This window comes from Podarcis melisellensis (assembly GCF_964234715.1).
Source record: "Podarcis melisellensis genome assembly, chromosome: 13".
Classification (NCBI taxonomy): domain Eukaryota; kingdom Metazoa; phylum Chordata; class Lepidosauria; order Squamata; family Lacertidae; genus Podarcis; species Podarcis melisellensis.
Window position 1 is genome coordinate 37,439,828 of NC_138545.1, and position 129,710 is coordinate 37,569,537.

General features: G+C 46.9%; 2 protein-coding genes and 3 long non-coding RNA genes across 15 annotated transcripts; 2 read left to right on the forward strand and 3 right to left on the reverse strand.

Moving 5' to 3' along the window:
- Positions 1-629: 629 nt before the first annotated feature.
- RCN3 (reticulocalbin 3) lies at positions 630-28,789 on the reverse strand. 5 transcript variants are annotated; one of them, XM_081884291.1, is made up of 7 exons: positions 28,589-28,789; positions 13,895-14,136; positions 9,272-9,465; positions 7,384-7,556; positions 6,062-6,122; positions 4,803-5,002; positions 630-1,626 (listed from the first exon to the last, which is right to left on the reverse strand). In XM_081884291.1, exons 1-7 carry the CDS (start codon positions 28,772-28,774, stop codon positions 1,519-1,521), a joined length of 1,164 nt encoding a protein of 387 aa, XP_081740417.1. In that variant the 5' UTR covers positions 28,775-28,789; the 3' UTR covers positions 630-1,518. The 5 variants fall into 5 exon arrangements, with proteins under 5 accessions (XP_081740417.1, XP_081740416.1, XP_081740418.1 ...); XM_081884290.1 differs by having other exon boundaries at positions 630-789; positions 28,589-28,654; XM_081884292.1 differs by lacking the exon at positions 28,589-28,789 and adding an exon at positions 18,305-18,399 and having other exon boundaries at positions 630-789.
- LOC309354195 (paired box protein Pax-6-like) lies at positions 28,750-81,608 on the forward strand (the record flags this gene model as incomplete). 6 transcript variants are annotated; one of them, XM_081884222.1, is made up of 10 exons in its annotated part: positions 28,750-28,887; positions 38,435-38,572; positions 58,173-58,400; positions 69,568-69,726; positions 73,323-73,405; positions 73,504-73,663; positions 73,825-73,922; positions 76,007-76,148; positions 79,849-79,924; positions 80,913-81,608. In XM_081884222.1, exons 3-10 carry the CDS (start codon positions 58,286-58,288, stop codon positions 81,454-81,456), a joined length of 1,377 nt encoding a protein of 458 aa, XP_081740348.1. In that variant the 5' UTR covers positions 28,750-28,887; positions 38,435-38,572; positions 58,173-58,285. The 6 variants fall into 6 exon arrangements, with proteins under 6 accessions (XP_081740348.1, XP_081740349.1, XP_081740350.1 ...); XM_081884223.1 differs by lacking the exon at positions 28,750-28,887 and adding an exon at positions 29,378-29,686; XM_081884224.1 differs by lacking the exon at positions 28,750-28,887 and adding an exon at positions 32,465-33,539.
- Positions 45,894-54,165, reverse strand: LOC309354445. 2 transcript variants are annotated; one of them, XR_014162306.1, is made up of 3 exons: positions 54,089-54,165; positions 51,882-52,017; positions 45,894-46,003 (listed from the first exon to the last, which is right to left on the reverse strand). It is a non-coding gene; the product is annotated as an uncharacterized lncRNA (long non-coding RNA). The 2 variants fall into 2 exon arrangements; XR_014162307.1 differs by having other exon boundaries at positions 54,027-54,162.
- An 8,145-nt stretch (positions 81,609-89,753) lies between the features above and the next one.
- Positions 89,754-102,529, forward strand: LOC309354408. The gene is made up of 3 exons (XR_014162268.1): positions 89,754-89,974; positions 97,659-97,892; positions 101,610-102,529. It is a non-coding gene; the product is annotated as an uncharacterized lncRNA (long non-coding RNA).
- An 8,229-nt stretch (positions 102,530-110,758) lies between these two features.
- On the reverse strand, positions 110,759-113,080 carry LOC309354396. The gene is made up of 2 exons (XR_014162256.1): positions 112,957-113,080; positions 110,759-112,053 (listed from the first exon to the last, which is right to left on the reverse strand). It is a non-coding gene; the product is annotated as an uncharacterized lncRNA (long non-coding RNA).
- Between the last annotated feature and the right edge of the window lie 16,630 nt (positions 113,081-129,710).

A 129,710-nucleotide genomic window follows, 5' to 3' on the forward strand; every position in this document is an offset into this window, starting at 1 on the left:
GCAAGAGGCAGGGGAAAGATGAGCCGGCAACAGGAACAGAGAGAAGCATTGGCTGGCTTCACGGTTTTCCTCATGTTGTGATTTTTGTATAGAACACAGCACAATTTGCTATATATTGCTGGGTAAAAAAATTATGAAACCGATACCACAACATATCGCCCAACCCTACCCTCAAGTAAGTGGGTTGTGGGCTGTTGCCTTTGTAAAATTTCAGAGCTGTGGTGAACAGCTCCACCTCCATCTTAAACTAGGATGAGGATTAGGAAATGTGTCCTTTTTGAAACAAACACTTCTAGGGGGGTGGGGAAGAGCTCCAGTGGTGTAGTGGTTAAGAGCGGTAGATTCGTAATCTGGTGAACTGGGTTCGCTTCCCCGCTCCTCCACATGCAGCTGCTGGGTGACCATGGGCTACTTACACTTCTTTGAAGTCTCTCAGCCCCACTCACCTCACAGTGTTTGTTGTGAGGGAGGAATGGAAAGGAGATTGTTAGCCGCTTTGAGACTCCGTCGGGTAGTGATAAAGCGGGATATCAAATCCAAACTCTCTCCAAACTCTTAGTCCTACGCAGCTTTATTCTCCCTTTGGCCCTCCACATTAAGTCTTTCCATACCACATAAAAATCAAGGAGTGGGTGGGGAATAGTTTTATTAATAATCCAGAGTGTTACAGTCATGAGGTCACAGCTCTTGGTGGCCCTTCAGCGTCTTGACTGCTTCTTCATAGTCTTTGGCGCTGGCGATACTTTGCCGAAGAAACTCCACAAACTCCTCCCGCGAAAGCTTGCCATCCTAGAGAGGAAGGGGAAACAGAGGAACCACAGAACCTCAAGAGAGCAATGCTTAATCCGAGTCACAGGGCGAACTAGACATTACAACGCAGCTGCAGGCAACACGCCCGCGACTTGTTTTACATCAACGAAAAGTGGCTTGTGGGAGGTGATTTAGTATGCACTACCAGCTGATGGTTTTCTGCTCTCGGTTGACCCTCTTCAGGTCATCTGCGCCCTCAAGAGGGTCCCAGGTGAGTGTTAGAAAGGTAAAATGGGCTTGTGGGAAGCACTGTGTTTGTGTGTGTTAGAATTTTGCCCCTTAGAGAAGCAGGCGCAGGAGCCTATCTGAGGGTCAGTGGGTCCCTTGAGATCCGCAAACATTGAACACAACATTAGCCCTTGCAGAATAGATTGAATGCCACAGTAGCCAGGGGGGAGGTGGGTTGAGCATAACATTTAAGCTGCCGCCTTCTGTTCGTCCTTTGGAGTGTAAGACACAATTTTGTAGTGTAGCAAGCTTCACAGTGCTTTGTCGAGATGGTAGTGTGCAGGCGAGCAGGAATGGAGTGTAAAAGAAAACCCACCCAGGTATGCCAGCCACCACTAGGTTTCTCAGAAAGCTTAAGCAGGCCCTCATACCAATAAATAAGAACAAAATTTCCTTCTGGAGTGTGCTTTGTCCCCCACCCCACCCCTTGGCCCTCAGTTGCAGGAGGGTGCCCTAGTGTATGTTCCCCTCCCGCTCGGATCACAGCTCGTCATGATCCTTTGTCAAGTCTTCGCCGTAGTTGGTGGCCTGGCTCCCCACAAACATGTTCCAATTGTCCAAAATCTCTTCCTTGGTTATTTTGTCATCCTGCGATGGAAAAGGAAAGGGAGGAAGAGAGAGAGAGAGAAAAGGGAGGCAAGCAGAGAAGGACAGAATTACAACCCAATTAACACCCCTGGTAATTTTATTCTGAACTCCCCACCCCTAAATTGCATTTGCCTTGTTAGTCAATTACGTTAGTCAATAGACTCGATTATTGGAATCATTCGAGTTGCCTGTTCAAGATTTGAAGGCAGATGAGAGAAAACAGGAATGTCACCATCACACTTAATAGCTATGTCACACACACCACTCAACAACCAGGAAATACAGAAAGAACCTTCTATAAAACCTTCTATTCTTCCCTCATTTTAAGACTTACTGCAATCCTATGTGCGTGCTTTGAGAATGTGTGCAATCCTATGTGTGTAGGATTTGTTCCTAGGTTGTGTGTGTCCAGCAGGGATGGGGAACATGCAGCCCTCCAGGTGTTGCTAGACTACAACTCTCATCGGCCCCAGCCAGCAGTCAGGGACGATGGAATTGTTGGGAATCTGAATACGTGCAGCAACTCACACAGTGTCAATTAAGGTTTGGCAGACAGCCAAAAGGTCACATGAAGGAGTAAGTCTGCCTGGTGATAACAAAGGCATGGAGACAGCTCCCTGATTGGTCAAGCTCTCTCAAAGGAGTGATAATTAATGGCCCACTAACTGGAATGTTAGTTCAGTGTTCAGAGTTCTGTAGTTCAGTGTGGGAGTTGTGAGTCGTGTATGAGAGAGCTAGCTAAAGATCCGTGTTCTGTTCTTGTAAATAGTCCACTGTATATAATAAACACCTAACTACAAGTTCCTGGTTCCTGCTTCGTCTATCCTGTCTGCAGCCAAATCGCCAATTGCTTCCGTGGATTCTGCGTGTACTCTGCTAGGTCTGGCTAAGGTACTGCAACTAGTCGGAAAGTTGCGAAACACCAAATAGGTTTTGCCAATAGGAATGGAGTAATCAGCATTTGCAGGGCCACAGATTCCCCATCCCTTGTGTATGGGATTGCTGTTTTAGGTCCTTAGATAAACTCTGGAATTTCACTACAATATGCAGAGATGGCCACCAACTTGGACAGCTGTAAAAAGGGGGCTAGTCTTACCCTCTGTGAATTCTACCTAACAATGCCCACAAGTCCTGATGGCTATATTAGAGGCAGCGTGTCTCAAATACCAGTTGTTGGGATCAAGGACAGGAGAGCACTATTCACTCATGCCCTGCTTGGGAGACTTTCCATGGGCACATGGCTGGCCAGTGTGTGAACAGAAGCCTTCAGTCCGATCTAGCAGGGCTGCAGTCCTTTACTAACCTACCTGGTTATACACTGCACTGAACTCCATGGGACGTACACCTGTGTAGGCATGTATTTTTCTTGGAGGAAGAGAATTGTGGAGGGTGGTCTAAGGGTTGCTAATTCGGTTACTTGCAAGCTTCCCTCCTGCCTCTTTATATAATGGACAACTTGGGAGAGGAACTTGGGCAGCTTGCCACAGCCTTGGACAAAATGTCCACTATAACGGAAGGCAGAATGCTTCCTCCTAAATCCTAATGTTCCGATTTAACTCCTTACAAATTTAGGGCTAGATTTAATTGCCTGCCTTCTGCTGTTCTAGATGACTGTTTTGGGGTACTAATACATGTTTTGGGGTATTAACACATGCTCCTTTTGTATGCAACTTTTACAAAGATAACGAAATAGGTTGTTTGTTCCTGTCCTATTAAAATAGCCAGGAAGGACTTTTGAATGGTACTTAGTTTATATATTTGTCTCGCATGAACAACATTGCTAGATTTCTTCTTTCTGCTGCAAAGTTTACCCCATAAAGGGAATTCGGTATTTTAATTGTACCTTAACTTGCTTCTGTCCTTAGTTCATATAAGTACCATATATTTTTAACTATGTGCAGAGTTTAAAAAAACCCTGTATGGTTATCACTTGTTTTTACCAGGTCTGTGACAGCCTGATAAAATTTGTATTGCATTTTAAGCCCAGCAGAATAGTTTGCTCCCCACCAAGAGATACTGCAACCCCAAGTGCAAGAAAGCTATTTGAGATCCTCTGTTCTACCCTCCCTTGGGCAGAAGTGCAGAGGCTTTCAGCAGAGGGTACCAAAAAGGTATTTTCAAAGCATAGTTAGTCCAAATATTAATGAGCTCATTTGATGGGCAAATTGAAAATATCCCTCCTTAGGATGAAATCCGTTTCTTGTCTGACATTGGGGAACTGGGGGGGGGACCCCATCAAAGGCAGGACTGAACATTGTTGATCTAGATTTCCTGCTCCAGAAACTGGCTTTGTTTATAGCCTTGCGCCACTTACCAAAACGGGATACTCAAACAGGAAAGCTCTCCCTTGCTAGTCAAAACTGAGCCAAACCTGTACCCATAGATAGAGTTTGACTGTGTGCTTTCTCCCCAGATCAAGCCCATTAGCTCTGACTTTCCAGAGATAAGAAATATGTTCTGTGGTTGCTTAGCAACCACAGACCCATTTCCATCTTTCTCAAACCGAGAAATACAGCCTCTGGTTTGAGGCAGAATGGCTATGACAAGCAACAGCAGGAGTTCTGGCTAGGTCAGGGTCAGGAATAGTGAGGCACCCCCCCCAAAAAAATGGTTCTCCCTTCATTCGGATGAGAAAGTATGGGGGTGGCAGCTCCAGCTGTCAGGAGTCTTGCTTCTGTTTTTATGTAAGAAAGGCAACTATGGGAGGAGGGAATTTTGAGTGGGGAAAGTGCCTAGGGGAGGGGTGCTTAATCCTTTCCCTACCTGCCATTTTTCTGCTTCTGCTCATCTCTGCCAAATGGGCTCGCTCCCTTGCAGCGTTATAAAGGTGCAGGCATATGGACAACCCCATGGGAAGCAAGCACAATTTGGAAGCAGAGAAATAGCTGGTGGGGAAAGGATTAAGCATCCCTTCTGGTGAGACTCATCCATTCTAAATTCCCACTTACAGGACAGGAGATTTAGAATGAAAGTCACCCTATCAGTACTAGGAATTAAAAAGCTTCAGCTCATGTTGCCTGCACATAGGTGTTCATCTCTCCTATTCTAATACTTCACCCCATCCAACTCTGCCTGTAACTCACCCATCTTTCTCTCTTTTCCTTGTCTACTAAAAGCAAAACAATCCTAGTGCCTTCCCCCTCTGGTTTCCTTTCCGTGCCTGGTTCTACCCTCACCTTATCCTTGTCCGACTCGATAAGGAGGTGCTTTGACTCCACCTCGGCGTGGTCATAGTCTGTTGGCAAGATCCAGTGCCCGATCTCCTCCCGATCCATTTTGCCATCTTTGTTGAGGTCCCGGAAATCCAAGAACTGTTGACGCTCCGTCTTCACCCAGTCAGGTTCGGGCTCCCCTGTTTCAGGACTGTACATGTCGCCTTGTCAGAAGACAGAAAACAGTTTGGTGTAGTGGTTAGCGTGTTAAGACTAGGACGCGGAAGACCACAGTTCAAATCCCAACTTTGCCAAGAATGGGTGATTTTGGGCTGGTCACAATCTCTCATCCTACCCTCACAGGGTTATTGTGAGAATGAAATTGGGGAGGGAATGCATACCACTTTGAGATCTTTGGAGGAAAAATGGGATATCAATGGTAATAATAAGCTAAATAAGTAAATAAACATGTTATTTTTCTAAAATACAGTTACCACCATTATTTGGGAAGACCAAAGCAAGTGGCCTCTCTCTCAAGTCAACCAAGTCCTTGTTCAATAAGGGGCAGGGGGTAGACAATCTTTTCCCTCTCCCCACAAGAAACCTGCCCCAGAGAAACCAACAACTTAGATGAGAGAGCAAAAGGGCTGGACGATGACTTTGGACAACAATGGCACTGTTTAATAGCATATATGAAAATGGAGGACAGCCTTTCACAACTACCGGCTACACTCAGCATGATTTGGAAAGACTGACTCGAATCGTCTTAGCAAATCAGCTAAGCTACCCGTTCTACCAGATTTTGGAGGTTTTTTGTGTTGCCGTTCTTACTGAAAGGCTCCCCCAGGTGGCATTCTATTCAACACTCACCATCTTGATTTACTTGCACAATGCTTATGCGGAGGTTAGACTATGCCCTGTCTTTACTGAACATTCTGTTGTGGTTCTATGGCAGTAAGCATTCCTCTCGATTTGCTTGTGGGGTGTTTACATGTATTCTCATTAATAATCTCTCCACCCTACTTTTGCATGCCATTTCCTTGTCGCTTCAAACTGCAAAATTTCTGTAGTTGTTGATTGCCTCCTGCAGAATACTGACAGTCTGGCAGCACCCTACTTCATTTGATTATTATTTCTTTAAAAAATAAATATTTATCTTCCTATGTCATAAATAACAATTATTATGCTCTGTCCTATGACCAGGGCATTTTCCTAGGAGCCAAATTAGGCAGGTGAGCAAAGAAACAAATTCTGTGCATTCACAGCCCTTCATTCCACCTTACCAAGATATTCTTCTACTTCGACAAAGCCATCCCCGTTTTTGTCAATGTCCTCAATGGTTTCCTGCAGGGCGGAAAGGAAAGCAGCTTACACCAGTGTAGTGGATCATGATAACAGGAGATACATCTTCCTCCCCACAGAGACCTGTGCATGGAGGACAGCAGAGCCCTGCGAAACTCAAGAAATAACAGCAACCGTTGCAAGAGGTGATTTGTATTCAAATGTTTGGTATGGGACGTCTGCAGCAATGTGGAAAGGTCCTGAAAAGTGAATGGGGTGGAGTTGAGGAGGACTAAATGGTTTCTTGCTATGCAGAAGAGAGACCATTCTCGCCACTTGCTCCATCCAGTTCAGTATTGCTTGCTCTGACTGGCAGGGTCTCAGGCGGGGTTCTTTCCCAGCCTTGCCTTGAGATGGCAGAGAGATTGAACTTGGGACCTTCTGCCAAAGTGCTCTGCTACTGAGCCGCAGCTGCTTTCCACCTGCTTTAGCAGCTCACCTAGAAGGACGTTGTGGTAGTGGTGGGGTAAAGTAAAGGTGAAGGGACCCCTGACCATTAGGTCCAGTCGTGACCGACTCTGGGTTAGCGGCGCTCATCTCGCTTTATTGGCTGAGAGAGCCGGTGTACAGCTTCCGGGTCATGTGGCCAGCATGACTAAGCCACTTCTGGCGAACCAGAGCAGCGCACGGAAATGCCGTTTACCTTCCCGCTGGAGCGGTACCTATTTATCTACTTGCACTTTGACGTGCTTTCGAATTGCTAGGTTGGCAGGAGCAGGGACCGAGCAACGGGAGCTCACCCCGTGGCGGGGATTCGAACCGCCAACCTTCTGATCGGCAAGTCCTAGGCTCTGTGGTTTAACCCACAGCACCACCAACGCCCCAGTGGTGGCATAGCCTCCCCACAAAAAAGTCATTGCCAGTTGTGGAGAGGAAAAAAGAGGTTTTGGACTGGATGCAGGGATACAAAGAGTGACACAAAATGGCTGCCATCTAGGCCTGTGCAGACCTTGTCTGAGGTCCGGGGCAGGAGTCCCTGGTCAACTGGGAAGCACGAGGCATTCTCGGTATGGCAGTGATAAGTCCGGCAGGGACCCCTAGCTGGCTTAGTCTTCTGAAAGCCACAAGGGAAGAGTCAATTCAGGGCCCTGTAGTTTAACGGTTTATGTGAATTGTAACTCTGAGAGGGTTAAACTACAATGCCCGGAATTCTTTGAAGGGGGAAATGCATTTTGAATGTGCTTTATAAAGGAATAGCGTGTGTGCAACCCAAGTCTACCAGAGCCTTCTCCTCCCACCAAGCGTTCACCATCTCCAGCCTCACCGTCACCACAATGTCCTTCATGTAGTCGAATGCTTCGGGGTGGAGGAAGGCCGTGAACTCCTCCCTCGTCGCGGTCATGTCCCCATCCTTGTCAGCTGCCTTGAACCGCCGCTCATCCCGGGCCAGCATCTTCCGGTAGGAGTGCTTGTCTTCCAGATCGCCAAACTCCTCTCCTAACAGCATCAAAGACAAGAAGTACATGTGAAGCCCAAGGGTGCCATACACAGGCATTCCCACTGTGGGGTGTGGAGAGCAAGGGCTTGCATCACTGGTTCTCCCCCCGTTGGGAGTATAGTGCAGCAGGGAGCTATTTCTGCTCCCTGCACGATCTAGAACCCTGACTTTCCAGGGTTCTAAATCACAGTGGGATTTTACACGACTAGGTGACAGTCCTTGCTGCAGATGTTCCGCTTTCCCCATATGAACCTGCCAGGACACTGTTAGCATTTCACTCCTCCGTTGCTGGATATGTGATTGCTATATCACATGTCTGTGTTTACTTTCTAGGCTTGGAAAGTGTGAGAATGGAAGCGAGTTTTATCTCTTCCATTCTACTGTACTTTTGTACTTTCTCTCTCTCTCTCTCTCTCTCTGAGAAGAAAGAGGAGAGATGCCATGATTGCTTTGTGCTGTATATACTGCTTAATAAATACTTAGAATGCACACACCAAAACTCTGCTAAACTCTGCTGATAAGAGTGTGCACATAGTCTTCAAGATATGTGTCGCTGGTGTGCACCGGGACTGATGATTTATGTGTCCCGGGGTTGTGCTTCATCAGGAAGACACCGAAGAGGTTTGTCTCATCCCGGGGGCTGCATGTGACCCCTTGGCATGTTCCAACAGACCGAAGATCATCATCCGAGGCCGTTCTCAAGGGTGGCCCAGAGGGTGACAACAATAGAACAAGCCTTCTCTGTGGTAGCCCCTTGTTTAATGGAATGCTCTCTCTAGGAAGGCCTGCTTGGCACCAACCTTTTCATTGGTTCAGCAAAGGTTCCCCCCAATTGTAATAATGCTGATGGTTAATGGGGCCAATGTAGCCATCTCCCAACCAGCCGTCAGCCAGTGAGTCCTCTGTGCATTTCTGGGAGATGAAACTGGCTTCTCACAGCCAGCCAGCTTGTTTCCTCAGAGCTAGCACTAGGAGGTCACAAAACTGCCAGAAGCAGAGAGAGGCCAATGTTTTGCCCTCCCTCCCTCCCTCCCTCCCTCCCTCCCTCCCTCCCTCCCTCCCAAGGCAGCAGGCCAGCCCTGGGAGCCCTGGCCAGCTACAACTAGGTTGCTAGCAACAAGTGATGGAGAGCAAGCAGATTAGCTTGAGCACTTGTCTTTGTGCCCATCAGCCAATTTTGCTAGAAACTTATTGGCGTAAACAGATCAGAGAGCATTTGGAGCCTGTTATCCCCAGATAACTGGACATTTAAGACAGAGCCAAGCTAAAATCCCTCAGGAATCTAAAAGGCCTTCCCCCAACACCAGAGAGGATTTCTGAGATTTTCCCTTTTTTTCAGCTTGCCCTCTTAGAAAGAGGAGCTTTCTTCAAATATCCTCCACAATTTTGGTGGGGGGTGGGTGCATTCCCCTCTTCCAATGTTCTAGGATGATGTTACGGGGGAAAGAATTTTACCATTCACTCCAGTTCCTTAAAGAATGTAATGAATGTAGACGTATTTTGGCCTGGGGTCTCAGGCTACTCCACAACACTACTCGGACACAAGATGCTTTTTATATATGCTGCAATGCTAGCCATTCCCTCCTGCTAAACAGCTCTTCCACCTGACTCCAGAGCTGAGCTAGAACCTGCCGAAATCTCCCAGGTGGCCTACATCCGCTACACACCCTTCCCACTCTCCTGTGCGTACACACAGCACTTCCTCCGCCCACACCTTCATAGAAGCCATAAGTGGCGTTCTTGAACTCAGTCCAGGTGATGTGGCCATCACTATTCTTGTCATAGTCCTTCCAGTTCTTGTTCACGTTCTCGTAGATGTAGCGGTTTTGAGTGTGCTTGATCCATTCCTTCAGCTCAGGTTGAGTCACAAAACCGTCCCCATCCCGGTCGATTCGATCCACGATCTTTCTGCAGAGGGAAGGTTCAAGAACAAAGAGGCTTAGAGAGCAGGGAAATGGCCAAGATATGTCCATAATACAAATATGAGAAAGGACTTGCTAGATCACTCCAAAGGCCCAACTAATCTAGTCCAGCTTCCTGTTCTCTCAGTTGGTCACCCAGATGCCTTTGAGAAGTTCCAAAACAGGAACTGAACACAATGGAGCTGTCCCTATTTGTGAGTCCCAATAGCTAGTATTCAGAGGACCCCTGGATGGCTAAGTCCAGTCAAAGGCAACTACGGGGTCGTGGCGCTCATCTCGCTTTCAGCCCAAGCGAGCCAGTGTTTGTCCACAGACAGCTTTCTGGGTCATGTGGCCAGTATGACCAAACCGCTTCTGGCACAACGGAACACCGTGACAGAAACCAGAGCGCATGGAAATGCTGTTTACCTTCCCGCCACAGCGGTACCTATTTATCTACTTGCACTGGCATGCTTTTGAACTGATAGGTTGGCAGGAGCTGGGACAGAGCAACGGGAGCTAACCTGTCACAGGGATTCGAACCGCCAACCTTCTGATCGGCAAGCCCAAGAGGTTCAGTGGTTTAGACCACAGTGCCACCTGCATCTGGCATTACCCCCAGCCTTTAAAGATCTGCATTCACTCAGCTTCCATTTTCTAGAGGCAGACAGACCATGTAGCTTCTGCCACGTTCCCAATAGACAAAGTAAAAGTTGTTCTCACAGTGATGGGAATGTGATATAGATAGATGGTAGATAGATAGATAGATAGATAGATAGATAGATAGATAGATAGATGACAGACTCTTATATGAGTTGGATTCTATCATCTTACTGTGAGTGCTTATGTTTATGACCTCACAATTTATCTATTTATTTATTTAAGTGAATGGGCATGAAAAACTTCAATGCTTTAACTTCAGTGGGTCTTCTGTGAGAAGATCTTGACTGACTGCAACCCTTTCCCCCCTCTCTCTACTGTTCAAGCATCTCTTTGGTCCTATGCTATATCTCTTTGGGTCTAAGGAGAATGGATGAAAGCAAGCACCCTGATTTCTAAGGGCGGGCAGGTATGTGTTTGATGCTCCCTCACCTCAATAACTCATATTCATCACTTGTAGGCCTTGAGAATGGTCCTTGCATCAAAGTCAGAGGGAGGAGAAGAGCTGGTGGCAGCAAACTTCAGCTCAGAGAGGCAGGAGCTAGTACATTTCCTGGCAGTGAACTCCACAGTTTAGCTAAGCACTGTGTGGAAAAGCACCTCCTTTTGTCTGTCCCCAATCTTCCTACATTCAACTTCATTAGATGGTCCCTGGCTCTAGTACAGTGGTACCTCGGGTTACATACGCTTCGGGTTACATATGCTTCAGGTTACAGACTCCGCTAACCCAGAAATAGTGCTTCAGGTTAAGACCTTTGCTTCAGGATGAGAACAGAAATCGCGCTCCAGAGGCACGGCAGCAGCAGGAGGCCCCATTAGCTAAAGTTTCAGGTTAAGTACGGACCTCCAGAATGAATTAAGTACTTAACCCGAGGTACCACTGTATTATAACAGAGGGAGAAACCCTAACCCCCCCGTCCAGTTTCTCCATTCCTTAAGATATCCACTCCTTAAGATACACAGTATTCTCATCAGGGGTGCAGGTATAAGGGGCATCTGCTTGCAGGTTAGCACTAATGGGAATTAAATCCCTCATTATCTTTGCAACCAACCTGTGAGAGTTACTTGTCCAAGGCCACCCAGGGCGCTTCATATTCAAGAGGCACGAAGGAGACTTCAACCCGAGGAATTTTTTTTATTACACTTATAGCCCACGCTCCTTCCAAGGAGCTCAAGGCAAGGGACATCATTCTCCCCTCTCATTTTTTTTTAAAGTCACCTCAATCCTCTGAGGTAAATTAGGTTGAGAGGAAGTGACTGGTTCAAGGACAGCCAAGAAGCATCATAACTGAGGGGTGTCCTCAGTTGTAACTTAACACCCTAACCACACCACCACATTGGATCCGAGGGCATTTATTTATTTATTTATTATCATCATCATTAATTAATTTATACCTTGCACCTTCCTTCAAAGGAGCCCATAACTGGAACCCATGATCAATGGTAATCTGACTCAAGTCTTCCCAGACCAAGAGATCCTAAGGGTTTCAGAAAGTCCTGAGGTAAACTGGAATTTTAGCAGGGGTTCCTCAGTTTTAAAAGCCAGTAATGGTGTACATGATTCCTTGGAAACTAAAGGGTTTCAGAAAGTCCTGAGGTAAACTGGAATTTTAGCAGGGGTACCTCGATTTTAAAAAGCCAGTAATGGTGAACATGCTTCCTTGGAAACTAAAGGGTTTCAGAAAGTCCTGAGGTAAACTGGAATTTTAGCAGGGGTACCTCGATTTTAAAAAGCCAGTAATGGTGAACATGCTTCCTTGGAAACTAGTGTATCCACGGTTACCAACTTTACCTTGCACACACACACACACGCATGGAGGTGTTTCACAGAATATCCTCTTAATCACACAGGGCAAGTGGTGAGACTCAAAAAGCCAGGCCAGGTCCCTGTACGAACCAAATATGTGGCCTATAATATACCCTGGAAACTTCTAGAATTCACAGCAGTTCCTGTGGCAGACATGTTGGGAGTGCTTTAGCACAGGAAAGGCCTGACTTGAGGCTACAGCTCTCTTCACTATGCCACACTGGCTCTCCCCATTCCAGGCAGAATGCCTCACTGCCCAGTCAGTTTTCTGCTCTGCTGGGCAGAAAACCTGATGCCTTAAGGAAACTAGTTTGAAATGGTTGGGAGGTCTCATCTCTAAAATTAAGTTTGGGGCCTCTTTGGAAGAACACCAAAGGCTGGCTTAGTGGGAACACAAAATACCTCTTTGTGCATCCAAAGGAAAGCAAAAAAAACCCAAAACCAATTCCTATACCCCACATATAACCCAGTGGTGCATTTTAAATAAAAGCACACATTCTACTCATGTAAAAACACCAGGCAGGTCCCACAAATAACCCAGAGATGTATTTTAAATAAAAGAACGCATTCTACTCATGTAAAAACACACTGATTCCCGGACCATCCAGGGGCCGGATTCAGAAGGTGATTGGGACGGATTTGGCCCCCTGGCCATAGTTTGCCTACCCATGGTCTAAAGGGGCTTCTAAGCATGTTGAGCAGAAGACACTGAGATACCCATTTAGACCTTCCCTCTTAACACGGAGCAGGTAGGACCATGTGTTCCCACCCCTGAACACTTCATGCCCATTTACGCATTTGAGGAATGTGTGACAGGACTTCTGCAGCACTCTTTCGTGTGTGTTTGGCCAATAATAAAAGAGAGTAACACAGTGAAAGCAAGTGCTGTCTCTGGTCAACGCGATGAAATTTAAGGCACTGCGCACTTGTCAAATCGCCGTGTTTTGCATAATGTCTTGTCTAATTGTAATGGGGTCTTTGTGTTATGCTATTAAGCAGGAGTGGGGAACCTGCAGCCTTTGAGATGTTGCTGGACTGTAACTCCCCTCAGCCCTGACCACGGGCCATACTGGAGTTCAACATCTGGAAAGGGTCAAAGGTTAACTGCCATATCAACAATATGCTGGAAGCCCTAGTGGCAGGCAAGTGGCAATACTCAGGTGCTCCAAAACTGCCGGTGAATGACATTGGGATGACCCACATTCTGTATCAAGAACACTTGGATTATGCAGCCTGTCTAAATCAGCCTTCCTCAACCGATATGTTTTGGACTATAACTCCCATCATTCCTGACCTTTGGCTGAGGCTGATGGGAGTTGGAGTACCAGGTTGTGGAAAGCTGACCTAAATCAATGCTAGTTAAGGTTGCTTAAAAGTAAAGGGACCCCTGACCATTAGGTCCAGTTGTGACCGACTGTGGGGTTGCGGCGCTCATCTTGCTTTATTGGCCGAAGGAGCCGGCGTTTGTCCACAGACAGCTTCAGGGTCATGTGGCCAGCATGATTAAGCCGCTTCTGGTGAACCAGAGCAGCACACGGAAACGCCGTTTACCTTCCCGCCAGAGCAGTGCCTATTTATCTACTTGCACTTTGACATACTTTCGAACTGCTAGGTTGGCAGGAGCTGGGACTGAACAACGGGAGCTCACCCTGTCACGGGGATTCGAACCGCCAACCTTCTGATCGGCAAGTCCTAGGCTCTGTGGTTTAACCCACAGCGCCACCCGCATCCCAGTTAAGGTTGCTTACTGTGCAAAATTTATTCTAGTTTCACTAGCTTGTGAAGATGGGCAATGTACTATGCAAGGCACTAAAGCCTTACCCATAGAACATGGGGAATGCTACTCATGTGTTCCCTCCCCACTTAACCCATGAGATGCCATCAACCACACACATCTCTAGAAGCTTGCTTCTCCTCCCTCAGCTCTTCAAGATGCAAAATTCATCACCCAACAGCCAGTTCCAATTACCCAAGCCGTTGCTTGCTCTCTTCAGGAGTCAACTGGTCAAAGGTTTTGGCATCTTCCTTGCCCAGAAAGGCTTCGTGATCATACTGGAAATCTTGGTTGTCATCGTGAGGGTGGTCGCTCAAGTCTTGGTTATGGTGGACACGGTCCTTTTTGTCGGGGGGAGGCTTGGCCAAAACCCACGTGAGGCACACAGTCAACAGGCAGGAGGAAAACAGCATCTTCTGCCAAGCCATTGTACACAACTTGGGAACAAGGAAGAAAGGTCAGTAAGAAAAGAAAACACACAGGGTGCATATATAAATCATGAGCCAGCCCACTGTGCTCCAAATGTGTCTACATTCCACACCGCTTCCAAGACAGGAAGGTGACAAGGGAATATTAGCTGCCATCTGTTGGCTTTTGGGATCCCATGTGCCCCCCCCCCCAGGTTTCACTAGCCTTTACCAAGCGCCAAGCCTTTAGCAAGCCCTGTCCTGTGGAACTCCTTGCCAAGAGAAGTTTGGCAGGAGGGCCTCTGCTCATTTTCAGGTGCCTTCTAAAAACTGTGCTAATCTGGACTTTCAAATCTGAGATTCTTTCACATCCAGCTTTTACTGATGTGTTTCTTTATTTTCACTGCAATACTGTATTTTTTTGGTTGGTATACTGCCTTGTGATATTTCATAGAATCAAAGTTGGAAAGGAACCCTGAGGATCTTCTTAGTCCAACACGCCCCCCCACTTGCAATGCAGGTTGTCCCATATGGAAAATCAAACCTGCGACCTTGGCTTCAGCACCACACTCTAACAAACAGAGCTATCCAGCAATATTTTCATATGAAACCGCAGCTTGGAAATATTCAAATACAGTGGTACCTTGGGTTACATACACTTCAGGTTACAGACTCCGCTAACCCAGAAATAGTACCTCAGGTTAAGAACTTTGCTTCAGGGTGAGAACAGAAATCGTGCTCTGGCGGTGCGGCGGCAGCGGGAGGCCCCATTAGCTAAAGTGGTGCTTCAAGTTAAGAACAGACCTCTGGAACGAACTAAGTACTTAACCTGAGGTACCACTGTACAACCTAAAAAAGACGAAAGCCTGCCTCCCTGTTTATCCTCTTATTTACACACACACACACACAAATCAGTCCCGCAATAGTTGAATCCATGTTCCCAGAGTCTCCCCACTACTTTCATCACCATTTACACCCTGATACAATCCTGCCTGAGATATCCTTGCTCCTTAGCTTCACCCCCCCCAACATCCAAAGGTCCTCTGCTCCCTCAAAAGGCTCTGTCCTTCCTCCTTCGCTGCCCCAGATACGTTGAACTGCCTTTGAGTACACCTGTCTTGGAGCCACCGCTCTCATTTCATTCAAATGCCCTCTCAAAATCCACTCCCCCCACAAAGCCTTTGGCACACACCCCTGGTTCCCATGCCCTGCTGCAACTCAGCCCATAACTAAGTCCTAGCACGTGCAACTGAAGCAACCTACATATTGCTTCCCTGTTTACCCCTTTCTCCGTCATCTGCCCTGTGTCAATTTTGGCTTGTAAGCTCCTGTGGGCAGGGACCTGTTCTCTTATACTTCGTAAAGTGCAGTATAACTGACGGTGGAGAAAGAATGCTATCCCACTTCCTCACATGCCGGGAAGTCCCACTGCCTACATTTCAAAATTGTCTGACTTAGCTCAGTTGATTGGAGCGTGGTGCTAATAACGTCAAGGTTGCAGGTTTGATCCCCACATGGGACAGCTGCATATTCCTGCAGGACATTGAACTAAGATGTTCCTCAGGGTTTCCTACAGCTCTCCAATTCTATGATTCTCAATATTTGCTACATGCTTCACCCCACTACACTCCTTTTAAACAAGTATTTATTTATTACAATTTCTTCCTATTATCATCATCATCATCCATCTTTATTACGGTCCAGAGACCAAACAAATCATTACAAAGCAATACACAGTTCATACAGCCTACCTCCAGGTTAAACAAGCATTTTGTTCAGAATATAGGGATCTCTGGTTCTTGCAACCACTGATAAAAGGGTAGTATCAGTTCAGCCCTGGCTTGCTCATATTTCGCACAGTGCAACAAAATATGTTTATGGAATCTATGTCTTGAGCACATGAGCAAAGTCTGTTCTGGTAGGGAACTCTTCCTATTATTTATATAAGCATTTAAATATTGCCCTCTCAGAAACGCAGCAATATAATTAAAAACAAAACAAAAGCATCAAAAGCAGGACAAAACAATTACTAAAATGACTGGCTACTTGAGTAGATTTTTAACAACTGCATAGATCTGTTCGTGGGGGGGGGGAGTCTTCAAGAGGTGGCTGAAAGTCAAATGTGAGGATGTCTATGGAATCTCTACTGGAAGAGTCTACATGGGGGCAGCAAACATTACAGACTTCTCAATATTTTCCCAAAGAGCTCAGTACCACATGCATGGTTCTTTACCAGAACCAGCACCCCGGTTTCATCACCGCAACGCCCAGAGAGGTAGGGTGGGCTGAATAAGAATGACTGGCGTAAACTCATCCAATATTCAGTTTTGAACTTGGTTCTCCCCAGTCTCAGTCCAACACTAACCACTAGATTCAGGTAGGTAGCCGTGTTGGTCTGATGCAGTCGAAATAAAAAATTAAAAAATAGTCCAGTAGCACCTTAGAGACCAACTAAGTTTGTTCTAGGTATAAGCACTTCTTCAGCTGAAGAAGTGTGCATGCACACGAAAGCTTATATACTTAGAACAAACTTAGTTGGTCTCTAAGGTGCTACTGGACTATTTTTTTAATTTTTAATTTTGATTCTAACCATTGATCTCAAACACCATAGATAAGATGCCCCCAAGCTCATCAATTGTTCCCACTCTCCCACACCAAAGAAACAAGGAGTTTCCACCTTCTTTGATTCCGTTTCACCCAGCCATGCACGCAAGTTTCTTTTTTAGAGAGCGTTGGGAGTTTTGACCCACAAAGCTTGCAATCTGTTCTCCTACATACATTTTAACCCAGAACACCACTGGATCTCTTGAGCTCTAAGGACCTGGAGTGAGAGATGAAGTTCTGAAACAAGGACTGTGCCTGCTATTTCGAGGGCAAACTAAAAAAAGGAGAAGAATAAATTCAGTAATCCCAGCAGCATAGGGGAACTAGGCCAGTTCCCAACTGTGCTGCCCAAAATACAGAATGTTCCAATTCCTGGAGGCATCTGAATTAAAGCTGTCCCCACTTTGCTGGGAACAAAGCTTATTGAGGATGAAAGTGACAGCAGAATCAGAACAACACATTACTTCCTGGGCTGCGGTACAAAGAAGACACATCGATGCCAAATTATTTAAACCACTAGGAAAAGACAACTTTGGGGTTTCGAAACAAGCTGTACACCACTCCACTCCTCCATCTCCCAGTTACTGCTCTTCCCTAACCCACTCTGGCAGACTACCGCGCCGCTGTGAAATGTGCAAAACTAAAACCGAGCCTTTCCAGATATACAAAGCAACTTGCCTCAGAAGAGAAGCAGAGCTAACATGCCAAAGATAGAGAAAAGGAAAACACAAGCGACTTTCTCGTCCAACACTGCAAAGACTTTGGAAGCCACAAGTTTAAACAAAGACAGTGTCTCCGAATAAGGGGACACTGGTAACTATATTCCACACTGAAGAAAGAAAGGGAAGCATATCTAACCCCAGGACAAAAGGGCCGGGGGGGGGGGGGATTGGCATCTCACATCAGGAAACGGGCCGGATGGAGAAGCGGGCTATACGGCAGGGGTAGCCAACGTGGTCATCCCTGACTATAGGCCATGCTCGCTGTTGGGAGATGCAAGACCAACAAACTCCCCGAAGGCACCACGTGAAATGTCCGTGGCATAAAGGATACGGGTCTGAAGCAAACTTCTGGGCCAATACAGCCCCCCCTACGCTACCCCCAAAGAGTGCCTTAGCAGTGCCCTCTCCTTTCGCCCATCCTCAAGCACCAATTCTGACCCAAGAGCCGCAACAACCCAAGGCGCAGCCACGCTGCTCTTTTCCGAGGGACACAAGAGGCTAGTTGTGGGGCTGGAGGGGGCGGAAAATCACAATTCTTTCCGTCCACCGCGGCATCGCGGTAGTTTGCAAGCTCAGCACCTATCAGGATGCCCCGACTAATTGAATCCGCCGGGCATTGCACCCTGCAAAAAAGGGGGGAAAGCACAATCCGTGCATTACAATGCCCGCGTGTCTTCAACAAGACAACACGCGTTTTCCGATCCCTATTAAAGCTTCCCCCCCTTCCTCAGGGTCTCCAGCAGGCCCCTTCCCCTCTCCTAAGTCGAGCCGCCCCACCTCTCCTCTGAGCCCCTCCTTGCATTCAGCCCCGCGCTCCACAGCCCCAGCATGCAAACCTCTTGCAAGAGCGCCTCTCCCCTTGCCCAGCTCACCAGCAGCCGCAGCCCGCGCGATGGATGCTCCCTCTGCAAGTGCCGCCCCGTCTCATCTTCTGCCCGGCTGGTGTCTCCCCGCCCCGCCCTCCTGCCCGCCAGGGCGACGCCCCCCGTCCGCGCAGAGCCCAATCGGAGGCCGCCGTCGGCCCAGGGGCGTGGCCGAGGGGCTCCGGGACTGGCCGGCCGGCGCCACGTTGACACAAAGTTCCATTCTTCCCACAGTTTTTTTTATCTTCCTCCGCGCCCCCCTCCACGTTACAAGGCAAGGCAGGGCGGGCTCTGGGTTCCTCCGGGCGCCCCCTCTTCTTGTCGACCAACGGCAGAAAGACACCTACCCCTGCCGCCACCCCCCAGGGCTGCTCCAGCTCCAATGATCCGCCGCCGCCCTTTAATCCCCCCACCCCCCCTTGGCAATCGCTCCAGGGTTTCAGTAGGTACGAAATGTGGCCCTGGGGCATATAAAAGGGCAGCGTGGACGGGTTGGGGGTGCAGCCTTCAGCACAGCGACCTTGCAAACCCCATTGAGTGCAATCATGGAAAAATCACAGAGCTGTAGAGTTGGAGGCGCTCCCCAGGGTCATCTAGTCCAATGCAGTAATCTCAAATTAGTTTTGGCTTTTCCCCGGTTGGGTGAGGCTTAGAGATACTCAGGAGCCCGTTAACTTCCAGCTCCTATCCCTAGATGCCTCCCTTTCACCTCCCAGGAAGTTTTGCTACCTGAGGCAAAGGACAAGATAAGATAAAAGTAAGCACACACACATCAACCTGGTCTGCACACATTGAAACTGATCTGCTTGGCATTTTAATTTTACTTTGACACTGGCACCAGGAGCGGCTTGAATCAGTCAGTCCTTTGGTCTGTCTAATCTCAGTGATGTCTACTCTGACTTACAGCAGCTCTCCAGGGCAGGGTTCAGCAAATGTTTTCAGCAGGGGGCCGGTCTACTGTCCCTCAGACCTTGTGGGGAGCCGGACTATATTTTGGAGAGAGAAAAAATGAACAAATTCCTATGCCCCACAAATAACCCAGAGATGCATTTTAAATAAAAGCACACATTCTACTCATGTAAAAACACCAGGCAGACCCCACAAATAACCCAGAGATGCATTTTACATAAAAGGACACATTCTACTCATGGAAAAACACACTGATTCCCGGACTGTCCGCAGGCCGGAATTAGAAGGCGATTGGGCCGGATCTGGCCCCTGGGCCTTAGTTTGCCTACCCATGCTCTAGGGTATCAGGTTCAGAGTTTCTGGGACTTTCTGCATGCAAGGCAGAGGCTTTACTGCTGAGCTAGAGGCTTAGAGGGAACAAAGCAGGGGTTACTACCACCTGTCCCCCCAGCATCCAGCAACCACCCAACACTTCGCTGTCCTTCATAGTAAGGATCAAGTCCTTGCCATCAGACGTCAAAGGAGGGAAGAGAGGTTTGATCTGAATAGGTTTAGGTGGTGCTTAAGTCTGCATAGAATAAGTCTGATATTTCTGTAGGGTTTGCCCGCTGCCTTGTGGGACATATTCAGGAGGCAAAACAGCTAAGGATTAAACCCTACACAAATCCAGAGTGGAGTCCCTAAGACGGTTGGATAGCGCTTTGTAAACCCCCCTCTGGCAACTCCTGCAGCCAAGCTGGTGCCAAATGTATTGCTCAGCTTTCCTTTGGACCACATCAGCGAGGCTGAGAGGGGGGGTGGTCTTGTTGTCTGGGCAGCCCAGGACCACCACACACACTGCCCAGGCATGCGCCCCCGAGAGATCAGTGCTGTGAATGCATCAAAAGCAATGCAGGAGGCAGCAGTTACAAGTTGCCAGCCTCTTCAGCCACAGCAGGCGCTGTGATTCTCCAGTGGCTTGACTTCAACCCTGGAGGCGCACTCTCGAAACGGATGCCAACTCTCGAGGATTTTTGAAGTGTAGTGGGTTGAATGTGACAAGACTCAAGTCGGCTGCTAGTTCCTTAGGGGTGTAGGAATCAGTTTTGTGGCTTGTCAGATCCCTGGTCTGTCTACCTCAGAGCCGTCCATCTAGATTGGCTAGCAAAGGCTCTGCAGGACTTCAGGCAATAGGTCTCCCCCAGCCCTGCTCAGAAGTGCCCATGCGACTTTCCGCATGCCAGTGAGCTGTGGTCCTTCCTTATTTACAGGTATGTTGTTGAATCTCACCCACAAAACAGTGACAGCCCTGATACATCCTGGGCCCACACCAGAGTGTTTGAGGACAAAGCCGCCTAAGGTAAGGCAAGGCAGGAGGTCCCAGCAGCCACAGGTGGGAAGCCTCTTTCTTTTTTGGGAAACGGGTTTGTTGATCAAGATCTTCCAATCCACTGTACTTGTGCAACCCAAGTTTGCCATTGTGTGAAACAGCAACAGCTCAGGAAGTGTCCTGACTCTCTCCCTCCCAACCCCACTTCTCCCATATATGTACAGGTGAGTTTTGGAAAGCAACACTGATTCCAAAATGCGGGCGGGCGGCCATTTTGCTTCCCAAGCCGTAGGACTGCATCTTCCTGCCCTCCAATAGTGTACTGATTTCTCTTCTGCCTTACATCTTGTCTGCAAATGCTCATCCATATCCACCATTCTGGATATGTGGAGAATGATACTCCACAAAGGTAGTAGAAAAGCACATCACATCATTATGGGATGGTGGCCGTTGGGGACGTTTTATTGTAGAACTGGGTCAGAGAAGGAAGATTAGAAAGAGTTTTGTTTCACATGCTAGGCACCCTTTAGAAAGATTGATTTTTGGACTGGAAAGGACCTGAGCTAGCAAGAGGGCAGGAGAGGGAAATGGCTTAGTGCTTCCATCAACTTCTATTTAAACAAGGGATGAGGGAGCCCAGGCCCTGGTGCCAATTCTGCACCTCCACGCCTCTCTACTTGAGCCAGTGTGGTGTAGTGGTTAAGAGCGGCAGTCACATAATCTGGGGAACCGGGTTCGTGTCTCCGCTCCTCCACATGCAGCTGCTGGGTGACCTTGGGCTAGTCACACTTCTTTGAAGTCTCTCAGCCCCACTCACCTCACAGAGTGTTTGTTGTGGGGGAGGAAGGGAAAGGAGAATGTTAGCCGCTTTGAGACTCCTGAAGGGGAGTGAAAGGCGGGATATCAAATCCAAACTCTTCTTCTTCTTCTTCTTCAAGACTCGACACAATCTACACCCTTTCCTCTGGCACACATCCTTTTCCTGAGAGATGCCCCTCACCAGCCGTGTAAGGGTGTGCGTAGAAACTAGGCTACTTGTATACAGAGGCAAAATGTTCATTTGCTGCTTTGTCGCTTTCTCTTCTGTGCCCCCACCCACACCACTGGCATGCTGCCCCCAGAAGGCTTTCCATAATACAATGCGGCCCTTGGGTTGGTTCAAGCATTCCTGCATTGCAGGGGGTTGGACTAGATGACCCCTGGGGGTCCCTTCCAACTCTACAGTTATATGAAAAAGATTCCCGCCCGCACTGCTGATTGAAACAAATGGATATACAGTGGTACCTCAGGTTACAGACGCTTCAGGTTACAGACGCTTCAGGTTACAGACTCCAATAACCCAGAAATAGTACCTCGGGTTAAGAACTTTGCTTCAGGATGAGAACAGAAATCGCGTGGTGGCAGCGGGAGGCCCCATTAGCTAAAGTGGTACCTCAGGTTAAGAACAGTTTCAGGTTAAGAATGGACCTCCAGAACGAATTAAGTTCTTAATCAAGGTACCACTGTACCTTTCTCCAAAGTATGCTTCTATTTCTGAGTGAGAAACAACAATGAAGGTGTAGCCTTCAGGGTACACACTGTGTATGCATATGTAGCAAGTAGTGGGTGCTAATGGTTTGTGAGCAGATGGTATTTAAAGCAGCAGAAATGACAATATCTGAAAAAAGTGAGTGGGAGGGGGGACATTTCAACCTCACAGGACGCTTTGTAATTCACCTTAAGGTGGGCATTCCTGGAACAAGGAACTTCAAAGAGAGGCTGCACCTGTGAAGCTGCTGCTTTCACAATTCACCAAGAGGTTTAATGCTCTGTCCTGTGGTAAAAAAACAGCAACACTACACATGCAAATTAGCTGACCAATGACAGGATCTTTGTGCTATCAACTCCAACCCGTTTGTGTGGGGTTTCTGTAAACAGCCACTTTAACATATTTATCCACGGCTGCTTTTCTGCGTTTCATTCTTTTGCTGATCTCACTGTTCTCAGTCCCACGCGTGCCCCAGCAACCTTGTTTATAGGTAAAGGGACCCCTGACCATTATGTCCAGTCGTGACCGACTCTGGGGTTGCGGTGCTCATCTCGCTTTATTGGCTGAGGGAGCCAGCATACAGCTTCCAGGTCATGTGGCCAGCATGACTAAGCCGCTTCTGCCGAACCAGAGCAGCGCACGGAAACGTCATTTACCTTCCCACCGGAGCAGTACCTATTTATCTACTTGCACTTTGACGTGCTTTTGAACTGCTAGGTTGGCAGGAGCAGGGACTGAGTAACAGGAGCTCACCCCGTTGCGGGGATTTGAACCGCCAACCTTCTGATCGGCAAGTCCTAGGCTCTGTGGTTTAACCCACAACACCACCCATGTCCCTTAACCTTGTGTATATCAGCCTGCAATTTAAAACAAGGCTTCATACATCTGATGAAGTAGGCTGCAGTGCTCAGGAGCAAGCCAGCAGTAAATCACACCGAGTAAGTGAGGTTAACTCTTTACAATCGTACCTTGCTTGTCGAACACCCTGGAACTCGGACGTTTTGGCTACCAAACGCCACAAACCCCAAAGTGATTGTTCTGGTTTGCGAACATTTTTTTGGAACCCGAATGTCCAGTAGGGCTTCTGTGGCTTCTGATCGGCTGCAGGAGCTTCCTGCAGCCGATCAGAAGCCACAATTTGGTTTTTGAACGCTTTGGAAGTTGAACAGACTTCCAGAACGGATTCCCTCGACTTCCAAGGTACTACTGTATTAGGAAAAAAAAGACAATATGCACAGGGGTGCCTGGCCCAATGAGTGCAGCAACTGTTCTTCGGTAGGTCTTGCCCCTATGAGGTAGCTGTGGAGACTGAAGGTCCCCCACTTCCACAGCTGCCTAAGTCCCCTCCTCTCCAGGGTTTCCCCCACAAGCATTCTGAGACTGCGTCTGTGTGCCTGCCTTTGCTATTCCCACTTCATCCCTCTCCTGGTCCTGGGAGATCAAGAGAAGGGGAGCTGGTAGCAGCAGGAGGAGGAGACACCCATGACTTTTCACCAGCCTGACTCATCTCTGCCTCTTGGCCTCCCTCCTCTCAAAATCCTGCTTCAGCTTCTGTCTCCAATTCTGGATTTCCTCTGCCACAGACTCTCCCTGCTCACTAAACCCTGTTACCCCTTCAGCTTCCGACACTGCCTCTTAACATTGTCATTTGCCTCTTGCTCTGTTATCCTCCCCTCTCCACAGTTCCTTGGGGCTATGCTCGTTTCCCTTCTCTCAGGAAACATCTCTTTCTGGAGAAACATCTCTCTGGATCTTGGTGGCAGTCTCAACTGAGCTCCTGTGTTGTTGTTGTTTAGTCGTTTAGTCGTGTCCGACTCTTCGTGACCCCATGGACCAGAACACGCCAGGCACTCCTGTCTTCCACTGCCTCCCGCAGTTTCGTCAACTTCATGTTGGTAGCTTCGAGATCACTGTCCAACCATCTCGTCCTCTGCTGTCCCCTTCTCCTTGTGCCCTCCATCTTTCCCAACATCAGGGTCTTTTCCAGGGAGTCTTCTCTTCTCATGAGGTGGCCAAAGTATTGGAGCCTCAGCTTCACGATCTGTGCTCCCAGTGAGCACTCAGGGCTGATTTCCTTCAGAATGGAGAGGTTTGATCTTCTTGCAATCCATGGGACTCTCAAGAGTCTCCTCCGGCACCATAATTCAAAAGCATCAATTCTTTGGTGATCAGCCTTCTTTATGGTCCAGCTCTCACTTCCATACATCACTACTGGGAAAACCATAGCTTTTACTATACAGACCTTTGTTGGCAAGGTGATGTCTCTGCTTTTTAAGATGCTGTCTAGGTTTGTCATTGCTTTTCTCCCAAGAAGCAGGCGCCTATTAATTTCGTGGCTGCTGTCACCATCTGCAGTGATCATGGAGCCCAAGAAAGTAAAATCTCTCACTGCCTCCATTTCTTCCCCTTCTATTTGCCAGGAGCTGATGGGCCAGTGGCCATGATCTTCGTTTTTTTGATGTTGAGCTCCAGACCATATTTTGCGCTCTCCTTTGAGCTCCTGTAGTATCGGTTGTTTCCACAAGGTGTCAGACTAGCACCACCTTCCCTGGCCCACAACTTCAACGTCTGAACCTGTTTGCACCCATAATCCAGTTTCCCTTTGTAGCTACTGGGAAAATTGCTTTGTTTCTTTATATAACATATTGTAATTCTCCTCCACTTCCCGATTATGACCCTGCAGGCACCGTTATTCTGCCTAGAGCACCTTATGCTATGGAGAAGCTCAAAAGCAGACATTGAACACTGTAAACATTCCCACAGATTTAATTTCTGTCTTCCTGACTCCAGCCCAGAGATTAGCAGTTTGCGGCTCTCATTCACATGCTGCTAAACTCCAATTCCCATCAGCCTCAGCCAAGATGGAGAATAATCTGGGACGATGGGAGTTGGAGTCTGAGGAGATCTGGAAGCCACAGGTTTCTCATCCCTGATTTAGGAAGTAATTCCTGGTTTTTGGATTACTGTACTCCAAATTCAGTTTGGAAACCTTCAGACATCATTTGTGCCCTGTAAGTTTTTCATACTGGAATTTACAACTACTTCTGCCCCTCCAGCTGGATGCACTCAGGCCAGGATCTGGACCCACAACGGGTCTCACGCCTGTAGGGCTCTTTGGCATTCTAGCCACAAAGAAGCATCTTATGTCACTGAGCTTTTTTGGAGGTTATCCTAAAGTCAACAGCTCCTGTTTAAACTGGGAAATGCCTCCCAAGTGTTTGGCTTATATAATTCTCAGGTTACTCCTGTTTACAGAGAGCTCTAGAGGGAACAGCAGAAGTACCCACCCCTGCTATTGGTTTCCTCCCTTTCAAGGAGCTTCAGCCTTTTGTTTCTACCCTCAAGATTAAATGAGTCACCATGGAATCCTATATCTGTCTACTCAGAAGCAAGTCCTATTAAGTTCAATGGGACTTACTTCAACGGAGTCTCTTAAAGAATTGCTGCTTTCCTGAAATCAACCAGCAGCACTATCCCTTTAAAAGCGGGGTTAGGCTTCTGGCAGGGCTTAATTTTATCAGTTGTAATAATAATAATAATAATAATAATAATAATAATAATAATAATAATAATAATAAATTTTTATTTATACCCCACCCTCCCCGGCCAGAGCCGGGCTCAGGGCGGCTAACACCAGTAAAATTACAATAAAAACATAATGGGGGGGGAACCACTTTAAAATATGGGTTAAAATACAATTTAAAATGCAGCCTCATTTTAATAGTAGCCCATAGATCAAAACCATAAGGGGAGGGAATCATAAGGGTCAGACTGAGTCCAAACCAAAGGCCTGGTGGAACAACTCTGTCTTGCAGGCCCTACGGAAAGATGTCAAGCCCTGCAGGGCCCTGGTCTCTTGTGACAGAGTGTTCCACCAAGTCGGGGCCAGTACTGAAAAGGCCCTGGCCCTAGTTGAGACCAATCTAACCACCTTGCAACTAATTGGTTTATTAACCGGTTAAATCTGTATCCATTCACAAATAGATAAAACCATAGCTTATTTTCTAAAGAAATTATCTTTATTGAGATTTCATAGGAAACAGGCATGAAACAAAATTGACAGAACAGACAAAGCACATTCGAGTAACGTAATATGACACTGTACTTCAAAACACCACAATTTAAATTAACAAACAAAATGCAAGAGAACTCGGGGAGGAGCCGGCACTGACGAAAAGTACAAACAGAATCCGTTAGGCAGGATTCAGTTGGCTAATGCAAGCCCTCCATAGTGTAAAAAGGTAAAGGACCCCTGACATTTAAGTCCAGTCGTGAACGACTCTGGGGTTGCGCTGCTCATCTCGCTTTACTGGCCGAGGGAGCTGACGTTTGTCCACAGACAGTTTTTCTGGGTCATGTGGCCAGCATGACTAAGCCGCTTCTGGCAAAACCAGAGCAGCGCACGGAAACGCCATTTACCTTCCCACCAGAGTGGTACCTATTTATCTACTTGCACTTTGACCTGCTTTCGAACTGCTAGGTTGGCAGGAGCAGGGACCGAGCAACGGGAGCTCACCCTGTCACGGGGATTCGAACCGCCGACCTGCTGATCGGCAAGCCCTAAACTCTGTGGTTTAACCCACAGTGCCACCCGCGTCCCTCATTCTTGCACCTACAAGAATAAAAAAATGCCCTAGGGCATAAAAATGCCCTAGCAGGAGCAGGGACCGAGCAATGGGAGCTCACCCCGTCGCGGGGATTCGAACCGCTGACCTTATGATCAGCAAGCCCTGGGCTCAGTGGTTTAGATTTAGTTGGCTAATGCAAGCCCTCCACAGTGTAACTTGCCTCAATAGAGGGTTGTAGTAATCATCCACCCTTGTTTGCATAGGATATAAAGGGCCACCCATATGACATCTTTCTTAGCTATCCCTCTGGCAACATGATTCTGGTAAGCCATTCTTTCCGACAATGCCGTGTCCCATATTTTATCCAACCAGCCTCTCATGGACAACCCAGCTCTCTTGCAGCAAGCCACACTCTCAAAGCATGAGCTGCCAGCAGCAGAGCCACCAGGTCTCAACGGTTTAGTTGTGGGTCCTCAGGAGATCAACTCTTTAAAAGTGCTCCTCCTGGTGGGCAGGGTGAGACAAGATAAAAGCATTGCTTTGAATGAGGCGGGATGTTCTTTTTCCCTTCGGTTTTTGGAAGGCGTCAAAGCTGGAGGTACAGCTTTGGGAAGAAGTCTACGGAAGGGCCAGAGAACATATTTTGCATGCCCAAAGTCACAGGTTCAACCCTTAATAACAATAAATTTTATTGCCCTCCCCGGCCAGAGCTGGGCTCAGGGCGGCTAACACCAGTAAAATTACAATAGAAACATAATTGGGGGGGGGGGACCAATAAAAAAAACCCCAATTTAAAATACAGGTTAAAATGCAATTTAAAAAGCAGCCTCATTTTAAAAGTAGTCCATAAATCAAAACTGTAAGGGGAGGGAAGACATAAGGGTTAGACTGAGTCCAAACCAAAGGCCAGGGTGAACAGCTCAGTCCCGCAGGGCCCTAGTCTTTTGTGACAGAGCGTTCCACCAAGTTGGGGCCAGTACTGAAAAGGCCCTGGCCCTAGTTAGACCAATCTAACCACCTTGCACCTTGGGACCTCCAAGGTGTTGTCATTGGTGGACTTTAAGGTCCTCCGCGGGGCATACCAGGAGAGGCGGTCCCGTAGGTACGTGGGTCCTAGGCCGCATAGGGCATCTCTGCATAAGGCTAAGGCAGGCCTCTGCCTGAAACCCCGGAGGTCTGCTGCCGGTTGGTGCATGCAACAGTGAGCCTAATGGGGACAGATGGTCTGCCTCTGTTTCCATCTCCTCTGTTTGGTTGTGTTAACGGAAAAATCCGAGGGCTCCCTTGGACAAAAACAAAGACACCAACCAGGATTACTTGGAGCAAAACAGCAGCCTGTAGGCTTGGCCTTTATTGAACTGTTGCAACAGGGTGCTCCCCTCACTTGCAGGAGAGAGGAAGGACCCAGAAAAATGGTGTGCAAGGCCTTATAAAGACTTTTGAAATTGGCACCCTGTAGATCACCACCACCCCCAGAAACATCATACATACATCACAGAAGGGGTGTAACCTAAGACCACCCCTCAGATACATCACACCTACATCACAGCAAAGGCGGTCCAAAATAGAAATTTTTATATTGTTTTTCTCCTGTTTTTGTTTATCTCCTGTCTGGCAGGTTACTTGATTGGATATCCTGGGGAGCCTGGCCAGTCTTTTGTAATGATAAATACTTAGTTCCTGGGCCAGGTCACAGGCTCACACCCTATTCAAACACAGACATACCCTTAAGACAGGATTTGTGAAGGAAAAGACAATGGGGAGGCTTTTCCATTTTGACCTTGCAGATAAAATATTTGGTCAGTTTAGGAATCAAAATGGTTCCAGGTTGGCCTTCCTGTGCTGATCTATGTGTGTGCTTGGTTGGTACACTTATGAACATTACCATATATCTAAGACCACAAAATTCCTATCACAGTTGCTTTTAACTCGCTTCCCAACTCCCCTTCCCCGACCCACAGCGCAGCTTCCCACCCCACCTCATCTCCTGATGTGCTGTTCCTCGTCTCAACTCTCTTGACTGCTCCCATGCCCGCCGCTCCTTCCCATCTGGTTCTGAGGTCCCGTTCCGTTCCTACCGAGAGGGGGGACATGGAGGGCCGGGCGCCATCTGGCATGCTCTTGCCAAGCTTTCCCAAGGGGTCTTCGACACCAGCTGATGGCATCCGCTTCAGGCTGGAAAGATATCCTTCCCTTTCCCCCCTTGCCGTGTGCCCTCACTAGAGCTGCATTTTCTGGGCCAGCCCCAGGCAGGATAAGCCCATGGCCCACAGGGCAGGTGTGGAACTTTCCAGCAACAGAATTCAGACTTTGCTTGGGGGGGAATTGGTCTTTGTGGGTTTGTGTGTGTATAGCAAAGGAGGAGAAACTAGGTTGCCTGGAGCACAAATTGGACAAAGCTCAAAATTTGTGGGGATTAAATTGACCAGGGGAGGGGAGGGGCATGTTAAGAAAGTGTAGCAAGGCAGAGCATGGGCATAGCCAGGATTTTTGTTAAGGGGGGACAGGCCTTTTGTTGGTGGGGAGCAGAATCTCAGTTTACTATGTATTTAAATTGATTTTTTTGGGGGGGAGCTGCCGTTCTCTGCCCCCCCGGCTATGCCCCTGAGGCAGAAATGTGAGTCAAGGGCGGAGGTGTGTGAATAGGCCCCTTTTGCTTCCTCTCAGTTTCTCATTTATTTCCCTTTTGATTTGTATAGCGCCTTTCTAAACACACAAGGCAGTTTACAAGCTGAAGAAATAACAAATCAGATAGTAAAGACCACACGCCTCACAGCAATCTGATCCAATACAAAAAAAGGCGCAATAAACAACTTATATCAAATAAAGCAATATCCCATAATCCATTGCAAAGCTGAAAAAGGCCTTATGTGCAAATGCGAGGAAGTTAGTCGGGCATGCTTCGTCTTATATTATCGTCAAGAGCTTAAGCAATCAAAAAGCCGCTCCTGAAAACATTTGCACCATTTTAGAAATAGGAAAGTAACACTGAAGCTCTGTAACGGGGACTGCCTACGCATTGTGCATTTAAAACACATGGCCGGTTGCTGCCCTTTCTAGCCCTGACCTGGTGCCAGGTATGGAGTAGGTTTCGTAGTTGGATTAACCCCGCAGGTTGAGGAGCCAGAGGAGCAGGCAGGACTGTGTTGATACCCAAGGAAGAAGCTCTGGAAATGTCAGAAGAGGAGGTGGAGTCACCCCACAGGCCTTGAGAATGAGGTCTCCAGAAGCTTTAGGTCCAGGCCAAAGAGCAACAGCACAGAATGTGTATTGGGATCTAGAGTCATTGGGTTACTTGTGAGGAAGGGGGTCTGCTTGTGAGTAAGTGGTGGTTAGGGCCCAGCTGGAGTATTGAAGGCCTTCTTCTTGAGCCTTCCAGTGCCTTGAAACAACAGGCCTCCGGCTTCTTGTAGCTGACTCTGATTTTGCCACCCTTACTGTGTTGTACTTTGTGAATTACTCGGCAAAAAATAGACCTTCAATGGTTTCTTGACCTTGCCTCTCAAGTCTAGTTTAGGGTTGCCAGATTTCAAAAAGTAAAAATCCGGATACAAAAGTTGTTGAGATTTTTTTTGCAAAAAAAATACATTTTTGAGCTATTTTGTTAGGAAATTTGCCGAAAAACCTACACTTCTGACATGGGTTGTCATACGCCTGGGTTTTCCTGGACATTTTAACTGATTTTAGGAAATTCTGGCCAGACACTTATTTCAAAAAGATGAATCCCAAATATGTCTTGGAAATTCCAGACGTATGGCTGACCTATACAACTTCCCTATGTTTGACCTTGGTCTGTTTGCACTGTGCTCCCCCAGAAACCTTGTCTGTGTCATTGCATCCTTTGGTGAGAAGTTGGTTTGGGGCCAGATGGGGACCCCTGGAGTGTGACAGCACCCCATAATTCAGCAGAAGTCATTTCCTTCCCTCACCAAAAACGTTGGCCTAAATTTGCATCAATATGTTGTCTATATTAGCTTGTGCAAATATGTGCCTTTGCCCAGAGAGGCTTTCAAGGACCTAGCAACACCCCAAGATAGTTGCTTTGGGGAACTGGCTTTTAGATGCCCTGATTATTTGTTACTATGAATGTATTCTTATTGCAAAGGCAAGAGGTGTGGGGTTTTCTCCCTCAGGTGCTAGAGTAGGGTGAGACTTAACTGGCAAAGGCGGGTACTGTTTGCTGCTGTGCCTCAGGCTGCCAAATGTATCGGGCCAGCCCTGGGGGTGGGTCCCACGACCCCAAGCTTGGGATTTCAGCCAGCCCATGGCTCCAGTTAGAGCAGCCTTTTTTCAAACAGCAGGCCTCCTGATGTTTTGGGCTACAACTCAACTGGAGAGGGCACCAGGTTGGCAAAGGCTGAAGGAGAGGGGCACACTAGCAGAACGGTAGAGAAAGCCTCAGGGGTCGGTGATGGGGAGAGATGTATTTTCCAATCCCTTTGATTTGACGTGCTTGGCACCCCAACACAAACACGCCCACTCTCCAGGACCCTGAGAGATGGTTGGGGGAGGGCAGCGGCAGCTCGCTCCGCCGCGCTGGATCGCCCCAGCCCAGCCCCTGCCTCACATCGAAGTGACACGTGCTAAGGATCTGGTTTGGGGGGAGGGCTCAGGCCTTGTGACAGCAAGCAATGGGTGCCACCTTGTATTGGCCTCTGCTTGGAGGTTTCTTGACGTGGGGAGGGGGGGAGGCAGTGTGGAATCAACGCAAGGAAATATTTCCAGCTCCGTTCTCCACCAGATTTCCCTGAAGAGGCCTATTTGCTGCCTTTCAGCCTTGTGGCCCTCCTTTTTCCTGTCTGGCCCTCACAATATAACACCTCCCCCCCCCCATCTAGTTGTGACTCTTGTTTCATATTTCTGAACCTAGACCTATGGAAATCACTGGCTACTGTTAAAACTCCTTCTTTCTTTCTCCATCTCTGGCCTCAAGGGATGTGGCTAAGGATTTTCTGCTAACCAAATCCACACACACACATACACACACGCACCCCATCCAAACTGCTATTTCTGGGGCAGCCTTGAGATGCATTAGCCGGGGTAAAAGCATGCCTTTGAACAGAACCACCTTAAAGTCGCAATTAACGAAATCAGGGCCCTGTCAGTGGCAGGAGATAATCGGAAGCGAAGGAGCTGAGGGGAGGGGGCAAGGGAGAGCAGCGAAGGACAGGGAGTCAAGGCAGGGGATGTGCCGGCCCCCCCAATTCACCGTGGGGGCAGGCTGAGGCTTATCGGCGGGGGGATATATTCTGCGGAGCCAAGTATGGGTGGCTAGGCAGCACCGCAAGGGGTCTTGAGGTCTCCATAACCCCGTAACTGGACCCAAAGAAATATTTGGGACTCGGGGAGTCCAAGCCCCGATAGATTTGGAGATGCTTTGCTTTTGCATTTCTCAAGGGGGTGGCGGCGGTGCGTGCAGAAGGAACAGAAGCGCGAGGGACTCTGTGCTCCAGACTTCCTCGGCAATCCGTTCCCTCCAGGCATCCTCTCGCCCACCCCTTTCCCCATGCCACTTCCACCCACCCACCCTACAATCGTGTGTGTCGCCGGGCAGATAGATCGGCCCTGACAGTCCCTGGCTCCCCCCAGGCCCCCTTCACAGATGAGTCAATCTGCTTTGCATTTTTAATTGACGGCGTGTCGCAGCAACAGAAATTTGTACTTAGCTCGCCCCCCCCCCCTTCCGACTCCCCGGGCCGCCATGTGGACAGCCTTCTCTTCTTCCTTCTCTTCACAGAGATGCTTCCAGTTGTGCTGTGCACCACGAGGTCCCTTCGAATTGCTAGAGAGCCCTGATTATTATTTTTTTGGCTCCCTCAGTTTTAGCCTCGCAGTGATGGTTTCTGCCAAAATGCCCAGGATGTTCTCTTTCTCTTTTCTCTGCTTGGTCCTGATGTGATAACTGCCTGCATTCTCTCATTTGGGCTTCTCAGTCCTGACCCCAGGACACTGTTGTTTTCCGCCACCCAAAACCATCCGCTCTGATGAGCCCTCTTCAGTGCTGTTCAGTCCTGTGGCTCATTATCATTATTTCATACCAAAACTTTAAAATACATATTTTAAAAGGATAATTTGCCTAAAGTCCCTAGCTACAGTATACCTTTAAATCATATACAGTGGTACCTCAGGTTACAGACGCTTCAGGTTACATACGTTTCAGTTTACAGACTCCGCTAACCCAGAAATAGTACCTCGGGTTAAGAACTTTGCTTCAGGATGAGAACAGAAATGGCACGGCGGCAGCGGGAGGCCCCATGAGCTAAAGTGGTACCTCAGGTTAAGAACAGTTTCAGGTTAAGAATGGACCTCCAGAACGAATTAAGTTCTTAATCCGAGGTACCACTGCATGGTCATATAAAATATCCTATTTTAAAACAAATGTGGCATAGTGGTTAGGCTGTTGGGTTAGGACCTGGGAGACTTGGGTTCAAATCCCTAGTCAGCCATAAAGCCTGCTGGGTGACCTTGAGCCAGCCACTGTCTCTCGGCTTAACCTACCTCTCACAGGGTTGTTCTGAGGATAAAATGGTGGAACGGAGAGCCACCCTGAGTACTTTTCGGGGAAGGTGGGGGATTTGAATGTAATAAATAAACACCGTGCTGAGAATATCCATCATTTGCATCTTACCAGTTTTCTTTTCGTTTCAATATACAGCAAGCATTCCTGTTTTCGTTGTTTGTGCTCTTCCTTCCCAAATAACATGCCATGATGTCCTCCACTTTCCTTACCGCTGATCAGTTTTAGGGAGAGTATTGCTTCTTCGTGATTCCTTCCGTAGCTCTTAAGCATATTCTTTCCATTTGTCCCCACAGGGTTCATCATTAAATTCTGACCCAATGCTAATAAGAATTACAAGGTCTCCTCTCCCACTTGGACTGTTTGGACCATGCCTGATGTTTGGACCATCTCCTGACTCCCTTTTCTGTCTTGTAGGTTCTTTGGTCTTAACCCATCACCACTATTATTGCTGGTTTGGGGCTACTGGGTCCTTATGTGCTGTTCCCAAATAGGGATAGATAAGTCTGTCAACTTCACTTTCTCTGTTTCTCATTTATCCAGTTTTGATTTCAGTTCCCCACATTTCCATGAGAATTTGCAATTATTATTTTTTAATCCGTATGAAAATCAATTAGAATTTAGTGCAAATTTATCCCAATATACACATTTTTGTGCCAAGCTTTGATTAATTTACACATTTTTGCAATTTTCCCTAATGCATTTTTGTGGTATTTTCTCCAAATGCAAAAGGTTGTGGTTAGGGAGGTGTAACACAAAATTTAGAGAAGTACAATTTTCATTTTTTAAAGGTTTTATGATGAAGTTAAGCCACTATCCAGTTTAAAATATGAAATAAAATAAAAAAAGAAGAGGGGGGGAAACCAACTGTACAAAAGCAACAGGGTTCAGTGACATTATCTCATAAAGCACATAGTGAATTATATGCTACAACAAAAACTGACCCGATACAGAAATAATGCCATATTTCATTGGGATTTGCCATCCCTGTAATTGGTCTGTCATATAAGTAACACATGGCCACGAAATGGAGGCCACCAAATGAAGGCACCATGAGATAGCCTTAACTATGTCAATTTCTCATAAATAATAATAAATATTACTGTATTGAACCACATAGCTAAAGAAAAAACCTGAAGATTCCTTCCAGTCCTGTGCTACTGTCAAACGAGCAGCTGTTATTAGAAAAATTAAAAGTTGTTTCCATATGAAGTCCATATTTGACCGATCAAAAATTGATAAAAGACACAGCTTGGAGGTTAAAGTCAACGGTATACCTATTATTCCAAAATCTTCCTTCAATACCTCTTTCCAAAATTTGTGTACATGTTTGCAAGACTACCACGTGCACCAATAAGTCCCTCTTTCATTGCATTCTCTCCAACAAATAGGGGAGCCGACTCCAGTTATATGTATAATGCGGACTGGAGTCAAGAACCATTGATGGGTTGTTTTTAAGGCCTTTTTCTTGGATATTTGCAAGAAAGGGAGGTTTCAAAAGATAGCTGTGTTGTGGTTCATGTACTGGTATGAGACATATGAATTTTTATTAAAGTACAAAGTCAGATTGCTCCCGCATCCCTACCAGAGCCCTGTCCTAATTGCCTACTCTTTTCTCCTTCGGCTTGTTTCCCAGACCAACCCTTTCCCTGTAGGCCAGGTTTTCCGGCCGTTTTTTGACTACAGTTCCCATCATCCCTGACCACTGGTCCTGCTGGCTAAGGATGATGGGAGTTGTAGTCCAACAGCAGCCGGGGACCCAAGCTTGGGAAACCCTGCTGTAGGCTATCTTCCTTCCTTTCGCCTCTCACAAATTTTCCAGCCTTGACCCAACTGGATTGCTGTTTCTGTTCTTTGGTTGCAGGTTGGTAGGTTCTGGCCCAATGCTCTGACCCAACCTGCTTTGCCTCTCTTCTTGCTTGTTTTGTTTAACATCAGTGATTGTTAGTCAAAATGGATGCTACCAGCCATGATAGCTACTGTATGTACTATCTTCGCTGTCGGAGACAGTATGGCTCTGAATATTAGTAGCTGTAAGAACAAGATGCTGGACCAGATGGGCTTTCGGCCTGATCCAACAGGACTGCTCTTATGTTCTCATAGATACTGCCATCTTCAGAGGCAATCTGCTACTGATTACTAGTTGCTAGAGGGAGCACTGAGGAGGGTCCTAGTTACAGGCTTCCCAGAGACATCTGGTGGATCAATTTATGGAAGTTGAATGCTACACATTACGTCTGATTTAGCACTGCTTTTCCTTTCTCAAGGTGTTCAGTCCTGACCTGATTTCCCCCCTCCCATTCACTTCCTCCCTTTTGCTCTAGCTAATTAGTTGTGATCTGTTGCTGCTGCTTGACCCGCAATTTCTGTCTTTCATCTTGAAACCATGCCCCACCGCGCTTACCTGCCTATCGTCTCCCTTAGGCTAAGTCACGGATCTCTGGCTCTTCTCAATCAAATCCAGTAGCCTTCGCTGCTCTCCTAAGGCCCTAAGGATTCGTTCCCTCTGTTCCCAGCTTTGACTTGGGATTGAGATTTATGGATGGAAGAGTAGGGCGGGAGCAAAATCTTCCCTTGGGTCTCTGGCTGAAATGGAATCTGGTCTAGTTTGTTGGTTGTCTGAATGAAGATCACGGCATAGTACATTGTTGTTGTTTAGTCGTTTAGTCGTGTCTGACTCTTCGTGACCCCATGGGACAGAGCATGCTAGGCACTCCTGCAGTTTGGTCAAACTCATGCTGGTAGCTTCGAGAACACTGTCCAACCATCTTGTCCTCTGCTGTCCCTTTCTCCTTGTGCCCTCCATCTTTCCCAATATCAGGGTATTTTCCAGGGATTCTTCTCTTCTCATGAGGTGGCCAAAGTATTGGAGTCTCAGCTTCAGGATCTGTCCTTCCAGTGAGCACTCAGGGCTGATTTCCTTCAAAATGGATAGGTTTGATCTTCTTGCAGTCCATGGGACTCTCAAGAGTCTCCTCCAGCACCAAAATTTAAAAGCATCAATTCTTCGGCGATCAGCCTTCTTTTTGGTCCAGCTCTCACATCCATACATCACTACTGGGAAAACCATAGCTTTAACAATGCAGACCTTTCTTGGCAAGGTGATGTCTCTGCTTTTTAATAGTACATTAAAATAGTACATTAAAAGAACCTAATTGTACATTAATACAATCTTTTAAAAGTACACTAAAAGAACCTAATTGGTCTTACACAGGGTTGGGAATCAGCACTCCTGGTTTCTCTGGGAATGACACTGAATGTTTCTTTAGTCTGCCTTTATGCAGGAGGCTCATTTCTACACACACTCTCACAGGCCTCTGTATTCTTCATCCGGACAACCAAGAATCATGATCAAACTTCAGGGCATATTCCAGCCAGGCAAAAACACCCAAGGAGGATGTGAAGCAAGGCTGGGATGTGGCTTAAGGAGCATCTTGAGGGCTAGACAAGAGAGGCCTGGATGCCTCAGGTCTGACATTCCCCACCCCACTCATGCTTTAGAAGACTTGAGTATGAGAAGTGGTGAACACGGACTCCTAGGTTCTCAGTGAGAGCGTATTCTCTAGGGCTTATGTGGCAGTTCAAGACGGAGGAGAATGTTGCTCAGTCCAGATTTTTAAGCAAACAGACCTAATTTGCAGCTCCTGGGTTAGTACATGAATCGGAAAACAGTTACCCTTTGGCTTTTTCACCCTGCCCCAAATTTTGTGATTCGGTTTTCAGCTCAGAAACCATATGAAAATGTGTATTTTTAGGACCAACTGCATTAACAGATGTGTGTGTTGGGAGCCAATATATGCATTTCGACAAACATTTTGCGATGAAATATGTATCTATTTATGTATTTTCAATAATACTGAATTTTCGTAAGGATTAAAAAAATTCACAGATAGCGGGAATGGGAGAGGAGAGGCTTAATACGAACAAACAACACGTGTGAGGTTGACGCTGGCTGGAACTAGACGGAGCCATCCATCCCTGTAATTTGGCTGGAGTAAGCGGGGCCTGTGTGAACTTGGTGCTCAGAGGCTGATGGCCTAAGATGAAAGGGGCTGGGAGCAAAGATTCCTGGCTTCTCATTTTTTCCACCCCTGCAGCCTTTGACTTGAAGGTGGAGCTCGCGCCTCTCTCTACGCCGCCTGTCCCATTTCCCCCCTCTCTCCCCATCCCCCGTAGCCCTGACCGGCTATGACAGGCTCCTTCTCTATGATTTCTGCAAGCAACGGCGCATGGTCGTATAGCTCGGGACTTCTCTCTCTTTTGCTCTCTCCCACCCCCCACCCCCGATCCATTGGAGGGAATTAAGTTCAAACCTGACACGACAACTTAGCACAAATGTCACAGCAGCATTGCATCTCCCCCCCCTTGGCGCATCCCTATCCTCCAAACCACCCCCCCCCCAGTCTCAGTGCCCAGGAATGATATTTATTCCTGTACAACGCCCGCCCAAAAGCCATTCTCAGCGCCAAAACAAGAGCGTGTGGGTATATGGGCATTAGGCGCTGCAGAAAGAGAGGCATAAAAACCCACTGTTGGGAGGCCATGTAAACAGGACGGCAACGGACCAAAGGCCGGGGCGAGATCTTCTAAAAGTAGCCACGGAGGAAAGAGGGGCATTTGAGGGGGTGCCTGACACGATGCGAGGGTAAGGAACGGAAGGGGTGGAAACTAATAGGTTTCGATGGTGGGGTGTAGCCTGGCCACTGGGTGAAAGGGGGAAGAAGGAAGCGGGCACAATGTGGTGGGCACTGCCTAGACAAAGGGTGTGTTGTAGTCACATACCCAAAGGGGGTATCCTGCTGAGATTCAGGTACCGCGAAAAGAAGCTTTAAGGTCTGGGGTGCCCAAGCTGGGAAGGGAAACTAGAACTGGACAGGTGGGGAACAAAGGGAAGGTTTGGGGAAATTACGCCTGCAAGCTTCCATGCGAGGTAGGAACTTGGCTCTTGGTACTTGGGCAAAGGAGGGGCAGGGGAAGAGGGTGGTAGGTCTGGGGGCAAGAGTGGGATGAAGCTGTTGTTCTCGAACTGCTTTTCTCATTTCCTAGCACAGAGGCAGCACAAAACGCCCGTCGATTCCCGAACTGCGAGACAGCTTGGTAGAGTTCCTTCTTGGGTGGGTGGACAATTTCCCTTTTCTTTCTTCCAGCCAACATGACGCCCAGGTTGGGTTTGGGCAGTGTTTCGAGATGCAGCCCAGCAGCCCAGTGAAATCCCATTGGTTCATGGCATTGAAGCCATGTACAGGATGGCAGCCCTTGAGAATATATCTTTCTCTCCCCAGTTCACAAATGTTCTCTTTCATTGCAGATGGATCGAACCCGCTTTGTTCTTAACTAACTAAGCAAGCAACTGGTACTGACCCGGATATTGCCAGGCACTGATTGTTTACTATCAAGTTCTGCTCTGTTCTGCCTGATTGTAGTTTTCAGAACCAGAGGATTCCAGGTAATTATGGTTATGTTAATTATGTTAATGACTACTGTGTATAAAAACAATCTGTTATCTGGGCAAGGGAGTGGAATATTGGCAAAAAACTTACCAAAGAATTTCCAGGAGAAGGCAGCTGTTTCAGGGGCAGAATTTTTTGTTGGTACTCGAACACATCCAAATATGTTGTGGATCGAAGCACCCTGGAATGGATTGTGGATTCTGTAGAAGCAACTACTCTTGGGACAAAGGCGAGAATGGAGCTCAATCCGGTGGATAAACCAATTTAAGGGACTAGGACTGGAGGAGACATTGCTGCTCCCGAGATCCTTGGGGTGGGGGGATATATGTTTGAGGAAGTGAACTGTTGTATAACCTCACTTCCCACGCTTCGTTTCTGTTCAAAATGTTATTGTGTGATTCCCTTACCCCATGCTTACTTTTGCTCTGTCAAACCTTTTCCTGATTGTGTCCATATTTCAAACCCTGCTCTTTCCTCCCCAAATCTCCTCATCTTAGGTCTGAAAGGATCCTTTACTTACATATTACTGTGCAATGGGACAGGGAGGGCAGCCATTTTGGGTGTGTGTGTTTATCAGTCTGGGAGCAGCCCTCACCCTTGCTAGTGTGGACTGCTACAGTTGAGTTTGTGTGTGTTGGGAAGCGGGTGGCCGGCTTCCCAACTGAGGGGGAAGAAAGAGGTTGTCTGTTCTGAGGAAAATGTCCGTATGGGGTTTTGAGGTACCTTTGTGAGATGGAACTCTTGAATCCAGAGCTCCTATGGGTTTCAGGTGGGGGTTCAAGGAAGAAGATGAGAAACCCAAAAAGTGAAATCCCTACAACTTTTTAAGTGATGTATGTGGGGACAGATGAGTATTTCCATGTATACTTATAAAAGGGATGTTGTGTGTTTTCCGAAAATGGTGTGTGTGTATGTGTGTTGCCCTTGTGTGTCACACGGGCAAGCATTTTGTTATCACCTCAGTGGGTATGTTCGTACATGATGGAAGGCAGGCACGTAAGTCAGTGAGAAAACTCTGCAATTTGCGTAAGTTCTGGCTTTGGCGGCATGTACCGGAGTCTCTCTGTTTGTTTATATAACATCTGCAATAGGTTTGTGCACAGCGGCTGCCATAACAAGCGCATGCAACATGGCGGGGGCTTAAATGGAAGAGGGTGCTATGTTTCTGAATGCGTGCATGAGGCAATACTTGAAGTGTGCCTGTTGATTTTGTACCGATAACGGGGCTCCCAATCGTCTCCCATGGAGGTGCAGATGAGGCCCATTCCTTCTTAGCTTGAGCAATATTTCTGCCTTGGCACCATTATTGATGCACTAAATGGTCTCTGCCTTCAGACCATTTAGTGCATCAATAAAGGCTTGTGTGTGAGGAACACACATATAAAGGCGTGTGTGTTCCTGTGCACATTCTGCCCCTCAAAGAGGTCAAGTCCTAGGACCAGCTGACCTTCGAGATGCAGACTTGAGTTCTGGATATGTGCGCCCGCAGTCTAGGCTCTGCATTATTGAATCTGCTTCTGTGATATAGGATAACTTTGCGACAGCAGAAAAGGAGAGAAGGGCAATTCCAAGAATGGTCGGGGGGGGGGGTCCGTGATGTAGATTCAATCTCTCCAAAGCTAAGCAGCCTGGGGCCAGCCTGTACCTAGATGAAAGACCAGCTGGGAAACCCATCTCTGCTGCCTTGATTGTAGTGGAGGCAGGGCAGGAAATATAACGACAAATAAATACATCTTGAAGACAATTATTTGCCTTTTTTCTGATTGAAACCTGAAATTCTAAAATATGGACCCAGACAGCAATGCAGCAGAAAGCCTGTGGATTTTGCAAGTGTTTGTGTGACTGTTGTTTCGATGTTATTGTGTATCTTGTCAGTTTTTTGCATTGTGTGCTATGGAGAAGCTGTGGTGGTGCATATCAGGTGTGGCCTCTTCCTGGATGGGTGTGCCCAATGCATTCTGGGATATTCCCCATTATTTGGTACCCCAGCAGCAGCAGGACAGTTCTGAACATGCCTACTCAGAAGTATGTCCTACAAACTTCAATGGGACTTATAAGCAAAGTTAGGCTAGCCTTCTAAATTTCCAATGCCAACCAGATGCACTTTGGAAGCCTGCAAGCAGGGCATGGAAACAATAATAGCCTGTTGTTGCTCCCAGCAAGCGTTATTCAGTGACAAGCTGCCTCTGAACCTGAAGGGTACTTATAGCCATTGTGGCTAGTAGCATTATCCTACATAAATCTGACTCATCCCCATTTCAAGCCTTCTAAGCTAGTGGCCATCACTGACCAGGGGTGTTGCTCAGGAGTGGCCCAAGGTAGCCTGAGCCCCACATCTTTTACATTAGATACTTGTTTCATAGCATTTAAAGGCAAAAAAAGAAACCCTTTGCTTTCAGAGTGGCTCGGCTCACTGCAAACTGCAATGCAGCTGAGACCACAGCTACGCTCTTAACATGCCCAGAGGTAAAGACAGGGGAGGAATTCAAATCAGTTCCCATTAAAGGTGAACGTACTGGGTTGGCACTTCCCCCAACAAAACATGAAGCGAAACACAATGAACTTTCGCAATTTGCAGTTCTCCAAATTTTGCAGTGCGGTCTCCAGCCCAATGTATACAAAAACACCAGGGTAAAGTGTGAAGAAAATGAATGCGTATATTAGTGAAAATAACAGACCAAAATGCATTATATTAGGGAAAAGTGCTTTGCCCCAAAAAATGTGTAATAGACACATTTTCCCATGCAGTTTCCCCCTGTAAGGAGGAATTTACACTAAAATGCTGGTGAATTTTCACAATTTGGATTTCCCCCTAAACAAATCCACAAACTGATGTTGTGATCTAAACTTAGGGTTGGGAAAAATTCAAAATGGAGAGAAACCGAAACTGACAGATTTGCCCATCCCCAGCTACAGGCAGATTTATTGGTTGATTAATTACATTTTTATCCCACCTTACCTCCAAGTAGCCCAAAGAGGCGTGTGTGCTTCTCCTCCTCTCTATTTCAGGATGACCCTGCAAAGTCTACCCACCAACCAATTTGTGTTTGACTTCTTTTTAAGTACCTGGCAACACCCCAGCTGCCACGGCATACTGAGACAGAGAATTCTGCAAGCTGATGTTCTCCTTGACCTTTCGTAAGAAAGGGTCCCGTTTACATTCTCAGCGAGGCAGGTGGTGCTGCTGTTGGTGGTGGTAGGAAGGGGAGAAAACATATAGCAGTGCCTGGAGGCATGATTTTGATAGCCTAGAATGCAAAAGGTGGATGAAGGGAAAGTCTGGCGAGGTGAACAATAGCAGGGCTGCCACAAAATTTTGACGCAATCCAATGACTTTTCTCTTTGAAAGCATACCAAAAACCAAAATTTTTGATTCCCCCTCCCCAAAGATGGATGAAGATTGAGCACAAGAATGATACCGAAAGGTTGACAGAAACCAGTTTCAGGGTGTAGAATTTGCTGTTGGATAATGTGGAGTCATATGTGCATTATTTTCTTTGTCCTGGCTTCTCCAATCTGAAATTACACGTGTGACTTAAAAATGTGGCGGTTCCATTGCTTTGCTGTGCAGTTAAAGACATTTGTGTATGCCTGTTTGCAAGGTACAGGGGGAAGCCTCCTTTATTAGTTAAGAAAAATATAGCTCAAAAGGGGGGGGGAGAGGGAAGCCCCACGAACAACAAGACACTGGCGTGATTATTCGGTGCAATGAGTTTTTATCCATTCTGATGTGCTAATGATGCAGACATGTAAGATTTCTGTTTGGAAAAATTTAACAATAAATTTTGAAGCAGAAACTCTGAAATACCCTATCTTTCAGGGGATCGGACAAATTTTACATGAGGTTGTGTCTTTCCTCTCCTTTTATTTATAACCCTGATGTTTTTCTGATTCTGTACTGCACTCCTGTTCATGTGCGCTTAGCTCCATCATATTTTTGGTCCATTTTGTATCCCTTTGCTTTTTGATTTGGACTATGGCATATCATAAAGTATTGTGAATGCGTTGCCTGCTGTTGTCTGTAGCTGCGCCTTTGCATTTGTGTTGCTCTACTCAGTGAGCTATGCATTATTACTCTGTGTTAAACTGAGTTGTAATGGATATTTTTTCATCTATATGCTATCAGGTTCTGTTAGCTGCTATTTGTCTGGTATGTGACTTTTATCAGTCCGAAAACATAGCGACTTTCAGATCAATGAATCCCACTCTTGTAATGTTCCTTTTGCACTTGTATTTTCAAATTGCTTTCATCTTATCCCAAGAGGTTTGTCTTAAGCGCATTGTTTCAAAAGGTTCAAATAGGAACAAATGCAAACTTGCTTGAATTAACTAAGCTTTCTGCTGATTTGATTTGTGATTTACATCTGTCACTTATGGGGGTATATTGCACATTCATCAACACTGATTCATCAATATTCTTAATTTTACTGTGCCTTTTATTTTGCTTTCTTGCTCTTTTACAATAACGCGCTTCAAGCAACACAGCCTCCAAACTCAAAATTTCTGTATAGCTCAGAACTTGGTTAAATCCCTCAGATTGCCCCCGGAATAGCCAGACTAGATGTTATGCAAGAGATCTGTAATCAGGATCTCCTTTTTAAAAGGGGGGGTGGGCTTTTTGAGAATATGGGGGTTTAAATTTGGACAGGACCACAGTACTAGGTGTGGGTTGTTCCTATTGTTTACCCAGTGCCGTTTTTCCAATTAAAACCCACCCCTGAAACTGCTATTTGCTATGCATGTGAAAACATACAGATTGCACCGCCCTCCTTTTCTGACCAAAGCTGCTTTTCCCATAGAGAAAATAGAGTTGTTTTCAACTTGGCAGAACAGCATGAGGATACGGTTAAGCCCCTCCCCTAGTGCCGTGGTCCCGATCCAATTCCCAGGCCTTCCCCAATGGCTGTTTCAGACTCCAACAAGCAAAGAGAAACTGTTGGGGAGCCTGATCTCTAGGAATGGAGGAGAAATTTGATTCCGTTCGCATTGAATGGCGAACTTTCGGAATTCGCACTTTCTGAAATAATGTGTGAAGTGAAACACAGCCATCCGTCGAAAAATTCACACTTCTCCCTTCAAAGATGGTGGTGGTGATTTTATTGTTTATTAAATTTGTGCACCGCCCCTCCACCCGCAGATCTCAGGGCGGTTCACAGCGTTAAAAACACAAAATGCAGGATAAAAGCAAGAACAACAACAAAAACCAAAACAAGCCAATAAACAAAGATGCTGAACATGCTTGCAACATCTGCTAATTGATACTTGGCCCAGGCTGAACAGAGCTGCTCCAATAGGGGTAGAGTTTCCTCTAAGAGAACTCTGGTCAATCAGGGTTCATGTCCCTGGCTGGGAATTGTTGCTTGTGCACATGACGTTATCAAAGACTCACATGTTCCTTGTAGACCGGGGTGTGTGTGTGTGTGTGTGCAGGGATGAACCTCCAAGCCCATGAGCCTAATTCAGCCTTCCAGCCCTATCCATTTGGCCCTATCCATTTGGCCCTATCCATTTGGCCTGAGACACCTTTTTGGGCAAGCAACACCCACCTGCCCAACAACTGACACCAGGTGTGGGGCAAGGTAGGGATTGGCCAGGCAAGACTTTGCAGGGATGGCAAAGTCCTTGGCCAGCCCTGTGCTTGGGAAGCCTCTTCCTATGTTTGGTACGAATTGTCATGTGTGCAGTCATGTGTGCAGCATATGCCCTGACCGTTGTGCCCCTGTGTGTCTGACGGATTTGTGTTCTCTGCATGTCGCTGTGAGGCAAATTCTCTTGCAATGCGTGTATATAGGCCTTTCCTAAATACAGGGTGCGTGCAAAGGACTTTCTGATCCTTGCTTCGCTTTTCACATACTAATTCTGCTGGCTTCGCTCTGCCAGGAGGTGCAGTGAGCTGCCATTCTGACCCCCACTTTGTTGTTGTTGTTGTTGTTTAGTCGTTTAGTTGTGTCCGACTCTTTGTGACCCCATGGACCAGAGCACGCCAGGCACTCCTGTCTTCCACTGCCTCCCGCAGTTTGGTCAGACTCATGTTTGTGGCTTCGAGAACACTGTCCAACCATCTCGTCCTCTGTCGTCCCCTTCTCCTTGTGCCCCTCCATCTTTCCCACTTACCTGGGATTAACCCCTGCTGAACTCAACAGGACTTACTTCTGAATAGGCACTGTTAGCGTTGCATCCTTAGATCGCCAAAGAAGAAGAAGAAGAAGAAATCAAGTTTCTTAAAATTTATAGCAGATGCCTTTTTTTAAATTTCTGCCTTGGGCAGAAAAATTCCCTTTGTCCACCCTGTCAAATCTTTCAAATGTATTCTAATTTAAAATAACTATATGCGTCATTTATATGGGTCACCTGATACTTCGGGCAGCTCACATCGTAAAACGATAAAACACGAAACCATAAAGCAACAAACTGCAGCATAAAAAATAGGCGGCAGCGAGCGAGAAGTGAGCAACAGAACCAGTTTTACAGCCGGACTATAAATACACAACATGTAAACAGTGGTTCAAAGAGAAGTTAAAACCAAGCCAGGGATACTGTGTGTGCATTATGCATTGGTCCCTCCTGGCATCTGAGGTTGAAAACTTTGCCCAGAGGCAAGAAGCAAACATTTTAAACTTGGCCGCGAGTCTGAAGCCGTCAAGGGGGAGAAAGAAACCTCAATGTACGAAGGAAGTGCTATTGTCAAATCTGCAAAGGAGCCGTATTCAAAACACTTGCTACCCTTTACATGTGCTTTGTAAACTGAGTACATTTCTTATTTGTGAAGCCCAGTGTGGGTATCCTGTGCCTTTGGTCGCTTCCAAACGACCTCTTTATCGAGCATTCATCCTGATTTGTATGCACAATGTTTGCAGGCAGGTTAGACGAGGTCGGTGATTTATTGAGCATTCGTTTGTGAGGGGAGCTTAAGGTGATGTCGCGCCAAGCAAATGTTACCCTGAACTTTGCAGTGCATTTCCTTTTCCTATTGCGGTAAAAAAAATACCACCCCAGGGTGTGTGTGTAGGAAGCACTTTCATTGCACGAAAACTCAGATTCAGCTTTAATTGCCCAGCCTGAATTGGCCTGCATGTGATTGAATCCAACCCGAAAACAGCGACTGTCTGGAAGCACCCTATGTTGTGTAATGTGTTTTGGCATCCGCATGCTACGGTATCCACGTAACACTGTACTCTGGGTTGGGGAATATGGCGCAATGTGTTTTTCTCTGTATGCCGAGTCCTCAGTGCGCAGATGTGGTAGTGACTTCAGAGCAAGGGTGTACAACCTTTCTGCTTTGTTTTGTTGCAATGGCCGCTATGAGCTGGGCCCAAACCAGCGGTGGAGAAGACCAGAACCAAAAGCTCATATGAGCCTACTCCTTCCTCCTTTTTCTTGCTTTTTCTGACATTCTTTTTTCTCTGTCCCTCTCTTCCTTTTACAACCTGCAGGGGAAGGACAGATCTTTTACTTGCTGACAAGGGGGCCGAGGGCCCCTCAAATTTTCAAGGAGGGGGGCTGGATCCCCTCAATATTCTGCAGCAACATGTGCACACTTGTGCATGCACGACATGCTCACGTCACACAGCATGTATGTGTGTGTGACACGAGCATGTCGCACGCACTGGGTGTCTCAGTCGTGGGGACAAGCTGGTTTGCCTCCTACCTGGAGCCTTGCACTGAACGCTTGCAGAAGACCACATGGAATAAGCCCAGTGTTGGGTCTGCACACTGCTGTGACGCACCTGTTCAGGAATATGACTGTGAGCTTTCTGTAACTGGTGGCCGGTTTGTTTCCAGGACTATTCCAAGGTGCTCATGCTAGTTTCAAAGCTGTACATGACTTAGGCCCCAAGATTGGAAAGACCTCTTCATTCCCTACAGCCCCTCCCAGGTGTTATGATCAGCAGAAAGGGGGGGGTCCTCTTGGTAGTTTGTTTGTTTGTTTATTGAATTTATATACTGCCCTATATATATTCAATACAGCCCTATGGGGGACCCGGGTGGCGCTGTGGGTTAAACCACAGAGCCTAGGACTTGCCGATCAAAAGGTCGGCGGTTTGAATCCCCACGACGGGGTGAGCTCCCGTTGCTCGGTCCCTGCTCCTGCCAACCTAGCAGTTCGAAAGCACGTCAACGTGCAAGTAGATAAATAGGTACCGCTCTGGAGGGAAGGTAAATGGCATTTCCGTGCGCTGCTCTGGTTCGCCAGAAGCGGCGTAGTAATGCTGGCCACATGACCCAGAAGCTGTACGCCGGCTCCCTCGGCCAGTAAAGCGAGATGAGCACCACAATCCCAGAGTTGGCTGCAACTGCACCTAATGGTCAGAGGTCCCTTTACCTTTATACCGCCCTATACCCAGAGGTCTCAGGGAGGTTCACAGAAAAGATCACAACATATAAAATCAGAATAAGAACAATAACCCAATAATAAACTCCACCAAAAAAGAGCCACATTTTAAAATGGTAAAAGGATGTTGATCAGGTCAACCAAAGGCCTGGTTAAAAATGAATGTTTTTGACTGGCGCCTAAAGGTATGTAATGATCAGGGCTGTCTTACCTATAGGCGCTAGGGGTGTGGGGCACGCACCCGGGCGCCAGGGTCTCAGGGCGCCAGGCCAAGAGTATGGGGCCCGAAAGTTGAGTCTGGGGAAGAGCCCGCCTGCCTGTCGATCGGAGCGCTGCGGCAGGCTCTTCTGCTGCGGGTGGCTCTGCGCTGCGAGTTTGGGGGCAACCGAGCCAGCGAGATGCTGAGGTGGCTGGCCAGCTCTGTTCTCCTGCGTGACTAGGACGGATCTTTGCACCCCGGCACCACATATGCTTAAGACAGCCCTGGTAATGAAGGCACCAGCTGAACTTCCCTGGGGAGAACATTCCACAGACAGGGAGCCACTGCAGAGAAGGCCCCTTCTTGTGTTGCCACCCTCCGGACCTCTCAGGGAGGGGACACATGAAGGTGGGACTCAGAAGTTGATCTCAGTGTCCAGGTAGGTTCATATGGAAATAGGTGGAAACCTCCCTTAGAGTTTTGGGGTGCTGGTGGCCCAGGAGACAGCATTCTTTGTGGCAGCCCCTGACTTCTGGAATTCCCTCCTGGCCGAGGTTGCCACTATCAGTGAACATTGAAGACACACCCCTTTACCCTGGCCTATGACACCTGTGATGTGTGTTTTCAGGGCCCACCCTATTCCTGCAACTGTTATCTGTTTTAAAATTCTGAAATTTAAATTGTTTTAATCACCCCCCCCCCAACAGGATGTGCTATGGAGAGTGGGGTGGGAGGCTGATAATAATAATGGTCAATAATAGATATATAAAGTGATGGAGTCAATCTCTTGGCTCTCCTCTGATGCTCTTGAACAAAGTTAATAAAAACCTCAGCTCAGCCGGTTAGAGCGTGGTGCCGATAACGCCAAGGCAGTGTTAGAAACTGAAATATGAAAGCTAGCAGCTAAATGGCACCTAAAGCCAGGGGTCAGCAACCTTTTTCAGCCGTGGGCCATCCACCGTCCCTCAGACCTTGTGGTGGGCCGGACTATTTGGACTATTTTATTGGGGGGGGGCTGAACGAATTCCTATGCCCCACAAATAACCCAGAGATGCATTTTAAATAAAAGCACACATTCTACTCATGTAAAAACACCAGGCAGGTCCCACAAATAACCTGGAGATGCATTTTAAATAAAAGGGCACATTCTACTCACGTAAAAACATACAGTGGTGCCCCGCAAGACGAATGCCCCGCAAGACGAAAAACCCGCTAGACGAAAGGGTTTTCCGTTTTTCGATGCGCTTCGCAAGACGAATTTCCCTATGGGCTTGCTTCGCAAGACGAAAACGTCTTGCGAGTCTTGCGATTTTTTTCGCTTTCCCCCCCTTTTTCTAAGCCGCTAAGCCTCTAATAGCCTTTTAGCCGCTAAGCCGCTAAGCCTTTAATAGCCGCTAAGCCGCTAATAGCGCTAAGCCGCTAATAGGGTTGCTTCGCCAGACGAAAAAACCGCTAGACGAAGAGACTCGCGGAACGGATTATTTTTGTCTTGCGAGGCACCACTGTACTGATTCCTGGACCATCCGCGGGCTGGATTTAGAAGGCAATTGGGCCGCTTCCGGCCCCCGGGCCTTGGTTTGCCTATGCCTTAAACCTAGGTTATGGGCGCAACAACGGAATGTCTAGGCTTGCTTTTTTATAACAATAATACAAAGCTGAAAATGAATGAACTGCAGCTAAAACTTGTTCACGTGCTCTAGTCCTTCCCCTGCTCACCCCCCTAATATTCTTAAGAGGGTCTCTTCTCCAGTCTTCATAGAGTAGCTGGAAGTGGGGAGGCAGAAAAAGGTCCTCCTTTCCTTCTACTCTGAAGTTTTAATGTGAAATCTTAGGCACAGTACTGCCCCCAGAGCTCAGAAACTGCTCGCGCTAATGAGATTCCCTGTTGCAAAATGTGCCTAGAACAATGGGAGTTTTGAACGCTGTGCCAAGGTCATGGGTTCAATTCCTTCATTGCAGGGAGTTGGAGTAGATGTGGTCCCTTCTAACTCTACAATCATATGATTCTAAAGTAGAGGGGGATTCTTTAAACGAAGTACAAAAAGATCCTCAGATTAGGTGCAGCAAACGTTAACGCTTAAGAATAAAATACTTAAAAGTGTGCTGCCAGCCTTGGGGCAAGATCCTTGGGGCAAGACTGCTGGGTAGCTGTACCCACCCTTTTCCATATTGACTTGAGATCACTGGTTTGTTTGAACTAGAGTCAGAAATACCGTACTTGTTGGCAAGGCAAAGACAGGCCTTAGCGGCTGCCAATCACAGGGGCTGCTGATGCACAACCTTATTCCTTTCTGCACCTGTACAGGAAAGCCAGAAGCTCAGACTACAAGCAGCCATTGGGGTGGCCTTTGGGGATCTCAAATTTCAGGGGTGCCCTGGGTGGTGCCAAATTTTGGTGCCCCCCACCTTCCATTCTGCATCATAGTTGTGGCATCCCCAGTGGTGCCCCTGATGCTCTGTGCCCAGTGCGGCCAAACTGGTCATGCTCCCCTAAATCTGCCTCTGCAGCCATTGTCAGGTACCCGATCAGAATTGGGATCCTGGCATGGGGTGGTGTAACATTTTACCCACAAACACACACACACTGTGGTCCCAAATCGGATTGTGGGGCTCACATTTGCTGCAGTTAGAGTCTCCCCATGCATGTGATTGCAGGCATGGAGGTCCCTATGTGGATTTGGGGACACAGGGTGGGTGGTGTCCCCGTCTGGGTCCCAGGCCCTGTACTGATTATTTTGAAAAGAAAAAAGCTTGCACTTAGGGTCTAAAACGACGGACATCATGCTTAATTTGGTAGCTCACTAAGCTAAGCCCCAGTTTGAGATAACGAAGTTTCCAGTTTGGGCTGGGACCCGAAATTCCCAGATGTGGTCAAGTCACAGGTTATTTTTTACACTCTCCGTAAGTCAGAATGGGAGCTATTTGGAATATAAGCACAAGAATGCTCCCAGGAATGGATCGACTGAGTGTCCAAAGGCATTTTTGTTTGCTTGTTTGTTTTAAACATACATGCACCTCCCTAAATAAATTTGATTTAAGGGTGGTTTGCCATCAGGGCAGTTTACAATTTGTAAAGAAGGGCTTAGCCCAGTAGAGAGCACACACTTCGAATGCAGAAGGCTCTGGGTTCAATCCCTCCAGGCAGGACTGAGAAAAGCAAATGATTGCCTGACACCCTGGAGAAGACAGAGGCAGCGGAGTGAAGAGTGTCATGTGGGCTGACTGGGGTGGGCTGCAACAAAGAGACAGAGAGCATGGTTGATTTCTCTATTATGAGACCAAAGCCTGCTGAGCCTATGGGAGAAGCCAGAGATCTGGAAATGGGAATGTTCTGAACACTCTCCAACTAGAGTCAAGTTGTATATCTACAAATAAACCACATATCCAAAGGACACCCCAGTCTCCTCTTTGCCCCATTTCCAAAGGAAACACAGACCCGGGTAAAGCACACCTAGAACCCCTTCAATCATCATAGGGATTGGGGTGGCGTGTAATAAGGCTTTTAAATGTATGGTGTGCATCACACTTGACAGTGATGTTTTGGTGTGAAAATAAAGTGTCCCGGTTTTCATTTCTGCAGTTTTGGAGAGTAAATAGAGGCAGTGTTGTCAGGCTGTCACAATTCTCCTGTACATCCCCTTAGTACAAAAAAAGGGGTAAAGGACCCCTGACAGTTAAGTCCAGTCGCGAACGACTCTGGGGTTGCGGTGCTCATCTCGCTTTACTGGCTGAGGGAGCCGACGTTTGTCCACAGACAGTTTTTCCGGGTCATGTGGCCAGCATGACTAAGCCGCTTCTGGCGAACCAGAGCAGCACACGGAAACACCGTTTACCTTGCCACCAGTGCGGTACCTATTTATCTACTTGCACTTTGACGTGCTTTCGAACTGCTAGGTTGGCAGGAGCTGGGACCGAACAACGGGAGCTCACCCCGTCGCAGGGATTCGAACCGCCGACCTTCCGATCGGCAAGCCCTAGGCTCTGTGGTTGAGACCACAGCGCCACCCGCATCCCATCCCCTTAGTACACACCTGTATTATTATTATTATTCCTACTCTGGTCTCTTATTGCACTAATACAGCAATTTTGCAATTCTGACTTTTCAGCTTTACAGCCTAGGCATCTGAGATGTGATGATTCCAGGGTACCATTGACAGTTGGGCTACACAAACTCTAGGGGGAACAGCTCCCTATTCTGTTCCTAATCTAGGTACTGCCTTGTTTTTCTGTTCTCGCTCTCAGCTTTTCCTGGGATAGGGAAGGCAAAGGGTGAGGACGGCCCTCTGTTCAAAACTTTCACTGCAGTTCTTATCCGACGCTGCTGCACTACGGATTAACTATGGATGCTTTTAAAAAGAGGCAACAAAACAATTGCCCACACTCGAGGCTGGTGGTAGCAAGCTAAGGTCAAGGTTGTGGGGAAACCTCTGGACTGCTAAGCGTTGTTGAACTACAACTCCCATCATCCCCAGCAAGCATGACCAGGGGATGATGGGAGTTGTAGTCCAACAACGTCTGGAGGGTGAAAGGTTCCCCACCCTAGTTTGAGAGGCTTGGTGTCAAGCTATTGGCTGTTTAGGGCCGGTACAGGTCAGTATGGCCGGAGACACCTGGGGCAGGAGGGTTGATATCAACACATTCATGCAACAGATGCCCGTCTCCCAAATTCATGATCCACAAACACTTCATCTGCCCAGCCACATGCAGCTTCTGCCTGCCTGCCTGCTCCCTTACTTATCCAGCTACTACAATTTTATCCATTCATATTGCTCACCTGCTTGGGTCTGCTTCCTGCTTTTCCCTCCCTCCTTCCAAGTACCCTGGTATTTCTGCTTCGCCTGAATAGTTAGCTGGGGACCAGGATGGGATGAATGGAGGTAGCAACTGAGGACCACCATCACCTAGAGAGCCTGGCGGGAGAGAGAGAGGCAAATGAGGTTTTAGTGCTAGGAATATCGGGGTGCTTTGGCTGACACGAAGGACTGACAAAGGCTTTTATGGCCCATGGAAAGGGAACCTGCCGGAGATATGGGATCAGGTGGTGCTGGGTAGCCAGAACAAAAGGCTGGGCAGCCAGACCCTGTTGATACACCCTGGGTCTGCATCTGCAGCCGCTGCTTTCAAGGACACGGCAAGCGGCTCTTGACATGTTGAGAACAGCATGTCCCTGCGGTGGAGGAGATCTCTGGCTGTGCAGTGTGCATGGATAGAGACAAATTGCTCTCTCTGTGTGGCCTCTTTGAGCACTCCACCACTAATAAACCTGGCATGCGGTAGCCATGCATAAAAATGGGGGCAGGGTAGGAAATCAGAGGGAAAGACACACAACTCTCAGTTTCAGACCCTACATGTGTCCCTATTTTCCAGGGACGTCCCTGACTTAGAAAAGCTGTCCCGGTTTCTGATTTGATCCCAGCTTTTCATTATGACGTCCCTATTTTCATTGGAGGAATCTTGGAGGGTACGGGGTTATCTGACCCCTGAGCCATCTGAAGGCAATCATGTATAGGGAAGGGTTTTTTTAAATGTTTTATTATGTTTTTATATATGTTGATAGTTGCCCAGAGTGGCTGGGGTGACCCAATATGATGTGGAAGGGCTATAAATAGTAAAATTATCATTATGTAATGGGATGTCTCTATTGTCATCAGAGAAATGTTGTGGGGGGGGGTGTATGCAGTTTATAATTCAAATCCAGGGCTTTTTTTCCAGCCGGAAATCACCAGAACTCAGTTCTGGCACCTCCTTGGTGTGTGCCATTGCCATTATGAGAGAACAAGGGAGGTGTTCAGGGTGAAGTTCCAGCATTTCGCTTTCTAGAAAAATAGCAATGCCCAAGACTATATACAATCTTTTCTTAGTTCAAATGTTTTATTGCCAGAGACCAAGTACAGTGGTACTTCAGGTTAAGTACTTAATTCGTTCCGGAGGACCTTTCTTAACCTGAAACTGTTCTTAACCTGAAGCACCACTTTAGCTAATGGGGCCTCCTGCTGCCGCCGCGCCGCCAGAGCACGATTTCTGTTCTCATCCTGAAGCAAAGTTCTTAACCTGAAGTACTATTTCTGGGTTAGCGGACTCTGTAACCTGAAGCATATGTAACCTGAAGCGTATGTAACCTGAGGTACCACTGTATACTCTTTACTTCTTCCCCTCTTTCTTGAGTGGTGGGAAAGAAAGGAAATCAGTTTCCTTCAGCCCTAGAGACTTTCTCTCTCTAGGCAATGTGTATGTCCTGTTGATGCACGACCACTGACAGGCGCACCGCTTTTGACCCCAGAAGCAGCAGGGGTGGGACGGAACAGGGTAGAATGGGTGTGAAATGGGCTTACACATGACCGCTCACCCTGTGAAAATGGGGAGTTTCCTTTATATTCATAAGCCTTTGTGTTTGTGTGTGTGTGTATCTGTGCAACTGAGAAGGAATGAATTCATGATTAGTAAATTTACACCCCACTTTTTTTTTTCCTCAAGGAGCTCGCGGTGGCAAATGTGGTTCTCTCCCCTCTCCATTTCACCCACACGATCACCCTGTGAGGTTGGTTAGGCTTGGTGTCTGAGTGAGGATTTGAACTCTGGTCTCCCAGGACTTAGTTCAATACTCGAAGCGCCACGCCACAATGGCGTTCCGAGTGAGATGGTTTGCAGCAGCTCAGGAAGAACCTGAGGCCTCAACAAGCTCGGAGCATAGAAAAACAAGCAGCATCTCAAGCCTTTACAGTACAGTGGTACCTCGGGTTAAGAACTTAATTCGTTCTGGAGGTCCGTTCTTAACCTGAAACTGTTCTTAACCTGAAGCACCACTTTAGCTAATGGGGCCTCCTGCTGCCGCCTCACTGCCGGAGCACGATTTCTGTTCTCATCCTGAAGCAAAGTTCTTAACCCAAGGTACTATTTCTGGGATAGCGGAGTCTATAACCTGAAGCATATGTAACCTGAAGCGTATGTAACCCGAGGTACCACTGTATGCTAGTAACAAACCCCAATACTTCTGCTCCTGACAGGTTTGCATTCCAGGGATGAGGAACCAGTCTCAACCTGAGGGCCACCTTCCCTTTCACACATGTTTGTGGAGGCCGCATGCCCCTGGTGGGTGGAGCCCGAGGCAGGAGTGGGTGGAGCAATGAATTTGGCCTTTGTTCAGTGGGCTAGTTTCTACACACATGTCTCTGTAACCTCCACCCAGACAACTGAGAGGCATGATCAAAGTTAAAGGGCACATTCTAGCTAGGCAAGAACCATCAAGAAGGGTCTGAGGCTTCCCACCCCTGAGGTATTCCATGAACAGTGCAAAACAGGCTTAAAAGGGTGGGTGGGTGTTTAGTTAATAGCCATACAGTGGTACCTCAGGTTACATACGCTTCAGGTTATATACGCTTCAGGTTACAGACTCCGCTAACCCAGAAATAGTGCTTCAGGTTAAGAACTTTGCTTCAGGATGAGAACAGAAATTGTGCTCTGGCAGCATGGCGGCAGAAGGAGGCCCCATTAGCTAAAGTGGTGCTTTAGGTTAAGAACAGTTTCAGGTTAAGAACGGACCTCTGGAACGAATTAAGTACTTAACCTGAGGTACCACTGTATAACCAATTTGCCCTACATAAGGGCAGGGAACAGCCTCCAGGGTGATTCTTTTAATGCAGCCAACGTTGTCAAGTGGGTTTTATTGCTGGACTTGAATTTGGTAATCTTGGGTTCAAATCCCTCTCATTCCTCCTCATTCCCTTCTCTGTAAAAGAACGTAACGGAGACCTTATTACAACACTTTCCATTTGCATTCTGTGTTTCTTCTGAGGCATTTGACAAAGCATACATGGTGTTTCTTGCCCGTTTTGTCCTCACCTGTGAGGTAGGTTAGAATGAGGGCCGGGAACAGGCCCAATGCCACCCTGTGAGCAAACTCTAGGGCTGGCCAGGAATTTCAACCTGGATCACCACAGGTCCTTGATCAGCCCTCTAACCGCGATACCACAGTGGCTCTCGGTCGATCGGGGATGGTGGGCACTGGTTATTGGCATTAGTCCAGGGGTCAGCAAACTTTTTCAGTAGGAGGCCAGTCCACTGTCCATCAGACCTTGTGGAGGGCCGGACTATATTTTGAAGGGAAAAAAATAAATGAATTCTTATGCCCCACAAATAACTCAGAGATGCATTTTAAATAAAAGGGCACATTTTACTCCTGTAAAAACACGCTGATTCCTGGACTGTCCACAGGCTGGATTTAGAAGGTGATTGTGCTGGATCCGGCCCCTGGGCCTTAGTTTGCCTACCCATGCATTAGTCTGTCTCGAGAGACAATGGAGTTTGCCTCCAGGGGTGAAGTCAAACTGCGGTGTTAGTAGCACCAAAGTGACCTCGCTGGGGGAGCAAGGCTGGGCAGCGTGTATGAGGGTCCTAGGCTGCCCAGAGAACAGGACCCTCCTCTTGGTCTCACTGATGTGGTCCAAAGACAAGCAGAGCTATACATTTGGCACCAGCTTGGCTGCAGGAGGTGCTGGAAGGAGGCGTACAAGGCACTATCCAACCATCTTGGGGACACCACTCTGGATTTGTTTAGGGTTTCTTCCTTAGCCTTTTCTTCTCCTGCAGATGTCCCACAAGGCAGTGGAGGTTTAGGATCAGAATTTCCTTCTCCTAGATGGGCTGCCTTCCCAGGTGGACGAGTCCCACCTGCCCATTACTCCCCCCCACAGCACATGCAGAAAACGCCTTCTTTTTTATAGACATTATTATTATTATTAATTTTTCTATTTTACAGTTTCAAATAAACATTTTATATACTTTCAAATATCCAGTGGCTTCCCTTTTTCTCTTTCCATGGTTCACTTTGCATATCTTACATCCCTGCATGGGTCATGGATGAATGATATTCCAGCTTCTACCTAGGGTTTTAATAGGTCATAAGATTTTATGGTAACTATATTCGTAATGTCTTTTTGTCGGTGTTTGTCCTTTGATGCTATGGCCTGTTGGCTACGCAAATAAAGTCTATTCATTCATTCATTCATCCCTGCATATTTTACAGTAACCATTCCAATCGGTTTTCCACTATTATATCCAGTGCTCTTTAAAAAAAATAAATGTTTAGGGGTACTCTCATTTTCCTACTCATATTGAAATACTGCCCCTCAATGAGGCCAAACTTAGATTCACAAAATGTTTAGGGGTATGCGTACCCCCTGCTTCCCCCACCCAGAAAAAAGCACTGATTATATCCATCAAGTATTTTTTTACTCTGTTTGCTTTATTCTTAAAGCTGCCAGTGTTTTCAGCTGTACACAGTTGTTTTCCGTATACTCGATAAACGTTTTCCATCTTCTTTAAACGTATTCTTCTTGCCCTCTTATTCTATATGTTCCATCTGCCAGTTGCGCATATTCTGTCAACTTAAGTTGCCAATCCTCTTTTAGTTGGGACCTCGCTCACTTTCCGTTTTGGGGCTAACAGAACACATTTTCTGGTAGCTGGGGATTTCTGGCACCTAGGAAAATGCCTTATTTTTATTTTAAAAAAAATATTAAAGATTTCTTAGTTTACAAAAAATGTGTGCATTGTCTCTTTTTTCAAGTTGCGTTTTCTACAGATCAGTTTCATTTGTTGTGAGACATTAGCATTACAGTGTTCGGTTAGGAAGAAAATAGGGGGAAAGAGGGGGGGAATGGTAAGTGGGGTGGGGGTCAGGTGGCAATGCTTCTATTCTTCTACAGTGGTACCTCAGGTTACAGACGCTTCAGGTTACATACGCTTCAGTTTACAGACTCCGCTAACCCAGAAATAGTACCTCGGGTTAAGAACTTTGCTTCAGGATGAGAACAGAAATCATGCGGTGGTGGCGCAGTGGCAGCAGGAGGCCCCATTAGCTAAAGTGGTGCTTCAGGTTAAGAACAGTTTCAGGTTAAGAACAGACCTCTGGAAAGAATTAAGGTACCGCTGTACTTAGTGTATGTGTGGGGTTTTGTGTCAGCATCACTTGTGTGGGTTCTCTTACTATTGGCTTGTTGTGTTTTCTTGGTGGTGAGAGAGGTTGGGGGTGCCCTAGAGTGTGGTTGTCTTTGATTGGCTGTAGTGAGATTGTTTTTCTGTGTGTGTGTGTGTGTGTGTGTGTGTTTGGATCAGGTTAACCAGATTGTTTCATATGCTGTCGGCAGATTATTGTTGTTGTCGTTTTGGACTTTGTATGTGATAAAGGGGAACCATACCAGGGTGAAGGCGTCTTCTTCTATTTGTCCCCATGTCAGTTTCAGATTATTGGTTAGTTTTTCTGATAAGGCTGCTTCCCATACTATCTGATACCAATGGTCCATGCTTACTCCTGACAGGTCTCTCCAGTGTCTGGCTATGATGCTTCTGGCTGCTGAGAGTAGGTGGGTTATGAGGTCTTTGTGATGTGAGTGGGCATTATTATCTTGGAAAATGCCTTCTAGACCGTTGGTCCCACTGTTCCGCTCACTCCACCGAAGCCTGGTACAAAATGCTGTGTGTTAAAGGTGTTGAACGTGGCCACGTATACACCATACATTTAAAACACGTAGCTTCCCTCAAAGAATACAGGGAACTATAGTTCACCACCACAGACCTACAGTTCCAGGCACACTCAACAAACTACAGTTCCCAGGATTATTATGTGCTTTAAATGTATGGTTCTTGTACGATACGATAGTCTTTATTGTCATTGTCCCATACAGAACAATGAAATTGAAAAAGAATCTACACCAGACATTCAAAAACCCACAAGCCTGCTATCCCAGCCTGGTTAACCCCCTAAAAACTCTGATACCCCATAATTAAGTACAATATACTCCCATAGAGACTACCTTACACTGCGTTTAAAACCAAAATCGCATTTGGATAGAAACTGTTTCTCAGGCGGCTAGTCCTAGTCTTTATAACTCTGTACCTTCTTCCAGAAGGCAGAAGCTGAAAGAGATCATTTCTGGGGTGCGGAACTTACTGCAGACTTAGTGGGCGAATTCCTGAATTCCAGGCCCTGTAACTGCGTCCCCCTCTTATCTTTGTATTCAGCACCTGTGGACTAATGGTTTCTCTCTCTCTCTCTCTTGTCTTTCAGGTTTATCTGGGGCAGGGCGAGTGCCCTGCAGCTCGTGTCCCTCCAGGTGTGGGGCATCCATCCAGCAGCCCCACTTCCCTTCTCCCTACCCCTCTGGCCTTCAGCTCCATTCCATGGGGGTGGATGGCATGTATGAGAAGAGCAGAATGCTGAACATACAGAACAGCACGTGGGGCAGCCGCCAAGAGTGGTACCAAGACAGTTTGGTGACAGGACCACCCAACCCTGGTATGAAGGGATGGGGGGTGAATTTGATTCAGTTTACGTTTACTTGCTTAATTTGCAGTTTCTAAAATGATACATCATCATCATTATCATTATTATTATTTATTGAATTTATATACCGCTCTATACCCGGGGGTCTCAGGGTGGTTCACAGAATAAAATCAAGGTATGAAACCACAAATTACATAATAAAAACAAAATCAACCCAATAGCTCTCCCCCCCAAAAAACCACACATTTTAGAAGGGCATAGGTTGTAAAATCAGATCAACCAAAGGCCTGGTTAAAAAGGAACGTTTTTGCCTGGTGCCTAAAGGTGTATAATGAAGGTGTCAGGCGAACCTCCCTAGGGAGAGCATTCCACAGATGGGGAGCCACTGCAGAGAAGGCCCTGTTCTTGTGTTGCCGCCCTCCGGACCTCTCAAGGAGAAGGTACACGAAGAAGGGCCTCAGAAGATGATCTCAGGGTCCGGGTAGGTTCATATGGAAAGAGGCGGTCCTTGAGGTATTGCGGTCCTGAACCATTTAAGGCTTTATAAGTCAAAACCAGCACTTTGAATTGGGCCCAAAAACTAATCGGTAGCCAACGCAGTTAGACCAGGATCAGTGTAATATGCTCAAACCGTCTTGCTCCGGTGAGCAACCTGGCCGCTGAATTCTGCACTAGCTGAAGTTTCTGAATCGTCTTCAGAGGCAGCCCTACGTATAACACATTGCAGTAATCTAACCTTGAGGTTACCAGAGCACAGACAACAGTAGTTAGGCTATCCCTGTCCAGATAGGGGCGTAGCTGGGCCTACATGAACAGAAACAAGGCCAGTGCTTTTTTTACCCTATAAAAGTACCAGTACTCACCAGCAAGCAGGCAGAGGGGCCAGCATGTGGGGAAGGGGCATGGCCTGAGGCCAAGGCTGAGCAGTGAGGGCAGATTAGCTGCTTGATGCTCCCTCGTCCATCCACCCACCTACTGGGTTCTGCCACACAGGTGAACAGGCCTCTGTCGCCCAGGAAGGAGGCAGCAGGGCTCCAGGAACCTGTCAAAGCATCACGTCTCTTTCTCTAAGGTCAGCAAAGGCTTCCCAGGCTTGGGGAAGGAGGCATGAAACTCTGACAGGCCCAAGAACCCTCCCGCCTCCCCCTCCCCAAAAAGGTGACGGTTCTGTGTACGGTTGCGTACTGCCAGGAAAAAAGCCCATCCTTTGATCTCTGCAGTCCTCTGAGCTTTGCAGTTCTCCAGCTGTGCAATGTGTACATAAGTGCATATACTAGGGTAAAGTGTGCATTAAAAAATATACCAAGAGGGCAGGGTGTCATTAGGGAAATTGCTTTGTGAAGACGATGATGGTGATGCTGATTTATTTCTGATACCCTGCCCATCTGACTGGGTTACCCCAGCCACTCTAGGCATTATAAAAACAAGACATCAAACATCAAAATATGTATATGTTACACGGAATTGCATATAAACATATATGTTTGGAGAAATTAGTGCTAATATGCTGATAAATTTTCATGAGGACGTGCGTGTGTGTGTGAAGGTTCAGTGTGCACTGAAGGTTGGAAAAATGAGAAACTCAGATTGACAAATTTGCCTGCCTCTTTCTGTCTGTATAGATCTAGGTATTAATGTTTATTTATATGCCTGCTCTTCCCAGGAACTCAAGGTGGTGCAAATGGTTCTTCCCTCCTAATTTTATCCTCACAGCAACCTTTGAAGGGAGGCTAGGCTGGGAGAGAGTGAGCAGCCCAAGGTTACTTACTGAGCTTCACAAACACACACAAAGATTGCCATTTCCTGCAGTCTGGAGAGTATGAGCTAGGCTTCCCGAGGGGCTAGATCAGGCATGGAGAATCCGTGACCCTCCAGATCTTGCTGGACTACAACTCCCATCATCCTCGATTATTGACCAGGTATGCTGGATCTGATGGGAGTTGGAGCCCAAGAACTTCAGGAGGGGGCACAGGAGAATTCTCCATCTCTGGGCTAGCTAAATGTTGGTGTGCTTACATCTACGCCATACATTTAAAGCATATCCCCGCTCCCCAAGAATCCTGAGAACTGTAGTTTACCCCTCAGGGAGCTACAGGTACCTGGATTCTTACCAAACTACAGTTCCCAGGATTATTGGGGGGTTTTGGGGGGGGGAACCATGTGCTTTATATGTAAGCGATAAGAAAAGCAGGTTTGGGAGAAGGGGATGTAGAGTAGAGAAGTGGCGAGGTGTTCACGCTTGTGCTCTCATCCCTTTCTCCAGTTTAAGCTGTGTCTCCTTTGTGACTTTCGCTCCTTTCAGGTTCCCAATGCTCTGTTCCGGGTTTTCATTTCAACAACAAGTAGCTAGTCCCCCAGAGAAACTCGAGACAGCAGTCAAGGAAAGAGGGAATGTCCCAGGACTTGGCAGTCCATTGCAGCTCCCAACCAATCAGGGCAGCTTGTTCTACATCTAGGGCGAGTGTCAACAGCTGGCACCCTGGCCCACTGCCCTTTGTGTGCTGACACCTGCCCAGGGCCAACAGGTGCTTAAGTCGAGCCACCATTTAAATGTCCCTGCAATGTAACATCACTCCCAAGACTTTGTGGGATGCGTTTACAGTGGCTGAAGCCAGCCGCCCAGTCCTGCTCAGAGAATTGTTGTTGCTTCCGGAACTGTCTGCATGTTGTATCAAATATCAGTGCTGGGTTGGTTTGAGGCAGAAGTTCAGGTCAATTTGCTTTTTAATACGAAACTACCGAATTCGCCGGAAGAAAACGCAAGCCAAAAACACAGCTGTTGCCCGAAAATTGCATTTCTCTGAATTTTGTGACACAGCTTTCCCATCGAGCAATGTGCATAAAAACCTGCATGCAAGGGGGGAAATTGCGTTTAAAAATGCACTTAAGTGAGAACAGCATACGAAACGTGCATGGAGTTAGGGGGAGATTGCTCGGGGAAATGTGCACTCTACATTTTTGTGAGCACTTGCAAAAGACATTGCAAGCTGATGCAAAAATGTGGAGAACTGAACTGAAGATGGGGAAAAGCAGAAGCTAAAGCTAAGAGATTCACCCATCCCCAGATGTGGGTGTACTCTTGTAACAACAGGCAAGCTCTGGGTTTCTCTCAAAGTCCTTACCTAAGGAAGTGATGCCCTTTTACCTGGCAACATTTTTGTGCTGGTCCCGGGGGGAAGGTTACTGTTACCGTAGTCAAGATTCAGTCCTGAGTCACTAGCCTGGAATTAGTCCACAAGGTGCGAGGCGAGGTCCGAAGCAGGGAGCCGGGCGGGGACAGGAACACTCAAAGATCAGAAGCAGGAAGCCGGGCGGGGAACAGGAACACTGGAGGAACAGGACTGGATGCTGGCCGAAACAGCTCTTCGATGACGACATTGCTCCCGCAACCTGGGACCGGGCTGACTGGCCTTTATCTTTTCTGAGGCCAGGGGCGGTCCTGGCCCCCAGGAGCCCCGCCTCCCCTGGCCTTAAAGCGAGCACTCCTCCTGGGAGAAACCAGTTCCCTTTGCCTCTCTGCCCTAAGCCTCTGCAGTTCAGGAGAGGCTGAAGGGTTACTGGGTCCAGGGGAAGACTCACCTGAAGGCACTGAATCCTCAACCACCTCTGGGGCCAGAATGGATTCACCTGGTGCCTGCTCCTGAGGATCCGGCCCAGGTGCAGGCTCCTCAGAATCAAGGCCCTGCCCCAGTTCAGCCGGCCCTGGAGGCGGGGACTCCTGTGCCAGCTGGGATTCCTCCGGTTCACTCTCAGAATCGGAATCCCAGGCCATCACAATTTTGGGTTTTCAGTCTGAAACCTTGGAGAGCAACTGTCAAATCAGTGTAGACAGTGCTGAGCTAAGTGGACCCAGTGCTCTGCCTCCGTATATGGGCAGCTTCCCATGCCCCTATCTCAAGGGGTAACCAGCTCACCTCCGTGGGTGCAATGTGGCATGTTCACACAGAGTCCATAGAAGGCATGCTCCGCAATCCCATAATTCAGTTACAGGGCCCACTGTCATAAGCAGTAGCCATTGGTTCCATTGACCACAGTTGGAAGTAGTAATGCTTCTGAATATTAGTTGGTGGAAGCCAAAGGAGGGGACAGTGCTGTTGTGCTTGGGTGCTGCTTGTAGGTTTCCCACAGGTGGACCACTGTGAGAACACGGATGATGGACTCAACAAGCCATTGGCCTGGTCCAGCCAGCTCTTGTTATATTCTTGAACTGGGATTGGGTTGATTTATGGAGGATATGCCTCTACAGTGGCTTTATGGAGCAGTATGCCTCTGTAGAAGATATGGAGGCAGTGAGAGATTTTACTTTCTTGGGCTCCATGATCACTGCAGATGGTGACAGCAGTCACGAAATTAAAAGACACCTGCTTCTTGGGAGAAAAGCAATGAGAAACCTAAACAGCATCTTAAAAAGCAGAGACATCACCTTGCCAACAAAGGTCCGTATAGTTAAAGCCATGGTTTCCCCAGTAGTGATGTATGGAAGTGAGAGCTGGACCATAAAGAAGGCTCATCGCCAAAGAATTGATGCTTTTGAATTGTGGTGCTGAAGGAGACTCTTGAGAGTCCCATGGACTGCAAGAAGATCAAAATAAGGAAAATAAGGAAGATGGCTGCCAAATGCTTGAAGCAGGGTTTTGAGTTTTAAGGCCAAGGCAAGTTTCTGCTCTATAACCAACCCGTAGCACTTGTTTTTATCCTTTCTTCCATTTTACTTCTTAACTCCTACCCATAAGTAGACAAATATTCTCATTCACATCTCACATACACATCCCAGAAGTGGAGAACTAGGGTCCTCCAACTTATTATGGTAACAGAATCTTCCTTTTCATAGTTTTTTAAAAATTAAATAAATAGTATGTTACTAGTCCTCATCACTCTAGAGATCTGTTTGGAAAGTGGCTAGAGCAGCAGTTCTCAACCTGTGGGTCCCCAGATGTTGTTGGACTACAACTCCCAGCATCCCTGAGCTCTGGCCTTGCTAGCTAGGGTGATGGGAGTTGTAGTTTAACAACATCTGGGGACCCACAGGTTGAGAAAGGCTGGGCTAGAAGGACACTGCACTCCTCAGTGAATCACCAATCTCACTTGAGCATTTGCCCCTCGGTGGTGCTGTTGGGCGCCAGCAATCTTTGACAGCAGCAGACTGTTCCTTTTTTCTCTCATGCCAGATCAAATGCACTTAGCACCGCTAAGTTGTGAGGCATTCATTCATTGGGGTGGATGAACATCCCCAATGTTTGGAATTTTTTTTGTGGGGGGAGGTTGTTGTTTAGTCATTTAGTTGTGTCCGGCTCTTCGTGACCCCATGGACCAGAGCACGCCAGGCACTCCTGTCTTCCACTGCCTCCTGCAGTTTGGTCAATCTCATGTTGGTAGCTACGAGAACACTGTCCAACCATCTCGTCCTCTGTCGTCCCCTTCTCCTTCTGCCCTCCATCTTTCCCAACATCAGGGTCTTTTCCAGGGAGTCTTCTCTTCTCATGAGGTGGCCAAAGTATTGGAGCCTCAGCTTCAGGATCTGTCCTTCCAGTGAGCACTCAGGGCTGATTTCCTTCAGAATGGAGAGGTTTGTTCTTCTTGCAGTACATGGGACTCTCAAGAGTCTCCTCCAGCACCATAATTCAAAAGCATCAATTATTCGGCGATCAGCCTTCTTTATGGTCCAGCTCTCACTTCCACACATCACTACTGGGAAAACCATAGCTTTAACTATACAGACCTTTCTTGGCAAGGTGGAGGGGTCCTTAATGAAATCCTCAGTCCCAACCTCCTGACTCCTCTTGCTTTTTGCTAACCCATGAGGTTCTGCAGCCTTCTAAAACAATGAGAACTGCCATCACATAACATAAAGGGGGCTGGACTGGATCCCTTACCACTTGAGCATCGAACACTCCTGCCTAGAGCCTCAATTCCCACACCAGCCTTGTGTGCCGCCCAGCCTAGTATCTAGATGAGATATACGGCTCTTTCCTGCCCCTCCTTTCCCAGGCCACAGAGTTTCAGGAGGTCCATCCTGTTTATTGGGAGAGTTTATCTATCATTTGTAGATGAAGAGGAAGTGCCCCAGATTGACCCTTGTGGGGAGTGATTGGTAACATCTGGAGATGCTTTGAGTGGTTTCCTATTATTATTATTATTATTATTATTATTATTATTATTATTATTATGATTAAATTTACTTAAACTTATTAGTCGCTTTTTTATTTTACAAAAAGTAACTCAAAGCGACTTACAGGCATACATGCATATGTAACAGAGAATTTTAAGACAGCATAAAATTAATCGGAGGATAACTTTAAGACAATTGCTGCTGAGATTCTAAATCACCTCCATCAAGTTTATTCCTGTGGCTTATTGCTCTCTAATAATGAAACAACTCATGTTGTGATAACCCCTGACAACTGCTGCTATCCTTCATGTGGTTGAGTCAGGTGTCACAGATAATAATAATAATAATTTATTATTTATACCCCGCCCATCTGGCTGGGTTTCCCCAGCCATTCTAGGCGACTTCCAGCAAAATATTAAAATACAATAATTCATCAAATATTAAAAGCTTCCGTAATCAGGGCTGCCTTCAGATGTCTAAAAGTCAGATAGTTGTTTATTTCTTTGACATCGGGGGGGGGGCATTACACAGGGCGGGTGCCACTGCAGAGAAGGCCCTCTGCCTTATTTCCTTCCAGCAGCTAAACCAAACATTGGCAGGTGCCTTGTTCGTGACGTAGCCTTCTGTCCCCACCAAGACTTCCAGGAAGCAAATATATGGCTTTTCATCTCTTGTCTGAAAAACATGTCCAAATTATTTGAGAACCAAATAGCCTGTGATTTCATTGAATTGCAGAGTTGGAAGGGACCATGAGGGACATCTATTCCAACCCTCTGCAATGCAGGAATCTTTTGCCCAAGGTTGAGCTCGAGCCCACAATCCTGAATTTAAGAGTCTCATGCTCTAGCAACTGAGCTAACTCTAAATATGCTGCACAATCTCTGCGGCCCATTTTGTGTCCCTGTCCAGCTAGCGCCTATAGACCCACCCTGGTTATGTTACTTCTGATCCCCTTGATCCGCTAGATCACCCACCTGGTCTGGAGGAATCTCTCCGGTTTTGGTTTCTCTCTTCCAACCTGCTTCCAACCTTTCTGTTCATTTTACTCTGTTTCTGCATCAGTTTGCAAACATTATTTTTTCGAAAACGTCAATGTGGAAATTTGTGTGCGTTTTCGTTTTCCTTCTCTCTGAACAGATGCACCTTCTCAAGCAAGTTCCCCAAACACAATGCATTTTTATCAATTCCCCCACCCAAAAACCACACCCACTGTTATGCATGCTTTTGCACATATACAGTCATACCTCGGGTTGAATGTGCTTCAGGTTGAGCGTTCTCAAGTTACGCTCCGCGGCAACCCGGAAGTAACGGAGCGCGTTGCTTCTGGGTTTCACCGCTTGCGCATGCGCAGACGCTCAAAATGATGTCACGCGTATGCGCGGAAGCAGCAAAATACGACATGCGCAGATGCGCAGTCGTGTCTTCTGTTCTATTCAGGATGCGAACGGGGCTCTGGAACGGATCCCATTCGCATCCCGAGGTACCACTGTATGCCTCTTTTTTTGGGGGGTGCACATTCTTTTGGGTTTGATGAACTGCGTTTGAAAATGCAGAAAAGCACAGATTTTGCAGGACAGCTGTGCTTGGGTTCTCAGTGCAACTTGGATAGGGTCGCGTCTGAACATATTTCTGCCCTGTTCCTAACAACCCACACCACTTCCACCCCGATCTTCCGGGTTCTGTTATCGTGTGGTCCCCATCTACAAAGACAGGCCGTGCTACTGCTGTTTCTCTCTCTGTGTGTTTTTTTCTCTGTATGTGTTCGTCCATCTGTGCTGTTTTTAGATCCTATGCATGGCCTCCCCTCTTCTGACTTCCCTTCACTCCTCAACCTCTCCCCCCTCTGCCCCCCCCCACATCAACCACCACCACCGCCCCTCCCTCCTGCCTCATTTCCCCTCCAGGCTTATACAAGTGTGTTTCCTCCTCCTGCATTCTGCAAAGATCTCTCAGCAAAAAAAAAAAGAGAGAGAGAGAGAAAGCAGAGCTGATGGGGATGTGGGGACGGAGCCGGGGCGAGTCGTGGGGGGGGTGCGTTGGGGGCTGGGGCGGAAAGTGGAGCAGCGGGGAAAGGGGGAAGGGATCCTGACAACACTATGTCTGGGCCCGGGCCAAGCAGAGACACTCTTCACCAAGGGGGCCTTTTGGATCTCATTGCTTCGGGGGCTACAAAGGACTCGGGGAAGGGGGGGGCAAGGGAGCAGGCAGTGTCGCCTCGCATTAGAGCACTGCGGCTGATGCCGTGGCTGTGCGTCGCCTGCGGAGATCTGAGTGCCTGGCTTCGCGGCGGCAGAAGAAAGGTCACCGTTCAGACCACATCTCCCCTGGGATAAAAAGGTTAAACCCTCGTGGGCTCCCCGAACCCGCCCACCGTCCCCCTCTCCTGGAGACCCCGGTCCCCAAACCCGTGGTCTCCCTTGCACTGCGCCAGCCACAAAGAAGTGTCCCCCTCCCTTCCGTGCCCAACTCAGGAAACGCTTCGCTGAATGAGAACTTCTTGTTTGCAAGAGGCCTGAACTCTTCAGCCTCATCGGCTCAGCCTCTCTCTCTCCCCTTCCTGCCTCCATTTGTTGGCTTTCTTCTCCCCCACTCTTAACCCCATATGTCTTGGGGTTGCAGTGGAAGAAAACTCTGGCTATTTCTCTACACACACAAACACCCAGTGCTGCAACCGGCATCGGTTCTGCACCTTGAGTGTGCAGCGATGGATTAACGAATTCTTAACACCGACTAATTAATCATTCATTAACTCTTTATAAACTATTAACGAACAGTTGTCACTGCGAACAAGCACCATACCAGTTAGCCCTGGGGGGGAAGAGACAGGATGAGAGAGGAGTGGTGTGTGTGTGTGTGGAAAGCAAGGCTTAGAGCAGTAGCAGAGGCACCAACTTCTCTGGAGGTTTGAGGGGGCCAGACGCGATGTCGTGACATGGAGCCCTCTGAACACCGAGGAAGCCGTGTTCCTCAAAAAAAGATTGGGGGACTCCAAAGTGCATCGGCCTACAGGAGCCGGCACTCTTGGTCAGTAGGATGAAGGCATGTGGGACGCAGGCCTGAGATGGAAGATGGGGGGTTTGGGGTGGAGGAGTTTAGGGGTGTAACCCCCTGTGACCTGGCTCTAGGTGTGGGGGTACCCTGGGCATGGTGCCCTCTAGTGGCCCGGCTTGGTCAGCAAAGCCTTGGCAGAGTTAACAAGAGGTGAGGAAGGGAAAACATTTATAATTTATTTTTAATTTAATTTATATGCCACCCTTCACCCGAAGATCACAGAGCTGTTTATAGTACAGTGGTACCTCAGGTTAGATATGCTTCAGGTTACATACGCTTCAGGTTACAGACTCCACTAACCCAGAAATAGTGCTTCAGGTTAAGAACTTTGCTTCAGGATGAGAACAGAAATTGTGCTCCGGCGGCAGCAGCAGGAGGCCCATTAGCTAAAGTGGTGCTTCAGGTTAAGAACAGTTTCAGGTTAAGAACGGAATTAAGTACTTAACCCGAGGTACCACTGTATTAAAACACATAATAACCAAAGTAACCGAGTGGATCCAGCCGGCGTTTTAATGTCTCATAGTGCCCCAGAGAAATGGTACACTAGAGCATCATGGGAAATCAAAATGGAGCGCCTATTGGGGCAACTGCCCAACTGTGCCAGTTTTTGCAGAGGCAATCAGGGCTTTCCTCAGGTTCAAAAATCTGCCCCTAAAATCTCCCCTTCCGAGGTTGGAATAAAAATTATACAGGTTCGATTCTGGTCTGACTTTGGCGAGTCTGCCTAATGTTATTTGGATAGGCTATTTCCCCACCTGACACAGGAAATTTGTTTTCGTTGGGGAGGGTGGGTAGGAACTGGGGTAAAGTAAGGTATTTGTGGGATGTGGTGGGGAGACACACAGTGCACAGTTTAACTCTGGGATTGGCTCGTGTGAAATGCCTGCGACAGCCTGAATGGCTTTAAAAGAGGATCGGACAAATTCATGACTGTCCAGGGTTTCAGACAGGCTTCTCTTAGGCCTAACTGAAGATGCAGGGGGTTGAGCCCGGAATCTTCTGTATGCAAATGAGACGCTGTGCTAATGAACTGTAGCCCTTCCTCAGAAGTCCTGGGTTCAGATTTGCAGTGGGTCACTGATGTGCTGAGAGAACCGGCACGGTTTAGTACTTTGAGCATGTGGCTAGGACTGTGGATCCTTGGCTTCAAATCAGTGCACAGTGCTCACTGGGCAACCTTGGGCACTGCCTCTCAGCCTAGCCTCCCTCACAGGGTTGTTGTGAGGATAACATAGGGGGAGGTGGGACCATGCACACTACTGACTTGAGCACCTTAAAAAAGGGGTGAGATATACACCTTTAGACGCCGGGTGAAAACATTCATCTTCAACCAGGCCTTTGGCAAGAAATGTCCTTTTAAATGTGCTTGAGGAGGGGAATTACTGGTTTGCTTTTGTTCTTATTTTTATTATGTATTTTTTATATATATATACGGTGGTACCTCGGTTCTCGAACATAATCTGTTCCGGAAGACCGTTCGAGTTCTGAAACGTTTGAAAACTGAGGCACAAAGGGCTGTCGGCAGATTCAATTGAGAAAATTGAAAAACACACAGCGGAAGCCGTTTGACTTCTGAGGCGTGTTTGAAAACGGAAGCATTTACTTCCGGGTTTTCGGCGTTTGGGTTCCAAAATGTTTGTCAAGGGAGACGTTCGAGAACCAAGGTGCCACACTGTATATTGTAATCTTATGTTGTGAACTGGCCTGAGATCTGCGAATGAAGGATGGTATGATGATGATGATCTAACAGCAGCAACAACAACAATACAAAATGGAATAATAATAATAATAATAATAATAATAATAATAATAATAATACTATAGCTGACCAGGATTTGAACCTGGATCTCCCTAGTCCTAGCCTACCATACTAGTTCATTCTCAATAACAATTACAACCACCTTGCATATTTAATATGCAATAGGAATCATGATTAATAAATGAAGATGATGTAAGGGGGGTGGATGGGGTTTTTTGCCTTCCTTTCTTCATATCTCCATTCTGCAATCCAACCACCAGATAGTTGCCAACAGCTGGAGAGTGGCTTGGACCCTGAGCACCCGCAAGGTGCAAGCACCCAAGACCTAGATGAGTCCCAAATCCGTTTGCAGCTGAAGCGCAAATTGCAAAGGAACCGGACGTCTTTCACCCAGGAGCAGATAGAGGCGCTGGAGAAAGGTGAGGACAAAGGTGGCTGACAACAGGTGAGGTTGCCAGCTGGCTAGAATTTCATCTTTCTGGTTAGCAGCCCGAACTGGAGCATTTTGCGCGAGGGAAAGAAAAACGGCGCCCGCTGTTTGCACTTTTAGCAGATGTGTGTGGACATCGTGTGTGCGCATTAACTGAGTTGCAACTGAGAGAGCTTTTCTTAAAGGTAAACAAGGCAGACTCATCCATCCCACAACGAACACATGGCAATTGCCTCTGATAAACGGTGTGCAGAGGTGGGTAGCACCTCTTTCTATCTGCACATATGTGCCTTTGCCACCTTACAATTCAAACTAATTATAGTCAACCCCCTGCAATTCAGGAATATGCAGCTGTCCCATACGGGGATCAAACCTGCAACCTTGGCATTGCCAGCCCCACAACTGAGCTATCCAGAGAGCCATGCAGCTGGTTAGGCTTGGTGTCTAAGACTTGAGTCCTCTTACCTTCACCCTGAGGTGTCTCTCAGCTGAGGGGTCGCCATTCTTATCAGGCAGGTTATGGCTGGAAATCTTCTTATTCCATCCATATTTAATTTCCTACTTGGATAGCCTGCACCGTGTACATGTGAATTAGGAAGGGAATTAGGAAGAGATTGTGCGTGTGTGTTTTATTGATGTGGGAGACCCCATGACCCGCGCTAGCCTTCCATGGGTATAGCCTCTCAATTCTTCCCAAGTTGCAGTTCCCTCCAAATGGGTTTTGTGTCATTACCTACACTGACTTGTTATATGACGGCAGGTGAAGAAGATGGAGGGGGGAAACCAAGGTCTTTTTGATGCATCCTGGGACGCGGGTGGTGCTGTAGGTTAAACCACAGAGCCTAGGACTTGCCGATCAGAAGGTTGGCGGTTCGAATCCCCGCGACGGGGTGAGCTCCTGCCAACCTAGTGATTTGAAAGCACATCAAAGCGCAAGTAGATAAATAGGTACCACACCGGCGGGAAGGTAAACGGCGTTTCCGTGCGCTGCTCTGGTTCGCCAGAAGCGGCTTAGTCATGCTGGCCACATGACCCGGAAGCTGTACACCGGCTCCCTCGGCCAATAAAGCGAGATGAGCGCCGCAATCCCAGAGTCAGCCACGACTGGACCTAATGGTCAGGGGTCCCTTTACCTTTAAGAACGTCCCATTCAAACAGGAGTTGCAGATAAGGCCCCAGTGCTACCACGAGTGCAGCTTTTAAAACTCCCCTGGCGCTGTCAGTGGCAGCAGAAGAATTTTTTGTGGGAAGACAGTTACGCTCAGTATGGATTGCACTAAATCTCACACAGTGGATATCCTTAAACTTCTGAACAACTGGACGGTGTGATTTAGATTGATATTTTGTTTTCCGAAAAACCTCTCATGAGAAACGGTAACTCTGCATATGTTCAGAGGCACTTCGCTGACAATGTAATATTTTTTTTTAATCAGTTGCGGCAGTCTTGTTATATCAAGGTGGGACCTAAGAGGAGAAGATATGTGTGGCCATCTGGTGGGCCAGAGTGGTACTGCAGCCTTGATGCACAGCTTGCTTTCTTGACCTTGCCTTGCAAGCCGTGCCGCTTTTAAACAATAAGCTGGTCTGCAGGGGTAGGGGACCATTTGCACCCTGAAGGCTGCATTCTCTTCTGGCCAACCTGAGCATGGTGGATGGGGCCAGTGGGCAGAGCTATGGATGTGAATTTTGCATCGTAGGCTAGTTTCCACACATTCCCCGCTCTCTTACTCTCCATCTGGGTGAACAAGAGGCAGGAGCAGAGATCAAGGGCACATTCAAGCCAGGCAAAAACACTCAAGGAAGGTGTGGAGGAAGGCCTGAGGAGAGCAGGGTGTGTGTGGTCAAGAGCTGGACAGATTGGTCTAGAGCATCCTTTCTCAACCTGTGGGTCCCCATATGTTGTTGGACTACAACTCCCATCATCCCTAGCTAGCAAGGCCAGAGCTCAGGGATGATGGGAGTTGTAGTCCAACAAATACCTAGGGACCCAAAGGTTGAGAAAGGCTGCTCTAGAGAGAGTTGTCTTTTCCCACCAGGCCCTCATGTAATGGAAGCAGAGAATCTGCAGCCCATGCTGCCTTCTTCTGGTAAAGGAAAAGGGACCCCTGACCATTAGGTCCAGTCATGGCCGACTCTGGGGTTGCGGCGCTCATCTCGCTTTATTGGCCAAGGGAGCCAGCATACAGCTTCTGGGTCATGTGGCCAGCATGACTAAGCCACTTCTGGCGAACCAGAGCAGCACACAGAAATGGCGTTTACCTTCCCACCAGAGTGGTACCTATTTATCTACTTGCACTTTGACGTGCTTTTGAACTGCTAGGTTGGCAGGAGCAGGGACCGAGCAACGGGAGCTCATCCCATTGCGGGGATTTGAACCGCCGACCTTCTAATCGGCAAGTCCTGGGCTCTGTGGTTTAACCTACAGCGCCACCCGCGTCCCCCTGCTTCTGGTAGTAGGTGCTAGTCTTTCTGTGTAACATAGTTCCAGGGAGCCAGAAAAGAAGACAAGAAGGAAGAAGCAGCTGCGGGAGTGGGAAGTCGGTGTTTCTGATCAAAGGGGACTTGCCTTCTTCAGCAGCTGTAGATTTCTACGGCACAGGGAATGTTGGTTCTTGCAGAGCTCCTGGACCAGAGTCCTTGGAGTCAGAGAAGCGATGCTGCTTGGCAGAGTGGCTTCCTCCTCAACTTTTTCAAGCAGGCCTAATCATGGCTATCACCATGGGCAATTCCTCAAAGCCCAAGGTCTCATCCCCTCAAGAGGGAAAGTGGGATCCTGTGGGCATGACAGTACGTGACACAGTGGATGACATCTGCAGGGCTGTTAAACCCCAGCAGAAGATTGAGAGCATCTCTGCGGAAGTGAACAGCAGGTGTGAGCTACCTGGAGAATGCAATACCCCTGTGCTCCACTAGTGGGCAGGATGGAGATGGTTCTACGCTGCCACCCTTCCAATACATACCCTACTTGTTGTGTCCAGCTAATAAATAGTCCTGAGCCCATGGTACAGTTTTGCAGATTGATTCAGATATACTTTGCTGGCATGATAAGGAATTTGAGCACTGACAAAGTAATATGGCAGTCCTATGCCCCTTAAGGGGATGCGGGTGGCGCTGTGGGTTAAACCACAGATCCTAGGGCTTGCCGATCAGAAGGTCGACGGTTCGAATCCCCGCGACGGGGTGAGCTCCCGTTGCTCGGTCCCTGCTCCTGCCAACCTAGCAGTTTGAAAGCACGTCAAAGTGCAAGTTGATAAATAGGTACCGCTCCGGCAGGAAGGTAAACGGCGTTTCCGTGCGCTGCTCTGGTTCTCCAGAAGCGGCTTAGTCATGCTGGCCACATGACCCGGAAGCTGTACGTCAGCTCCCTCGGCCAATAAAGCGAGATGAGCGCCGCAACCCCAGAGTCGGTCACGACTGGACCTAATGGTCAGGGGTCCCTTTACCTTTTATGCCCCTTAAGGCATGCTATAATAGGGTGTAAGAACATGGGACAAGGTTCTACTTCACCAGGGGCTATAAATGATGGGGAAACAGGGGAAACATGTCTCCCAAACTCTGACTCCCTCGCCCTCCCATCTTCCTCAGAATTTGAGCGCACTCACTACCCCGACGTCTTTGCCCGTGAACGCCTGGCAGCAAAGATCGACCTCCCAGAGGCCCGGATCCAGGTATGGCAAGGGGATCCGCTTGGCTGTGGGACAGGCCAGCCTACGCTTCCTTCTCATTCCCCGTTGATTCCATTCCACTGTTCTTCCCCCCCGTCCAGGTCTGGTTCTCCAACCGCCGAGCTAAGTGGCGCCGGGAGGAGAAGCTGAGGAACCAGAGGCGCCAGGCGGGGGGCACCGGGGGCCACCTGAGCATAAACAGCAGTTTTGGCTCCGCGGGCAGCACTGTCTACCAGTCCCTCCCCCAGCCGACGGGGTCAGGTGAGGGCCGTGGACCCGGCTGACTCGTTCCCATTCCCCCATTCTTTCTTGGCTAACCCATCCCTTTCTGTCTCAGGGAGGCCCTGTTGAACATGGCACTGGCTCCCAGTAAGAAGGGCTGTCCACCATTGACAACCACATGACTTCTCTCTCTGTTACAGGCACCATGTTGGGCCGTACGGAAAGCGCCCTCAGCAACAACTATGGCGCCCTTCCACCCTTGCCCACCTTCTCTATGGCCAACAGCCTCCCTATCCAGGTAAGCTTCTCAGAACCCCTTCTCAGGCTGAAGACCACATTCCCATAGCTGTCAACCTTCCCTTTTTTTGTGGGAAATTCCCTTATTCCAGTGCCGTTTCCCGTTGCTTCCCGCTGCTATCCCAGATTGTTAGATATCCTGTAGACTGTCCCCGGGATAGGTGAGGCTGCTGATCCCTTATTTTCAAGGATGCTGATCCCTTATTATCAATTCTGAAAGTTGACATTCCCTTCTGGGGATTCCCTTCTATGCATTCCCTTCTGGGCAAGCTTCCGAGAGCCACATGCTGGAGTGGGTGGGGCCAAAGGCAAAAAGTGGGCGGGGCAACAGATGAGAATCTTTCCTATTGTTAGAGGTTGTTTTGCTAGAGGCGAAAGTTCAGAGGTTCCCAAACTTATTTGGCCTACCCCATCCCCCTAGAAATCTACCTTCTTTAAGCAAACAAACAGAAAGATGCAGTGACAAATGTGCATTCTTTTATGTATCTGTATTTCTACGTCCTACGTCCTGCGACATAGCAAAGGGAGATATTGTAAACCAGACACCTTGAAGCCGCAGCCTGCCTGCCATTGGACAAATAGGCAGGCAAGCGGCGGTCCGTTCCCTAGGCCTGGGTGAAGCCAAAAAGGGTCCACCCAATCCTAGGAAAGCCCTTCACCTCCAGCACGACTGCAGGATCCAGGGGAGGTGGTTTTTGCCATCCCGCAACGGCGCCTCACCTGCCGGTTAAGTGTCATTACACAACAGATAAAAATGTATGAATGGTTTTTCCTAATTTTCTTCTTTCTTAATGCTTCCACTGCCCCCTTATTTTTATCCAATAAGAATAAGAATTTATTGTTTATTCCCTGCCCATCTGGCTGAGTTTCCCCAGCCACTCTGGGCGGCTTCCAATCGAGTGTTAAAACCAATACAGCATTAAATATTAAAAACTTCCCTAAACAGGGCTGCCTTCAGATGTCTTTTAAAGATAAGATAGCTGCTTATTTCCTTCACATCTGAAGGGAGGGCATTCCACAGGGCGGGTGCCACTACTGAGATGGTCCTCTATCTGGTTCCCTGTAACCTCACTCCTCACAATGAGGGAACCAATGCTACGCAATTGCACCTGAGGCTACTACTGCCCCCCTGGATCATTCCAGTGCCCTCGCCCTGCCCACTTTAGGAAACACTATTATTATTATTATTATTATTATTATTATTATTATTATTATTATTATTTACTGAGTTTATATACCACCCTATACCTGGGGGTCTCAGGGCGGTTCACAGAATAAAATCAAGATATAAAACCACAAAATACCTAATAAAAATAAAAACAACAACCCTATAGCCCCCCCCCCAAAAAACACATTTTAAAAGGGCATAGGATGTAAAATTGGATCAACCAAAGGCCTGGTTAAAAAGGAAAGTTTTTGCCTGGCGCCTAAAGGTGTATAATGAAGGCACCAAGCGAACTTCCCTGGGGAGAGCATTCCACAGACAGGGAGCCACTACAGAGAAGGCCTGTTCTTGTGTTACCACCCTCGAGACATCTTGAGGAGGAGGCACATGAAGGAGGGCCTCAGAAAACAATCTCAGGGTAGGTTCATATGGAAAGAGTCGGTCCTTGAGGCATTGCGGTGCTGAGCCATTTAAGGCTTTATAGGTCAAAACAAGCACTTTGAATTGGGCCCGGAAACTAATTGGTGGCCAGTGCAGTCAGACCAGGATCGGTGTAATATGCTCAGACCATCTTACTCCGGTGAGCAACCTGGCAGCTGAATTCTGCACCAGCTGAAGTTTCCAAACCATCTTCAGAGGTCTTTCATCCAGATGGGGAGAAGGCATTATCGGAGTTCAAGATTCCATGTCCTAGCCAGGCAAAGACACCTGGGATGTGAAGCAGGACTGGCGAGGGGTGTGGCCTGGGGAGAGGAGATGTGGCCTGGGGAGAGGGGCGTGGCCTGAGGTGCCACACCCTGGAGCTGAAGACACCTGCCTTAAAGACACATATTCAGGGCCAGGCAGGCAGGAAGGCTGATTGAGATCCTTTGCTGCTGCTAACCTCCTTTCCTCTGTTGCATCTTGTCTGCCCCCCACAGCAGGCCGTGCCCCCTGTGGCCAGCCAGACGTCGTCTTACTCCTGCATGCTCCCCGGCGGCTCGTCCGTGCGAAGCTATGATTCATACACGCCCTCCCAGCTCTCCTCTCATAACCTGAGCTCCAGCAACGGGGCCTCTACTGGTAACAGAAGGGCTGGGGGAATGGCCGGTGTGGAGCGAGGGAAGGGATGGGAGCCTGACACTAGGGATCTGGGATAAAGCAGGGTTTGCAGCAACTGGTGGGGAAGAGAAGGGGCACTGGTGGGGCACTGGTCAGCCACAGTTGCTTAACAGCCATGGGAAGTAACACCCCCCCCAAAAAAGCCAACCATATAAAACCATGTAGGAAGAAGCACAAGGAATGCTGGAATCCTTCCTGGGCAGTGATTATATTGTGAAATGCATAATGTGGCTTCTAGTATGCATTTTTAGAAATCCCACATTCTGCATAAAGTGTAAATAAAACAACTTTCCAGTTCTTGCGATCTTGGAGCGCTAGTTAAAAACATGTGTTGTCAGCTTCTGCTAAAACAAACACAGTGTGTTTTTCACTTGTCAAGGCTGGTGTGCACATACGCCTAGCATAATTTCAGCTACCGCACTCTGACTTAGACTCTTCCTTTATAGAGATCACAAGCCAATAGTCAGCCCCAGGAAGGAAAAGATACTGAACGTGAAATTTTGAATTCTGCAAAAGGCTCCCCAAAGTCAGGCAACTGGGTGAAGTCTGGAAGTGACTTTTTTCGTTCTTTCAAATGGTCAGACATAATCCACTCCAGTTTTGGGCTTTGGGGTGTGGCTGTTCAGCCCTGTCTCACTGCACAGGAGCATAAGAAATTATACTAATTCAGACCATGATTGGTCCACCTAACGCAGTATGTGGCCAATACGTTCACTGGCAGCAGTTCTCCAGGATTTCGGGTCAGAGTCTTTCTCACTGAACTTACAGCTTCAGAATAGAACTGCATCAGTGCTTTTGCTCTCTGCCATTTGAGCTCTGTGGGCATTAACCTTGACCTTGCCATTACTAGTGGGTGAAGGAGCTTTGCCAGCGAGTGGGCTTCCCCTTCCCCTCTGGCTCCAGCTTTTCCCTTTGCTCTGGCAAATGCTGAAGCACAGAGCAGCTCTCTGCATGCCTTGCTGCTTGCACAGCTGCAAATAAGCCCTGGAATGGAAGCTTCTCAAGCACCAGAAGCATGCTGTAGTGTCTGGACACTTATGCCACAGGACTCTATTGTCTGCCTCCCATGCAAGCACAATATATTATTTGCAGAAGTGTACTCAATACAATTAGGGACACGGGTGGTGCTGTGGGTTAAACCACAGAGCCTAGGACTTGCTGATCAAAAGGTCGGCAGTTTGAATCCCAGCGATGGGGTGAGCTCCTGTTGCTCAGTCGCAGCTCCTGCCAACCTAGCAGTTTGAAAGCACGTCAAAGTGCAAGTAGATAAATAGGTACCGCTCTGGTAGGAAGGTAAACGGCGTTTCCATGCGCTGCTCTGGTTCGCCAGAAGCGGCTTAGTCATGCTGGCCACAGGACCCGGAAGCTGCACACCAGCTCGCTCGGCCAATAAAGCGAGATGAGCGCCGCAACCCCAGAGTCGGCCACGACTGGACCTAATGGTCAGGGGTCCCTTTACCTTTACTTTACTCAATACGCAGGTCATATCTTCCCTGTCTTTCTTGCCCAATAGTCTGCAGGCAAGATAGGATAAGTTTTTATTTTAATTTCATAAGGATAGGGAAATCTCGATCAAACCTGAGTGACACAGAGAGGACAGACATAAGAACTGGGGTAATGTAACATAGCCTGCATATGCACTGTACTTTGAAAGCACATGGCATCCTGCAGATAATTCTGGGAACTATAATTTTTTTTGGTAGGTGCTAGGTATTGCAGCGTTGTCAAGGATAAGCTACAGTTCCCAGGATTCTTTGTGGGGAAGCTATGTGCTTTAAAGGTATGGTGTTTATGCATACCATGTGAGCTATGACCCTCAAAAAACAAGAACTGCAATATTGAATGCCTTTATTAGACTCTAGATTCTAATCTAACCTTAGAGCCACCCGTGTTTAGAAGCACCCGCGTCCCCCAGAACTCTTGCCTGTTAAAAAGCAAAGTGTGGACTTTTATATTGTTTTAAGTTCTTGCTTTTTCCTTCCAGCAGCTGCTGATATGTCTTGAGACACCCCACTCCCCCCCCCCACTCAGGCCAGAGTGTAAAAAATTAATAGCTGTATTCTTGTGCACATTTACCTGAGAGCAAGTTCCATTGAGCACAGTGGGACTTAATAGGACCACTCTGCAAATCAGGTGTATACATAAGCTTTTTTGGGGAAAAAAGCAAGCTAAGATATTTCAGGAGTCAGATAAGGAGTACCTAGACCACGGGTAGGCAAACCAAGGCCCGGAAGCCGGATCTGGCCCAATCACCTTCTAAATCCAGCCCATGGATGGTCCAGGAATCAGTGTGTTTTTACAAGAGTAGAATGTGTCCTTTTATTTAAAATGCATCTCTGGGTTATTTGTGGGGCATAGGATTTCATATTTTTTCTTTTTTCAAAATATAGTCCGGCCCCCCACAAGGTCTGAGGGACAGTGGACTAGCCCCCTGCTGAAAAAGTTTGCTGACCCCTGACCTAGACTGTGCAGCAGAAAACCCTCTTCCACCTAGTGAAGCTATTTCTGTTTATAACCTCTGGATTCTCAGAGGAGGAGGCAGGCGTTTGTGTGGAAGTATTGAGCTGTTGGGAGGGGACATTTCACCTCCTTCCTGGCTGTCTTGATTTAGACAGCAGCGGGTAGTATACGGACCTGCCCTTCCTTTCACAAATTGCCGTTAACAAGGCAGTTGTTGAAATCAAAGGAGCAGGTCGCAACTTATCTTTCAGGGCCTCAAAAACCTCTGCAAGGGACTTGTCCTTCCTTTGTCCTAACCTTTGTCAGAATATTAATTATTGCTTTGCATTCCTTGAAGTCAGGGTAGTTCACTAGGGCAAAAACTTGGTTTGCTCCTCAAATCCTAAATGCTTTGCCTACAATAGGCCAACATTTTTCAATTTGGCACAGTTGGTTCATGAAGAGTGGTACCCAACATATTTACTTCGTCCGTGCAAGGACAGATGGATGCTTGGGCAAATCCAAATTTGCTGCGGAGGGTTGGGGGAGCCCCTGGAACAGATTGGGGCGGGCATGCAGCAGGGAGAAGAGTAGGCAGTGTTCATACCCTCCAACATGTTGAGTCTCAAAACTGGGACGAAAGGCTTCCTGGCCGTGCTCCCGCGGGAGTCATTTGACCTGTGGGAGATCAAAGGAAGCACTTTTTTCTAGCCATGCCCCGAAAAAAGGGTGCAAAATTGTGGCACCCCAAATGGTTGCCATGCTCTTGTGAGGGGGGGGAGGTGTGATGTCCCGGGACACTTGTGGGGTATGAGAATTTGGTTGTGCAACCGCTTTGCACCAATGAAACAAGCTACTTAGTGCTGCAACCCAATATTTATACAGTGATACCTCGGGTGAAGTACTTAATTCGTTCCGGAGATCCGTTCTTAACCTGAAACTGTTCTTAACCTGAAGCACCACTTTAGCTAATGGGGCCTCCTGCTGCTGCCGCGCCACCAGAGCAAGATTTCTGTTCTCATCCTGAAGCAAAGTTCTTAATCTGAAGCACTATTTCTGGGTTAGCGGAGTCTGTAACCTGAAGCGTATGTAACCCGAGATGCCACTGTACATTTATTTGCTGAGCTGAAAAGACTGGGCTTTGCAGCCTATAACATTTGAGGGGATTCCTTCTATTTCCTGACTATTTTCCTCTTCTCTCTCTCTGTCTCTCTCTCTCTAGGGTTAATCTCTCCAGGAGTGTCTGTTCCTGTCCAAGTCCCTGGTGGGGACCCTGACCTTGCCCAGTATTGGCCAAGGTTACAGTGAGGAAAGAAGTGGAACAGGCTGGGGACGGGGGGGATGGGGCGGGGCGGAAACGGACGGCGGAAGGAAAGGGGGAGATGAATCGGCTGCTTACACGCCACACATTTAAAGCGCATGGCTTCCCCCAGAGAATCTTGGGAAGTGTTAGTTCATCCCTGCTGGAGCTACAGTTCACTGCGCCCTTAACAAACTATGATTCCCAGGATTCTTTGGGGGCACATAATGTGCTTTAAACGTACAGAGACTTTCCTTCCGCAGCGGGGAGGGGAATGGCAATATCTGGGGGAAGGAGCATTGGAGAGGGCCTTCCTCAACTTTGTGTATCTATGTTAGGCAACCACGTCTGTGTGTTTGGTGGCAGGCCTCCTCTTTCCCTCAGTGTGCGCATCATGCGTGCGCCATCGGGGGAGTGGGGACCGTCCTTTGGTCATCTTGTCTCTTTCTTCCCAATCCACATTCCGTCTCGGGACTTTCTCCTTCCCTCTCTTCCCTCTCCACCTCCCACCTTGCCCTTTAGATGGCACTAAGAGCTAGGGGAGCGGGGAAAGGGGAACTGCCGGAAGTATGGCAAGAAGATAGAGGAAACATTGGGGATTCAGCACAGAGGATTTGGGGCAGACCGGGGAGAGAGCCGATGACCCTTTGAGGAGCTGGAGGAAAGATTGAACCTTGAAAAGGTCGGACAAACCTTGAAATCTAAAGCAAACATCGGGGCAAGTGCCGGGAGAAGAAACCTGGCAACGGCAACATTGGAATCCTGTGAAAATAATTGTCTAATTGAGTACCGGCGAAGGATCACATGGGGAAAATTACACACTAGTCCCCTTTCAAGGTGTTGCAAGGGGTGGAGGGTGGGTGGAATAAAACTGGTGATTTGGAAGAATCACCATCAACATCTTATTACTGATATGCCGCCCATCTGACTGTGTTGCCCCAGTCACTCTGGGCAACTTCTGACAAAATATATTGCTAGACTCACAGCAACATCAGTTCTAGACCTCCAAATCCACTCGTGTCTCCTTGGCCGCTCTGCCAGCCGAAGATCAGACAGCTCTGTACAGCTCTTCTGCATCGCTCTCTGTCTCTCTCTCTCTCTCGGTTGGATAGGACTTGCCAACGGACAGTCTCCACCCACGGCGGCTGGAAAAAGCACAGGGAGCAGCTTAACCGCTCAGCAATGCCCACTATCGCCAACAGACTTTGTGGTCACCGTGATGTACCACCCGATGGAAGTTTCTTAAATCTGACCCTTGTCAGTTGGTGCCAAGCACTGACCCTTCCCATTTTCTGCCCCCTTGTAGAGTCTTATGGGATAGATGGCCTTTGTATGAGGCCTTGGGGGTCCCCCCTGCAGATTGGGGATCGTTGCTGTAGCGTTACTTCCTGGGTGCGCAGAGTTCAGTCGCTCTTCCCCTTTGCAAGCTGGTCCTATAAACCGCTCCCCACCTGTCTCTTTGTTCACTCTGCCCCGCCTTCTCCGTTCCCCTCTTCTCCTCTCCCCGCTCCCCGCATGGATTTCACTTAGCTGCATTTTCACATGGATCCCGAAGGGCTAGGGACCCCCCTCTCTCTCTCTGACCTGCACAGAATGGCCCTCTGACCACCCACACATGCACGCTACCACCCGTAGGCGCAAACTGTTTTCACGTGTGTTAATAAAGGACCCGTGTAAATAAAGCTGCGTGTGAGTCTGTGTGGTTCCGCTGTGCTATCTCAGTTGTGGCCGGTGTGGCACAGTGGCAGAGTCTTGACCCCCCGGGAGGAGAAGGTGGTCAACCTATAGATGTGAGGTCTGGAACTCAACAAGAACTCAGTTCCGGCACCTGTCAGGTGGGCACCATTGCCATTACAGTGGTACCTCGGGTTAAGAACTTAATTTGTTCTGGAGGTCCGTTCTTAACCTGAAACTGTTCTTAACCTGAGGTACCACTTTAGCTAATGGGGCCTCCCCCTGCTGCTGCCGCACGATTTTTGTTCTCATCCTGAAGCAAAGTTCTTAACCCGAGGTACTATTTCTGGGTTAGCGGAGCCTGTAACCTGAAGCGTCTATAACCCGAGGTACCATAGTATAAGAGAACAAGGGAGATGCTCGTGGGGTTTTGGCACCTGTTTTTTTAAAGAAGATTGAACATGCTGGGACACGATAAAACATCAAACATTAAAAACTTCCCTAAACAGGGCTGCCTTCAGATGCCTTCTAAAAGTCAGATTGTTGTTTATTTCCTTGACATCTGACAGGAGGGCGTTCCACAGGGTGGGTGCCACTACCGAGAAGGCCCTCGGCCTGGTTCCCTGTAACTTTACTTCTCACGGTGAGGGACCCGCCAATAAATAAAAATACATAGCTAACTGTGGTTCTGCCCCCCCCCCCACAACAAATGGCCTCCCCACCCCAAAAATCCTAGCTACACCCATGGCTGCTGGGTCATTCATTTGGGAGAAGCACGCCAAACAAAATTGGAAACAGTTATGAGCTCCTTCAGAAGTTTATTCTGCAGTCATTCCGATTTATTTGCACAGGACTTAGTTGGAGGTTTGACTGTCCTGGTCTTTATTGAGCCTTCTCTCTTGTTTGTTTATGGGGCAGTTCTATGACAATAAGCATTCAGCCTCATTTGCTTGCAGGATATTTACACATCTTCCCACTAATTGTTTCGTTCGTTCCACAGTTTCTCATCTGCAAAGAGTTCCTAAAAAAAAAAAGGTTTGTTGCACTTTTTTCCTCTTTAATTTGTGCAAAGCTTAAATTTCTGTGCTCTGAATCCCTCCTGTGAAATAGTGACAGTTTGTAGGCATCCTGAGTGTAAATAGGAGTGAGAAAAAACTTTTGACTCCAGATGTTTCAGGATTCCAACTAATGTCAGCCCTGGTCAGCATGACCGAAGGTTATGGGTGTTGTAGTACAGCAAAGTTTGGAGGGTAGAAGGTTCCCATCTCTGATACAAAGGTAAGGGTAAAGGCCCCCCTGACCAGTTAGGTCCAGTCGTGGCCGACTCTGGGGTTGCGGCACTCATCTCGCTTTATTGGCCGAGGAAGCCTGTGTACAGCTTCCAGGTCATGTGGCCAGCATGACTAAGCCACTTCTGGCGAACCAGAGCAGCACACGGAAACGCCATTTACCTTCCTGCCGGAGCGGTACCTATTTATCTACTTGCACTTTGACGTGCTTTTGAACTGCTAGGTTGGCAAGAGCAGGGACCAAGCAACGGGAGCTCACCGCATTGCGGGGATTCGAACCGCCGACCTTCTGATCAGCAAGTCCTAGGCTCTGTGGTTTAACCCACAGCGCCACCTGCGTCCCAATACAAAGGTACTGATGATCAAAATAAGGATGCAGGAGAAATTCGATTCAGTTTGCATTTGAAGCAGAATCGATCAAATCTGCACTTGTCGAAACAATATAAGAACCAAAACATACCTATCCTTCCAAATTCACACCTATCCGAATTTTGTGTGGCAGTTTTCCAACCAGAATTTACAAAATGTATATATAAGGGGAAAGTGTGCATTAACACATCCTATGAAGAGAAACTGCTCACAAAAATGTGCACACTTGTCACAACTGCATACAAAAAATGTATTTATTAGGAGAAATAATACTGAATAATTTTCATGAGCATTTAAAAAAACAACAACCACAAATTGCATATTGTTGCCAAAATGTGGAGAACTGAATTTCAGATTGGGGGGTGGGGAATGAGAAATGGAGAGAGCTCACATTGGCAGATCATTCCAGATAAAACAAGGGAGGCAGCAAAACTTAACAAACACAAGTTTTAAGATTTATTAAAACAAAGCAAAACTCAAAAGCTCTTGAGATGGATGCCGTTGGATTATAGCTTTGGATATCGTGTGAACTTTGAAAACCCTGTCCGTTACATGCCGTTATTACAGTTTGCTGCTGTTCAGTTTCTGGTGCCTTCTTGTGCACCAACACATTTATAGCTATTTCAAGGGTGTTTTCTGTTTGTCCTATACTCTTTGCTCAGCAAGCATCCTGCCCTTGACTCCCCCCACTTTTTGGGGTGGTGTTTTTTCCTTGAGCACATGAGAAGGAAAAGCAACTGTGCCTGTGGTTTTGGGGTGCTAAACAGCAGCGAGGGCTGTGTGTCTCATGGCTCTGGACCACATGTAGACTTTGACAGGTTGAAGGCATTATATATATATATTTAATATATCACACACAAAAAAGAAATATAGAAGATATAGAAGGAAAGAAATATCCATCACCTCCTAGCAACTAAAAAGGGAAAAAAAGAAAAGAAAAACAACAATAATAATACATTAAATAGTTCTCACAATACATTTAACATAAAAATGACTTTTTTTATATAACTGACTTCCCATCTACTCCTTCTATTTCTCATCAATTATTCACTGCCATATTATAACATGTTTTGGTTTTGATATTATTTATTCTATCCTAGGTTTTCCATCAGGCTTAAAACTCCTACTGAAGTTACTCAAATGCTGCTACAGACTTCACACTGTCATTACTATTTTTCAGATAAATTTTAAAGACTTCCCATTTTGTGACAAATACTTCCTTTGATTTATTTTTTATTCTTTTATTCGGCATTCTCAGGAAGCTGTGCAATTGAAGAATCCAGATTTTTTCCAATTCGTTGGGTTGTTACCAACTCAGTTGTCCCAATACTGAAATTGATAGGCCTAAGTCAGTTGTGTCCATTAATTTCAACAGGTCTGCTCTGAAAACGACTAGCATTGGCTGCAACCCAGAGAAGCTTTGACTGAATTAGGAAAAGCAAATACAGACAACTGAATTGTGGAAATTTCAGTTTGTATCCTGGCTGCAGGGGTGTTTGTTTCCAGGTTTCACAGAGATGACAATCGCAACTCTACAGTAACACAACTGCCTGTTTAGCTCATTGTGAAGACACAAACAAGAGCTTCAATGTGAGAAGAGATATCCGTAACACCCCATTGGTGCCAGTGCCAGCTCCAAGCTTTGGGGCAGCCATTGGGCACGATGCCCTCAGTGGGCTCTCACCTCATACTCATGCCCAACCCTGCTGCCCTCTACCTCAAAATCTGGGCCATGGAACCACTCAAAGCAAGTAGATGATGCCCATCCATCTCACTCTTGATTAGAGTGCATGATTAGAGAGGGCAGGTAGGCAGGAAGTGACAACACAGAAGAGAAGCAGCAGGACAGGAAGTTCCAGGGGTTGGCCACTTGCAGCTGTATACGCCTTTGCTGCTGCTCAGTAATGCCTATCCCTGGGGCCAACCTCAATTGCTGCTTTGATTTTGGACGCTAAAGTTTTCATGCTAAATGGGTGTAAGGAGTACGTTACTTGGAACAGCAGCTGGTACACAAAACCTATAGGTATTATTGCGAGCCTTCATCTTGAGAATATTGCAAAAGAGTTTTGGGGGTGGGTGTCACACACTTTCTAGGACAGTTGCTTGATTAAAGACATCTTTATCAGTGAGTCGTATGAGTTTTAGTTGATTAAGAAGTTTACTAGACTAGTTAGCTGGTTAAATTTTCATGTGAGAAAAACGGTTTTTTATAGAAACATTTCTTTGCTTTTCAAGCGCTCTGTGCTTGCGTTGCAACAGCCATTAGGTCAGAAGAGCCATCTTACAAATACGCCATTTTTGTGCCCTCGGGTAATCAGTCGTAGGCTGTGACATGACCTCAATTAAATAAGCCTTGACAAAATAGGTGATAACTTTAAGGGGATTTTTTTAAATCAATGATCAGCTACAGTAATAAATTTTAAAATGTTTTGGGCAACTTTAAAAAAGGGTGCCCCATTTAATCAGGCAGTTTGCAAGATTCGTAGCAATTATTTTTAACACAGCTGGCATGCACCATCCTTAAAGCACGTTTGAAGTACATTCACGCCCCAGTCAAAGAATTCTGAGCACTGTTTGTTAAAGGTTGCTGGGAAGAGTAACTCTGTGAGGAGCAGTAAACGACTGAAGCAGCTGGAAGTTTTTGAGTTGTCTTAAAGCGCAGCATACCTGCTGCTTCCAGGGGAATGGGGAAAATTGCATCATTCATTCATTGATTGATTCGTTTCGCAAGATTTGTATGCTACATACAAATAAAGAACCCCAAAGCGGTTTACAAAAATGACAACATTGTGATGCAGACCACGAGGCAAGCAAGAAAAGCTGTATAAGATGTTATGCAGGCAGGAGTGGGATAAAAGGAGGGATACATCTCCTCCCATCCAATCCCTATTCTTTTTGTTCTATAAGGATGTCATCTGCTGTATTAGGCTTCAGCAGTCACAAAACAAGCAGAAGTTCAATAAGTGAAGCTGTTCCCATCCCTGCTCATCCATGCTGGAGGGAAAACTGTACCTGCTGAATTTCAACCCAGGATAAAGCTTATTTAATACAAGTCGCAAGATGCCCAGTCAGAAATGCCGCCATTCCTTAAAAAGGTGGAAGGGGGAACTGGTAAATTGGCAGTGACAGCGGCAATTCCAAATCCTGGGCTCTCAGTCTGTGCTCAGAGTAACGTCGGGTCCTATTTTCTTCGGAAGGTAATTTGGTACTGTTTGCGATGTCTTTCTTTTCATGGCTGGGTCTATTCTTAGTTCCTGTTTATTCGCAGACCCCCCCCACCCCGCCCCGTCCTCCCAACAGCAAGATGTGAGAACCACAAAACACCACACCCTCCTGAGATTGGAGCACCTGCAAGCAGGAAGTGGTTGGAGGCAGTTGGCCAAGGGTGGGGGACCACTTTGTGCATGTGTTTTTGAGTATGCGCCAAGGTGCGGTTGAAGCAGGGACTGGGCACCGGTTCCCAAAAGGTACCGCCAACTTGGGAGTCGCTGCAAAGGGTTGTGGGAGGAATGTGCCCTCCGTGAGCACTCTCTTGAGAATTGGAGCAGAGGACTAGGGCGTTCAAATTTAGAAAAATAATATCAAAATAAGCAGGGAAGGAATCACCACCCCAGGGGTCAGCAACCTTTTTCAGTTGTGGGTCAGTCCACCATCCCTCAGACCATGGTGGTGGGCCAGACTATATTTTTTGGGGGGAAATGAATTTCTATGCCCCACAAATAACCCAGAGATGCATTTTTTTTTAAAGCACACATTCTCCTCATGTAAAAACACCAGGCAGGCCCCACAAATAACCCAGAGATGCAGTTTAAATAAAAGGACACATTCTACTCATCTAAAAACATGCTGATTCCCTGACCATCTGTGGGCCGGATTGAAAAGGTGATGAGCCTCATCTGGCCCCCGGGCCTTAGGTTGCCTACCCCTGCCCCACCCTATAAAATTTATATACTGCTTGATTGAAAGGGGGGGGCAAGCCCTCAAGGCAAATTACAAAATAATAAAACAAGTTTCCAACAACAATTTAAAACCTTCAGAAATAATTAAAATTGACGATAAGCTAGAGGTGCCTAAAATCATGCGTAAGTGTGTAAAATAATTCACGATATAGAGAAAATGGATGGAAGTTTTTTTTTTTAATCTCTGGTCACACCCATGTCCTAAATTTAAAGCACCTAGCTCCTGCAAAGAATCATGGGAGCTGCGCACAGATTAAAAACGATGCAATTTGCTACCACAAGTGGTGGTGATTACAGACAGTGGATCTCCCATGATTTCAGGAGGGACGCTTTCAGTCCCAGCTGGAGATGGCAAGGACTGAACCTGGGATCTTCTGAGACCCGCTCTAGCACTGGGCTGTAGCTCTTGCCCAATCGCATCAGCTGTTAGCAAGCATGGGAACACAAGAAGAAACCTCAATCAGAGTCACAGCATTGGTCCATTCAGATCAGCATTCTCGATAGGCAGCGTCTTTCCATGGTTTCAGGCAGGGGTCACTGCTAACCCTCCCTGGAGAGGCCAGGGATTTGAACCCGGGACATTCTCCATGCAAATCACATGCTCTGCCACTGAGATATATGGCCCCCACTACTCCAGGGTGAAGACAACACATCCTTTGGTGTGTGCCTATAGGTGGCTTGAAACCAATCTTGAGTGTTTAAAGTTGAATTAAATTGTTTAAACCAGGGATGGCCAATAGGTAGATCGCAATCTACTGGTAGATCGTCGGATGCCTTTGGCAGATTGCGGGACCCCTCCCACCCACCCCAAAAAAGCTCAACAACTTACAACTTAGATTTCCCAGAAAAAGCTCAACAACTTTGGTCAATCCAGTGGGTAGATTACCGCCAGTTTTTTTTTTTATTACAGTGGGAGTAGATCACAGTCCAGCATCTTAAAAAGCAGAGACATAACCTTGCCAACAAAGGTCCGTATAGTTAAAGCTATGGTTTTCCCAGTAGTGATGTATGGAAGTGAGAGCTGGCTGATCGCCGAAGAATTGATGCTTTTCAATTATGGTGCTGGAGGAGACTCTTGAGAGTCCCATGGACTGCAAGAAGATCAAACCTATCCATTCTGAAGGAAATCAGCTCTGAGTGCTCACTGGAAGGACAGATCATGAAGCTGAGGCTCCAATACTTTGGCTACCTCATGAGAAGAGAAGACTCCCTGGAAAAAACCCTGATGTTGGGAAAGATGGAGGGCACAAGGAGAAGGGGACAGCAGAGGACAAGATGGCTGGACAGTGTTCTCGAAGCTACCAGCATTAGTTTGACCAAACTGCGGGAGGCAGTGGAAGATAGGAGTGCCTGGCGTGCTCTGGTCCACGGGGTCACGAAGAGTTGGACATGACTAAACAACAACAGTTCACAGGCTCTTGGAAGTTGGAGAAGTCTGGTTTAAACTAACACATCTTTGTGTTCATCTGCATGTCACTTGCATTATGTACACACACTTTGAACACATTAGTGTACATGCTAATTCCCTCTTAGGCAGCTTTTTTTCTATTTTAAAAAGTCACACAAAGAGGGGAGGGGGAGAATGGTCTCAATCCACACACAATGCACCTGAAAATTTACCCCACTGGTTTGCCCAAACTGCAAGGACGTAAGAGTAACCTTGTTCAAAGATTTAAATTTCCCATTTGGAAGATCAATTGGGTATCAGATTAGCTTTTGGCTAGAGGACAGGTGTCCCTACCCCCCTGCAAAAGCAAAGTGTTTCACCTTTTTCTGAATACATTTTATTAGAGTTTATAAAGAGAGATACAAAATTTAATACTGAATATCTTTTTTTTGTCCAACATTAAATAGAATTAAAACACAGAGAAATGGGGGGAAAGAAAAAGGAGGACGAAGAGAAAAAGAGAAACGATACGAAGAAAGAGATAGAAAAGAACTTAAAAAAGAGAATAGAAAAGATAAAACACAGAAATTAAAGAACTTCTGGTTCTTCATCTATCTGCTATATATAAACATTAGTCACTTCGTCCTCTCCAACATAATATCCAACAAAACCACTTTCCATAAACCAACCTTATCAGAGTGTTTTTGCCTTTTCAAGGAGAAATGTCTGTGGTGACCCTAAGTTAACATTCTTTGGAATGCCTGGCTTTTAATAATTATTATTTCAACCATGCCATGTCATTTCATTCTGTCTTGTGTGTGACTTCTGCTATGGCCTCCGCTACCCCAAAATAAATAGCATGCCTCCATATCCAATGTCATTATTCATTGCCCACTCAAAATCCCAGGGGTGAGTGACAGCATTAAAACACCATGTTAAATAAAATAAAATAAAATAAAATAAAATAAAATAAAATAAAATAAAATAAAATAAAATAATTTGGAGCTGAAATTTACAGGCAGAGGCACCCCTAGGCCTCCCCACCCCCCTGCCCTTGTGAGGACACAGCTTAACCCGCCCTGCCCTTCACCCCCCCTCCTTGGCTCCCCCTCCCCAGCTGCTGTTTCCTGTTTACCAGCTGAAGCGGGAGCCTTTCATCAGTGGGTTTCTGAGCTCACTTCCCCCCCAACAGGAAGCCCTGCAGGACACGGCTTCCCGCCACACCCCATCCCGCCACCCCGGGGTGGGGTAGAGGGCAGAGGAGCTCGGGGCAGGCGGGCGGGCGGGGCAGCGGACTTTAAAGGGCTGAGCCTCGCAGCCTTGCTGCCATGCGGGAGCAGCTCCGCCAAAGGCTGGAGGAGGCAGAAAGGGTAAGAGGAGTGGAGGGGAGGAGTGGGCTGGGGGGCTTGGACTGGCTGCTTTCCCCTCTTGCCCAGGACGTGGGGTGGGGTGGGGGGTGTCCCCTCCATGGCGCCTTCAGTTTTCTCTCGGTCTCTGCCTTCTCAGAAGTAAAACCTGTTGCTGTGCTCGAGGAAACTTCCTTCCCTAGTGGGAAAAGGTGCTCTAGGGTCAAGACAACCAAATGAATTGGACTCCTTGGCAGGTTTTGAATAAGCATACACAAATTTATCGATGGTTAACATAGCAGACAGACAATATAAGGATTTATGCAATTTTACAGTATGCAGAGAACAAATCAGAGAGGGAAGTGGGGGGGTTTGATGGGGAGGTGGAAAAAAAGGAGAAATAATGAATATGATACGTTTTGATATTTTTTTTAGAGCGTTTATTAATTTTCCAATTTGTTTTGATATTTTGTTATATTGAAATTGTTCATAAAAAAAACTTTTTAAAAGAAAAAGGGGCTCTAGGGTCGCAGCTTTGCAGCAGCACCTTATTACCCCAGTGGGGCTCACTGCCAGGGAAAGTTTGCACGGCCTTTAAATCAGGCTTTCCCAAACTTGGGTCTCCAGTTGTTTTGGACTGCAGTTCCTAGCATCCCCGACGACTGATACTGAACATGGAATTTCGAATTCTGCAAAAGGCTCCCCAAAGCCAGGTTACTGGGTGAAAGCTGGAAGTCACATTTTTATTTTCATTTTCAAACGGTCAGGCATAATCCACTCCAGTTTTGGGGTTTGGGGTGTGGCTGTCCAGCCCTGTCCTACTATACAGGGGCATAAGAAATTGCCTTATACCTCAGGTTAAGTACTTAATTTGTTCAGGAGGTCCGTACTTAACCTGAAACTGTTCTTAACCTGAAGCTCCACTTTAGCTAATGGGGCCTCCTCCTGCTGCCGTGCCACCGGAGCCCGATTTCTGTTCTCATCCTGAAGCAAAGTTCTTAACCTGAAGCACTATTTCTAAGGTTAGCGGAGTCTGTAACCTGAAGTGTAGGTAACCTGAAGCATATGTAACCTGAGGTACCACTGTACTCATTCAGACCATGATTGGTCCACCTAACTCAGTATATGACCAATACATTCACTGGCAGCAGTTCTCCAGGAATTCAGGCAAGAGTCTTTCTCACTGAGCTTACAGTTTCAGAATAGAACTGCATCAGTGCTTTTGCTCTCTGCCTTTTGAGCTCTGTGGGCATTAACCTTGACCTTGCCATTACTAGCGGGTGAAGGAGCTTTGCCAGCGAGTGGGCTTCCCCTTCCCCTCTGGCTCCAGCTTTTCCCTTTGCTCTGGCAAATGCTGAAGCACAGAGCAGCTCTGTGCATGTCTTGCGGCTTTCACAGCTGCAAATAAGCCCTGGAATGGAAGCTTCTCAAGCACCAGAAGCATGCTGTAGTGTCTGGACACTTATGCCACAGGACTCTATTGTCTGCCTCCCATGCAAGCACAATATATTATTTGCAGAAGTGTACTCAAAACATTTATTTGTTTTTTGGACTACAATTCCTAGCATCCCCGATGACTGGTCCTGCTTGTCAGGGATAATGGGAGTTGTAGTTCAAAAAGCAACTGGAGACCCCAGTTTGGGAAACCGTGGAGACTAGATCCTTCTCCTTGCACACCAGACATTTAGAGCACATCTGTTGCCCATTTAGCTTCCCACCTACACACCCCAAAGAATTCTGGGAAGTGTTGTTTGCTGGGGTTTCTGGGAAATGTAGCACTGCAGTCCCCGGATTCTGCGGGGGAAGACGTGTGCTTGAGGTGTATGTTTCCTTTTATGGTGTTGGTGTAATAAGCAGCTCCTCAGTATTGGGCTGGTGGTGGTCCTCCAGCAGTTTTGGGACTACAATTCCTATCATCCCTAACCACTGGCCCTGCAAGCTAGGGATGATGGGAGTTGTAGTCCAAAAACAGCTGGAGACCCAAGTTTGGGAAACCCTGCTCTGCATTCGAATTGTGTTGCCTTTCCTTGTGACTCCCTTGAACTGTGATGTAAAGATTGGGAGCTGCAGTGATGATTGCCTCCTGTCTAGGACCTGAGCCGTAGATGATGGCTAACGTTGCCACCTTTCGCCTCTGGCCTTGCTCCTGTGTCTCCGACGGCAGACTGATGTACCAAAACCGATCAGGTATCGTTTTCCCCAATACTCTTCTCTTTACGCTGTGGAAAGTGTCACTTGCTAAATTACTATTGAAGGCACCAGACCTACTCTGCTGTGATGTCTGTTGTGCGATTTTGAGCCAATCGCAAACTTTCAGCCTAGTCCACCTCACAGGGTTGTTGTGAGAATGGAATTGGTGGGGAGAGCCACGTATTCCCCCCTCGAGCTTGTTGAAGGAAGGCTGGGATATAGATATAATATTTGATGGCTCAATGGACTTATTTTCAGACCATCATCTGGGCTTACAAGGTAGCTGACATAACAGAAAAACACAATTCAAAAGAAAGCTAGATAATGTCATTGTCAGCAGTACAAAAAAAAATAATTAATTGAAAACGCAGGGCAGTTAACAAAATAAAACAGCAGTATAGATTCCGGCAGCTGAAAAAAAATGTTCACATAAATTTACCTAAAAGGATACCCCACCCCCATTTCCTTCCTGGCGTAGGAAATCTAAGAATTTACTAGACTCTGCAGATTTTGGAAGCTTTAAAAAGCATAAGACTTGGAGACATATCTTGATGGGCCACTAAGCAAGTAGATGGATCCCCAAAAACAGTGTGTTCTCTAATTGCTGGAGGAATACACACAGGTTTGCCAAATTCTGGTCGGGATAGTTCTGCCAGGTATTTCTCACGCAGCTTGGTCTATAGCAACAGAGACGACTCATTTAGAAACCTGTTTCTTCAGCATGGTAAATTGCCGAGCCACATTAAAAAGAGAAAGAGAGAGAAAATCATCGCTTAACATCCAGCAATCGTTGTGCTGAGCACCCCACTTCCTCAAGAGCTAGGAAGTTCAAAGTCGGTTTCCTTGCAAGGGGAGAGTGCTGAATGCCTGTAGGGTTTTTGTGGTACATAGGTGAGGGAGCAGAGAATAGCAGCAGGCGGGCAGGCAGGCTGCCTTGGTCCTGATGCAGCATCAGTCCTTAAGTCGCCATCTAGCCAGTGTGGTGTAGTGGTTAAGAGCGGTGGACTTGTAATCTGGGGAACCAGGTTCGCGTCTCCGCTCCTCCACATGCAGCTGCTGGGTGACCTTGGGCCAGTCACACTTCTCTGAAGTCTCTCAGCCCCACTCACCTCACAGAGTGTTTGTTGTGGGGGAGGAAGGGAAAGGAGATTGTTAGCCGCTTTGAGACTCCTTCGGGTAGTGATAAAGCGGGATATCAAATCCAAACTCTTCTTCTTCTAGCTTCAAAACTCTTGTGCTCTTTCCCCTTTCCATCCCCAAATAATCAGTTCCATTTCTCTCCCCCAAAATAGGTGGGTATAATTTAAGACTGGGATGGGGACTGGGTGGATTTGATTTTAATCAAATCGATTTAAATCACTAGTCAGTAAGACTTAATTTAAATCATTTTTTTACAGAATGATTCATTCTTGCTGGTATAATCTTAATATTTCCAACCAGATGAAGGTTTCATTTTTGGAATAATACATTTTCAGAGTAGTTTTTACAGTTATATCAAAAATTACTGATTTGGTTATACTATTAGAAATACATAGATAATTATGAAATTATTGTGAGGTTTAATAAGTTAACTGTTTATATTTGGACAACTTTTCTGCTGTACTTTATTGGAAGGAGAATAATCATTTCCTTAATAACAATTTAAACAATTTATTTAACTAAAACAATAACATTATAGAATATGTATCCATGTTTGTTAACTGATGTGGTTAAACTTTTTAAAAAAACAACAAAACTTTGAGTTTTAGCATATATGAAAAACTTAAAACAAATCCTTATTTCCTGATGAATAGCCTTTGGACTATAATGTAACTTAAATAGATAACTATCTTAGAAAGCATTTTATTTTAAAAACCTGATTTAAATTTTAAAAACTTATTTAAATTTTTTAAAGATCCTGAATCTCTCTTTCCCCCACTTTGTTTTACTTTTTGAAAAGCATTTGTCCCCCCCCCATTCTATTTTCCTGCTCTAAATCACTCCCCTCCATGATCTATTATCCTCACAGAGGGAAATGATGTAAGAATGATACAGGTTCCTGTATAATTAAACTATTTGTGTGTGTGTTCTGTATTAATTACCCCTAGCAAGGCTAATACCAGGTTTAGGAGTGTAATTCATTTCAGGAAAATTGTGGGTGGGGTGGGAAGAGGTTAATACCCCCTTCTCCAGTATCGCTGCTTTGATCGAAATAAGAAAAGTTTTGGTTTTTTGTTTTGAATCTCCCATCAACCCCAGCAGGCAAGGCCAGGAATTGTGGGAGTTGTAGTTCAGCAACACCTGGAGGGCCCGTTGTTTCCCACACCTGTTAGAGCTCATCCTGGCTCCATCTCTTTTGGCCCTGTATCTCCAACTAATCTCTGCCTTTTACCATTTGATCCTTTCCCTTCCTTTTGAGTGCAGGCCGCTCCACGTCACACAACCTCCCAGTGCTGCGTTGCATGTCTCCGTTGACTGGGAGAGACCAACATGAGTAGCTGCCGCAAGACTGGGGCTGGTGCAAATGCTGTGGCCAGGATAAAATTCTAGTGGTGGTGGTGGTTTCTTCTTTAAACAGCATGGGAAGGGCCTTATTATCTGCAACCAGCCAAGGAATAATTCCCAGGCTACTCACGGGCAACAAAAGTCAAGTGATCCCTTGCTGGAGCAGCTTAGTGTAGGAACCATAGAACTGCAGAGTTGGAAGGGACCCCGGAGGGTCATCTGGTCCAACCCCCTGCAGTGCCCACAGCCGTCCCTCGAACCACCAACCTTCTGGCTAACAGCCAGGCGCACTGTTCCCATTGCGCCACCTGAGATCCGCATGTAAATATGTAGTTGAAATCATACCCACACCATGTACCTTGGACCAAGTCTCGTTTAACTCAGTGGTGCTTACTCCCGAGAAGGCATCTTTGGGGATTGCATTGCCAAAGAGTTTCTGGAAGCTCTCACCTGAGTTCTTTGCTTTATTCACCTTCCTGTGCTCGTGTGTGTGTGTGTGTGTGTGTGTGTGTGTGTGTGTACCAATACAGAAGTGATTGTCTCAGGCAGTGGAGAACTTGTTCTTGGACTACAATTCCCATCATGCTGAATAGGGCTAATGGGAGTTGGAGTCCAGCAACATGTGAAGGGCAATGCCCTCCCCATCCCTCATCTGTAATCTGCCTAGTGTCTCCATCTCTGTCCAACCTTTCCTGTCTCTTCCTTGCTCTCTCACCTGCATCCTTAGCATCTCCTACATCAGGCATATCCCTAGCCTGATATACATCCCTAGCAAACAGGATCAGTGGTCGGGGATGATGGGAATTGTAGTCCCAAAACATCTGGAGGGCCGAGTTTGCCTAGGCCTGTCCTAGATTCTAGCAAATACAGCAAATGTTATCTGGCAATAAATTCAAACTGGAGGGCTGGCTTGAAACACAATTGTACAAATCCACACTGTGTGCATCAGTCTGTATTGATTTGAAACCAGCAGAGCAAAGTCTGATGCAGAGGAGATGCTGAAGTCCTGTGACTGGGCCTCCTTCTTTTTTTTAACATTGAACTGATGTTGGGGAGCTTCCATTTTGATTGGAGCCACTCTTTCCACCCCTAAGTGGTTGTTAAACTTGCAGTAGAACCAGGGGAGGCACGCCCATATATCCCCCCCCAATTGTGCAGCTTGGGGGAGAGGGAGAGGGGATAGCTCAGCTGGTTAGAGCATGCTGCTAATAACGCCATGGTTGCAGGTTTGACTCCCGTATGGGACAGCGTCATATTCTTGCATTTCAGGGGCTTGGACTAGATGAATCTCAGGGTCCCTCCCAACTCTACAGTTCTATGAAATGCAGTGGGGAAGGGTTGTCATCCATCCATCCCACCCAACCACCCACCCCTGTCTTCCTTTTCCTGTTGCTCCTCACAGCCCTTGGAGGTCAGGTCTGTTCTGCCCCTGGCAAGCCAAGCATGTGTGCTTAAGCAAATAGTGCTCTGTGGTTGAGGTCAGGGGAAGGAGGCGAATAACAATTGCTCAGGGCCCTGCTGCACAACCTGTGTTTGCAACACACACACACACATTTTGCTTACACCTTGTGTGCATTGCTAAAAATAAGCTGTGGGGAGCCGCAAAGCATGGAGGAAGGGCAGGTTAGCACATCGCTATCTTCCCCATCTTCAAAGATGGTTGTGCATGTGAGAGAGAGAGAGAGAGAGAGAGAGAGAAATTGAGAGACAGAGAGAGAGGCACAGACAGACAGCCAAAGTCTTCCATCTTGTCGCTAACCTCTGAATCAGAGAGTTGAAAGGGTGCGTTTGTAAGAAATCCAGAAGTAGCGTATCTCCCAACTGCCCCAAAAGCACATCTATCTGCCTTGCATGCTGAAGGCCTCGGGTTCAATCCCTGGTATCTCTAGGTAGGGCTGGGAGGGACCCATGCCTGAAACCTGCATTGCAGAGGGTTGACCAGATGAGCTCCATGGTCCCTTCCGATTCTGCGGTTCTAGGATACTGAACTTGGGCAAATGTAGTGAATAGACTAGGATTAGTTCAGTCGTAGCGCCTCAGTGCTTGGCCTTATTTTGCATTCTGTTTAGGGTTTCCCAAACTTGGGCCGCCAGCTCTTTTGGGACTACAACTCCCATCATCCCTAGCTATCAGGACCAGTGGTTAGGGATGATGGGATTTGTAGTCCCAAAACAGCTGGCGGCCCAAGTTTGGGAAACTCTGGTTTAGACCTTCTGCCTGCTTCCCCTGTACTGAATTGTGTATGTTTGGCAACCTCAGTAAACACTCTCTTGGGCACCCCTCCTTCCTCACAAGCTGGAGCCCTGCAGCATCTCAAAGGCGCCACCTTGGCTCTCCCTGTTCTGTCCGTCCTCCATGCTATGCAAAATTTTAGAAACCTCCTTTCTCCTCGGCCTGCCCAAACTTAAAAGCTCCAACCAGGATTGCTGCCACTGGCTTGCATCCAATTCCCGACCCATTTTGGCTGTGGGGCTGGACCCAGAGGGTCCCATGTGCAGGGTGAATGCCAGTGCAGATCCATGCCATGAGTACAGGGTTCCTAGCTCAGTCGCAGGGTACATGCCATGCATGCAGAAGACCCCCAGCTCAACTCCTGGGCAGTGTGGTCTAGTGGGCAGAGCGTTTGGATCAGGACCAGGGAGATCCAGGTTTGACCCCCACTTGGCCATCATGCTTGCTAGGTAGCCTTGGGCCTGACCCTGTCTCTCAGCCCGACCTCCCTCACAGGGTTGGTGTAGGCAGTCCAAGACTTGGGACCTGTGTGCATAGAGCTATTATGCTTGCAAAGCATTTTCATACATGCGCCTGTGAATAGCCACAGCGATGCGGTGCAGCATAGCGGCTGAGACCGAGCTGAGGAGACCTCATTTCAAATCTCACCTCTGCCGCGAGCTCACTAGAGGCAAGCCTTCGGATCTATTTGTGTACATGCGCGACCGTTTCTAATGCGAGACGGAAAGTGGTTGTTGTTTTTTTTCAAACCAAACCTCGAATTTACATGCTAGCCAATGTAGCCTTTGCCTCTGCATTATAGGTGGAGGGTTGGGAGTGCAAGAATTTATTTCGGTGCTGCACCTCTAAGCTGAATAGCTCAGAAAGGATTTCCTAAATCGTGAGAGCCGATCAGTTCCCAAATGGGATTTACAGCATCTTCATCTTCGCAAGGCCAGAGATGATTTCGAGTTGGGGCTATCCTGTCTCCCAGCAGAGTTCTGGACTTAAGCTTGTCTCTTTGGGAGAGCACTTAACTTCCCTGTGATTGCGGGAGGTAAGCGTAAGTTTTTGTTGTCGGATTTCTTGAACAGCAAAGCGCATTACAACTAGGGCTGTGAGATGCGGTTGGCTGATTTCACTGGTGTTATCAATGCAAAACATGTTTATCGACCAAAGGGTTGCCCCCAATTAACCAGACAGCAGTTTTTTTGTTCTGTTTTCCCCCCTAAAATTGTTTTACAGCGGTGCTTATTAAAAACTGCACATGGCAGGAAACCTCTTTAAAAGGAAGCAATTTGTCCTTTCTGTGAAATCAGGGGAATATGTGGAAAACAAGCCACTGGAATCCTATAGCCACTTAACCTGGGGGTAAGTCCCACTGAACTCGATGGAACTTGCTTCTGAGTAGATAAATCGCAGATTGCACTGTCATTAAATACGTACAGCACAATCCTATGCATGTTTACTCAAGAGTCCTGTTGGATTCAGCCAACTTATTCCTAGATTAAGTGTGTATTTGACTGCAGCCTTCAACTCCTACAATTAATCAATTTTAATTTGTTTTAATTGGGTAAGCTGTTACATGGTAGAACCGGAGGGAGGGGGGATGACTCATTTTAAATATAATAAATACAGTGAATTTCTTGGACTGGAGCATGACTTTACAGGAAATTCTTATGGTAGCAGGAAAATCCTGCTTTGTAAAATCCTGGTGCTCCCCCCCCCCCACATCCTTTTTCTGTTTAAAAATGGGATGTTTTGAGTTTTTATATCCTGGTCCCTTTTGGCAAAGTCCCAGCAAGGCTAGAATCCTTTCCCCCATCTGGCAGAAAGACAAAGTTTTTCTGCGTATGGCTACGAGGAAAACGACCCATTATCTTCTGCAAGAGAGACACTCTGCCCCTCCCTCACAAGAAAATCCCATATACATTACCAGCATCAACCTCTTTCCTACAGTACCATGAACTACAGAAATCTGGTCTGTTCCTTCTGTCTTAGGCTGCTTCTAGACAACCTGGTTGTGTGGTTCTTTTTTTTGGGGGGGGGGTGCCATTCTGATTTATTTGCAGCGAGGTCAGAGTGTTACCCTACCTTTTCCAGCGCATCTTCCCATCCCTTTGCTCATTGCAAAACCAATCTTTTGGGGTATTAGGTTTACTGAGCAAGACTCCCAAACAACTATAATTGCACAGCCTGAGATTGCCGGCATGTGACTGAATCCCACCCAAAAACATCTCTTAAACTTCAAGAGAGCCTCTAATATCTTTTTAAAAAACAAAAACCGCAAAGTTGTTAATATGGGCAAAACTCTTTGTTTTTATGCTAAGTTATTTTAGCCTCCTTTTTGGTTTTATGGGCCAATATGAATTGCCTTAATTTCATCTGCTTTTGTTTTTACTGTAATTTGAACTGGTTTATTTCTATTAAATATATTTAATAACTTTTTGAATTTTATTGAATACATATACAGTTTCATGTTCCTCTGGGCAGCAGAGCATTCTAGGGTGCAGGACCAGTTTCTCGCAAGGGAAGAAATCTTCATGATTTTTTAAAGCCTGTTGCTACACAGATAGGCAGAGAACAACCTACTTCCTTAGCATTTAAGCACCAGCATTTAAAAAAAAATGTTTAATTTTTGCCTGGGCATTTAACAGTTGTTAAAAAAAACCACAAACTTAATTGAAGCATGTTGTTCTTAATCTGACTTTTTAGGATCCTTTACTAATTTGTGTGGTTTATTTTTAAATGTTCATTAGCTTTGGTTATTTTGTTGTGATTTTATTGTGTGAACCTGCCCTGATTATTCTGTGAACCGCCGTGGGGTCTTATCATGAACGGTGGTATATAAATCTAATTAATAATAAGAATAATAATCAGGACTCAGCAGAACTCAGCTCCAGCACCTCTCAGGTGAGCTCCATTGCCATCATACGAGAACAAGGGAGGTGTTCATGGTGAGTTCTGGCACCTCTTTCTCTAGAAAAATAGCACTAATAATAACAATAATGTTCTTTTAAGAAGCTGTGACCTGCCTTGCAGCACAACACACAGGAAGCATAAAAAGCAATATATAGGCAAACAGAGCTTCCAAACCAAAGTGGCGACTGCAGCAGCACTCCTAGCGCACGATATTAAAAAATAAAGCAGAATCGCAGAGCTGCTTTCTCTTTCTTCTTGCCAAATTTATAACTCACAAACTTCCTTTCAGTTCCTCCACCTTGAAGGTAGATGGTGCTTCAGTTATCTTCCAAACTGGTTTTTTAAAAAACAAAAATAAAAAAACAAAACCCTCGCCTGATATACTCTTAGTAGCCCTAAAGGAAACACCTGGTGCTTGCAGCCAAGTGCCAGGTTACACAGAGATCTAGAGATAGAGACAGTTTTGCATAACTGCACACTCTCTCTCGCTCTCTCGTACACACACCCTTTAAGATTTGAATTGCGGTGTGAGCCCTTCAGGAGATTTAGGATCAAGGAGGGTTTTGGGTGAAGACCTCCCAAACACGTATTCTCCTCTCATTCCCCTCCTGGTCCATCTCCTTCGCCCAGAATCCTCTTGGAATAACAAAGTTGGCCCCCCTCAGAGCCAAATTTAAACACCTCTGTGGCGAAACGATCCGACCTCATACAGAAACCTTGCGGTTTCCCCCTCAGTGTTTCCAATATTACATCTGTGCCAAGTTCATCACGCTTTGCTGACCTTTGGTGAAGGCCTTCGGTGGAGAAAACCCAGCTGTCTTTCTAATAGAAGGACACTGCGAGGTTAGGTAACACGTGTGTGGTGTTCATCTGAATGAGTGGTTCCGATGAAGTCCAGAAGCGGCTTGACCCTGGTCAGCCAGTGACCCTCACGCCTGAGTGGGGATTTGAATCCGGGCCTCTCCAATCCTTGGTCCAATACTGTAAGCCAGAGCTGGCTCCAAATACCTGAAAGACCAACTCCTAATACAGACCCCCCAAGGTGTTAAGATCGACAGAGGGGTCTCCCTTGGTTGTCCCACCACCCTCAGAAACTCGGGGTGGCAGCAGCAGCCTGGGAGAGAGCCTTCTCTGTGGCAAACCTCCCAAAAGAGGTGTGCTTGGCTTCTCCACTGCACAACTTTTCAGCAAATGCTGAAGACACCTCTTTAACCTGGCTTTAGATATTTAGGACCCACCTTATTTCTGTGATTGTAAATTGTTTTGAACTCTTTTAAGATTGTGTTTTATTGGTTGTAACCTGCCCTGGGACCTTAGGGTGAAGGGCCGGTAATAATAATAATAATAATAATAATAATAATAATAATAATAATGGACCCTCCACATCCTCAAAACAAAAAAAAAATTTCCAATAGCACCTTAGAGACCAACTAAGTTTGTTATTGGTATGAACTTTCGTGTGCATGCACACTTCTTCAGATACCTTCTTCAAATGCATGCACACAAAAGCTCATACCAATAACAAGCTTAGTTGGTCTCTAAGGTGCTACTGGAAGGAATTTGTTTGTTTGTTTGTTTCGACTACGGCAGACCAACACGGCTACCTACCAGTAACTAGAGCTATGGAAGTCCCCACATGCTGTTGGACTCCCATCAGCCCCAGCCAGCATGGCCAACCATTAGGGACATGGGAGTTGTAGTCCAACAACGTTTGGAGGGTCACAGGATTGTTGGCATTTGAAGAGTGCTTTCCATTTTCTGCCTCTTCTGTTTTGCCCTTGCAGCTACTCTCTTGCAGCCCAGACTTTGCTAACCGTACTCAACTCTTCTCTTTTTATAAACCCCCCTACAGATCATTACACTCGGACGGACATCTCTTCCCGCCCACTGCACAAGGAAGGGAGTGTGCAGAACTCTCGCCCCCCTCTCTCCCAACCCTTGTACCAGTGCCAAATGTGTCCCCCACTGGTACAGAGGATGGAAGGGAGGGTGGTGCACAGACACAGTCCTCTTTGGAGTCTTCCCTCCCCAGCTCTGATGACAGCTCTAAGCCAGCATCTTCCAGCACCATCTTCCCTTCAACCAGCTCTGAAAGCCAGGCAGCCTCATCTTCTCCCTCCCTTCACTCATAACCACTGGCTCTGCTGATGGCGTTCGCAACGTCTCATCCTCAGACATCTTTAGAGCCCATCAAGGCCTCCTGCCCTTCTCTTGGACAGTTGCCTATTTTGGTTTTTGGTTTTGCCTTCTGCATTTTTGTGGGGGAAAGGGGTATAGGAGCCTTGCCTATTTTATATTTTGATTTGCATTGGCACTTTTTCTTCTGTGAAATTTTGTGGTACCCATGACAGGTAATGCGATTTCCAAATGTGACCCCCTCCCCACTCTGGGCACAAAATGATAATAATAATAATAATAATAATAATAATAATAATAATAATAATAGGGACCTCTGCCTGCTAAGCCCAACCTTAGCCAAAGGAAAGCATCTCTTCCTAGCTTCACACAAATTCTTCTTCAGAGGGCCTTCTCGGTAGTGGCGCCCGCCCTGTGGAACGCCCGCCCTTCAGATGTGAAGGAAATAAGTAGCTATCTTATCTTTAAAAGACATCTGAAGGCAGCTGTGTTTAGGAAAGTTTTTAATATTTAATGCTGTATTGATTTTAACACTCAATTGGAAGCCGCCCAGAGTGGCTGGGGAAACTCAGCCAGATGGGCGGGGTATAAATTATTATTATTATTGGCTGGCCAAATTAAAAATTGTTCTCGACATGATCGGAAGGATTGTCATTTTTTTGCAGACTGATTTTGGGAGGGAGAACTGGAGCTGCACTGGGGACTCTAGCAGGATATGAAACACAATCACAGACCACATCTGGATCTCGCCATTTAAAGCGCTATGGTGCCACTTTTAGCCGTTATGGCTTCCCCCAAGGAATCCTGGGAACTATAGATTGTTAAGCATGCTGAGAGCTATAAGAAGACTACTTTTTCTCTCAAAGAGCTACCATTTCTAGAGTGGCATAGCCATCAATCCCTCTTCCCAGGGAATGCTAGTAATAGTAGCTCTTTGAGGGGAATAGTGTGGCCTAGCAGCTCTCAGCAGCCTTAACAGATGACTGTTCCCAGAATCCTTTGGGGGGCAGCCATAATCGTTAAAAGAGGTATAACAGTGCGGATGCGACTGGGGTTAGAGAGAGGGCAGTGAGTAACTAGGAATGGGGCGACTGGAGAAGGTGTTTGTGACAGCCTGTTTTGTTAGTGGCTGCAAATCTATGGCAGGGTGAGAGAAGCGCGCACTCTCTATGGGGGAAGCTGGAGGGGAAATGCAGCCAGGCATAAAACCAGGAGTGTGGGATGGGGAAAAGGGGACTGCAAGACGGCAAGGTAGAAGAGTCGTCCAAGACATTTTGCCGCCTGAGGCGGAAAAACCGAACTGTGCCACCTACAGAGTCAAGGTGCCTCGCACTCAAGGCCAGCCAAGTCATTTTGGCGGCTGAGGCAGAAGACGTCATGCAGTAAAAAAAAGCAACAACAATAAAATTAAATAAACAGAACAATTTTCTGCCCTTTCATGACACCTAAGTCAGCTTCTTGAGAACCAGTGCTTTAAAAAAAAGGGTACTCTCATTTTAATTCAAGAAAATCACAATTTTATAGTTCAAATCGTAAAAAATAAATACAGCAAATGGACAAAAGTACAAAGATTCACAAAAATTTTAGAAGTGGGTTGGGGATACGCTTTTCTCATTATTCTTAGGGCTCAAGGTCACCCAGCGGCATGGCTCGGCCACCAATTCAAGACTACTTCACCACACAGAAACATTTCTTCGCAAAATGCATCATTTGGGGTCGGGGTAACTTATGCCGGTCTGCACATCTCCCACAATCCATTGCCACTGGCCCTGCTTCCTGGGGCTGATGGGAGTTGAAGTCCAGCCAACACCTCGGAGGCCACAGCTTCCTCATCCCCGATTGGTGGAATTCAAGAAGCGGCGATGGCCACTGGCCTATGTGGCTTTAAAAGTGGTTGGGCAAATTCATGAAGGAAAAGGCTCTTGGCCATGATGGTTAAATGCAGCCTCCATGTTTATAGAGGCAGCGTGGAGCTGAATCCCAGGGCATTGGGGCTGAGGAGTATTTATAATTTTATTTTTCGAACAGATTTTAGCCATCCTCCCATCTACAACAGCAGTGGGGCACCTGTGGCCCTCCAGGTGTTGTTGGGACTTCCAACTTGCCTCAGCCCCAACCAACCATCGCCAGTCTTAAGGAATGATGGAAGTTGTTGCCTAGCAACCTCGGGGGGGGGGTCAAACGGTCCCCACCCCGCTCTATGAAAAACAAGTGGAGCAGACTGAAGAACAGCTTTAATATGAAAATGCCTGGTTAATTAAATAAGATCTGACCTGGCTCCGAAATGATTGTAGCATTGGCGCCAGTCGTACTCTTAGCGGACATCATTCTGCAAATGCTGGCAGGGCGATCACTCTCAAAAAGCAGAATAATTTGCAGGATTTGCCAGTCCCTTTGGCATGATCCTGTGCTTTGGGGGAAGTTTCCATCCTAATGGGACTGTGGTACCAACTGTGGGATAAAAACTGGGTTTCAATGGTCTCTGCATTTTGGCTCAAAGCATTGCAGTCCCCCCACGTCCCTATGCATCTCTGAGGCCTGTTTACCTTTCTGTTCCATGCTGACAAGCCCCTATGAACTCTTCCTAGCAGCCGCCATTTCCACTTCTCTAAAGAGCAGCCCTGCTCCAAGCACATTGTGACTGTTCTAACTTAGGCTCCCTTGCTGCTGCTTTTTTTTTTAGTCACAGTCATCCTCTGCTGCTAATAAGGATGTGGGAGGAATTGGGTTCTGTTCTCATTTAAAGGAAAAAGCCACAGATTCATACTTGCTGAAACAAAAACGTGAACCAAAATATAGTTCGCCTTCAAAATTCAGAGTTTGCTATTCAATAAATGCATAGAAAAATGAAGTGTGTGTTTGTGTTCATGTGAAAATGACATACAAAAATGCATTTTTTAAGTAAACTGTTTTGCAGAAATGTGTTACGTTAGGCAGAACAAAAATGTGGATATTAGGAGAAATTCACACCAGGTGGATTTAATTTTTTTAAAAAAATAATGCAAAGTGATGTGGAAGTGGGGAGGACTTGAATTTAAAGATCGGAAAAAATGAGAAACACAAAACAATCGGAATTGTCAGCACGTTTAGCATCACTGGGTGACATAGAAGTTAGAGGCCCCTGTGCTCTAGGAAAACTTAAATTAGTCTGTGGAGAGGCTATATTAACCATTAATGTCTTAAGAATATGCTTGAAATGATACCACAAATTAAAGTCTTTTTTTGTGTGGAGATGTGTATAACTACAGACTTGTACCTAGTTATTGTCATTAAAAGTTTTATTATTTTGGAAAATAACATTTTTATCAATTAAAACCTTTGGTGGGGGAAATGTGCCATGTCACAGTTGGTGGCATAGTGGTGCGTTTTTGAATTTCAGGAGCTCATCCTGACAGCTCCCAGTGCTAGGCAGGCACCCCAAATCCGAAAATCCAGGTAGCTGTGTTGATTACCCACATCTGGAAGAGAAGTGCCATCTAGATGTTGAACTCCAGCTGCCTTCAGTGCCAGTGATCAGGGCTGATGGGAACTGTAGTCCAGCAGCACCAGGAGGGCACCATATTGGTGGCCTCCCGTACATAGCCCAACATTCACTGGTTATTATCTGCAGGGCTGCAGTCCTATGCAGTTTCCTGCGTGTAAGCCGCACATCTCACTGATGCTAGCAACCTCTGACTCTGAAGATTTGGCTTATTGCAAGACACATTGAACTTTAAAGGAATATATTCAGCCAGCTGAAATTCAACATTTAGTATTTAATCCAGGATCGGGGAGCCAGTTACCCTCCCGTTGTTGCTGGACTGCCACACTCATTATCCACTTAATTGGCCATGCCAGCTCCGGCTGATGAGATCGAGCCCAGCAGTTTGAGCCCCCCCGCCCCCCGTTTAATTAGAAATGCTAACAATCTTGCAAAGGAGCGGCGGGTGGTGCTGTGGTCTAAACCACTAAGCCTCTTGGGCTTGCCAATCAGAAGGCCGGCGGTTCGAATCCCCGCAACGGGATGAGTACCCATTGCTCTGTCCCAGCTCCTGCCAACCTAGCAGTTTGAAAGCACACCAGTGCAAGTAGATGAACAGGTACTGCTGTGGCGGGAAGGTAAACGGCGTTTCCACGCACTCTGGTTTCTGTCACGGTGTTCTGTTGCGCCAGAAGCAGTTTAGTCATGCTGGCCACATGACCTGGAAAGCTATCTGCGGATAAACACCAGCTCCCTCAGCCTGAAGGCAAGATGAGCACTGCAACCCATGGTTGCCATTGACTGGACTTAACCGTTCAGTGGTCCTTTACCTTTATCGAAGAGCCTAGGACTTGCCGATCAGAAGATCTCTGGTTTGAATCCCTGCGATGGGGTGAGCTCCCATTGTTCAGTCCCTGCTCCTACCAACCTAGCAGTTCGAAAGCACGTCAAAGTGCAAGTAGATAATTAGGTACCGCTCTGGCGGGAAGGTAAACGGCGTTTCCGTGCGCCGCTCTGGTTTGCCAGAAGTGGTTTAGTCATGCCGGCCACATGACCTGGAAGCTGTCTGCGGACAAACACCGGCTCCCTCAGCCAGTAAAGTGAGATGACCACCGCAATCCCAGAGTCATCCATGACTGGACTTAACTGTCAGGGGTCCCTTTACCTTTAAGGTGAAGAAGCAGCCCTGTTGAATAAAAGAGCTATCCAACCTCTGCTTATCCCTGCCAGCCCAGCCCCACTTCCTGGATGCTAATCTGTCACAATCAATAATGAAACCTGAAAGTCTCATTATCAACTCATTCATTAGCCACAGAAAGGAGGAGGCTCCCTCAATTAAACTCCGAGTTTTCCTGCTATGAAAGGAAGACCTCTTTTCGTCTTACCCTCTACATGACACTACTGGAAAGCTAGGGGAAGCCTACACCTGCTTTTAAAGGTAAAGGGACCCCTGACCATTAGGTTCAGTCGTGGCACTCATCTTGCTTTATTGGCCGAGGGAGCCGGCGTACAGCTTCCGGGTCATGTGGCCAGCATGACTAAGCTGCTTCTGGTGACCCAGAGCAGCGCACGGAAATGCCGTTTACCTTCCCGCCAGAGCGGTTCTTATTTATCTACTTGCACTTTGATGTGCTTTCGAACTGCTAGGTTGGCAGGAGCTGGGACCAAGCAACGGGAGCTCACCCCTTCGCGGGGATTCGAACCGCCGACCTTCTGATCGGCAAGTCCTAGGCTCTGTGGTTTAACCCACAGGGCCAGCCGCGTTACACAGGTGTTAAAGGGGAGAACACCTGCCCTGCACCCCTTTTATCGCATCTGATCGCCCAGATCTTGCTTTGGCAGTTCACAGCAGATGTACACATGCACCCCTCCCTAGGACTGTGTTTCAATTTGGGCCCTCAGAAACGGAAAAATGCCAGTGCAATAGAGAGAGCATAATGTAAATGCCAGTGCAATAGAGAGAGCATAATGTAAATTCCTCCTCCTCTTCAGCTTAATGTCTGGGCCTCATGCCCACTGAGACATTCCCAGCACCTGCCAGATTGTACAGCGGTATCTCAGGTTATGAACTTAATTTGTTCCAGTGGTCCGTTCTTAACCCGAAACCATTCTTAACTTGAGGCGCACTTTCGCTAATGGGGCCTCCTGCTGCCGCCACACTGCTGGCACACGATTTCCGTTCTCATCCTGGGGCAAAGTTCTCAATCCGAGGTACTACTTCCGGGTTAGCGGAGTTTGTAACCCGAAGTGTTTGTAACCCGAGGTACCACTGTATATGGATAGGTTGTTCAGGGGTGGGGCGATGCACTCTGTACACGCACAGGAGCACATTGATGCTGTGTTATTCACTCCCGTCCTGGCAGTAAGCTCACAGGTCCCAAAGAGCTCAGCTAAACTGCAGGTGGGCTTTTGCCCTTGCAAACAATCGCAGCACCCTCTTTTCATGTCTCAAGTAATTTCGCTTTGGTCTCTTGTAATGTGCTGCCACCCAGTGGCCTTCCTAGCAAATTGCATCAGGTAATTCAGAGGTGGATCACACCATAACCTTTCCTTGCCTCTCATTCTGTCCCGCTGACCGTTGCTTGGTAAGCGCCAGTTACTTTCCATAAGCAGACCTTTCTCCTTTCCCCAGGCCAGCTCCGTCAGGGCTATTACTCACTTTTTAGCCTCAATATTACCTTGGATGGAGAGATGGAATGATGTCTTGATCTATTTGACTAGGAGGGGAATGGTTGACGAACATTTATTTATTTATTGTATCTATTTCGCACCTTTCCTTCAAGGAGCTCAAGGTGGGATAACTAGTTCTCTCCCTCCCCATTTTGTCCTGTGAGGTTGGTCTTGCTAAAAGACTGGCTGGTCCAAGGTCACCCAGGGACCTTCATGCCTGAGCAGGAAAAGCAGAATAAGTTTTGAGTTAAGCAAATCCCTGCTTTTATCAAACTCAAGAAGCTTAAAGATACTTTTGTGTGAATATCTGAGTTCTAGTGGAGGGCTGGAGTAACACTGGAACTTCTTGCTACAGTATTTGGAACTGATCAAAAGGTCTAAGAGACTTGGGGGGGGTGTTCCTAACTTTTTGGCTTCTTGTGAAGCATAGGAGCTTAAAGAGTTTGCAAGACGGGTTTTATTTTTTCTTAAAAGGAACTCTGGAAATCTTTGGCCAGCAACTGCTATCTACGATAGCTGAATACAGCTGTGAAAAAGCCGGTTTCCATGTTGAGGATCCTTAGGAAAGGGGTTGAGAATAAAACTGTCAATACGTAGGGACTTTGAAAAATTGGAATCTATCCAATCCCAATTCCTCAGGGTCATACTCAGGATCCCCCCCTCCGTGGCAGGTACGATCATGAGATTGGAAACCGGTTGTCAAGCCTTTAGGTATGTGGCCCTGAAAGCGAAGTTATGGCTATGGCTCAAACTGTTTCAGACCGGTGGGTTTGGCCCCCTTGATTCTGAGGGATAACTTTAAATCTCCATGGGAAGGGGAGATAGTGGAGGAAGTGCAGAAGTGCGGGTTGCCCTCCCTTTATATAGAGTCCATGATGTATAGCCACGCAAAGGCGGTGATCGCTCAAAGATTAAGGGATATTGCCAGACAGGAGGACATAGCCCGTGTGAAACCTGGGTTGTTTCTGGGGGAGTTGTATCGGGCTGCTCCAGCTCGCTACCTGGCGGATATCCACTACCTGGAATACCACAGACTATTTACTGTGGCTAGGCTGAATGTTCTTGACTCGGCGGTTCTGAAGGGAAGATATGGAGGAGTCCCATATGACCAGAGATTATGCCACTGTGCGTTGGGTGAGGTAGAATCCACAGAGCACATTTTACTGAGCTGTCCCTTCTACAACGACTTAAGACAGTATCTTATAACTCCATACTTACCCCAGCTCAGTTCCCGACAAAGAGGAAAGCAGACAGCATATCTGCTAAATAAGTCTTCTGGGAAAACAACTTTGTCAGTGGCTAAATTCCTTTTCCTGGCACTCAAGTGTCGGAAACGTATAACTGAATGCTTTGATGTGGGTTATCTGTGAGAGGTCTAGTACTGTGGCCCTACCTTTTTATGTACCCCTATGATGTTTTAGTTTATAATTCTGTATTGTGTAATGTTTATTTCTGACCATCGGTCGAATAAAGGAAATTGAATTGAACTGTCAATACCATAACGTCTCTATACCAATCCATGGTGTGGCCACACTTGGAATGCCGTGTAATTTTCTGGCTGCCGCACCTCAAGAGAGTATATTGCAGAACTGGAAAAGGTTCATAAAAGAGCTATCAAAAGTTACAAAAGTTTTGTCCCACCATTTGAGCATCTCATTCATTTTGGAGGCTGCAGCAGCCCCTGGTGGACAAGGACCCCCAGCCAAGAAACCGAGTTATTTTCGAGAACAAACATTTATCCGGCTCCTTTCCAGCCCCTCGTTCTGCAGCCACAGCCACCCAAAGCATCACCATCTAACGAACACAACAGAGATCATAAGGAAGGACGAATGCAACATTGGAACAAATTTTTCAATCTGCTATGATTAAAGGGGCACAAGATGCTGGACATAACATTATGTTTGCTGACTGGGAACAGTTATGGACCACAGGTACGAAGTTTACGGCATGTAATGCCTTAAGAGAGAATATTATGAAAATGATTTACAGGTGGTACATGACCCCAGTCAAACTTGCAAAAATTTATCATTTGCCCGATAATAAATGTTGGAAATGCAAAGAAAATGAAGGTACATTCTTTCACCTTTGGTGGACGTGCCCAAGGATTAAGGCTTTCTGGGAAATGATTTATAATGAAATGAAAAAGGTATTTAAATATACCTTCCTGAAGAAACCAGAGGCCTTTCTCCTGGGCATGGTCGGCCAATTGGTGCCAAAGAAGGATAGAACTTTCTTTATGTATGCTACAACAGCAGGAAGAATACTCATCGCAAAGTACTGGAAGACACAGGATCTACCCACTCTGGAAGAATGGCAGATGAAGGTGATGGACTATATGGGATTGGCAGAAATGACTGGCAGAATCCGAGACCAGGGAGAAGAGTCGGCGGAAGAAGATTGGAAGAAATTTAAAGACTATTTACAGAAATATTGCAAAATTAATGAATGTTAGAATGATGTCAGATAGAAATTAAGTGGTTTCCAGCTGTAATGCTTTAAGAGAATATGGAAAAAAAGGTTTAGAAATAGGTTAAAATTTATTGATAAGGATTTGCTGAACTAACAATCTGAATTGGAATACAAAAAAGGGAGGTACGAGGAGGTCTGGGAAATAAGTTAATGGAAAATAAGTAACGGAAACTGTGTGTTTTTAATTATTTTCTTTTTGTATTTTTGTTATTTTTTATTTTTATTGTATTACTATTGAAAACTTTAATAAATATTCTTCAAAAAAAAACATTGGAACAAATTTTCTTTATAACATTAAAAAGATAGGCATAAAAACAATATGCTACAGTTTGAAGATGGCTTCAAGTGTAATTGCAAAGGTCTGGAAGAACTGGCAAGCTTTTGCAAATAATGCCTTCCCAAATAATGGGTGTAAGTTAACACTGACACATAACCAAGCCATAGTAAGGATGTAAAGAAAGACTTCTCTTTCATAGGCTGAATGAGATCCATCTGCTTGGCCCCAATTCCTTACCCAACCACCCCCAGGTGTGTAGGAAGGGGGGGGGCGGTCTGCTCCGGGTGTCATCCAAGAGGGGGTGACAAAATCCTCCTGGGTGGATCACCACTGCTCCGATCAGACCCCAATCAGCATGTGTGCCACTCCAGGTGCCCAAGAGGCTAGCTCCGCCACTGTCCTCCATAGGCCCCGAGGCCTAGTAGGCTGAGGTTGAAGAACAACACCAAGAAAGATGGCACGAAACGCCACCAGAATAATCCTGGCACTATCATTATTTGTGTTCCAGATACTACTGGGAGTATCTTTCGTAAGCCGGTTTCTAGGAGCTATAAAGTGAGATGCAAGGATTCCAAATAAATAAAGGCGAAACGTCTGCCTTTGGGTTGGCCATATTGTGCCTGCAGCCTACAGGGGTTTCCAACTGCCTGAACAATTTCTTCCATGTTTTGCTCCTTGTGTAACCGCTCAGGTCCTGTGGGAGGAAGCAGCAGCTCAGTATCGGGGGGCTCACTGGCAGGAGGCAAAGAGGGAGATCCCCGGCCGCGTCCTGCCTTAAATAGGGCAGGCCACGCCCCCGAGCCAGCTGATTGGCCGGCCAGGGGATGATGCGGCAGGGAATCCCCCCAATCACACGTGCTGGCTCCGCCCACCGCGCACGTGGAGGGGCCGTGAAGCCCGCATTCCACCACCTCCTTAGGCGGAAGTGGCTTTGTCTGTCACCAGAAAAGTGGTATGATGATGCTCAGCTTGCCTGCCAAGAGGGCCAGGCCCAAGGAGTGTATGGTGGGTGCCAGGTAGTAGCTTCTCCCTGCAAGGCTCTCCTTAGGTAAAGCAAGCAATGATGCCATCAACACACTTACTTCTGACAAGTTCCTAGTGATCGGAGCGTCACAGAGAAAAGACTCCTAGGCATAAGGCTGACAGGTGATTTGTGAAGACCGTTTCCATCCAAGCAGAAAAACCAGTCTTCTGCACCCTGAAGATGGCTTCCAAGTGCCACTGTTACCATGCTCTTATGCTCTTCAAAACCGGCCCAATTTCACATAATGTCCGGAGAGAGACCTAAGAGCAAAAGAGAAAAGTTAAGTTCCCTGCGGACACCAGGAGGACTGTTCCAGGCCCAAATTCCAGGCCCAGGCTTCAATTTCAACTGGAATTGGCAATTTAATAATAATATTTTCTAACGTAATAATTTAATTATTTATATGCACCTTATATATATAATTTTTATTACATTTTCTGTTTTACAATTTAAAGTACCGTACTCATTTTTACACCCCCGTGACTTCCCTTCTTCTCTTTCCATGGTTCATTTTGCGTATCATAAATCCCTGCATATTTTACAGAAACTATACCATTCTGTATTCCATTATTACATCCATCATAACTTATCTACACTGTTGAATTTATCTTAATGCTGTCAGCATTTTCAGCTGTACATAGTTATTTCCCATATATTCAATAAACATTTTCCAATCGAAACGTATGTTCTTGTTCTATACGTTAAGTCTGCAAGCTGCACATAATCTGTCAACTTAAGTTGCCATTCTTCTTTGGTTGGGACTTTGCACGTTTTCCATTTTGGGGCTAACAAAACACGGGCCACAGTAGTGGCATACATAAATAACCTTTTTTGACACCTGGGAATTTCAGTCTGAATTATCCCCAACCTATCTGACTGGGTTGCCTAAGTCACTCTGGGTGGCTCCCCACAAAATATTTTTAAAACTATAAAACATCATCCATTAAAAACCTCGCTGAACAAAGCTGCCTTCAGATGTCCACTAAAAGCGTAACAATAAATTTATTTTTTATATTATATTCTCTCTCTCATTTCAGTCTAAATGCCTGCCATCCTCTCGGCCAGACCCACAAGCCTTCCTTCCACATAGCACCCCCCAAATACCATCCCTGGGGCCTCCTGCCCACCCTCCCGCTGGACACCTCATGCATCTCCTCACTCACCATGGTTGCCTGGGCAGGAGGTGGTTATCCTTCAGACTAGGCTGGGACGTCATCATTCCTCATGGAAGCCTGGGTGCAGGTCTCCAAAATGCATCTCATATACTGTTCACCTATTGCAGTTTTCTGAAACCGGCAATAGCTCAGGCTGTGAATTCAGAGAAAAACTTCTCCGCATCTGAGACTGCAGAACCGAGAAAACGAGGAGAGGAATCGGGGCCCTCCAGGATCCTGGAAGCAAAGAGTAAACAGACACTGCTTGGGGCTTCTGGAGGGGTGCAGGGTAAGGCTGCCCACCCTTGGTTTCTCAAATATAGTGGTAAAGGTAAAGGGACCCCAGACCATTAGGTCCAGTTGTGGCCGACTCTAGGGTTGCGGCGCTCATCTCGCTTTATTGGCCGAGGGAGCCGGCATACAGCTTCTGGGTCATGTGGCCAGCTTGACTAAGCCACTTCTGGTGAACCAGAGCAGCGCACGGAAACACTGTTTACCTTCCCGCCGGAATGGTACCTATTTATCTACTTGCACTTTGATGTGCTTTTGAACTGCTAGGTTGGCAGGAGCAGGGACCGAGAAACAAGAGCTCAGCCCGTTGTGGAGATTCAAACCGCCAACCTTCTGATCAGCAAGTCCTAGGCTCTGTGGTTTAACCCACAGTGCCACCCACATTTCAATATAGTGGTACCTTGGGTTACATACGCTTCAGGTTACAGACTCCACTAACCCAGAAATAGTACCTCGGGTTAAAAACTTTGCTTCAGGATGAGAACAGATATTGTGCTCCGGCGGCGCTGCGGCAGCAGGAGGCCCCATTAGCTAAAGTGGTGCTTCAGGTTAAGAACAGTTTCAGGTTAAGAACGGACCTCCGGAACGAATTAAGTACGTAACCAGAGGTACCACTGTACGAATATCAGGTGACTGGGAAACTGATGCAAAACTGCAACAGGAGAAGCAAGGAAGGACCTGAAGAAAGGTTAGATCACCTCCTAGCATTCTCCAAGATCATGATAATCTTCTTATTCATTGTCCTGGGAATCTCAACTCCAGGGCCCAAATACAGATTTCCAGGTAGCATTTGATTCTTAGGGGGGCAAAGTGCCCCCTGTTCTGTTTGCACCTTGAAAGGAACCCCCATTTGTCCTTATTTCCGAATGTTAAGCAGAGCTCACACGGTGACTTTGGTGGAAACTAAAGCAATCAGCCCCATGATGTATCTGCCTCCATTTCTTCAATGGAGTGTGGGGCTTGAGGTTGAGCGAACACACCTCCCTGATTGGTCCCCCCCCCCCACCCCCAGCAGGGCCAGATTTAGGTTTGATGAGGCCCTAGGTCAAAATCCATGTAAGCACCTGCTCCCCTTGCTGCCACTCAAGAAGCTCCACTGCCACTCCAGCCACAGAGCACCGCCTTCCTGTAGCTTTGAATAAGCCGGATGTTTAGGCTTCCTGTTTCCTTTTGTACCCACTGGCCTGTTTGCCCTGTCAGTCACCAGGAGCCCATAAACGATTGGGTCTCCTGAGGGAAGTGGGAGGGGGCAATGGGTCTTAGTCCTGTCTCACATTCAAAGTGTGCCATGCCCTCCAATGTTTCTCCTATAAAAATAGGATGTCCTATTCAATAATAATAATAATAATAATAATAATAATAATAATAATAATAATAAAATACCCCACCCTTCTGAGTGGGTTGTCTAGAGACAGCTTCCAACATATATAAAAACATAATAAAACATTTTTTAAAACTTCCCTATATAAGGCTGCCTTCAGATATTTTATTAAAGTTGTATAGCTACTTATCTCCTTGACTTGGGGGTGGGGTGTCACTTAATTTCATACCCTCCAGCGAAAATAGGGACATCCTACTATACCTTCCAGCATTTCACAGACGCAAACAGGGGCATCCTAAGGAAAAACAGGATATTCCAGGATCAAATCAGAAACAGTGACAGCTTCTGTAAATCCTGGACTGGCCCTGGAAAATGGGGACAATTAGAGGGTCAATGTTCAGAAAGTGGAATAGAGAAAATATTTTCTCCCTCTCTAGTATGAGAGTCACACCATCAGGATGGATAAAAATCAAATTTAAAATTGGATTTTAAAAAAAATTAAATCAGATTTTTAAAATTTTAATTGCATTTTTTAAAATAAAATGCTTTTGAAGGTAAAACCTTTCTAAATATAGTTTTCTATTTAGGTTACATTATAGTCCAAAGGCTATTCATCAGGAAATAAAGATTTATTTTTAATTATGTAGCATGAGGCTTCATATGCAATATTTAAATTTTTTGGTAAATGAGTTCCATTAATGCATTCACAATGCCATGCTCTTCCAGAGGTTTCTGTAAGATTATTTGGGGCAGTTTTTCTTACGAGAAGATGCTTGTTTTTGCAGTTCTCAAGTGTGAATTTGTGTCTGCAGAGATAACATGCCTTTTCTTCATGGGAAAAATGTTATAAAATAAACATACAGTTGAGGAAAAAACCTCAATCCCATTGTTTGCAAATTTATATACACAGAACCAACCCCTTACATCTTAATAATAATAATAATTTATTATTTATACCCCGCCCATCTGGCTGGGCTTCCCCAGCCACCCTCGGCGGCTTCCAACAAAATATTAAAATTTAATAGTCTGTCAAACATTAAAAGCTTCCCATTAAAAGCTTAAATGCTAAGTTCCAAGAGGTTCAATGACTAGATTGTTTGGAGTGGAATAGATCTGCACAGGTAGCTAAGTGTGAAGCAGTAAAAATGAAAGTGCAGCCTTGTGAGCAGAATACTCCACAGGTCTTGGGATCTTTGCGTAATAATTGCGCAAGTCGGTTGCATGTTTGTGCAACTCAAAACCTGAGGCAAGTGCTGAAGGCACTTCAGGGCTGGCAACCTCTTTCCAATCCCACTGGGTTTCAACAACTGCAGTAATACTTATCTGTACAGAATAGGCACCTGAATGTAGAAGCAAATCTAAAAGGGGTGGTGAAGGAAATAGTAACTGGGATCTGTAAGTCCTTGCTGATACCTTGAAGTACAGTGGTACCTCGGCTTACATACGCTTCAGGTTACATACGCTTCAGGTTACAGACTCCGCTAACGCAGAAATAGTGCTTCAGGTTAAGAACTTTGCTTCAGGATGAGAAAAGGAATTGTGCTCCGGCGTCGCAGCAGCAGCGGGAGGCCCCATTAGCTAAAGGGGTGCTTCAGGTTAAGTACAGTTTCAGGTTAAGCACGGACCTCCGGAATGAATTAAGTACTTAACCCGAGGTACCACTGTACTTGCCAGTCAACTAATAAAGAGTTCACTGGTTCCAGGCCCTTCTTCCCAGGGCTGCTCCAGTCCTTGGTTCCCCTTTTCCAGCTTTCCACCAGCGTGCTTCTACTCGGCCTGTTCATTCTGCAAACCTGTTCCAGCCTAGGCCTACCAACAGTATTGCAGCAATTGGTTAGGCCAGTCAAATGACCATGCAGCAATCAGGGAAATAAAGCAATTGTTTGCCGGCAGCAATCAATGGCAAGGAGGAATAAGTTGCAAAGTCCAGCCCCTCCCAACAGGGGAGGCTTCTCTTTATACATTCTTGAATCAGGTCTTTATCCAATCAAAAGTTACAGCATTGCACATACTCAGATAGATACATTAGGTTCCGCCTAGAGATAAGGCACGAGGACATTACCCTTCCATGTCTTTATTTAGTAATCCTTATCAGCCTATCTCAGTGTGTCTCTGAGAAGTGGGTGTCTGAGTGTATGTATTGGATATTGGGGCCTAGCCTAGATCAACAAAATGGCTTCCTTGCTTAACATTTTAACTCTCAAAATGGCTTCCCTGAGCACGTTGCCACAGTACAGTGGTACCTCGGGTTACATACGCTTCAGGTTACAGACTCTGCTAACTCAGAAGTAGTGCTTCAGGTTAAGAACTTTACTTCAGGATGAGAACAGAAATTGTGCCCTGGCGGCGTGGCAGCAGCAGGAGGCCCCACTAGCTAAAGTGGTGCTTCAAGTTAAGAACAGTTTCAGGTTAAGAACGGACCTCTGGAACGAATTAAGTACTTAACCCGAGGTACCAAAGCCAGGGCTGCTGGGAGATATAGCCCCTCTGAGATTCTATTACATTTGTGTGTATATAGCCTGAGATTTATCACAATATTCTCTCCCTGGAAGAGAAAACCTATAATGGCAGTAGGCTGCAAAAGAGACCCAGCTTGGGAATATTTTAATGACATTCCTCTTCCTATGGGTAAGGCAGGCATGCGTTCAACATTCAAACTCTGCAACAAATAAATGCAAGGCCCGGTGGCCGGAATGTTTGCTAAAACTCAGTCTAATTTGTTTTTTAATTGTTTAACCACGTCAGTTAACAAACATGGATGTATATGCTATAATGCTTTGGTTTTAGTTAAACAAATGGTTTAAATTGTTATTAAGGAAATGATTATTTTTCTCCTTCCAATAAAATGCAGCAGAAAAATTGTCCAGACACAGTCGTACCTTGCTTGCCGAACCCCTTGGAACACGTATGTTTCAGCTCCTGAACGATCGAAAACCGGAAGCGAGTGTTCTAGTTTTTGAACGATTTTCCATAACCAAGCGTCCTGTGCGGCTTCTGAGGCTTCTGATTGGCTGCAGGATGCTCCTGCAGCCAATAGGAAGCCACACCTTGGTTTTTGAATGGTTATGGGAGTGAAACAGACTCCATTCTGTTCCAGAGAATTCTGTTCTGGAACCAAGGTACAACGTATAAACGGTTAACTTATTAAACTTCATGATAGTTTCATACTCATCTATCTATGCAATGCTTTTTTTCTGGGGGGATGCAGGAGTACGCATACCCCTAAACATTTTGTGAAACTAAGTTTGGCCTCATTGAGGGGCAGTATTTCAATATGAGTAGGAAAATGAGGAACCCTAAACATTATTTTATATCAGTAATTTTTGATATAACTGTAAAAACTACTCTGAAAATTTATTATTCCAAAAACGAAACCTTCATCTGGTTGTAAATATTAAGATTATACCAGCAATAATGAGTCTTTCGGGGGGTGGGGTGGGAATTAAATCAAGTCTTACTGACTAGTGATTTAAATCGATTTGATTTAAATCAAATCCACCCTGCACACCATACATTTAAAGAGCATCTAGTGCACATTTAAAGCACATGACCTCCCCCCAGAGAATCCTGGGAACTGTAGTTTGTTAAGGCTACTTGGAACTGGAGGTCTGTGGTGGGGAAACTGATGTTCCCAGGAATCAGAAATGTGACTGTAGGTAGTTTTCCAACCTCCATGGGGACTTGTGTGTGTTTGTATATATAATGCAGAGTTTATTCAAAGTCCATTTCCCAATTACCTTTCTGGGAATCAAGAACAATTGCTTCCAAGTCCATTCTCCTTCGGAAGGGACTTTCCAGACCAAGCAATTAGGGAGAAGGTAGGGTTGGGAGATAATACTGTACACTCTTCCTCTCCCACCAGCTTTGGGCAAAATGTTCTGTTTATTTCCCAACATGATCCATGCGTTTTTATTTCCCCAAATGGCCTTCATCATGAGCTCAGAAGAATAGCAAGACCCTGGGCTTTCACTGCCAGCCAAGGCCCTGATCTGTTAAGACTGTGCTCCTAAGCACATAAGAAGTCATGCAAAACCCATTGCAATCAATGGGAGCAAGGCCCCATCAAGACGTTTTGCCGCCTGAGGCAAAGGACAAGATGGCCCCACTCCCCTATTTCTGTCTACATCATACTTCAGCCCACCAATGAAACAGTGTACCTCAGGGGAGCAGGCTCACTTGCTGCTAGAAGCAGGGCCAGATTTAGGTTTGATGAGGCCCTAAGTTACTGAAGGGCCCTTTGTATGTCCAGCTGTCCTTTGTCAACAACAAATTGTCGCTGTTTTTTGTGTTGAATGTATGCTTTATGGTAATTTATGGACCTAATAGGTCCATACACAACAAAAAATACTGTTGCTGTATGTAGGTTTTATTTTGTTTTTTATCTTATATTTTGGAAATGTGCATCCAGTTGTTTCTTTTTCTTTAATTTTTTTGGGGGGGCCCCTAAGAGAGTGGGGCCCTAAACTATAGTTTGTTCCGTTTATGCGTAAATCCAGCACTGGGTAGAAGGCAGGTTTGAGATCTACTGGTAGATCCACGGGTGATCAGCATTTAGTTTTGGTGCCCAGTTGTTTAACATGGAAACAACAAAATGAGCTGAGGTGGGATAGTTCAGTCGGTAGAGCATGAGATGAGCGGTGCTCATCTTGCTTTATTGGCCGAGGGAGCCGGTGTACAGCTTCTGAGTCATGTGGCCAGCATGACTAAGCTGCTTCTGGTGAACCAGAGCAGCGCACGGAAACACCGTTTACCTTCCTGCCGGAGTGGCACCTATTTATCTACTTGCACTTTGATGTGCTTTCGAACTGCTAGGTTGGCAGGAGCAGGGACCGAGCAACGGGAGCTCACCCCGTCGCGGGGATTTGAACTGCCGACCTTCTGATCGGCAAGCCCTAGGTTCTGTGGTTTAACCCACAGCGCCACTTAGAGACCAACTAAGTTTGTTATTGGTATGAGCTTTCATGTGCATGCTCATGAAAGCTCATACCAATAATAAACTTAGTTGGCCTGTAAGGTGCTGCTGGAAGGAATTTTTTAAATCTATAAGTGTGTGTTTGTGTGCAATCTCTTTTTTGGTTTTGGCCTATCTGTCTGGCCTTGGGACTCTCACTTGGCCACACCTCTCCCCAGGTGACAACCCTCACTGACCTTGACCTGCACCTTCGAGTGCATTTGTCTGAATGGATTGTTGTCCTTGCACTGAGACAATGCCTCTTGCTTACCAGATCCTGGACAAAGAGATGTGTGTGGCCTCAGAGCATGCACGGGAGGCCTTCCAGAAATACACTTCACAGTCATGAGACAAGCGATCCTACAGCTATACCAATAGTTCCGCTTACCTCAGTCCTCAAAACATGTGATTTCTTGGGTGTGTGTTTTCGTTTCTTCCATGAGGAAAATGCTTCCTTATCTCAACAGGTCTCGAATGGGGAAACGCATGCCCAATACTCACACATCCCTGGCATCCTGTGAGTCAGGTCCCGTGTTTTGCACCTAGAATAAATATTTATCTGCTGGATACAGCTGATCTGAGGCGCTGTGACTTGTTTCCTCTCGGTTCTGGGAAAAGCTACTGGGAAGGGGGAACATGCAAACATGCAGTTTGCCAAAAACAGGGAGCATGACACCAAGGGCCAGGTGCACTGACCTAGAGACCGACCAGTTTTGCATCCTCCTTATTTCCTCCACAACCTGCGCTGTCTTGTTGGGTGCTCTTCCCACTTCTTACATAAGGATGTAAGGAGAGCTCCGCTGGATCATGTCAAAGGTGGCATCTGGGCAGCATCCTGCCTCACGGGGGTCAGCTAGGTGTCTCTGGGAAGCTCACATGCAGGGCATGAGGACAACATACATTCCCCAACACCTGGGATTCTGAGGCATCTGACAACTGAGGTAGAACACAGCCATCAAAGCTGGTTGCTCTTGAGAGCTTCATCCTCCACGAATTTGTTTTAACGCCCTTTTAAAGCCACCCAGGTTGGCGACCATCACTACATCCTGTGCCAGTGGGAAAATAAATAATGAATAATTTGTGTGACACTCGGATTTGAGAACTGAAGATAATGGCTTGTGGAAAGTGTCTTTATTCGGTGTTACACTGGAGTGGATGAAGTGAATAATGTTTATATAGAGCAGACAGAGAAAGAATCAGAAGTTATCAAGCTTATTAATTTCTCCCCCCCCCTCTTTTTTCTATCTTTTAATTCCTTTTCTATTCCTTTTTTTCAATGCTTTTTTTCTAAAAAAAATATGTTTAGGTGTACTCTCATTTTCCTACTCATATTGAAATACTGCCCCTAAACGAGGCCAAACTTAGATTCACAAAATGTTTAGGGGTTTGCTTACCCCTGCGTCCCCCCCAGAAAAAAGCACTGCCTTTTAATTTATCTCTCTCTTTCTTTCTTTCTTTCTTTCTTTCTTTCTTTCTTTCTTTCTTTCTTTCTTTCTTTCTTTGCCCTCTTTCTTTTTTTGCCTCTGGATTAATGTTTGGACAAAAAAAAAGATATTTGAAAACAATATTTGTGTTTTTCTTGATAAACTCTAATATATATTTTTAAACTACATCCTGCAGCAGTGAATTCCGCAGTTTAAAAACATGTTGTTTGAAGAAGTACTTCCCAACAATCCATTTCATAGAATAGCCCCAGATTCTAGGATAATGAGAAGAGAAAAACTTCTCACTGTTCACTTTCTCCACACAATGTGTAATTTTATGCACCTCTATCCTGTCCCCCCCACTCCCTTTTCCTCCAAACAAAAAAGCTCCAGCTACTTCACCTTCTAGAGCTGCATCCTTTTATTGAATCAACATCAACTCGGTCTCTCCTAATAATAATAATAAATTTTATTTATATCCCGCCCTCCCCAGCCGAAGCCGGGCTCAGGGCGGCTAACAACACCAAAATAGTGCAACATTATAAAAACATTATAAAAATTAATTAAAATCAAGATTGATGGCAACCATAAAGTTTTGTAAAGGTTGCCAAGGAGGGAGTCAGGCTGCGCCCTAACCAAAGGCCTGGCGGAACAGCTCTGTCTTGCAGGCCCTACGGAAAGATGTCAAGTCCTGCAGGGCCCTTGTCTCTTGTGACAGAGCATTCCACCAGGTTGGAGCTGCAACCGAAAAAGCCCTGGCTCTAGTTGAGGCCAGCCTAACCTCTCTGTGGCCTGGGACCTTCAAGGTGTTTTTGTTTGAAGACCGTAAGTTCCTCTGTGGGGCATACCAGGAGAGGCGGTCCCGTAGGTACAAGGGTCCTAGGCCGTATAGGGCTTTGAAGGTTAAAACCAGCACCTTAAACCTGATCCTGTACTCCACCGGGAGCCAGTGCAGCTGGTATAGCACCGGATGAATGTGATCTCGCAGCGAAGACCCCGTAAGGAGTCTCGCTGCGGCATTCTGCACCCCCTGGAGTTTTTGGGTCAGTCTCAAGGGCAGCCCCACGTAGAGCGAGTTACAATAATCCAGTCTGGAGGTGACCGTCGCGTGGATCACAGTAGCTAGGTCAGGGCGAGAGAGGTAAGGAGCCAACTGCTTAGCTTGGCGGAGATGAAAAAATGCCGCCTTTGTAATAGCTGCAATCTGCGCCTCCATGGAGAGGGAGGTATCGAAGATTACACCCAAACTCTTAATGGATGGTGCTGGCACTAATTGCACCCCCGCAAGAGATGGGAGTTGCCCCCTCAGTCCCATATCATCCCGTCCCAGCCAGAGGACCTCTGTCTTCGAAGGATTTAACTTCAACCGGCTCCCACGTAACCATCCAGCCACAGCTTCCAAGCATCTGGTCAGTGTGTCTGGGGCCGAGTCAGGATGGCCATCCAGCAACAGATAGAGTTGGGTGTCATCAGCATACTGATGGCAGCCCAGCCCAAAACTCCGGACAAGCTGGGCGAGGGGGCGCATAAAGATGTTAAAAAGCATCGGGGAGAGAATCGCACCCTGAGGCACTCCACACACCAAGGAGTGGCGCGATGACAATTCCCCCCCAAGCGCCTACCGCCTTGCTAACCCTTTTCCGGATCTGTGTGGAATGGGGCATGTGGTGTTGTATGTTGTGTATTGCAATTGTTTTCCCACCCCCAGTTTTGGCAATCTGAAATAAGATGGCTGGAAGCCTACAAAGACAGGGCTCCTGATTGTGCTGGCCAGCCCTACCATTAGCCACCTCATGAGGTGGCCGGCCCTACTGTTAGACACACTTAGGTATTGTAAAGAGGGGAAAAAAGAGGGAATGCATCAAAATACAAGAATAATAAATGAAATAACTTGCTGCCTTTTCATGACACTCAGAATCACCTTCCTGAGGTGTTGGGTGTGTCTTACTTTACAGAGTACTGAATATGTAGGGCTCTCAGAGGACAGTCCTCTGTTTGAAGGAATCCTCTGTTAGGACCTGTAGAAGGAGCATCTGTCTTCATTGCCTTCTCAGCTGTAAACTTCGAAAATAGACCAAGATAGTGGTGTTCTCGCTTGCTGCTTTGTAATTGTTAATGGCAGCCAGTGCGGTGTAATGGTTAGAGCACTGGACTAGGGCTTAGGAGACCAGGCTTCGAATCCCCACTCCTCACTCCTTGGGTATTGAAAGCAGAATTACTTACAACTGCCCCAACACCATAATGAGCACAAATCATCGTGAATCCACAATATATATATATTTCCCTCCCCCTTCAACCTCCTGACTTTTGGACTCTCTGGGAGTCCAAAAGTCAAAAGGTTGAAGGGGGAGGGAAATCAAGAAAAATATTCCCCCACATCCGATCACATTTCTTAAAAATGCACATTTAGGGTGTTTCCTCCCAAAAGGACAATAATGTCTAAGTGGCAAGTTTGTGAAACCCCTGCAAAATGCCCCCTCTTCCAAAATTCACACACTGCATTTGCTGGAATGTGTCCTTCTAAGAGTCCCCCGGTTACGAGAAGCTGTACTGAACACAATTGGCTCTCTCTTGATGCACTTTTTTTTTTAGTTTCCTCATCCGTTTCCACTCCTTTGTCCCTCCAAACATTCATTTTTTAAAGTTCAAGGGACATGCTCGGAGTCAACATAAATATAGACAAGGTCCCGGGCTCTGAAAATAGCCACCACAATACTACGGGTGACAAAACACGCAGGTGGTTTCTAAATGGAGGAAGCGACAAGGGCACTCTGCTTCCTTTCCAGTTTCTGGAGAGCAACGTGTCACTATGGCACATGAGCCGGGACTCTTAAGGTGTCGTATCCGGCAAGGAAAGGCCTCCGAGGAAAAGGTGACCTGATATGTGTGCTCAGTGGCGTAGCAAGGTCACGTGGTACCCGGTGCAGAAAATGTCTTGTCCCCGCCCCCCACCCCGACATTGAAATTTACAGTGGTAACTTGGGTTACATACGCTTCAGCTTACATACACTTCAGGTTACAGACTCCACTGACCCAAAAATAGTACCTTGGGTTAAGAACTTTGCTTCAGGATGAGAACAGAAATTGCGCGGCAGCAGCAGTGGGAGGCCCCATTAGCTAAAGTGGTGCTTCAGGTTAAGAACGGACCTCCAGAACGAATTAAGTTCGTAACCAGAGGTACCACTGTATTTATTTTTGCAAATGAATGTGGATTCTGGGCCTCTGATAACAAGCAGGCGATTGTAGACAGTTACTTAAATCTACAGGATGGGTTGTGTTTTGGCCATCTTCTCCCGAGGGAGTTCTTTCCACTGTCAAATAGCTCCTCCTGACAGAAAGCTCTTCCTGATGTTTTGACAGCTCAGGGGAGGCTTGGGAGTCGTGGGCGGGTGGCGCGCCATTGCCCAGCGCTCCCAGGCTGCTTCCTGGGGGGGGGAGCCTCCCCCGAGCTGTCCAAACGAAGGGGGAAGGGAGGAAGGCCGCCTGCAAACTGGCGCGGCTCCCCCACTTCCAGAGAGCAGCCCAGGAGCGTGGGGCAGCAGCGCGCAGCCCAGCCACGACTCCCAAGCCTCCCCTGAGCTGTCAAAACAAAGGGGGAAGGCCGCCGGCAAAGCAGCATGGCTCCCCGCCAGGAAGCAGCCCGGGAGCTGCCATTTTGTCACTTCCCTCAGTAACAACACCTGGGGTGACCCGCACTCCCTTCCTACGCCACTGTGTGTGCTTCTTTATCCACCTCCCACAGTTCCTGCAGTCTCGTGAGCAGCCTCTCCCAAGGCCCTGCTCACCTCACCCTCAAGCAAACACTTAAAATCCACACGTGCACGCAGACCGTGGTTGACTCCACTTTTGGCCTGAAGCCCAAGGCTGGTGATAGCCTGGGATCGAAAGCACAAGGACAGGTTGGTGGCAGAACGAATGGCAAAGTTTATGGCCACGCGTGTGAAGTGCTCAAGACTTGAGCAACTTCAATTGAAATGTGAATTGCCCCATCCATTTTGAGCAAGCTTCTTTATGGAAGTGAAGGTGTGGGCAATGTAAGCCTTGCAGGAAGCAACGCCTCAATGCCTTCCAGGTGTGCTATATGAGGAAGAATTTGCACATTGCATGGCAGGACGGAGCCTCAAAGATCAACTCCCAAGACCACATTCCCAGCATGTTTGAACTCCTGTCTCAGCGACGTCTACACTAGCTTGGTCATGTCCGCAGAAAGGAAGAAGGAAGGTTCCCCAAGGATGTGCTCTGTGGGGAGCTGGCTTCAGGCGCCAGGCCCATTGCCAGACCAGCTCAGGGCTGGTGACATCAAAATAATAATAATAATAATAATAATAATAATAATAATAATAATAATAATAATTTATTTCTACCCCGCCCATCTGGCTGGGTTTCCCCAGCCACTCTGGGCGGCTTCCAACAAAACACTAAAATACAATAACCTATTAAACATTAAAAGCTTCCCTAAACAGGGCTGGCTTTAGATGTCTTCTAAAAGTTTGGTAGTTATTTTTCTCTTTGACTTCTGGTGGGAGGGCGTTCCACAGGGCAGGCGCCACTACTGAGAAGGCCCTCTGCCTGGTTCCCTGTAACTTGGCTTCTCGCAGTGAGGGAACTGCCAGAAGGCCCTCAGTGCTGGACTTCAGTGTCCAGGTAGAACGATGGGGGTGGAGATGCTCCTTCAGATATACTGGACCAACGCTGTTTAGGGCTTTAAAGGACAGCACCAACACTTTGAATTGTGCTCGGAAACACCCTGCCGTGTGGAAACCCCTTGCAGGGGAATGCAGTGCCTGGAGACAGGCAGTCAAGTCGTATATCTGTAGCAGTGACCAGAGGAGGAATGACCGTTGGGAGGAGCTCAGAGAGAAGAAACTGTTGGAAAACGCCCTGGGGTGCCCCTGCAGCCCCCGAACTCCGAGCGTCCTCCGGTGTGCGCAGCTCTGGAAAATGCATTTCCCTTCCTTTCTCCAGTGCGCTTCAGCGACATATATCAAATGATATACAGTGGTACCTCGGGTTAAGTACTTAATTCGTTCCAGAGGTCCGTTCTTAACCTGAAACTGTTCTTAACCTGAAGCACCACTTTAGCTAATGGGGCCTCCTGCTGCCGCCGCACCGCCAGAGCACGATTTCTGTTCTCATCCTGAAGCAAAGTTCTTAACCTGAAGCACTATTTCTGGGTTAGTGGAGTCTGTAACCTGAAGCATATGTAACCTGAAGCGTATGTAACCTGAGGTACCACTGTATGCACACTAATCTTCTAGCATAACACAGCAAGAAGCGTGAGACATCGTAATCTTTAGCTCTACGTGTGTGTGTGTGTGTGTGTTTATTTATTTACACACTATGTACAGACAAAGGATTCATTGCGTCTTCCCTCTCCAGCTCTGAGAGAAGAACAGGAGCAAGTAAAAGCAAAAGTACAGTACAATAATGTAATGGTTCCAGGGGTTGCTCGTGCGTAAATCGACGCCACACCTGGCTGGGTTACCTGGGTGAACCCTTTCTGTCCGGATAACCACTCACCCGTGGCTGTCTCAATCGCTGGCAGAATCCGTCAGTGGGTGTTTCTTGAACTTCTTCCAGCAAAGAAGCTCTTTGACGCCCAGTCGCCGCCTACTCTCCCTGCGCGGAAGCCTTCTGCGCAGGGAGGGTGTGGGCAGCGGAGGACCCGTGCTCTCCCCGCTGGTCTCCGGCGAGGAGTCATGGAGCCACCTCGCCGATTCCCCCATCTGCCCCCCTTCTCCACTGGTGCTACGCTGAATTCCTTCCCCAGAAGATGGGCTGCTTCTCTCCCTCCTGGGACGCTCTCCTGAACCCCTCTGGAGCCCTCCCTCTCCCTCTGGCTCCAATGGCAGTTCCCTGACAAATAAGTACATACATCCCAGACAGGCATGTGATGTACACCAATCTCATCTGCGGCATCGGAGACGTGAAATACCAACAGAAACGCCACGGTGCATCTGCAGCAGCACAACTGGACGCCTCTGTCTGCCTCAGCTGCAACAAAACATGTCTCTCCTGTACACAGCAGGCGCTGTAACTCACCAGTGGTTTGACCTAACTTGCAGAGACGTGCTCTTCCACTGTCTCCTGAAACAGACAGATCAACCGAATTATTTGTTTGTAACTCCATCTTTGTGCTAAAAAGTATTTGCACCAAGAATTACAAAAGAAATATAGATTAACGGGCTTAAATGAAAAAGTGTTTACGCAAACATTTAATAATTGGCAGTTGGGTACCAGGGCAGCGCAGGTGAGTCACCTCCACACGCCCATCATTCATGCCTTTCCTCTGGGTTTTACTCTCTTCGTGATGACGAATGTTGAGTTGGTTGTTTACATGCTTGGTCCTACTGTCTGATATTTTGGCTTCCTGATCACGGGAATTTTGAGAAGCAATGAGTAAGCTGGACTTGTGGATGAGGCACAAAAAGGGTAACTTGTAACCTCTGGTCATTGCCCTGCTGCTAAACAAGGCTCCTAGTAGCCAGTTGGCCTCTTATGCTTCATCTTCTCAGATAATGATCAGCTCTCCATCTTCCTTTCTCCCCACCCTGATCTCCTTTCTGTGATCATCCACTTGACAAAAAAGGAAGCCTCTCCTTGATCCTTTCAGTATCCTTTGCTGGAGCAAAGAGGTATACACCAGTGCCTTGTCTCAGATTTCTCCCAGTCCCAAACATTCCCTGTTTGGTTTTTCACCCACACCTGCCCCCTTCCCCACTTTGAGCACCAGCTGTTTCCTCCTCCTGCCCCCTCCCATTGTTCCATCGGCACAAACGTCATATATATTTTTTCCGGCTCCTTCCAGATGCTAAGGAAAATCATAAACAGCCAAGGACAGAATGAAAAACAAACTGCCTTATGCTTCTCTCTTGCTCCCACAAAAGGAACCTTGAAAGAAGTACTGTACCACTTTAAACAGCCATGACTTCCCCCAAAGAATCCTGGGAAAGTATAGTGTGTTACAGGTACCAAGAGTTGTTAGGAGACCCCCAGTTCCCCCCACAGCGCTACAGTTCCCAGAATTCCCTGGGAAGAGGGATGGATGGTTAAATCACTGTGGGAATTGTAGTTCTTTTAGAAGACATCTGAAGGCAGCCATGTTTAGGGAAGCTTTTAATGTTTAATGGACTATTGTATTTTAATATTTTGTTGGAAGCCGCCCAGAGTGGCTGGGGAAACCCAGCTAGGTGGGTGGGGTATAAATAAATTAATAATAATAATAATAATAATAATAATAATAATAATAATAATAATAATTCTGTGAGGGGAATAAGTGTCTCTTGGTGTTCTTAACAAGCTACAGTGCCCAGGACTCTTTGTTTAAAGCCATATCGTACAGTTTTAAATTTGTGGTGCAGCTGGGGCCTAGGATTTGCACCTGACTGTACAGTTGATGGGGCGCTGCTGTTTAATCCTGGCTCCAACATGATAGGTGTTTCGTATCATTCCACATTTGAAAATGTACACTTTAAAAGTCTTAATTATACATCCAAAAGTTAAGAACTTCAGAAGACCCTTGTTAGGTTGGAGCAGGGATTCCCAAACTTGGGTCTCCAGCTACTGTTGGACTACAACTCCCATCATCCCTGACCACTGGTCCAGCTAGCTAAGGATGATGGGAGTAGTAGTCCAACAACGGCTAGAGACCTAAGTTTGGGGAACTCTGGAGCAAAGGCCCATCCAGGCTAGCATCCTCATCCTCACAGTGGCCAACCCCGATGCCTTTTGGAAGCCCATAATTCAGGAAAGAGCACAACAACATTTCCCACTGTGCTTCCCCAGCAACCAGTGGAGGTACTATATATAGCTGTAATTGACAGCATTAATCCTCCATGGAATTTGCTCAATTTCCTTTCACAGCTACATGACAGTCTAGCTACACCTGGGATTAAGAAGGCGGTTAGCAGTCACCCTGTGGTTCTTAAAATAACTATTAACTAGGAGATGAGGGGTTGAGGAGATTGTAATCTGGATTACAGGTTGCCCAGAGAGGAAGTTTAAGCCTCTGCTTCTCAGTCAACACACTTGGTGAAATTTAACACATCTAAACAGCAGTTTGCATTAGGAAAGAAACTCCCATTGGGTGACAGTGCCAATTGCCAATGGCCACATGCCGCGTGTGTGTGAAAGATGTACAGTGGTACCTCAGGTTAAGTACTTAATTCGTTCCAGAGGTCCGTTCTTAACCTGAAAATGTTCTTAACCTGAAGCACCACTTTAGCTAATGGGGCCTCCTGCTGCCGCTGCACTGCCAGAGCATGATTTCTGTTTTCATCCTGAAGCAAAGTTCTTAACCTGGAGCACTATTTCTGGGTTAGTGGAGTCTGTAACCTGAAGCGTATGTAGCCTGAAGTGTATGTAACCCGAGGTACCACTGTATTTACTTAGGACCTAATATTTATATCACCCTCAAAGGGATAGAGGCTGGTTGTAATGAACAGTGAGGTGTTCAAAGAGCCAATGAGTGCGGTAATGAATTCAATAGCTTAACTATGTGCCGTGTAAAGGAGGAGAAGAAAAATATCTATCCACTTTCTCCACACCACACATACATCTTTAAACCTCTATCATGTCCCCCTTACTCACAATTTTTCTTAACTAAGAAAGCCCAAATGCTGTCAACTTTCTTCATCAGGGAACTGTTGTTCCAGCTTCTTCATTCGCCTTTTCCTGCAACATGGCAAGTTCTATTATGCCCTTTCTGAGATACAGCAACCATAATTTTATACAATATTCAAAGTGTAGTCGCTGCTCAGGTTTGTGTAAAGGCATT

What these genes read in the sequence shown, in the direction of transcription:
- RCN3 (XM_081884291.1), bottom strand. Translation starts at nt 28,774, where the DNA reads ATGCCATCAGCTGGTGTCGAAGACCCCTTGGGAAAGCTTGGCAAGAGC. An exon ending in GAGAGCAAGCAACGGCTTGG is followed by an intron (nt 9,466 to 13,894) that starts GTAATTGGAACT and finishes TTCCCTCTGCAG; the next exon opens with AAAGATCGTGGATCGAATCG. An exon ending in TCGAGTCGGACAAGGATAAG is followed by an intron (nt 1,627 to 4,802) that starts GTGAGGGTAGAA and finishes TTTCCATCGCAG; the next exon opens with GATGACAAAATAACCAAGGA.